This window comes from Chiloscyllium plagiosum, unplaced genomic scaffold, assembly GCF_037043375.1.
Source record: "Chiloscyllium plagiosum isolate Xiang-an unplaced genomic scaffold, Cpla_swu_hap1 HiC_scaffold_30, whole genome shotgun sequence".
Lineage (NCBI taxonomy): Eukaryota > Metazoa > Chordata > Chondrichthyes > Orectolobiformes > Hemiscylliidae > Chiloscyllium > Chiloscyllium plagiosum.
In genome coordinates, this window is record NW_028270168.1 from 28,260,487 (window position 1) to 28,404,665 (window position 144,179).

The window sequence follows — 144,179 nt, forward strand, 5'->3', positions numbered from 1 at the left end:
CAGTCCTTACATGGGATTTTGTACATTACATTGGTTTTGCTAGAGTAAGGGTTGGTCCACTAAAGAATAAGGAAGAAAGCTTGTATGTCAAACCTGAGAGAATGGATGAGATTCTGACTGATTACATCAGTATTCACTGAGGAGAGGGACATGATGAATGTTGAGATTAGAGATAGATGTTTGTTTACTCTGGACCACATTGACATTAGGAGGGAAGATGTGTTGGGTAGGCTAAAGGATATTAAAGTGGACAGATCTCCAGGACCGGATGGGATCTAGCCCAGGTTGCTGAGGGAAGTGAGAGAGGAAATAGCTGGGGCCCTGACAGATATCTTTGTAGCATCCTTAAACACAGTTGAGGTGCCGGAGGACTGGAAGGTTGCTCATGTTGTCCCCCTGTACAAGAAGGGTAGTAGGGATATTCCAGGTAACTACAGACCAGTGAGTCTGATGTCAGTGGTGGGAAAGTTGCTGGAGAAGATACTGAAGGATAAAATCTATTTATATTTGGAAAAGAATGGGCTCATCAGTGACAGACAAAATGGTTTTGTACATGGTAGATTGTGCCTTACCAACTTAATAGAGTTTTTTGAGGAAGTGACCAAGTTGATAGATGAAGGAAGGGCTGGAGATGTCATATACATGGACTTTAGTAAGGCGTTTGATAAGGTTACCTTGGTAAACTAATGGAGAAAGTGAAGTCACATGGTGTGCAGGGTGTTCTAGCTAGGTGGATAAAGAACTGGTTGAGCAGCAGGAGGCAGAGAGTAGTAATTGAAGGGAGTTTCTCGAAATGGAGAAAGGTGACCAGTGGTGTTCCACAGGGATCAGTGCTAGGGACACTGTTGTTTGTAATATTCATAAATGATCTGGAAGAGGGCATTGTTGGTCTGATCAGTAACTTTACAGATGACACAAAGATTGGTGGAGTAGCAGAAAGCATAGGGGACTGTCAAAGAATACAGGTGTATATAGATAAACTGGAGCGTTGGGCAGAGAAGTGGCAGATGGAGTTTAATCCAGGCAAATGTGAGGTGATTCATTTTGGGAAGTCTAATTCTAGAATGAACTATACTATAAATGGAAGCATCTTGGGAAAGGTTGACAAGCAGAGAGATGTGGGAGTTCAGGTCCATTGTATCCTGAAGGTGGCTGCACAGGTGGGTAGAGTGGGCAAGAAGGCATATGTTATGCTTGACTTCATCAGATGGGGTATTGAGTATAAGAGCTGGCAGGTCATGTTAAAATTATACAAGAATTTGGTTTGGCTGCATTTAAACTGCATGTATACAGTTCTGGTCACCCCATTACCAAAAGGATGTGGACACTGGAGAGGGTGCAGAGAAGGTTTACGAGGATGTTGTCTGGTAAGGAAGGTGCTAGCTATGAAGAGAGGTTGGGGAGGTTAGGATTGTTTTCATTAGAAAAATGGAGATTGAGGGGGGGACCTGATTGAGGTCTAAAATCATGACGGGTATAGACAGGGTAGATAGAGATAAGCTTTTTCCCAGGGTGAGAGATTCAATAACGAGAGGTCACATGTTCAAGGTGAGAGGTGAAATGTTTAAGGGTGCTATACATGGCAAGTACTTTACATAGAGGGTAGTAGGTGCCTGGAATGCATTGCCAGTAGAGGTAGTAGAGGCAGGCATGGTAGATTCATTTAAGGTGCATCTGAACAGATGCATGAGTAGGTGGAGAGCAGAGGTATACAGATGTTTAGGATTTGGCCAATACGGTTTAGAAAGTGGATTTGGATCAGCTCAGGCTTAGAGGCTAAAGGAGTTCAACAGTTCAGGCAACATCCGAGGAGCAGTAAAATCAATGTTTCGGGCAAAAGCCCTTCATCAGGAATAAAGGCAGAGAGCCTGAAGCGTGGAGAGATAAGCTTTTCTCTCCACGCTTCAGGCCCTCTGCCTTTATTCCTGGTCAAGGGCTTTTGCCTGAAACATCGATTTTACTGCTCCTCGGATGCTGCCTGAACTGCTGTGCTCGTCCAGCACCACTAATCCAGAATCTAGTTTCCAGCATCTGCAGTCATTGTTTTTACCTTAGAGAGCTGAAGGGCCTGCTCCTGGGCTGTAAATTTTCCTTGTTCTTTGTGCTTTGTTCGTTTGTTCTTGGTGAGGCCACATTTGAGATACTTCATGCAGTTCTGGTCTCCCTGCTACTGAAAGGACATTGTGAAACTTGAGAGGGTGCAGAAAAGATTTAGAAGCATGTTGCCACAGTTAAAGACTTTGAGCTATAAGGAGAGGCTGAATAGGCTGGGGCTTTTTTCCCTGGAACATCAGAGACTGAGGGGTGATTTTATAGAGGTTTATAAAACCATACGGTAAATAACAAAGGTTTTTTTTTCTGAGGGTGGCGGAGTTCAAAACTAGATGACATAGGTTTAACGGAAAGATTTATAAAGGACCTGAGGAGCAACTTTTGCACACAGGTGATGGTGCATGTGAAATGAGCAGGAATGAGCAGCCAAAGGAAGTGGTGGAGACTGGTACAATTACAACATTTAGAAAGCATCTGGATGGGTATATGAATAGGAGGGATGTGTACCAAATGATGGCAAATGGAACTAGGTCAGATCGGGTTATCTAGTCTGTTTTTGTTTTTTAGAAAAGGGGTGGTACAGTGGCTCAGTGGTTAGCCTCACAGCACCAGGAACCTAGGTTCGATCCTCACCTCGGGTAACTGTCTGAGTGGAGTTTGCACATTCTCCCCATATGTGCATGAGTTTCCTCCGGCAATCCAAAGATGTGCTAAATTGTCCATAATGTTAGGTGCATTAGTCAAGGGTAAACATAGGGTAAGGGAATGGGTCTAGGTTGGTTATCCTTCGGAGAGTTGTGTGGACTTGTTGGATCGAAGGGCCTGTTTCCATACTGTAGGGAATCTAACCTAGTCTAGTCGGCATGGTTATGTTGGGCCGAAGGGTCTGTTTCCATACTGTAGGGAATCTAACCTAGTCAATCAGCATGGTTAAATTGGACCGAAGGGTCTGTTTCCATACTGTATGACTCTAAAAACACATCAATTTCAGAGAAAGTTGCTTCAGCTCCACAGAACTCCCTGATATACAGTGCAGTCCTTCACACCTCAACTATCTGGGATGTCTGAGATAGATTTCTTGTCAGTGATCCTTCTTCTTGGTGTTCGTCTCATTTACTGATAATGTATAGGGAAAGATGCCCACACAAAGTCTTTGAAAGAATATAGGCTCAATAGTGATAAACAGAAGAGGTATTTTACATTATATTTAATAGTTCATACATTACATCTGAGGTTCATGAAAGTCATTGGTAAGACCTCAGAGTAGACTTAGGAGGAGGTATAGGTCACAGCTACTGAAATACTCTGGTACACAAAAGCCAAACATTGGTTAGCTCCTTTCAGGAACAGTCCTGATGGGCAGAGCTTATCTGATGATGTCAGCTAACCTTGTCGGGTACAAATTGCTTTCAACAACATTCCCAATGTCTCCCAGCTGCTCTTACTGCTCCATTACATATATCTCATCTCTCCATGACCTTCCTTTCAGTTGCTGTCAGTGTGCTACGTGTCATGATGTTCATCCTCTTGAAGTCTGTGTGATACTCTCAGCTCACCCTAATATCAATGAGTTTCTCAGCTCACCCTAATATCAATGATTGTGTCATGGGACCCAGGGCACAACACTGATCTTAAACCCAAAATCAAACTTAAAGAAATTTCCAACACAGCTTTGGAATGTCTTCCAAGTTAAGAATGAATGGATACAATTAACAAATATCTAAAAGAGAAGGTTACCTGACTCCTCTGAAATATTGCTTAACTGCTGCAAATATTCGCTTAAAATTCTCTTTTCACATTACATTAGCTACTTGTGAAAGTCATTTCAACGAATTGCTTTCAATGTACTGGACAGTTGTAAGTCTCTGGTTTAATTCCTTCATTGGTACATCAGAAACAGAAATAGGCCCTTAAGCCTATTCCGGTGTTTAACGAGATTATGGCTCAGCCTTAGCTTCAACTTTACTTTCCTGACTGCTCTCATTACTTTGATTCTGGTAGAGTTCAAAAACATGTCAACATTCAGTCTTGAAAATAGTCAATGACTGAACATCTACAACCTGCCAAGGTTGAGCACATCAAAGTTTCTTCCTAAATCATATTCTTTAGTTGCACATGCTGTTAGCCATTGGTAAAAGCATCGCAGCAACAAAAGTGAAAACTGAAGCATATGCAATTGTAAATAATTTTATATACACACGTGCTCTTAAAACCCCGTAAGACAGTAATAGACTTCTAGGCAAAAGCTTCTAGCTGGTAACAGACTTCTGTGTTAGTGTCTGTTTATTATTATTCTATGTTAATGCCTGATAACAGTTTATAAAATCATGAGAGGCATAGACACAGTTGATAGTCAGATTTTTTTTTCCCAAAATTGAAATATCTATTACTTGAGGGCATGCATCTAAGGTAAGAGGAGGAAAATTCAAAGGAAATGTGAGGTTCTTTACACAGAGAATGGTTGGTGCCTGGAACCACTGCTAGGGGTAGCGGTGGAGGCAGGTACAACAGGAGAGTTTAAGGGACTTTTAGATAAGCACATGAATAAGCAGGCAATGGAGGGGTATGGACCATGAGCAAGCAGAAGGGATTAGTTTAATTTGGTATCATGTTCGGCACAACATCGTGGACCAAAGGGCCTGTTTCTGCGCTCTACTGTTCTATGTTCTATTTTCTAATATAGTGTGCCATGGATTAAATTATTCTATATTGTCCTTGATCTCTGTGACACTTATTATTAACAGTATTTCACAAACCTGGTCCAGCATACTGCTATTCCCAAATAACATTGCATATTAACTGTGTTGGCCACTTGCATTCCAAAGCCCTCCAACGCCTAATGTTGATTGGTCAGATGAAGGAACAGTTGTGAATATACCCTTCGCCTGCACAGCATCCACCAGTACGTGCATGGTTTCATCCATGTATGGCAACAATGGCATATGCCCATTAGTTGGTATCACTAATGATATGCGTCTGCAAGCATGATGGCATCCCTTGCTCAGCAGGGAGTAAATATAGCACAGCAAACTATAAATTACATGTTTTATTTATTTTTTAAAACTTAAAAAAATTGCTCACATAACAATTGTCTCCCAGTTAATAAAATCTGTTTGTAACTTGTATAATCTGCAATTTTCTAACATTATTCACAATCCAGTAAATTCAACATCACAGTACCTGGTACAAAAGGATTAATGGGATATGTAGTTTACCCACAAATAAAGATTAACTCATAAACATCATGCAGCAAAGGGTAATCATCCATGGACCTTAAATTTCCAATGTTGATGCTTTAACTGCTGATGTCTGTCATTGCCATTATTTGCTTTAGTCAATGAACAGAATGTTTCCTTTTGTGCAGCAGTGGAAGCCTGTGACCCAAGTACTGAAGGAGAAAAGAGATTCACAACACCTTAGGAAATATTTCTCCACCCAAATACAATGACCAGCACCAGCCAAAAGGTTAGGATCTGATGCTATGAGTAGTACAGGGGATATTTTTAGTTTCCTTTATTTTTTCACGGGATGTGGGCATTACTGGCAAAGCCCTGTGATGTATTACTTGTCCCTAATTGCCCTTGAACTGAGAGGCTTGCTAGACCCTTTCAGAGAGCAGTTAAGGGTAAACCACATAACTGGAGTCACACATGGGCCAGACCAGGCAAGGCTGGCAGATTTCCCTCCAGATCAAATTGTGGAGCAGGTGTTAATGGAAGTAACTAATTCATTTTGCTAATATAAGAAACATATAAAATCAAGGCTTTTCAATGTTGTGGCAGATGTTGTCATCATTTTCTTTTGAGACACATCAAACTATTGTTCCTCCTTTTACAAAAAGCAAAAGTGGCCGTTGCACCAATTATGGACCTGGTATGGAGAAGAGCAAGATTTCAGTGGCCAAGTAATTTCTACATTGTTGAAAAAATTTATCTAGTTTGTTACTGTCCTTTAGGGAAGTCAATCTACAATCTTTACCCAGGGTCTGAGTTATTGGTGATTCCAGACCATAGCAACGTGGTTGATTCTTAACTGACCCCTGACCTTGTTAATATTAAAACTGTTGGATCACCCAGCACTGAGCTGACATCAAATTCAATATCACTAAAGCATCCACTGCCTTTCCATATGTTGTATATGAAGCAAGTGAAGGAGTAAGGGAGAGTTGGAAGAAAAACAGAATTCTGCTTATTTATGCATTATACAGGTGTTTGATAGAAATTTATTTTCTTTGAAACAGTTTATGTTGAAAAAAAGCACATTTTTAGCAATTGTGACCTTAATAAACTGCATCTCAATGGATATGTGAGAGATGAATGCCATGACAATGGCATATAGACAAATCCCAGGACAGGAGGTACTTCATAGGGCAATAACCAGGGCTGCAATTCTCAGGGGATTGCTGGGCCCAGGGCAGTTCTGGGACCCAGAATAGAAGCAACACTGGAGCCAGTGATATTTGTCCTAGCTCCTGCATACAGACACAGTAGAAGTCTCAATTCACTAATTCGAAGAGAGGTGTACCAACTCCAGGAATTTCATTTTAAAAGTTACATTTTTCAATTGAAATCTTCACAGGAATTTGGCAGTGAAGTTTAGATATCATATTATTAAGAATACTCCAGGAAGCTAATTCATTTCAGTGGGGTAACAAAACTATATATGGCAATTCAGAGATCATGCCTGTAGTTTGAAAAGTATCATGAAGAATACATGAAACGTCCTTCACCGTATTGTTTGTACTTGAGCCTTATTCTTTATAGGTAAAAGGTAAAGGTCCTGATGAAGGGCTTTTGCCCGAAACGTCGATTTTACTGCTCCTCGTATGCTGCCTGAACTGCTGTGCTCTTCCAGCACCACTAATCCAGAACCTTATTCTTTATATATATATATATAATACACGTGCTTCACAATTCAGAGCACAATACAATAGACATGACAAACGCACTGTATCACAATTCACAAACCCCATAACAATTATAATAAGTCAATAGAAAATGAGGCAAGACAATTCATAACAAGATACTTTCCTGTTGTTGTGCACTGATGGCAACCTAAGTGTCAACCTAATAGACATTTCTGACAAGTAAATATTCTCACATACATTACTTAAGAGGGGAAAATATACTTAGAGAAAGACAAAAATCTTGAATCACTCTGATTTGTCATATCTTCAAGCATAGAAATGTAGCATTACCTTAAGTACTTTGTAAGAAACCTATAATTACATTTGGAAGCTCAGTTAAAATGCGAAAGTTCAAGACAATGAGCCAATAGCAATCAAGGGTTTACCGCAATGTAAATCAACACTTCTTTTGCACTGAGTTTGACAAGTGTCAATACCAGAGAATATTTGCTATAAAAATAAAGAATGTATACATGATTTTTAAAAAAGTAGGCAGTTAACATATCTCCTAATATTTTAAATCTAGCCACCTGATTTGATGTTGATAAATGAGGGATGTCAGGTCATTGTGTATGACAGCTGAATGAATCCAGGATACAATATTTTACATGTATCCATAGTACATAATTTTAATGTTGCAAATCATGACATGATACCAGCACACCATGATTCAAAATCACACATGACCTCTGTATGTGGATGATTTTAAAAATTTTGGCAATTCTTGATCATATCAGAAGGTCCCAGTATCATTCTGTGGCATTAAAATGAGTACATATGAATATTTCCTTGACCGAACCATGAGGGAACTATCTCACAGATTCAAAATGTGTGAAAGGGAAGGATATGATTTTGAAACCATTAACTTAATGAATATTTCAAGGAAAGACAACTTTTTAATTATCTTGGTATTAACATCCCTCAAAAAGAAATTTTTTTTTCTGAACTTTTTCAAATGAGCAATGCAATCTTCCACATATTTCATGAGCACCAGAAAAGACTGATATTCCTCAAGTAAGTATTTCACACTGAAAAATCTGCTAAAAATGTGAAATTAATTGAAATTGCAATAACAACTGGCACATGTAAATTGCATTAAAAGATGAATAATTCAAAAATATCGCACGTTGAAATACACATACATGGACATCAACTGGCAAGTGATTCCACGAATATAGTTCAACAGTCAATAAGATGTTGTGGAGCTGAAAGCATTTAGCACTTTGACACTGGAGATTTAACAAGTCCTTTAACCAGCAGTGTAAACAGGTCAGAAAAAAAATCTTCAAGTGGTTTCATCCAACAGGAATGTAGATTAAAAATGTTCAGTTCTTCATGCTTGGCTTCAATAAGCTCATTTATACACCTGGTCAGTAGAAAATATTGGCACAAAGATCTTGAATTCAAATATCGAAAGCAGCCAAAAGCATATGTACACGGAGAGAAAGGGAAGAGGTAGAGCAGTAACTGGTTTGTTCCTAATGTTGAGGTTTCTTTGAGTTTGTCCATGAATGTTGAGGCTCTTTAAACTTCTTTAAGTGTTATTTGACAGCCTCCATTTACATCCTTTATTTCCACCAAAAATGCAGCATGGTTACAATAATGCTGCACAATGTTATCATCCATGTTTACCAAGATTCTGTAGGAGGAAGATGGAAAATGAATGTCAATTACAGCTCATTAATTGTGGTCAAAGCTCTTATGCTTACAAAAGAAGAACTGCTGTCAGGGGATAGCTTCTCACCACATATGAATCATATGAAGAACATTCAAATGTAATTGTAAATAATCTTTAAGTCTAGGCTTCCTCTGCATGACAGTGGGTAAAACCACAGTTCACCAGCTAACTAGTGCTATGGCAGATCTTTCACGAAGCAATAGAACACATGCTTATGGAAAACACTTTGAACAAGCGATTTGCACCTCTCCTCTAATTGGTCTCTAGCTGTTGCGAATGTAATTGCACCACGACAAGTAGCAACTTGCTTGGAAACTCAGAGCTAAAATAATCAAACTAGCTCACAACATTTATGATTTCTAAATTTAAATACCAAATTCTTTCTAATGAACTCAGAGCACCTGCTTTGTGTTCTTGCAATGAGTCATCGAGCAAGGACCAAAATCGGTGCTCAAATCAGCAAGGCCACATTCCAATCCAGTCACGAACAAACATTCCAAACATATTAACTATTTGTGCACAATTATTTCCTCTTATTTACTTACAATACCTTTTGTCTTACCACATGCATATTAAATCTATCAACCCATAAATTATCTTAATTTAAAATTAAATAAAGCTCCCACATTGACATTTTCATTATAAGGTTGAGGAAAAACACCTCAAGGAAAGCTTCAGAAATAGATTTGCATTCCCATTTTGCCTATTGTTCAAACGTTACAATAATGTTCTCTTAGTTATTTTATAAATGAAGCTCACAAAAATTAACAAAAATGTATCACTTAAGAAAAAAGCAGACATAAACTTTAACATTTTGGGACCTATATCAACATTTTGCTTTGAGAATTACAACAGACAAATGAGTGAAAAGTGGTTTATCGGAACAACACCAGCATTACTTTGGGACTTCACAATTACTCTGTGTCTTTCCAGTGTTTTAACATTTGTGTTGATCTGAAGTGGTGTTAATTTCAGCTACACAAGCTGTGTTGTGTAATTTGGGAGTGAAGTCAACTAGATGGTATTCTGCATGACACCACTTTGAGGAAGCAGATGGAAAATACTGTTGTTGCAATACAACAACAGCTGGCATGAGGTGAACATTAAAAATATTTGTCTTTAAGGATGCCCTGACCAATTCTTAAATGTTAACATGGTTTAGCTTAATTATCAACTTAGTAGAAAAAGTCCACAATCTCATAAACATCTCTGTGAAAGTGTTTCCCATTCTGTTTGTTTTTAATTTTTTACATTTAATCTCATATCTTCTTCCCTTCATTAAAAGAGTTTCAAAACTGGTGATAGACTTTTTCCATCTTCTCTCTCCATCCCTTATTTATTATGTTACCAGCTATTGTTCTCCCATTCCACACCTTATTGGTACAAAAATGAATACTCTATAATTCTGGTTAGATAATGATACAAATTAAAGACAGTAAACAGGATGCAGATTCATGCCTGGTGAATGCCCACAATTAATTCATACATTACTTCACATAGTACAAACCTATCTATATATCCAGAAACATAAACATGACAGTATGTGCATACCAATCAATAAACTAAACAGTTCAGGTCACAAGTGAATGACTCACCAAAATGTTTAACTGAAATGAGAATCCTGCCCATGAGCTAAAATTCTCCAACGACTGAAAGCTCACAATATCAGAGCTTCCCAGTTGAACCAATATGTAGTGGCAGAAAGTCAATTTAAAGATATTATAATGTTGTTTGATTTTCAAACCATTCAATTTATTCATTGCTAGTATGTAATTTTACAATAATGTTAATTCAGCCATACCCTTCCTTTCTTACTCTGACCACATCATCCTAGTTGCATGATGAATTTGTTTCTCATCTATCGTTACTATTTGATTTTTACATGCCTGCATATTTTAAACTAACTACTTTGTCTGAGTTTTCTTATTAAGCTATGCCACAATTCAGCCTCAGGATTGCAAAAATGTTCTTGGACAAAATAACACTCCTAACAAAATACCATTATGAGAGTAGTGTTGGATGATAGCTGAAATCACTCCACTGTTGTCTAACAGGGAAAGTCACTCCACAGAAGCAAGCAATAACTACATTACCCTGATTTCAAAGTATAATTGACTTGAAAACTGCAGTTTGAGAAAATTTCCTGTACTGGTCCTGACTCCAGTATTGTGAATGAGGTACTTATAACACAGAGATAAGATCTTTTTGATTACTCACCCTTTCATACAGTTCTTGTATATTTTATAAATTCTCTCTTCAAGCAGCCCGTACTTTTCTGAAATCTAGGTTAAGAACATTAAAATTCAATTGTCAAAATAGTCAAGCAAAATTGTATCTGAGAAAGTCAACTGTGCTTAGAGCTTTATATTGGTGAGTCCTAATAAGGGTTGAACCATGGATAAGAAAGAAAGACTACATAACATTTAGTGGAGGCTTTTTACCATCAGTTGTGACCCTTAATGTTTCCTTACATTTCCTAAATGATGGATAATAGTCAAAGACAAAACCAACAAGTACTTAAATAGGAACTTTAATGTAATTAAACATCCCAAGACACTTCAGAGATTTATACTAAAACAAAGCATGCCATATTATTGGGATAATAGGGCTGATAACTACGAGCAGGAGCAAATAGACAAGTTTTTAATGAGTATCCTAAAGGAGGAAAATAAGGTAGAAAGCCAGATGGATATGGGAAGACAATTCAAGTGTTTAGGTCTTAGCAAAGTGAAGATCCAGTCACTGATGACTGAGCAATTAAAATCTGGAATTTTCAAGACTCCAGAGTTAGAAGAGGTACCTCAGAGGGTTGTTAGAAGGTCATAAAAAAGGTGGGCAGGTGTATGATCATGAAGGGACTTATAAACAATGGGGAGAATATTAAAATCAAGCTGCTGGTTAACCAATCAATATATGTGAGCATGAAAATATGGAACAATAGGATATCCTCAAGCTTACACAGGCAACAAAACATTCCTGACATATCGTTTCTTCAAGCCCAGTTCATTACTCAATGCAGGATCACTTGTTTTTCTATTTTTCCAAGGAATGTTTCTGTAACAATTTTAAATATTTCTTGTAAAGCTTGATAGGTGCATTTGCCACATGCATAATATTAGTGAAGAAAATTCTAAGTATTGAAAGAAATCAAAATATTTACACCTTTGGACCTGTAGCTCTAGCACAAATTATCAACAGTAATAAACTTTCCTCAATAAAGTGGGGGCTGATGAACTTGAGCTTTTCTGGATGGTCTGAGCATTATTAATGAAAACCTTAATTTGACAGGGTGAGAAGTGAGTAGTGGGGACGTGGAGCAAGTCACCATGTTTAGTAAAGTAAGATTATTTTAAAATGTTAATGCCTTCATTAAAGTAGTACGCCAGAAACCATTTTCACTCACTCATAAACCAATATTGCATTTTCACCTCAAAAACAATTTTTTACTTTTAGCATGGACTGAATTATGCTTATGTGTTTATGCTTTCTGTGAGCAAACAGTTCTAATTACATTTTCCAAATCCCTATTCCTTCTTCCCATTATCCTATTTGAAGTTGGCTGTTGGCACACGTTTGTTTCCCCCAATCATGTCCATGTGTATCCCCACCGCCCCTCCTCATGCTCTGCCCTCTAGTTTCAATCTCTTGTGCTTAATCCTGTCTCCCTTGCCCCCTCATTGATGACTCTGCAACTACTGGAAGAATGTTTGCTTCCATCTGCCACGCTTTCAACTGTTTAAAAACTTATGTTAGATTGCCTCTGAATCTCAATCCCCCACAAATGTAGTAAGAGGTAGAAGCGCTGAAAGATTTCAAAAAGGAAATTGGATGGACATCCTGCAAGTCTCTGGGAATGAAACCATGTAATGAGACTGACACCATTGCTATGTAAAGAGCCAAATGGCCTTTTTCTGTGCCATAAATGACTCCACATTTTGAAACAATATACTCAATAAAAGAAGTAGGAAACCTGATACTAACAGCATTCTTCAATCCGTTAAGGTCAGGCGTCTTCAACAATAGAGCATCAAAAACTTCTTCTGACTCCCTCCGCACGTACAACAGCACTAGAAAGGAAAATAAATGTTTGACTTGCATTAAACTTTACACTTAGTCATTGCTCATCCCATCTTCCAATGAAAATCATGCAAACTGAGAAATCAGTACCAATATCAGATTGTCTTAGTGCATTATATTTAATCAGTCACAGTTATGGAACAATTGAATTGGTTAAATAAAAGAAAGTTTAAACAATTGGAGAGCTGAATTGTTTTCAATAGCTTTCAAAACTGCTCAATACTCCAATAATGATTATGAATTGATTATTTATATGATAACAAATATTATTAAAATGGTTAATGTCTGTGTACAGTGTATTAAGTTTGACACTGTATATTCAATAATAATCTACACTGCACACCACATCATGTCTGTTGTAATCCAAACTGCTTAAGCACAACATCCATTCTATCCTGCAAAGCAAGGATCTTGATAACAAGCTATCTTCTAAATGAATAACACTATTAGGACTTTGTTCTGTTTTTGATATGTTTTCCAGATGAGATTACATTATGTAATATAAATTTGTTGTCCAATAATTAAAACCATCAGTGGTATTAAACAAAATATAGTCTTTTTAACCTCCAATCTTCAAAAAACTTAAAAATGGATTGTACTCTTTATGCTTTCAACTTGGGAGCAAATGTCTAAAATAAGGATGTCTGCAGAGAGATTTATAGTATACAGTAATTAGAATTAAAATTTCATTTTGATCATGTATTTTTAGTATTTTATATAGCATAAATATTTTAATGATTTGTGTTTAGTAGGATACAGTACATATATACACACACAAATCATATACTTTCTGTAATATTTGTTAATTGTTCAGTTTTCATGTGGGTAAATATATTTTTATGACAATATTTAATCATGATGAACAATCACAAAGATGAGTTTTATGAAACAGTGATATATGAAGCAGCTTGATTCACTAACACTTGTGTATCATCCATGAGAAAAAGTCAGAATTTAAACAGAACTTGTTAGCTCAGTTGGCTGGATCAATGATTTACAGAGCAGTGTGATACCAACAGCATAGGTTTGATTCCCATCACTGGTTTGAGGTTACTATGAAGGACTTTCCTTCTCAACCTCTTTCCTCGCCCGAGGCTTGGTGGCTCTCAGGTTAAATCACCACCAGCTGCTTCTCTCTCTAATGAGACAGCAGCTCCTACAGTCTGGTAAGACTATGGCAACACAACAACGTAGGAAAGTAGTAAAATTAAATCCCAGTAGCAGCTGCCTGAGGAAAGTCCTGAATCTGGGAAATCTTCAGCAAGTGACCATTCACTTGCCGTGGCTGAAAAGTACTTAATTTATTCTTGACAACTTGTACTAATGTACACAATTTATATAGATTGTCAGAGTGAAAAGATTCTTTGTTAAAGATTTGACTGTACTTTTTGATGGCATAGGACGGAGTTGGTGGACATCTGGCCATGGAGCCAATCAGTTTGGTCAGCAGCTGCTGGGGACCTTCTGTACATAGAGGGGCAGAATTCCAACCATCAGCCTTTTTATGTAACCCCTAACATGTTAATGTTGTAAGGCAGGCTTTTGAAAAGTTGGTCCATTTGGCTACAATGCACACGTCCATAAAAGCCAGTCTTCAGAGTAATTTCAAGGCAGTAACACATTCAATGAGAAAAAAAAAGCATTTACAAGCTTTTAAATTTTGATCTTTGCCTCATCAAAACAAGTTATCTATCTTGTTACTCGGAACTTCCTTCTGATTTTTATTACCTTTGTTATTAAATGTCAGAAATCAAATACACCCAGCTTTCACAACCTTTACTTGCATGATCAGATGGATTTTACTAGGGGAACACTCAATTAATTATTTTCCCTGATGACTGGGGAAGGTCTGTATTGTAAGTGGATGCATAGCTGTTTCAGTAGACTGGGCAGCAGGAAACCACCTAATACATGGCCAAATGTGCTTCTGACAGCTATTCCAGTTTCTGATGTTGTTACTGTTTAGGTTATTGCTGCCTGCACGGAAAGCAATGAAACCGGTCTCCTTTTTTTTATCATCTACAAGGACTACAGAGAAGCCACAGTGAACTACTGACGTGATGCCATTCTAAAACTTGACACTTACAGCTATCATCCATGTTAATATTATAAACTTGTAATTAGGTTTCAAAATTAGTGTTTGTTCAATTCGATCCACTTCTGTGGATGTCATAGTTTTTAACTGAAAATCTATTATTAACCCAGCATGCTCTATCAGGTCATTGCTATTTCAGGCAGGATTTTCTGATACATTCCTGTTTGTCACCACTCATCAATAAAATAGGCACAGTAGGATTATCAGCCAGAGGCTTCCTTTATATTTAAAAGTTACAGGGGCCCAAACTTCTTGCTGGAATTGGCAAGACTTGTAAGAAAGACATGGAAAAAAACTATGCTAAGTATTTTCATGGGTTGTTTTTTTTCTGCAATGGATCAAGAACACCAAAACTGGAAATGTAGTGAACAGTGAAAAAGGTTACCTCAGAGTACAATGGGATCTTGATCAAGTGGGCAAATGGGTTGAGGAGTGGCAGATGGAGTTTTATTTAGATAAATGTGAAGTTCTGCATTTGGAAAAGAAAATCAGAGTAGGATTTATACACTTAATGGTAAGGTCCTAGGAAGTGTTATTGAACAAAGAGGCCTTAGAGTGCACGTTCATAGCTCCTTGAAAGTAGAGTCACAGGTAGGTAGGATAGTGAAGAAAGGTACACTTTCCTTTATTGGTCGGGTATTGAGTATAGGAGTTGGGAGGTCACGTTGCAGGTGTACAGTACATTGGTTAGGCCACTTTTGGAATAATGTGTGCAGTTCTGGTCTCCCTCCTATTGGAAGGATGTTGTGAAACTTGAAAGGGTTCAGAAAAGATTACAAGGATGTTGCCAGGGTTGGAGGATTTGAGCTATAAGGAGAGGTTGAATAGGCTTGGGCTGTTTTCCCTGGAGCATTAGAGGCTTTATGGAGGTGTATAAAATCATGAGGGTCATGGATAGGATAAATAGACAAAGTCTTTTCCCTGAGGTGGGGGACTCCAGAACTAGAGGCCATAGATTTAAGGTGAAAGAGGAAAAATTTAAAAGGGACCTAAGGGGCAACTTTTTCACGCAGAGGGTTGTGTATGTATAGAATGAGCTGCTAGCGGAAGTGGTGGAGGCTGGTCCAATTGCAACATTTAAAAGAAATCTGGATGAGTGTTTGAATAGGAGGGGGTTTAAGAGGGATGTGGGCCAAATGCTGGCAAATGGGACTAGATTGGGTTGGGACATCTGGTTGGCATGGATGGGTTGGACTGAATTGTCTGTTTCTGTGCTGTACATCTCTATGACTCCAAGAGACATGTGCCTTCTCCACTTACCCAGTACGGATACTTGGATCTTCCTATCCCTCATCTAGCATCTTCTTCCCAGCAATAGCTGACCTTAGTTCTCAAATCTCCACATACTCTGCCACACTAACTTTATGACAGAAATTGTTTTGATATATTTCTGGGGGTGCTGGACTCCCAGCCTAAATTTCCACTCCAGTTTACTGGAGCTAATGTAACTCATACAGGCTTGGAGCCACAAAGTAGGGACAGTGCTCCACTATTTGAGTGAGATCCAGGGATTAAAATGAGACAAACAAAATAATGCACTTTAGGAGATTCCCTGCTTCCTGCCTAGCCTGAACACATGGCTTTAAAGACATTTTTCTTTGTACCTCTTTCTGGTTCACAAAGTCTAGCTTGTTTGATTGGAGGGTCCAATTCATCTTTGTACAGAGTCTTGTTATCCCTCTTTATTGGAAACCTGTACATTTAAAGCACAAGATTATTGATTATAAGTGATGCATAATACTATTAGGTGCCACATAAGAATGGAATCATTGTCAATTGAAGCATTATTATCCATCTACATTCCAGTATGTGTGTAATGGAAGTTGAGATATCAGTCACCTGATGTGATTTTTAGATGAGTTAAATCTGATTCTTAAATGGCTGTATCCAGTGTGACTCTTTGTTTTGTGGCAAAAATTAATATGTAGGTCACTGGCCACATGTCATCCAGGCCTTCTCATATTCAACTAAAGTGCCCGTCCTAAACGGATTCCCTTTGCTGTGTCGGTGCAGAGCAGGGCTACACCAAATGCAGCCCACAATATGAGCCCATGGGATGATTTGATGTTACTAATCTGTATGAATTATTGATAATACCTGTCTCAAAAATGTATCCGTTTAGTCTAACATTGAGAGTACATGTCATAACCTAATACAATATTTTGAGCATATTTACACTGTAGCTACCCATCTGAGACTGATTGCTAGTGTGTAGGCTCAATCAAACTCAACACTGCCTCCATTAATTGACTTCTGCCTGGTTAGATTCTGTTTACAAGAAGGCTCTGCAAACATCTGCATGCACGATTGGCTCTTACATTTGCAAATGTAAATGTTTGCGGAACAGGTGGGAGAGCAATCTCTGATACATTTACATTGAGGATATTGCAGGTTGTTTTGACAGTCACTCCTTCTATCATTACAATTGTATGATGTCCAAGATGCACTGCAGCAAATTATTGAGGTTTCTTCCACAGTAATCCCCAAACCCGCAACCTCCACAGAGGCAGTGAATGCTTGGGAACCTACAATTCCTCTTATAGTGACTCAGTGGTTAGCACTGCTGCCTTACAGTGCCAGGGCGAAAGTGAGGGTTGCAGATGCTGGAGATTAGAGTCAAGATTAGAGTGCTGCTGGAAAAGCACAGCAGGTCAGGCAGCATCCGAGGAGCAGGAAAATTGATGTTTCGGGCAAAAACCCTTCAACCCTGATGAAGGGCTTTTGCCCGAAACGTCGATTTTCCTGTTCGTCGGATGCTGCCTGACCTGCTGTACTTTTCCAGCACCACTCTAATCTTTACAGTATCAGGGACCGAGGCTCGATTCCAGCCTTGTCTGTCTGGAATTTGTGTGTTCTCCTCATCTCTGTGTAGGTTTTCTCTCGGTGCTCTGGTTTCCTCCTAGTCCAAAGACGTGCAGTTTAGGTTGATTTGCCATGTTAAATTACCCACAGTGCTCAGATATCTGTAGATTAGGTGCCATGGAAACTGCCGGGTTACAGGAATAGGATATTGGGATGGGTCTGGGTTGGATGCTCTTCAGATGGTCAGTGTGAACTTGTTGGGCCAAATGACTGTTTCCACACTTTGGGGATCATATTTTAAAATAAAATTGAGAGAAGTGCATTTGTATCTGTTGGTTTGCCATTGGCATGGGACCTCTACCTTTGCTGTAACTTGCTCTCACTTTAGTTTTTGACAGCCATTAAAGGCATTACTTGGAACCTGAAGTGTGAAGCTGATATTGAGTAAACATTTAGAACTATAAGAAAGTCAACTTAAGGAAAACAACATCAAGGAAGAATTAAAACCACGGTTTGCAACATTTTACTGCTGAATGAGTCAGGATTGCTGTGTATTTTCCATTCCTAGCTGCCATGAAAATGAAAGGAGATAAGAGTTGGGAATGGAATTTGTCCCAGTCTTGGTGGAAAAAGTTTCAGAATTAAATTAAAAAGACCAAGCAAGTAAGACTAACAACCCTGTTATCAGTGCTGGGGAAAGCATGCTAACCCTTACCCTCTCTGCAGAGCAGAGAACCCAGACAGGAGAGACATTTGATAGCTTTGAGGACATACTTTGAACCCTCTAGTAACGTTATTTGTTATCAGTATGTTTTCACTGTTGGAGCACAGAGCAAAGGGAGGCAAGTGATCATATTGATACATTTAGCTGAATCTTGAGAGATTAGACAAGTAAAAGATTATCTCATTAGAAGTAGCATTTTCTTAAGTATAAGAGATCATGATATAGCAATATACCTGCTTTGAGAGGAGAAACTCTCAAGAAAGCTATGGATATGTGGAGAAGCTCTGAAGTTATCAATCATCACTCAGGTCCAGTTGATGGGGGAACAAGCAATATGCTGACAGACATTCCAGACTGAATGAGAACAATGTATGAGAAAAAAGGAGGAAATATTTGCGGGAAAGCTACCAAAAACATCAAGGTAAGAGGACAGGATATAAATATTGTGGAGGACTTCAAACAATCAAAAACACGTGTATGTCCAAAATAAAGAGAACAGTGCTCTAACTGCAAGAAGCCAAGTCATTTTGCAGACAAGAGTTTTGCTGTAAAGAAGCCAAGCAAGATTAAAAGAATGGCTACTGGAGAGATGTCAGCCAATGATTCTGATGAATCATTCTACACCATGAAACAAGATTGGCATTATCAGGACTATAGGTGGTTATTAATTTGTAACTGTTAGAATAATATCGGCAATTGTGGGTGGCACGGTGGCACAGTGGTTAGCACTGCTGCCTCGCAGCGCCAGAGACCCGGGTTCAATTCCCGCCTCAGGCGACTGATTGTGTGGAGTTTGCACGTTCTCCCCGTGTCTGCGTGGGTTTCCTCCGGGTGCTCCGGTTTCCTCCCACAGTCTAAAGATGTGCAGGTCAGGTGAATTGGCCATGCTAAATTGCCCGTAGTGTTAGGTAAGGGGTAAATGTAGGGGTATGGGTGGGTTACGCTTCGGCGGGTCGGTGTGGACTTGTTGGGCCGAAGGGCCTGTTTCCACACTGTAAAGTAATCTAATCTAATCTAATCAATGGGAGAAGATCAAATCAATGTGAAGTATCAGGTAGATACTGGAGCTTTTTGCAACACCATGAGCTTTACAGATCTGTATGAGGTGGCTCAAGATGGTGACACAGAAATGAAACCATCAAGGTTAGGGTTGAAATGTTCTGATGGAATAACCCTCATCCAAAAAGGACTATAAATCTGAGTGCCCAATACAATGTGAAGAATGAAGATCTCAAATTCCAGACAGTAGATGTTAAACAAAATCCACTTGCCTCTGCTGAACCATGTCTAAAGTTTGAGCTTGTAACCTCATATTTGCTCGAGAGAATTTAGAAATGCAAAAGTTTGCAGCATTTTGAAGGTTATTGACAGCAAAACAAATCCAAGAAGATTACAATAATGTTCTTATACATCTTGAAAGTCTTCCAACTGAAAATCATTTCTAAGTAGATGAGAGTGTGAGACCAACTCAAGGAGAGATAAAGCTGCCCTCAAATCTAGACTGAAAAATATGACAGAGAACCAGAAAAGAATGGAGGATTCAAAAACTACTACAGACTGGATTAGCAACATGGTAGCAATGAAATGAACCCTTGAAAACTGAGAGTGTATATAGATCACCGTGGGCGGCACGGTGGCACAGTGGTTAGCACTGCTGCCTCGCAGCGCCAGAGACCCGGGTTCAATTCCCGACTCAGGCGACTGACTGTGTGGAGTTTGCACGTTCTCCCCGTGTCTGCGTGGGTTTCCTCCGGGTGCTCCGGTTTCCTCCCACAGTCCAAAGGTTAGGTGAATTGGCCATACTAAATTGCCCGTAGTGTTAGGTAAGGGGTAAATGTAGGGGTATGGGTGGGTTTCGCTTCGGCGGGTCGGTGTGGACTTGTTGGGCCGAAGGGCCTGTTTCCACACTGTAATCTAATCTAATCTAATCTAATCTAAGAAGATCTCTGTAAAGCTTTGAACAGATCTCAGTGTGTCATGCCAATTAATGAAGACGTCTTGTCACACTGGCTAAGGCAAAGGTCTTGACTGCCCTTGTTGCAATGTATGTTTACTGGCAAGTGAAGATGGAGGAAAGCAATGGTTTTCTAAGTGTCTTCTGGACTCCATTCAATTGATATAGCTGGTTGTACATGCTGCTTGTCATTTCCACTGCTCCAGAAGGATATTAATGCAGACAGAAGGATACAGTCACGGTGGCTCAGTGGTTAGCACTGCTGCCTCACAGCACCAGGATCCCAGGTTTGATTCCAGCCTTGGGAGACTGTGTGTGTGGAGTTTGCACATTCTCCCCATGTTTGCATGGGTTTCCTCTGGGTGTTCCGGTTTCCTTTAAAGAAGTGCAGGTCAGGTGGATTGACCATGCCAAGTTGCCCATAATGTTAGGTGCATCATTCAGAGGGAAATAAGTCTGGGTGGGTTACTCTTTGGAAGTTTGGTGTGGGCTTTTTGGGCCAAAGGGCTTGTTTCCACACTGTAGGGAATCTAATCTAATCATCTTCCTAAAACGGATGATCTGTTGGGGCTGATCAGCAAGGCTATGGATGTAAAGACACACTGGAAGAAGCCTTGGCACAACAGTATCAGAATCTAGTGCAACTGCTAGAGATAGAAAGCTAATTGAACCTGAAATTGAACAAGAAAAATGATGCAATTGAAATGCCTGAAGTCAAATGCATAGGTTATGTACTGACAGCAAAAGGACTGTACCTGATCCTGAAAAGGTAACAGAAATGAAGTGACTAACAGATGTGAAAGCAGTATGATTATTTGTTGGATTTGTGCTTTTAACAAGGCGCCTACTTAACATGTCATCACAGTAAAACTCTATACAAAACTCAGTGCTAAGGATGTGCAGTGATTTTGATGCACAGAACACAAAGGAGCTTTCACTAGAATTAATCAGTAAAGACAATGCCAGTACTGAGGTACTACGATCTGAATGATGAAGTTACCTTGCAATGTAATGCCAGTGAGACAGGAGCACGCCTCATGCAACAATGGCAACAAATTGCAACTGCATCCAGGGTGTTATGCAAACTTAATGATATTACATTCAGATTGAGAAAAGGTGGTTGGCAGTTATCTTTCTTTTTTAGCATTTTAAGCTACACCTGTCTGGGAGAGACAAAGTGGCATTGGAGTCCAACATTAAACCACTTCAAAATATCTTCAATCTATCTGAGATGGGAAAAGAGATGGTGAAATTCATCCATGTTAGTCACCAAGGAACTAAGTTGTGCTTGAGGAAGATAAAAGAGGTGTTCTGCTGGCCCAACATGAGCACTGAGATTGAAGACTATATCATCCAGTGCAATGTTTGGTACTGAATACAAAGCCAATCAATGACATCTCTGATAGGGCAGTGATGAAGCTTGAATAGATCTGTTCGTTCTCAGAAGAGCTGATTATTTTGTCACTATTGATTATTATTCCGACTATTGAGAGTTAGAGCAACTGACATCCACCAATGAGACTGGAGAATTCCTGAAAATGCACTTTAGTCATTACAGCATTCCAGACATTCTGATGACTGTTTTAGTGCTGTAGTTGTGGATATGTTTGCCAAGCTGGGATGATGATTTGCAGACGTTTCGTCCCCTATCTAAATAACACCTTCAGCGCTTTGGAGCCTCCTGTGAAGCACTGCTGTACTGTATCTTCTGGAATTTATTTGATGCTATTCCTGCTGCTTCCAGTTGCTGGCTCTGGTTGTTTGTTGTAGTGGCTGGTATATGGGGTTTAGGTCTATGTGCTTATCAATGGAGTTTATGGATGAGTGTCCTATGATCGTTGTGTTGTCCAGTCAAATTTGTGGTCCTTGTCATCTGTGTGTATGGCTAGTCATGGTGTTTAGTGGCTAATTGGTGTTTGTGGATGTGGATTGCTAGTTGTCTGCTTGTTTGTCCTATACAGTGTTTCATGCAATCTTTGCATTGGATCTTATAAATTACGTTAGTCTTGCACATGTTGGGTATAGGGTCTTTTGTTCTGGTGCGTTGTTGGCTGAGCGTGGCTGTCGATTTATGGGCTGTCATGAATCTGAGCAGTATGGTCCTCAGTGTAGAATTCAGCTGCTTCATAAAGGATTAGGAACTTCAAGACCATACATCTTCACACTCTATCCCTCATTAAATGGAAGGACTAAGGTGGCAGTGAAACTTGCTGAAGAGTTCATAAATAAATCAAGTAAATTCAGCAGAGAGTTGTTCAAGGCACAACTTCAATGAGAAACATGTTTAATGAAAGCATGGGAAGTAGTCCATTTCAAAGACTAACATTATACTAAAAAAACAAGAACTAGTAACAAGATTGAATGACAAAATCAAGGTGAAACAACAGAGAGCCAAATTTCACTTGATAAAAGTGCTAAAGCATTGCCAGAGCTGAGTATTGAAGAGTCAGAGTGCAGATGTTCAACAGTTTTCAATAAGAATTAGCATGTGTGGCAACTGGAGACCAATATAGACCTGCACAGAACACCTTAATTGTATGTATTGAATATGAATGACCAGTTATATCCCTGCAGCCTTAAACAGATATGTACAACTAACAAATCTGTTCCTTCACTGCAAACAGCTGATCAGAAAGATGTGATCTCAACATTGGCCCAGAGTACAGAACAACCATCAGTCCCAGAGCTTTATCAATCTCCAAAATAAAATAAATTGATCAGCAACAATAGTTACAATGGAAACAGCACATAAATAACACTCACCAGAGAAAGAAAATCACACTAGGAATAAGCAGATAACTAACAACAAAGCACATATACCATTAGAAGATAAGTTGTTAAGTGTAACTGCTCCAATTACAAAACAATGTAGAATTTCCAATGAGTTGGTTCAAAAAGGCCTCTCACTATTGCCTTCTCAGTGACAGCTAGGAACAGCAACAAATACTAACATTGTAGCTAATGTTCACATCACAATAATACATTGCACAAAAGTAATGTTTGTCACTACATTAGAGTTTCCTTGCAGCAAACCAAAACAATATGAGACCATCCCCTCCAGTCTCACCTTGCTTTGCTCTAATGTTAGGACAGGTTCTGACTTCACGTTTGCACAGCTAGTTTCGCATCAGTCTAAAGCTAAATTGACTTCATACTGACAGCAAATTGACAGTGAAAGTGGATCTAACAAGTAATGACCTAATCTTTTAATTAAGCCACAAGAACTGTAATACATTTTTGTAAACCATGTAATCTACAGTCTTGCCTGTGGCCTAACAAAACTGTGGAACTCATTTATCCTATATTATGCTGCTGAAACTGAAGCTGTTTAAAATTGAAAATGAAATCAAAGCTGTAAAACATATAATTCTCACCCAAACATGGGTCAAAACATTCTAACTTCTAGTTTCAGCTGGTGGAGTTTATACCACATATTATCCAATGTGCTCTAACGTTATTTTGCAATTCAAACCTGTGGTTTATTCTTAAAATTCTTTAAAGCTAAAATACTTTCTAAGTGTAGACAGTCTTGCAATTTTTCACAGTCCTCCCACTATTCAGCTTTAAAGTCACTATAATTTAGATGAATCAAACAATAATTTGCAATTGAGAGTTAATGTCTGATGATGTCAGTTTAACTTACAGAGTCATTTGAAAGTTTGCGGTAAGAATTGGTTAATCTGCTGCATAAACACTCAGAATATTATTCTGACTTCATAAGATGTATAGTATGATTCCACAATTAGTACTGAAAAACAGTTTCTCCATTATTTACACTGACATGAATTGCAGTGTAACTATCCCAATTTTCTTCAATATTTTGTTTTTGAAACTTGATCATGCAGAATAAATTGTTGCTGTTTGAAATTTACATTTCTTGCATATTGTCAGATAAACCCTCACCCATCAGTTAAAAAAGATTTACATTTTTATGATTCCTTTCAGGATGCAATGGTTTTCCAAAATACTTAACAATCATTTAAATTCATTGAAGTGCAATGCAAGAAGTTAAATTTCCTCATCCCCTATAGGAGATGGTGTCAATGCATAAGTCTGTTTAAAATTTCCCAATGCCATGCACAACATCTTCTGATGATCAAATTATAGCAGGGAGGCACATCCCTGGAAAGGTACAGAGGCAAGGCATCATCAACAATGCACATACATAGCACCACTTACATACAAAACTATCCCAAATCACTTTAACTTTAGAACAAAGAGAGAGTATTCCTTACCTGTCAGGATTTGTGACTTCGCAACTCATCGAATGCCCCTACAAGATAGAGCATCATTTTAAGACAATCTTCAATTATTATGAATTTCAAAAACAGCAGTTAGTGGTACAATCGAAACAGCAAAGTAGAAGTAACTTTGTGAGTCACAGATTGAAATTTGGGAGGTCTGAACTTGGCCATTTATTTTTTAAAAGCTGTTTTAAGCTGCTGAAAATATTGCTAGAGTGGTTTATTAATGCTCACTGCTAGTGGTGTTACTCAATATAATGTTCTGGCAAACAAGGATCCTGCTTTGAAGAAGCAATTGTGCAGAGGTACTGCAGTGCCTAGAATTCTGTGTTTTTGGTGCAGAGAATGAAGCTCGGGCAGGCAATTGATTCACTTGATGCAATACACTTTCTAACATGAAGCAGTACCTCTAGTCAAATTAAATTGAATTGAATTGAATTGAATTTATGTCACGTGTACTGAGGCACAGTGAAAAGCTTTGTCTTGCAAGTAATACAGGCAGATCACATAGTTAAGTAGCATAGATTGTAAATAACAGGTAAACAGCGGCAAAAACAAAAACACAGGTACAGGCGAATGTTAAGAGTTTGTGAGTCCATTCATTATTCTAACAACAGTACGGTAGATTTTCAATAAGGAAATTTTACTCTGACCCCTAGGTTCCAAACAACTTGGAGACAGGGTTTTTGTTTAAATTCATCTTCCACCCCTGTTGCCCCTCACTGTTTTATCTCCATATACATTAATTTTCTCAGTATGTGATAATGTATCGATTTTTGACTAGAATATGCTCAACAACTAAGCACCCACAGGTCACTGAGTAGAAAAAAGTAGATCCCCAACTCAATTCAAAATGTCCAACCCATTATTCTGCTGCTGTGCTCTGATTTGGGGAAGGTCAGGCTGGGGATAACATCCTCCCAGCTTCTACCAGTCACCTGAGGAATTGAGTATATCAATTGGTTGAGTTTTCCAAAGAGTAGCAATCTCATGCCAATTTCTACTGCAAACCTTTATTCTTATGGAATGACAGATCAGGGCTCCTTCAGAAATGCAGAGCCATACTTCCATTTGACAACACTCTCATTTTGCAGAAAAAATTGAAGAAAGACATACTATGTTCCCTTTATCAAAGCAGTCAGCAGTTTATGGGTCCAGGCAGACACTTTGACCATTGTTACCAAGTTGTAAATTCACAAGTGTGAGATTGCCCTGCTGGGAGGGTAGAGTACCAGGTGGCTAGGCTGCTGGGTTAATTCAGATGCCAGGTGGATATTTGAGAGGGTGCCAGAGGATAAGTGCCAGATGGCTAGGATTCCTGTTATTGTTATATTGTATTATTGCAGTTATCATCATATATACATACCAATCCAGTTCTTTGTGAATACAGAAAATGGGCTTCTGGGGTGAAGAGAATAGGAGGAGAAATGAGATCTGTCACTGGTTTAAAATAAGTTGTGTCACTTCCTTTGTGGTCTGACAGTGGAATCCTTTTGTTATCAGTGGCTGTTAAATGAGAAGTACAAGACAGAAGATCAAGTATTAAGAATTTATCATTTGTAGACTGATCATTCATCAGATAATTTGATTTATGTTTGTCACATGCAGCAAGATAGTGAAAAGAATTATACCAAAGACCAATCATACCTTACATAAGTGCATCAGCATAATAGAACAAAATGTAAAATATAGTGTTACAGCTACAGAGAAAGATCAACTCTAATATATGAGGGGTCTGTTCAAAAGTCTGATACCAGCAGGGAAGAAGCTGTTCTTAAAGCTCTTGGTATCTGTTCTCAAACTTTTTATCTTCTGTCCCATAGAAGAGGGTGGAAGAGAATATAACCAGGGTGGGAAGGGTCTTTGATTGTGTTGGCAGCTTTCTTGAGGCAGTGGGAAGTGCAGATGGAGTCAATGAAAGGAAAGCTAGTTTTCATGATGGACAGGGCTTCATTCACAACTCTCTAATTTCTTGTGGTCTTGGGCAGAGCAGTTGTCATACCAAGCTGTGATGCATCTGGGTAGATGCTTTCTATGGTGCATCTATAAAAGTTGGTAAGCAACATTGTGGACATGCCTAAATTCCTTGGCCTCCTAAGGAAGTAGAGGTATTGGTGTGCAGTCTTGACTTAGTGTTGATGTGGATGGACCAGGACAGATTGTTGGTGAATGAATGATTTTCATTCTTCAATTCTATGGAATTCTGCCACTCCATCTCAAACATTATTTTACTCACTCTCTGTGGTAGAATCAGGAAACTTGCTTTTTCTTTTCGATTGCTTGCGCTCTTCATCTCTCATTTTTCTCTCAGCACCCTGGAATGATGGATATGAGAAGAATATCTAGTGACTCTCCAGAAATTGAATTGCAGATGGATCAGTTAACAGAAGGTAAACAATATGTATAAAATTCATCAAATAGTTAATTGTAACAGCAGTAAGCACTGAAGTACTAAAAATCAAACTCTCCTTAATTATTGTCAAAAGATGTTATGGTTCTGTTCGCCGAGCTGGGAATTTGTGTTGCAGACGTTTCGTCCCCTGCCTTTGGGTTGTGGCATGTCCTCGTTTTGTTGTCTTTCCCTTAGGCATCTGTTGATGAAATTGCACGGGGGGTATCCGTTTTTGGCGAATACATTGCTGTCGTAACCACCACCCCAACACACACAAAAGAAGTTGCATCAAGACACTATTCAAAAGGGCCACAACACACTGCAGTACACCAGAACTGCAAAAAGAGGAAGCAGAACACCTATACAATGTATTCGCCAAAAACGGATACCCGCGCAATTTCATCAACAGATGCCTAAGGGAAAGACAACGGAATGAGGACATGCCACAACCCAAAGGACTAGCCACACTACCATACATCAAGAGCATTTCCAAACTGACAGCCAGACTACTGCGACCACTAGGACTCATAACAGCACACAAACCAACAGCCACTCTCAGACAACAACTCACCAGAACGAAGGACCCAATACCCAGCATGAGCACAACCAATGTAGTGTACAAAATCCCATGCAAGGACTGCATAAAACACTACATAGGACAAACAGGAAGACAGCTAACGATCCGCATCCATGAACACCAATTAGCCACGAAACGACACGACCAGCTATCCTTAGTAGTCACACACGCAGATGACAAGCAATGTGAATTCGACTGAGACAACACTACTATTATAGGACAAGCCAAACAGAGAACAGCCAGGGAATTCCTAGAGGCATGGCACTCATCCACAGATTCAATCAATCAATAAGCACATCGACCTGGACCCAATATACCGACCACTGCAACGGACAGTTGGAACTGACAACCGGAAGCAGCAGATTCAAACCACTACAAATGCCGGAGGAAAGATCACAGAAGCGCTTCACAGGAGCCTCCCAAGCACTGAGGATGTCACCTAGAGAGGGGACGAAACGTCTGCAACACAAATTCCCAGCTCGGCGAACAGAACCACAACAACGAGCACCCGAGCTACAAATCTTCTCACAGACTTTGTCAAAAGATCCAAGCATTATTTCCTGTTGAACCTTTCAATTATATTATCACAGAATGATATAGCAAAGGAAAATGCCATTCATCCCGTTAAGCATGTGTTGTTTCTTTAGTAAAGGCAGCCAATTTATCCATTCCTCTGATCTTTCCCATTAACTATTCATCTTTTTCTTTAAAGTGTTTATTTAGTTCTACTTTGAAGATTCTTATTGAATTTGATTTCTCCACCCTTTCACACGGTGCATTCCAGATCAAATTAACTAACTGTAAATAAATATTTCCCAATGTCACCTCTGGTTCTACTGCCCACCATCTTGAATGTGTCCCTTGTTTACTGAACTTCTGTCACTGGAATTAATCTCTCTTTATGTACTCTATCAAAACCATTCACTTTAAACAAATTTCCTTCCTCTTAACTTCTTTTGCTCTGAGAAACCATTCCAGTTGCTCATGCATTTCTACATAACTAAAATTCTTTATCTTTGTCACTATTATGTGAATCCATTCTGCACCCTTTCCAAGGTCTAAGCATCCCTCATAAAGTATCGTTTCAGAATTGTGCATATTAGCTCTGCCAAAACCTAGGCCATACTCTATTAGAGGGCAGGGGGAGATAAACATTTTGCATTCTATTAATAAACGCAAAGGCAACTTTTTGAAAAATAGCCTTCACTCCTTGTCTTGTCACAAACTCAGACATGTGTCTACGTCTCAGGCATTGTCTTTAAAACTTGCCTATTAGTGCATACTGCCTCTTCTCTTTCTTCCTATTAAAATTTTTCACTTCACATGTCCCAAAGTTAAAAATTCATCTGCCATCTATCTGCTTTTGATTGTTTGAAGTTAGTTATTTTCCTCATTGCCATTCTACATTTGAAAATTTATATTATTTGCAAATTTTGATATTCTATCTCATACACCCAAAACCAGGTTATGAATGCATATTGTATTAATCTTAATCTTATTAGCATATTCCACATGCATATCTTAACATATATCCACATGAACATTAATCCTAATATTGAGTCTTGTATTTATATTCGAATTATAAAATTCGAACAGTGCAGATAGAGATACATTTCTTGTAGCAGTCCTATTGATCTCTTCACGTCATTTGATTTCCAGCTTTGCTAATCTATTATTTTAATCTGCTTTCAAACACTCAAAAAATAGTCTGGAGCCAAAAAGTGTTTAATCTATCTCAATCTATCTACTATCTACTCGTCTATGTATGATTAGGAGACAAACCATCACCTTATTGCTAGTTTCCAAATCATGCACTTAAATGGCTTTTGAAATATACGGGTGGGGTAAAGGACCACGTACCATATCATTGAATAAACAAAACAGATTATCTCTGTACTTTGGGTGCACCTTAAACTCCAATTAGTTCTTTCTCACCCATTCTCTCTTTCACTGTCACATTCCATTTCAACTTCATCTGTTATTTTGTGATGGTTGATGCCTCAGGTATATATTACATATCTTTCAGTAATCCAGGCTTAGGTTTTAAAAGAGATCCTATCTCTTTTCATTTTTAATGGAAAAGAAAAACAGACTTACACCAAAGCCCTTTGTAATATATGAGAGATGTGATGAATTGTCAACCAGTGTAAGTTTAACACAATACTCTGTAGATACTGCAGTCAACCAGGTGATATTTACCTACCATAACTAAATTGCTAACTAAGTACTGCTAATAGCTGCAAACCTTTCCGTTGCATTCAATCACTGTCTCATGAATATGATAGTACAGTTGAATATCTATTAATGCACTTGTCAGATAATCTCCATTCAACTTAAGTTAATCATTGATACTTCTTTTAGAAACTATCTGCAGCCTCTTTGCATTTTTAACAAATCACCCTTTCATAATATTCCATGAGTAAGACATTCACAATAATACTATGAGAAAGTGAGGACTGTAGATGCTGGAGATCAGAGCTGAAAATGTGTTGCTGGAAAAGCGCAGCAGGCCAGGCAGCACCCAAGGAGCAGGAGAATCGACGTTTCGGGCATGAGCCCTTCTTCAGGAATATTCCTGAAGAAAGGCTCATGCCCGAAACGTCGATTCTCCTGCTCCTTGGGTGCTGCCTGACCTGCTGCGCTTTTCCAGCAACACATTTTCAACAATAATACTATGTACAAGAAAATCAAATGTGTGTAGAAATAGATGATATTCACATCCAGAAAGCAGCAGTGTCACACTATTATAAATGCAAAGTTTTCATAATTAGGTTTGCAGTCTAATGCAGTACCTACAACATTTAGTTCCAGATATCATTTGCAAAGCACAGGTCCTAGAAGCATACTTTGAAAACCAATAATAATTTCACATTTTTATTTATAGCTTGCCCACAGGTAACTTATGATATGACCTGAAGAGAAGCCTGCAGATCTTTTCCAGTATTTTCTGCTTATCATTTCATCATTTTCAATGTACCAATCAAGCTACAAAGAGTTGACATAACTCAATCACACAAACAATATATGCACAAGTCAGGGGGCATTCCTCAACTTCACTCATCCAAACTCTTCAAAAAAATCTGTTTTGCAAGTTTCAGAATTTCAGTTGTGCAACATATGTTCTGATTGCTGATATTATTGTCCTTGCAGCAGAGCTTTATCTTATACATAAGAAGAAAGAATCTTTATTGACAGACACCAATAAGGGTTTCACAAAGGGATGGGTCAGGATAAATACTATCCCATGAAGTTCACTCTTTGCACCACAAGGTATAATTTATGACACTTAAACATAACAAGTAACACAATTAAACAAAGTTTATTGCAAATACATACTACAATCTGTTATTGGGCTAAAATAAACTACCTCAGCCAGTCCACTTTGACTGAGAATTCTCACAACTAGGATATCATGTTAAGAAAATAAATAGACCATTTTCTACGAATTCTATAAATTCTATTACTATCAGCTTCAAAATAATGCTTCTCTTTATTTTCTCAAAAATTTGAATTAATCTCCAAACTCAAAAGAAATTTTGGTTGCAACATTTCCACCTTCGACACTTGTCTAAAACCATAGCTGGGCTGACAACTCTGTCCCAGTCAGGATTGAAGGGAGGAGATAATAATGCAGTAGTTTGGTGCTCTCTGGCAGGTAGATAGAGACAAGCAAAATTTACCATTTTTCTTTTATTAATGTCAGAACTTCTTTTTATAATTTTTCTATACTTTTAATTTTCTATACTTCTGTTTCCATATTTCTTTCAATCACCTGATGAAGGAGCGTTGCTCCGAAAGCTAGTGTGCTTCCAATTAAACCTGTTGGACTATAACCTGGTGTGTGTGATTTTTAACTTTGTACACCCCAGTCCAACACCGGCATCTCCGATCCATATTTCTTGATAGTCATACTATTAAATATCCATATCCCCTCGATACAAAACACAGTAGCTTTCAAAAAAACAGAACTATAGATTGTTCAGAAGAAACTGTACCTTGTCCACAAATATTTTAATCTGACAGACAGCTCGGTGAATAGGCTTTTCTGATTTGGCTTCACAGTCATAGGTGTCTATCTGGAGATTCAAGGGAAGGCCTTTGACTCCCTTCTGTGAGGAGAAATCTGTGCTAAGGCAATTAATTCCAATGTAAACCTATTGGAAAGACAAGAAAATTGAAAGATTATTTCTTGCACACTGATCAATGCCTTTGTAATAAAAATACATGCCATTTGAGGTCGACCAGTTTTTTTTGTGGATTCAGAAATTATTTATTACTTGGGAGTGGATAACATATCAAAGTTTTCAATCTTTAAAGGTAAATCAAATGAACTCCTTATTAGTGAACTCTATAGATATTTAAATGAACACAGTGCTAAACAGGATAAAATGAATTGGGATCATGATGTCAGATGGAGTATGATGTGGGAAAGGGAGGAGGTTAGTCACTTTGATAACAAGATTACAAATAGCATTTTTTTTTATGTTCTATTCAAACATCACAGAAGGTTAGCACAGGTTACAGCAAGCAAACATAAAACACTTTATTGCCAAGGGACTGAAGTATAAGAGATTTTGCCATAAATGTACAGGACTTGGGCAATATCATAGTTGGAGTTCTGTGCACAATTTGGTCTCCATATCCAAAACTTGCACTGATGGCCAGCAAACAAAGGTGCACAAGATCAGTTGGGATGAATACAAACTTTCTCCATTAAAACAGATAGTTAAACTTCAGAATTGTCTGTCTTTGAGGATTGCAGTTGCTCCATCATTGGGTGTTTCAGGTTGAGACAAACAGACTTTTGGTGTCTTGGAATCAATAGATTTGGGAGTTGGTGAGAAAGTGGAGTTAAGTCAGAAGTTCTATCATGATTGTGGAGTGATGGAACAGGTTAGAGGGGTTCATACCTACTTCCATTTCTCTTAAATACAGAATGCGATAACACTATTTATTGGCGATGATGATGTTTCTGAACACCCTGTATTATTTCTAGAAATAACCAGACAACAGTGATACAATTTCAAGGGTTGTCTTGGTGTGGAATCTGCATGGTGTGATTTTGTTTTTAAGCCTGATTTGTCATTTTATTTGACTTATTAAATAACATAAATTGACAGTTGTGACAATATGACAGGATCATAAAACCTAGTTGAAGGTCTTCAGAGTATTTATTGTATAAAATGCACACAACATCTGCTGCTTTGCCTTCAGGATAATAAAGTCTGAGCTATAATAAAACGAATCATGTAAGAATATTGAAATTAAAGTCAACTGCTTGCTATGTTCTTTTCAGGTTCACACACAACAAACAACTAGATTCAGTTAGTCAATCACTTTATTGGAATTGTTTCTGACTGCATCATTCATGACTGTTAAAAAGGTTAGAGACCAATTGGGTTTTAACAACCAAAATCAACCAATTGAATGAACTGTTTCAATTTCAGTTATCTGATAATCAGCATCCATGTTCTCCATGCAATTTAAAAAAAATAAGCTGTAGAGTTCACTGGACTTTCTTCTAAATCAGCGAACCCATATATAATTCATTTTGGCAGGACAACATTAACCTTTAACAGTATGTTTCAAATGTCTTTTGTGGTCTTAATTTTATTGTGGACTTCGAAACCCTGATATTAAGATGAAATTGAGGATCCAGAGCCCAATGCTGCCAATGAACAAAGGTCAGTGATATTAGAGTCATAGAGGTCTATAGCACGGAAAAGAGCTCTTCAGCCCACCAAGTCTACACTGGTCAAAAACAACCAACTACCTATTGTAATCCCACTTTCCTGCACTTGGCCTCTTGACTTGGCAATGCAAGTGTACATTTAAATACTTCTTAAATGTTAAGAGGCTTTCTGCCTCGACCATCCTCACAGGCAGTAAGGTCCAGATTCCCACCACTCTTCAGGTGAAAATAATTTTCTTTACATCCCTCTAAACCTCATGCCCTTAAATATATGCAGCCTGGTCATCGATTCACTCACTCAAGGAGAAGGTTTTCTTCCTGTCCACCTTGTCAATGCCCCTCATAATTTTATACCTCCCAATCATACTCAATCTCAGTGCTGTCTGCTCCAGGAAAATAATCCCAGTCTATCCAATCTCTCTTCATAACAAGAACTCTCCAGCCCTCGCAACAGCCTGTTATATCTTCTCTACAAGCTCATCAGTGCAACACATCCCTTCTATAATGTGGATTCCAGAATTTCATGTTTTTGTGACTTAACCAGGGCAACCCACATTCCTCTCAATGAGCTCATCCCCCCAATACCTGAAATGAAAAAATATCCTTGTTCCTTCACCATTGCTGGATTAAAATCCTAGAGGTCTCTTCCTAAGAACATTGTGGATCAACTTACAGCAAATGAACTGCAGTGGTTTAAGAAGGCAACTCACTGCCACCTTCTCTAGAGTAACTAGGGATGGTTAATAAACACTGGCCCAGGCAACAATGCCCACATTCTACGAGTGAATGAAAAATGTTCTTTTTAGCTGGGATGCTGAGAGGTGGAATCCAAGGCTGGGTATAGTTCAGTCCTTAGTGACAAAAGAATGCAAAATAAGATTCTTAATATAAGTTAAAAAGTGGAAATAAACTATTAGAAGTCCATAATATTATGTCTCTGTGTAAAATCACAATGTGAATCAATATGGGCTAAATAATTTTCCAGGAACCCTGAAATGAACTGTTATCCGAGATGTTTATTAATTACAAAACAAAGCAAACCAACAGTATTATCATAATGAAAGCAATCTCACAGGTCAATTCTAATCTATATCTTAGGCCCCTAAAAATTGTGATGTGACTTCACAAATGAAAAGTGCTCATGTGCTATAATCACAGAGCTTCATTTCAATCCTGTCTCACAACTTGGCATTTTTAAAATCATTCCCAGTGAAATAAAACTGATTGAACTGTAAGCTGCTTTTAGATTTGGACCACAATGTAATCCTGCTCCAGTCATGTGATCTCATTGGCTTTTCTCACCGTCTTACTCAAGTTTCTTTCAACAGATGAAATTAGGCCAGCTGCAGAATGATTACAATCAGACCCTGAAGGAGTTTCGTTTCAAACACATTTATAAACTGTGCTGTCAGAGGAGTTTTAAATCATCTGTCACAGCTGGATTGGAATTTTTTTCTCTGCTTTTATTTCCTTGTTCTGTTTGACAGAAATGAACAGGGACATAACAAGTGAGTGTTGAAAGTTATTTGCACAGCAGGAAGCTATCTCGATACTGCCATGAAGCAGTTCAGGATATAGTTCCAAATTACAAGAAGGGCAAAGGACAGGTGTCAGCGTGAAAGAGGAACATAGGGGATAGAACGTTTGCTTTTTCCTTCATCTGTAATTATCTCTAGCTTGAATGTAGCATGTAATTCCACACACTACACCTTTTAGAGAGAAAAGGTTCCTAACATTTCAGGTACCTCTTCAAGGTGACATTTCTTTTATTTCAAAAATATACTTTACTCATAAAGGTATCTTTATATACATAGGCCCTAAAACAGTTTGGTTCTGTACAGTAGCATATGGAGAAACAAACAAACATTGAGAAATTACTGAAAATGCTCAGCAAATCTGGCAGCATCTGTGGAGAGAAATCGGAGTTTCGGTGATCCTTCCTCAGAACTCGAGAACAGAACAAACGCCGGAGTTTGACTCTATCCATCAAAACAAACAAAAGGCATTTCTTATGTTTGCAAGACTACATTTGCATATATCTGAGGCATCAAGGGGGTGGGATCCAACAGCTGAACAGATCCCCATTTAACTTCAGCAGATAGACCTCTTTCCACACTGCACCCTTGCTGGCAGCTGCCCCAGCCTTAGTGCATCCCTTAGTGCTACATTTCAAAACAATTGCCTTCAGGAATGTTAAATACCTAAAGTGTTTTTGATAGACTGATGCCCACATTCCTACTCCTCAAAGTAACTTTACTATCAGGTTATCAGTCTAGTCTATGATTATATCCAGATATTTATGTAAATGTGGCTTTGTCCTGCAATTGTTGTGTAAGGTCTAGTCAGAAGTCATTTACTTTAAGTAGTGATCTTCAGTTCAACAATGCTATTATAACATGAACAATCAAACGCCGTCAGAGTAATTTAAATATTTGAGAAACTCTCATCAAATAAAACCTCGCTGTTTTTGAAGCTGTGATAGAAATTGTATTTTTTGCAGCAGTGAAAATTTGTATTGAGCAAAACTCATGGCAACTAGTTGCCAGTTTTACAAAAATGGCTCTTGGTAAGTGTCATGGGACAGAAAGTAGGTCACGTCATATTTTAGTTGCAGTCTTTCATCTGACCAAAACAATGTTCCACACTCTCCTTGAGGTTGGAATTGCAGCCAGGTAACAATAAGCAGATACTCAGGAATCTAGACTGAGGGAATGCGCTGCTCGGGTTGTAAGTTTGCTCACTTGTAAGTCGTATATCCTGGTGGCTAGTTGGTGCTTGTGTATCCTGGTGGCTAGTTTCCTGCCTGTCTGTCCAATGTAATGATTGTTGCAGTTCTTGCAGCGTAGTTTGCTTCCGATGTTTATTCTGCTGGTTGTTGGTATGTGATCAACTATTACTAGTATCCTTACACATAGATGATGAGGGACATCAGTTCGACTGGGACAGTACATTCATCTTGGGTCAGGCTAAACAAAGACATGCACAGGAATTCTTAGAGGCCTGGCATTCAAACCAGAACTCCATCAACAAACACATTGATTCGGACCCTATTTAACCAACCTCTCAGAAAAAGAATTAAAAGTGATATCACCCACCACAACAGACCAAGACAGATAAATAGCAAGTGGGACAGAACACCAGCACTTCATCAGAGGTTCATTCATGTCACCTAGCATGGTGACAAAACATCTGAGAACAAATCTACCAGCTCAGCAAGCAAACTTACAACTCGAACCTCAAACTGAGCTACAAATCTTCACAAAAATTGCAATGCTGTGCTGTTAGGAGGTTTCTTAATGTAGTCAATATCAGAGGTCAATCCTGATATTTTGAGTTGTCACATTTCTAACATCTCCTGCAAATTAATTGGGCTATATGAGAGTTTCATAAGGAAAGCTCTGTGAATTCTTTCTGACCTTAATGGTGTTACTGAAGCTCAATGTCAAGTTGATTGACTGCTTTTTGTTCTGTTTATATATACGATAGGATTAATATCGTATATTAATCCTAGCGAATAACATTGTTTTTGAAACTCTGCAGTGTTAACTAATAATAGCTATACATCCTATAGAACTGATGATGCCACAGAGAAGTTGATAAAGATATTTCTTTTACAAATACACAATTTATCCATGAAGCATGCTTATATTGCAGACTCTTTACGTGGCAGCTTCTACCTAGATTAGTGTTGAAAGATCCAGTGAGGTTGAAGGCTTCATGGTCTGGTTTGTTGCAATTGTATGTGAAAATTACTGATCTTGACTGCAGCACAGTCCAAATCTGTGACAGAGCCTCTAGTGAAGTAGATGTAATGGAGAAATAGACATTTTATAATCAACCTGTTCAAATGTGTTCTGACACTCCTCTGGAGCGGGTGGGTCATGAAACCAGGCCTCCTGAGGTATCATACCTCAGAGTGAACCTATATCATGGAAGACTCTTGGGAGTGTAAGATATCTCACAAGCCTAATGTGATGCATCTCATCTGATGATACTGCACTATGAGCAAACACAAGCTCTTTCTCTTTGAATATCAATTAGAATTAGATGCCATTGAATCTTACTACTCTTGGGAAGGCTCCATTCCCATTATATTAACATAAAACAAAACAGGGTAGCTAAAGATAAACTATTTCCACTGGTTGGGGATGCTAGAATTAGGAGCATAGTGCTTGTGAGGTATCACCCACTCCCAAGAATCTTTCTTGATAGAGGTGCATTTTGATGCCCGAGAAGGGCATTTATAAATAGATTCAGTGCAGTGCCAGGTACAGATAAAATACTCCAGGTATCATCCTGTGTTTATATAGTCCCACCTTGAACTCATCTAGAACACGCTGTGCTTTGGATCATAATAGCAGACCATATAGCCACTTAAGCATGTTCTGTTATTCAATTATACCACAGCTGATTTGTAACACAATATCCATCACATTTTTGTTCCACGTCCCTTAATACCTTTGCCTCATGAAAATCCATTATCCCTACATTTTCAACGAAGTCTCTTGGGTGTTGAGATAGAGATTGTCACTCCCCTCTGTAGAAATAGTTCTTTCTAATGTCTCTGAATGACCTTGTTCGAACTATAATCTTATTTGTCACTTTTTCTGTTCCTCTACCATGAACTTGCTGGAGGAAATATTTTTTCTCCATCTTGCATATCAACGTCTTTAATCATCTCAAACAGCTGAATTACTGATTAATCTTCAATATACAAGGAATAACAGGTCACAATAACCTGTCCTCATAATTTAACCTTGTTAGCCTCACTGTTGTTTAATTGGTGGTAGCAAGAAGGATGGATGGATTTGGCAGGAAAATAGTGCAAATAATTGAGCCATAAAATCTTAAGGCTGACTGAAGTCATTCTGCTTCTTGTGCCTGTGCCAATTCTTTGAAAATGCGACAATTAGTGCCACTCCCCTGCTCTTTCCCATAAACCTACAATTATTTCCTTTTATATATCCAACTCTCTTTTTAATATTATTACTGAATCTGCTTACACCTCAAGTTGAGAATTCATAACAAAATCAACTCTGATTCATTGATCTTCCTTTAAATGATTACTTAAGCAGGTTTTGCCCCAGACTTTTGAAATAACTTATGAAGTGAAAAGACCATAGGAATAGGAGTAGGCCATTCAGCCCCTCCAGTGTGTTTCATCATTCAATAGGATCATGGCTGATCTTTGGCCTAACTCCATATCCATAACTCCTTAACGTCTTTGGTCCATATCTCTTAATACCAGTACTTAAAAATGTATCTGTCTCAGTTTAAAAATAATTCCTGATCCATAATCCACTGCCATTTGTGGAAGAGACTTCCAAACATCTAACAACCTTTCTGTGTGGAAGTGCTTCCTAACATCTCTTCTGAAGACTAAACCTAATTCTTAGAATATGCTCCAAATTCTAGAATTCCCATCCAGTAGAAATAATTTATCTTTAGCTCCCCTGTTGTTTTATGTTAATATGATGGGAATGGAGCCTTCCCAAGAGTTGTAAAATTCAATGGCATCTAATTCTAATTGATATTCAAAGTGAAAGAGGTTTGTGTTTGCCCATAATGCAGTATCATCAGATGGGGTGCATCACATTAGGCTTGTGAGATATCATACTTCAAACAGATCTTCAACCATTATTTTAGAGAAACTGCTTAATCCTGTGCATGATAACTGTTGCATTAACCTCCACAATACCTGTTTCTCACAGTTTGATACATATTAGGACATAACTGAGAGACATTTGGTTAGATGATAAAAGTGCTGTCAGCAGTTTCCTACTGGCGAAGTGAGATGAACATTATCCGCTTTGTATCAGAAGCACAAAGTTTATCTTCGGTTTACAAAAATGCTCACATTAATAATTTAGTGAAAAATAAAATAAATACAATTTGCAGGACAGAGTCAAGCTGTTTGCCCCAATAAGTTTGTGCTTATATTTATGCTGTCTGAGCCTCCTACCAGCTTACTTCATCTAACCTTATCAGCTTATCCTTCTATTCCTTTCTCTATCAAATCTGCTTATCATTACCTTAAAGGCATTGATACTCTATGTTTTAAATATCCCATGGGGCAACAAGTTCCACGTTCTAACCACCGTCTTGGCTGAAAAGGTTGGAATTCCTGTTTTAATTTATTTTGAATCTGAAGAGAGAACTGAGCTCCTTTCTAAACTGCAGTAAGCAGTACAGGTGGTTCGGTTGTATCAAACCTGAAAAGAAGATCTCGATTCCAACAACTACAGCAAGAGGTCGGCATGATGGCTCAGTGGTTAGCACTACAGCCTCACAGCACCAGTGACCCAGGTTTGATTCCAACCTTGGGCAACTCTTTCTGGAGTTTGCACATTGTCTGCATGGGTTTCCTTCGGGTGCTCTGGTTTCCATCCACAGTCCAAAGATGTGCAGGTCAGGTGAATTAACAATAGTAAATTGCCCATAGTGTTAGATGCATTAGTCAGAGGGAAATGGGTCTGGGGTGGGTTACTCTTGGGAGGGTCAATGAGGACCTGTTAGGCCGAAGGGCCTGTTTCCACACTGTCAGGAATCTAATAGGTCAATTATTTTGCATATGCATAATATTTTGAGAATATTCTAACTGTTTATTCACAGAAAACTTTTGAAAAATAATTTTATTTATTTTTTGGGATTTCAAAGTCAAGTATATTCATGTAATTTTTAAAAACAAAAAGTGAAAAGACAGTCCTAACATTTTTGTGAACTAAGCATTGCAGTTGTTTCCCCAAGGATTAAAAACATTAAGCAATTTATGACAGTGATGTGATAATCAATAAATATTCCTCCCCTTTCCCAGATTGTAATAGGAATTTCCTCGTCATGAACACTCAAAAAGATAATCAGGTGGATGCTGTCCCATTGATTCTGAACAGAAGGAGATAAGAAGGTCAAAAATACACTTAAAAAAATAAGATTTTAAGCAAATGGCTGCAGGGAGTACCTGCACCAGACATGAAATTAGAATGTAGGAGGATAATTAGATGTAGTTTGAGTTAAATAAGATGACTAACTGATGTGAGGTTATGCATTGTAGTCAGTACTGAGTACAACATTAGTTCATGACATTAATTTGCTCTCTATGAAATTCAGCAGCATGATAATTTACAGCAGCATTAATCTCAGTAATGTAGTTTTGTTGAGGATTTTTAAAAATCATTCCTTCACGGGATGTGGGTGTCATTAGCTAGGTCAGTGCTATTGCCCAACCCAAACTGCCCTGGAGAAGGTGCATATGCGAATGACATGACATCTGCTTCAGATCACTAAAGGATTCTGTTGTTAGACCCTTGGGTTATGCTATCATAAAGGTAATTACTAGGCAATAGTGGTACTTACCTTGATGTTAAATCATGGAAGTAATCCGATTATTGCATATGAACAAAGATCTAAGAAAACTTATACGAGTGGGACGTGTTAATTTTGCATTAAAATTTATTTGAGTTTATTTTAATGCATATCTCTTAAAACCTCTTCATGTTTAAATTAGCTTATAATCAATTTTATTCCTTTTGACAGTAAACATCATCCCTGTCATTTTCCTGATTTTATGTAAAATTTGAAACTCAACTGGAAGGTAAGAGCTCTTCTTCACCGGGAGGAAAATGAGTCGATAAAATATCTGATTATCTCCTCCTCATTCTTATAATAGAATGGGTGTGGTTCTCAGTATTCACTGTGAGGAAAACATTATAGAGTCATGGAGTCAGAGTCGGAAACAGCACGGAAACAGACCCTTCGATTCAACCAGTCCATGCCAAACATAATTCCAAACTAAACTAGTCCCACATGCCTGCTCCTGGCCTATCCCCTTTGAAAACCTCTCCTATTCATGCATCCATCCACACGTCTTTTATATGTTATAATTGTACCCGCATCCACCACTTCCTCAGGAAGTTCATGCCACATGTGAACTACCTTCTGTGTAAACAATTTACCTCTTATGCCTTTTTTAAATCTTTCTCCTCTCACCTTAAAAATGTGGCCCCTGGTCTTGAAATTCTCCAATTTGGGGAAAAGACAGCTACCATCAACTCTATCTACATCTCTCATTATTTTGTAAACTTCTATTAGGTCACTTCTTCACCTCTTATGTTCTAGTGAAAAATATCCCAGTGAAAAGGCTTATCCAGCCTTTCTCTATAACTCAAACTTTCCATATCCATCAACATCCTGGTAAATCTCTTCTGAACCCTGTCCAACTTGATTATATCCTTTCTATAACTGGGTGACAAGAACCGGACACATATTCCAGAAAAGGCCATCAACCTCAAGGTGGTTTTGCAGTCAAAACTGGCAAAAACATTGTATTTCCAATAACAGGCATGACTGTCAGAAAGAAGGTAGCTGTCACAATTCACAATGACTATTAATTCTAATCTTCAATATTGAACTTAGGTCAATTGACTAAAAAAGCAGCTAATTTATTTTTCAAAGTAGCCCTTATGGGTTGTAATCTTTCACAAAACCTAAATTTTAGAGTGAATACAATAACCACTCTACAAAGATGAAGTCAGTAATTCATCATTGATCCCAAATAGAGTTATTATTCACTAATTTTAGATTAGGTTCGATTCCCTTCAGCCCAACAAGTCCACACCGACCCTCTGAAGAGTAACCCACCCAGACCCATTCCCCACATTTACCCCTGACTAATGTACCTAACACTATGGGCAATTTAGCATAGCCAATTCACCTGACCTGCACATCTTTGGATTGTGGGAGGAAGCCGGATCACCCGGCAGAAACCCATACAGACATGGGGAAAACGTAGATGGCAAAGTGTTGGGGTAACAGCAATGTCAATCTGAATATTTCTAGAAGATACGTGCTTTATTAAGTTGAACTAGATGCAGAAGAGAAAAGATTCAACATCATCTGTTCTCTAAGAAAGTGAAAAATATTTTAAGAAGGAGTGAGGGAGTGGTCATCTCTCAGTATACTTTCAGTGGAAATTCAAATGTCCTCACTACCCTATCTATCTCATTGTTTCCACATGACATTGACAAGAATGACACCACATTGTCCGTGTCAACAAAAGATATTGTTTCCACACTAGTAATATTGTCTATCATGACAGATTAAGAACATTTCTCACAATCCAATAATCAATTCGTCAATGAGGTTTGGGCCACAGCAACAGCATCAACTTGAATACCCTCACAATCTGCAATTTCACACATCCATGAATACTATTCCTCTATCAAAGTAGGTATCAAAGAAGATCCTGCTTCATTAACGAGCACATATTGGCTTGCCAAGAATAATGCCATGGATACCTTAAAATAAGCACCAACACAATGAAACAACAACTCAAAACTAATTACACGCAACACCGCCAAGCATTAGCTATTGGATAAAGCTGAATAGTCCCACTACTCGTATTGATTATAATAGTTATAATAAGAAAAAAAAGAATAAAGATCTGAATTGAGTCCTATTACATCTTCAATGATAGTGAAGAATCAAGCTTCTAAATAGAAGAGGAAACTCCATGAACATTGTCACTCACAATCACATTCTAGATAAAAGGTGAGCTCAGGAGGCAAAGCTGAAGTACATACATAATTGCTTCTTCTAAAAGTGGCATACACACAGTCTCTTCCTGAAATGCTGACAGTCATAGAGCCAATCATTCAGTTCGTCGTGGTCAACATGACAATAAGGAAAAACCCAGTGCACTAAGTGCAGGAAACTCTCTGGGTCCTCATGTTTATGCCTTAAAACTTGTCAAAAGTCAAAGGAATGAAATAGTCGATCTTTTGGCCAAGCTACTTCAGTGCAATTACAAGTCTACTGTATCAAAATTGATATGACAAATTACACAGTTATGTCCACAGAATTCTGAACAAATCCAACTCATATTTACTGTTCTATCTGTAACTTCTCAAACAGCCATACAATAATGAAAGAAGTAATCAGCCATACCACCAGGTCTCACCAACTTATTAGTAACATGCACATCCATAATTAGCTAAGAATCTGAGAGATCTATTCAGATTCTTAACTCATTACAGTCAGGTGACAAGAGCTGAAGAGTGGGGAAGAGTTCAGAGTGGCTGTCCTTGCCATTAACATATTTTACTGATTATGATCACAAATTGCCTTTACAAAAATGAAATTAATGGAGGTCAGTAAAAAAAGTCTTCAATATTTGGAATCGCATGAGGTATTTATGGTTGTTCAAAGCCAAATACAATTAGCTCCAGATTATTGCTGTTGGAATTTTGTGGGACAGAACTCTAGATTTTCAGCTGGTTCCTTCATAAGCTAATACTGGGGCTTCTGCTAACAACTTAGAGTGTTCAGCTCTATTCACAACTTTGTAAGCCTACTGTAGGACCTCTGCAGCATTCAGGGCACAGCTAATTAGTGGCAGGCAATAGATATACCTTAACTAGCCTCTGGCCTGGACTTGCAAGCCATTCAATTACATCAGAAGAACTAAGAACAGGCAGTAACTGTTGACCTTGTCAGTGATGCCTACATTACTGCTTTCCAAAACATTTTTTCCCATTGTTACCCCATTTGATGTTGCTGTAATGTTGAGTATTGCTGTGACCCCTGGACTGAGAATATTGAGTTTTTTGGCGGAAGGGAAAGGCAGTGTGTGGATACAGTGGTAAAAGTGGCGGGGGGGGGAGGGGGGGGGGAGAGAGAAGACAAGTGGCAGGGAGATAGATTTGTGAGAGTGGGTGCGTCAGACAACAGTGCAACATGCTGCAAACATTCCCTTAAATACCATAACTCCAAGATCATGTTCTAACATAAAACAAGAGCACTTCAAATTATCAATAGTAAATCATATTGATGCAGACAGAGCAATTTTGAATGTGCACAAAAACTGTGGGAACTTGTATGCAAAGGTGTAGTAAATAACACTTTTCAGTTAGCAGGGTAACAGCTTTGAGGCAGACATTTAGACCAAAAGCAGGCTATGGAGAAAGTTGGAATCTTATGAAAAAACATTATTGAATAAAATTAACATCAAAACATCATTTTGGAAGCATGGATTTTTAAGTAAGTATGTAATACTTCAATTTTTGAGGCTTAAATAGCTACATTTTTGATGCATATATACCATGGGTAAAATATTTTTGGGAAGCCATTTTGAGAAATTTGGTTGATCTAATTTCTGGGATAGATTTCTGAACTGTTGTGACTAAAAAGATTTTTTTAACAACTCTCTAGATTGACTGAGCTTCTACTTTCATTCCTGGTAACCTCATATAATGGTGACATTGATTTATTGCTGTTTTCTGAGTGCACCATTGAGGCAAATGAGTAGAAGCGAAGTGAAATTTACATATCATATCTCAAATGGAGGTTTGGAAATGTGACCGGTTGCATAAATCTAGAGCCAGACAATGTGGTAGATATGGACGGTAGACTGTACGCTTTGGGTAATATCTTGTTCAAAGCAATGACATATTGGTTCTGTTAAATCAAATTACTATTATCATTTTATGAATATCATTGGTGACTCGGGTTAGCTTATCAAATCTCATACATCTGATTTACCTTTGCTTCCTTGTTGGAATCCCAGATGAAAGACAGAGCATTAAATGCCACTTCTTCCACACAGTTGATTGTGTTGTTGCTTTCTTTGTAATCTGCTATAAAAACAAATGGACAGAAAATCAGTCATGTCATGTATGCAATGGTGAACAAAACAATCCTTTGAGAGCAATGTCAGCACTGTCTTCCTAGTGATTTCATTTTGCTGAGATGGCATTTCCCATACACCAGCATCACTCTGGCCCAGTTTCCTGATGGACACCACATTTCTGATGGAATTCCACCTCCAAGACTTATCTCGCTATCCTCTGGCTGCTAGAACCTGGTAGTTGGACTGCCAATGCAACACCAGAAGAGACCACAGACAGGATAAGGGGTAGGAGAGCCTGAAGATCAAATCCCTGGGCCTACTTCCACCAGTTTTGAGGCAGGCATGATAGGTGGCAGAAACATGCATGGATTATTAGATTATCCATTGGAATCCTGGGCCCTCCCCCTGCTATTATTTATAAGGGGCAGGCAGGGGAGGAGCAGTCAGTGGTAGACACTGTGGGGGAGAGAAGGGAAGGGAAATGTAGTCGAGGTACTAGGATCTCACTGCCCAAAGTCTCCATCTTTTTCCATTGCTACTGTGCAGGTGAATCCAGCCCCAACTCTTCATAATAATATATTTCCAAGATATTGTTTTTACTCCACTTGTATAAAACTTAAAATTATGCTGGGTGCTTGAAACCCATGCAGTGAAATTCATTTTAATTTAATCAAGAAAAGGCTTTGACAGATGTGATCTGAATGAACTTCTATGGTGCTGCACCCTTCCTTAGTTTTATATAAAAGCCTTCCTTTACTTGTTGAAGAACATAGGGCCTCTTGCATCTTCTAACCCTTCAGGAAAACTGTCCACTAATATCTGAACTGATCAAGTAAAGAATCTTTTGGTTTTGATAAGCCCAAAAGTGATTGAGGTTAGTTTTAAATTTCTTTGTTTGAGCTATTTGTGTGGGGATTTCAACAGATACCCCGTATTGACTTCTTGGTTGGTGATCTCGGAATTGACTTTGTTCTTCCTAAAGTCAGGGGTACAAGGTTAATTTCTAACAGGTAAGTGGAACAAGCTAACCATCTCACCAAGCACAGCCATTAAGCTCCATACAACACACAGGTTAGGAGAAGGAATAGGTCACTCAGTCCCTCAAGCCTGTTTCAACATTTAATGAGATCACAACTGATTTGATTGTGGGCTCAACTCTACATTCTTGCTTACCCCAATACTCTTTGGTTCCCCTGTTAGTCAACTTCATCGTTGCATTGTATGACTTTGCATTTACAGCCAAGAAACAAACCATTCAGCTCATTACATTGCACTGATAATTAGGCTCCACGTGAGCTTCATATTTCTTGATCTAACCTTTAAGTGGCCCCAACCTATCATGCTGTTGATATGAGGCCCGATTCATGTCAGGAGATTGTTCTGATTATTTAGCTCATTTGACTTTGTAAGGTTGAGTATTGTCACCTTGGAGAACTTTTTTCCTCAACAGCACTGACATCTCTAACACTCTTGGCACATGTTTAGCTGAGGTATCATTCTGTTCTTTATGTGACAAAAGACATAATCACCAATTATAGTATTCCCTTTAAATGTAAGAGCCATGACTGTTTTACATGATTAAGTATTCTAAAAATTTCCCTGTGCATTTGACTTCATCAATTGATCTATTCAAGAACTAATATAATTGAATCCTTGCTGTAAGGATGTTGAATGGATCACGTGTAAAATGGATTTTGAACACATCAATAAAAATTAATGACAACTGATATTAAATGTTATGTACCGTATAGATTGGTATCAATGCTCAGCCCAAATTAAAACTGGAAAACAAAAGGAATTGAAAAATAAAATGCATTGATTGAGTGTGCTTAGGTCACGATGGCACCAATTTCTTACCAAAATCAATGACCCGTTGCTTAACTGTATGTTGTCGGGAATGCCAGTGTTTCCAATACTTCACTTGGTCCTCCGGAGTCTTTGCATTGTCAAAAACAGCCATGATCATACTCTACATGAGAGAATGCAGTTATTGATCAATTATTATCCATTTAGTTATTACACGCTTCCTTGTAACACATCGTCAAGAAATATCAATAGGACAGATTGTGAAGTTGTCATTTGTTAGTGTCGACACTGACTGGAATACCAAAACTATTTAAATAATTAAGTGCTAAAGTGGCATGCTGGGATGAATATTTTCAAAATAATATATGAATCTGTATATATATATGAATTGCTCATTATTTATAAATAGACTGCGAAGTGTTACATCACACTATTATCACATACGAATTGGAAAGAAATGAACGAAAATCATTTGGGCCTTAACATTAATACAATTCAACTGACTGTCTACACAGTCCTTTTAATTCAGGAGGAATGAAAGCTGGAATTCAATTGAGGTGACCAGAGACTCACCCACTGACTGAAGAGTTGGTGAGAATCCCCCCCGCCACCATTATCTCCTTTCTGGAATGCCCACCAATCAACCTCTTAACTGGGCAGCAGCAGGCATTACTCAGAATCAAAGACCGTAGATGCAGAAATCCCACCCCAAGAGCTGCAGGCCAATCAGTGTACATTGCTCAGCAGTGCCACCGGGCAATGCTGGCTGTTGCTAATAATACATCCAACCACACACTTGGGATCACAGAGTAACTCATATTTCCACATGAGGACAGCAAAGTGGGGGTCATGGAGGAGAGTATGGCTTGGTGTTGAGAGGGGGAGGTTTAGCATCAAGGGCAGAGAAGTGACTCTCGGGTCACCTTTACACTTGGTAGGGAAGTGCCTAACAATAAGGAACATTTGTATGCCCACCCTCCCAAATCCAGGAAAATAGCAAGCAATCCTGACACGATTTGCTTTTTGGGATGCCCAACCAGTGAGTCACCACCACTAATTGCCAAATCAGGAGGCTCGATTGGCAGCAGGACAGGAAGTCTGTCCACAAGCTGTCCCAGCTGTCAGAAATAGGAAGGTGGCACAGTCCCCACACCCACCCCGTGCTCTATCAAACTCAGCTCAAGTGGAGACAATTGAATTCCATCAGATAAGTCTTGAAGTGGCCTAGGAATGACTGCTTTCTGACCAGGCTGCACTGCTCAACAATATCACGCTGATCTTACTAAAGGTTCAAAACCACAGCAAACACAGCAGTGCCTCCCATTCCACATTGTTTGAGAGTTGTTTCTGAAATGCTATTGCTAAAGGTACATTTCAATGGGAATATTTAACAATTCACTTCCCAAAACTTTGCATACATTAAACAGTGCTGCATTTTCACTATTACTTGGTTTGTCCATTTAATGAGATACGTTAGCTTCAGGGACAATTTGGAAATAATTTTTGTACTGCTTTAACTTATTTATTTTTTCATGACCAATCGCTGAAGGGAATTTGATTCTCAATGTAAACTCCACTGAAGGCTTGGCCTTCCCTTTGGGAAATCCTGCTTTCCACACAGCCTCAGGATTAGAAGGAATTGTGCAGAAACAATCCAAGGGAGATCTGAACCACATGAGGAACATTGTACTAATGTGCTATTGTTCAATTATACAACTCTGCAAACGTTACAGCAGCTGCTTGAGCATATCAAGTGAGGTCTCTCTACAAGTTGTGATTATGCTTCTGATGTCAAGGAAGCACTTGTAGAACGATGGACAGCTTGTTTTACAGTGATTCGAGGTGTGAGGCTCTTAAGGTATAATTGTGCCTCGGGTTTCAATTGAACACAAATCTTGTTCGACTGCAATGAGAAAGCTGTACAGTCGTGAGGGTTTGACAGCATAGAGCACAAAATGTGGAACACAGTAAATAACCCAAGACTGCATGACACATCGTCCAAGGTTGGACACCACATGCTGGAAGGAAAAGTGCACTGCTCTCCTCTCTCAACTATCAAACAATAGGTATGCGGCCACAGTACCATTCAGTCATTTGCCCACCAAAGCTGTTTCACATCCTCCTTTTGTACTTTTTCATGTTGTTTCTCCTGCTCTTACCCACTGCCTGCCTCCCACCATGCTCCATTCCAACCCTCCCCCTCCCCAACTGCATCATGTTCCCCAAGCTGACAAACAATTAAATTGAACATTGAAGCTTCATAAAAAACAAGATTCGGAGATGCCGATGTTGAACTGGGGTGTACAAAGTTAAAAATCACACAACACCAGGTGATAGTCCAACAGGTTTAATTGGAAGCACACTAGCTTTCACCTGATGAAGGAGTGACGCTCTGAAAGCTAGTGTGCTTCCAATTAAACCTGTTGGACTATAACCTGGTGTGTGTGATTTTTAACTTTATAAAATCAACACATTGTTTCTTTTCTCTCTCCATAAGTAGCTATTTATCACAGAATCACAAATTGCCCATAGACCATTGAATCCCCACAGTGTGAAAACAGGCCATTTGGCCCAACAGGTCCACACTGACCCTTCAGCGAGAAACCCACCCAGACCCATTCCTCTACCATATTATTCTAAATTTACCCCTGACCAACACACCTAACCTACACATCCCAAAACACTATGGGCAATTTAACATGGCCAATTCACCTGACCTACACATCTTTGGACTGTGGGAGGAAACTGGAGCACCCACAGGAAATCCACGCAGACACGGGGAGAATGTGCAAACTCCACACAGACAGTCACCCGAGGCTAGAATCGAACCTGGGTCACTGGCGCTGTGAGACAGCAGTGCTAACCACTGAGCCACCATGCTGTGTTATTGTGCAGAAGCAAGCCATTTAGCCCATTATGTTTACAGCAGCTCTCTGAATAAACATCATAACTTTAGGTTTTATGCGTAATCCTGAGCAACATTTAAGTAATCATCTAAACCCATTCTGATTGCTTTGATTGTACCCAATGCCCACACTTCCAGGCAGCACATCTCACACCTGAACATCTCACACCTGAACCACTCACTGCATGAAAAGGTTTCTTCTCACATCACATTTACTTCTTTGTTAATCACTTTAAATCTGTGCCCTCTCATTCTTGAGCCATCCACAAACAGGAACAGTTTCTACCTATCTATTTTGTCCAGGACTCCCAGGATTTTGAAAACTTCAATCAACTCTCCTTCCCAAGAAGAACAAGCCCTAACTTCTCTAATCTATCCTCGTAACTGAAAATCACACAACACCAGGTTATAGTCCAACAGGTTTATTTGGAAGCACTAGCTTTCTGAGTGCTGCTCCTTCATCAGGTGGTTGTCCAACTCATAACTGAAGTTTTTCATCGAGTTGCCATTCATGCTGCACTTACTCCAATGTGCTCACATTCTTCTCAAAGTGTGGCTCCCAAAACTGTACAGTACACTCCATCTGAGGTCTCACTAATGTGTTATAAATGTTCAGCATAACCTCCCTGCTATTGTATTCTATGCCACTATTAATAAAACCTAGGATTCTGTATATTTTATTATTACTTCCTCTACCTTTCCTGCCACCTTTACACATACAGTACCTAGCCAGGTCTCCTACACATCCTCTACAGTAGCACCCTTGGTTTTATATTATCTCTCCATTGTTATTGTACACATCCCTTTCAATTTAATCTACTTGATAGATTTTCCTGAATCTCTAGGGTTCTTGCAGAAAGAGCCATCAATAGTTCCTGAAATGAGCTGACCAAGGAACATTATTGGCGGTTCGTTCACTGTTCTGCCAGTTTGCTTTATATCAGTTTAGGCAGAAAGGTCAAGAGGCTGAAATTCATCATTGCTTCTCTGTGGTGGGTGACTGCTTGGATCCTCCAAACATTTGTTTTAGATTAGATTACTTACAGTGTGGAAACAGGCCCTTCAGCCCAACAAGTCCACACCGACCTGCCGAAGCACAACCCACCCAGACCCATTCCCCTACATTTACCCCTGCACCTAACACTACAGGCAATTTAGCGTGGCCAATTCACCTAACCTGCACATTTTTGGACTGTGGGAGGAAACCGGAGCACCCGGAGGAAACCCACACAGACACGGGGAGAATGTGCAAACTCAACACAGTCAGTCGCCTGAGGCGGAAGTTGAACCCGGGTCTCTGGCGGTGTGAGGCAGCAGTGCTAACCACTGTGCCACCGTGCCGACAACAATCTAATCTAATCTTAACATGGCTTTGAAAAGGAATCAGTTTGATTACCTCAAATACAAGGAGGAGAGATGGACAAGGTCAGGGTCTGGTGCTGGAGATGCCTGAGTGCAAGGCCAATATCAGTTTGTGTCCACTTATCCCTTGCTAATAAGATTTGGTTTTGCTCACCCCAGTCTTTGGTGAAGTCAGCAGGAAGGACAGAGGTGGGTGCAAATCCTCAGCTCAGGCTCTCAAAGTTTATCTTGGAACACAGAATCAAAATTGCCTTTGAATTCATCAAACAACACAATTGCTCCATAAAAGTGTTATGAAACAGAAAATCAAATGTAAATGTTGGAAATGTAAAATGAAAACATCACTTGCTCGATGAAAGGTTTATACTGAAATATTAATGGCTTTACTTTCGCTCGGCAAGTAATATCCAGTTAACTATTTCTAGCATTCTCTATTTGATCTTATTTAATAAATAGAAATTATTTAGATGGAGATTTCAATGTAATAGAGATGTGAAAACTAATTCATTAAGCAAACAATAACAACCTCCTGTGCCAATAAAAGAACACATTGAAAATTGTCACTTGTTCGTCCACATTCTAAAACTCAACTGAAACATGAGTCACTTAGGGACCCTTTTACAAGTGAATACGTGCTAATATTTATTTGTATGCCCATCAGGAAGGGTGCGGTGATGTAAAGAAAAAAAAACATGCGCAAGGAATGAAGGTGTTATTAGGCAGATTTTGAAAAAAAATGTATTCACAGAATGAGGGCAGTGATAGCCAGGTCAGTATTTATTCCCAATCTCTAACTGCCCAAAGAGCAGTTAAGTGTCAGTCACATTGCTGTGGATCTGGAGTCACATGTAGGCCAGACCAGATATGGCTGTTTCCTTCCCTAAGAAAATTAGTGAACCAGATGGGTTTTTCTTGACAATGGTTTCATGGTTACCATTAGTCTCCTAATTCCAGATATTCATTGAATTGAAATTTCACCATCGACCATGGCAGATTCGAACCTAAGTCCCCAGAACATTAGTTGAGTTTCTGGATTAATTGTCAGGTGAAAACACCACTCAGTATTATCTCTCTTCAAAGAAACCATAGGTACATATATACAAACATTGAATGATGGATTGGGTGAGATTTCATCAACATCCTCAGTGTTTGGGAAGAATAATCAAAGCCTCTTAAGTGGATTTATATCATCAACAGCATGTTGCTAATCCAGAGTTTTGATGGATGACTTGATTTCAGGTTGGATAGTAGTCAGTGTGAGGAGTAATAAAGTATCAGACTTTCTACTGTCTATGGAAGATTTAACTTCAGAAAGCAAAATCCAATTCACAATGCAGGCTGAAATCAGACTCCAAACAGGGCAGTACTGCCAGGGAACACCAGGGCTTCAAGTGAAATGGTCAGAGATTCAATTTGCTCAAAAAAAAATGTCAACAGAGAGGGAATCAACACCATTGATCATGCTGTGTTGTTCAAGATGAGGTTCCAAATAGAATTACAAATACAACGAATGCCCAGCAAGTGGAGCTATATGCTATGAGTGTGGTCATCTGGGTAAGTTTAGAAAATATTGCCAGTTAACAGCCCCTTATCACCTCACGAACAAAGAAGAGTTCCTGCAAAAGGAAAATTTATCGAGAAATATAAATCATATGACCATAAGTAGGAAGCCATTCAGCCAATCGTGTCTGCTCAGCCATTCAGTGCAATCATAACTAATCTATAATTTACAATCTCAATTTCCTGCCTTGTCTTTATAACAATTGTTTCCCTTGCTAATTAAAAATCTGTCTATCTCTCCCTTGAACCTATTGAATGAAACAGCCTCCATAGCTGTCTGTAATAAATAATTCCATACATTCAACACCCTCCAAGAGAAGAAATTCCTCCTCTTCTGTGAGTTAAGTGGCCAACCCCTTAATCTGAGATTCTATCCTCTGCTCCTAGACTCTCCCACAACAGACCACAAGTTTTTGCATCTCGTTTATCAATGTCCCAAAAAATCTTATCTGTTTCAATAAGGTCACCTCTCATACTTCTAAATTCCAATGAGTACAGGCTCAACCAATGCAACTTCTCCTCATAAAAAAATCTCTCCATACCCAGGATCAACCTGCTGAACCATCACTGTACTGCCTCCAATGGCAATATATCTTTATTTAGATGAGGAAGTCAAAACTGTTCACAATTGGTTACATCATGCAACAATGACAAAATTCAAGAGGTTAAACATACAGGGTAAAAGGTCAAGACAACACTGCAGAGGGAGGTCAAAGGAACTCAGAACAGATTCTTGACCATCAACTTGAAGGTACAAGATTAAAAACAGAATTTAATCATGACACAGGAATAGTTGTGTCAATAATGGCAAACAGTTTGTCACGATTGAAGTCTTTGAGAGTCAGACGAGCAAATATAAAACTTCAAGGTCCAGGAGGCATCATTTTTTCAGATGCATGGGCAAATCATAGAGTCATATAGTCAAACAGGTGTACAACACAGAAACAGACCCTTCGGTCCAACTCATTCATGTCGACCAGATATCCCAACCCAATCTAGTCCCACCTGTCAGCACCCAGCCCGTATCCATCCAAACCCTTCCTATTCATATACCCATTCAGATGCCTTTTAAATATTGCAATTCTACTGGCCTCCACCACTTCCTCTGGCAGCTCATTCCATACACGTACCACCTTCTGTGTGAAAAAGTTGCCTCTTTTATATCTTTCCCCTCTCACCCTAAACCTATGCCCTCTAGTTCTGGACAACCACCCCAGAGAAAATACTTTGTCTATTTATCCTATCCTTGCCCCTCATGATTTTATAAACCTCTATAAGGTCACCCCTCAGCCTCCGATGCTCCAGGGAAAACAGCCCTAACCTATTCAACCTCTCCCTATAGCTCAAATCCTCCAACCCTGGCAATATACTTGTAAATCTTTTCTGAACCCTTTCAAGTTTCACAGCATCTTTTCGATAGGAAGGAGAACAGAATTGCATGCAATATTCCAACAGTGGCCTAACCAATGTCCTGTACAGCTACAACATGACCTCCCAACTCCTGTACTCAATACTCTGACCAATAAAGGAAAGCATACCAAAAGCTTCCTTCATTATCCTACCTAACTGTGACTCCGCTTTCAAGGAGCTATGAACCTGCACTCCAAGGTCTCTTTGTTCAGCAGCACTCCCTAGGACCTTACTATTAAGTGTATAAGTCCTGTTAAGATTTGCTTTCCCAAAATGCAGCACCTCACATTTATCTAAATTAAACTCCATCTGCCATTTCTCAGTCCATTGGCCCATCTGATCAAGATCCCATTGTAGTCTGAGGTAATCTTCTTCGCTAGGAGAAAGTGAAGACTGCAGATGCTGGAGATCAGAGCTGAAAAATGTGTTGCTGGAAAAGCGCAGCAGGTCAGGCAGCATCCAAGTAGCAGGAGAATCGACGTTTCAGGCATGAGCATGAAGAAGGGCTCATGCCCGAAACGTCGATTCTCCTGCTCCTTGGATGCTACCTGACCTGCTGCGCGAATCTTCTTCGCTGTCCATTACACCTCCAATTTTGGTGTCATTTGCAAACTTACTAACTGTATCTCTTATGCTCACATCCAAATCATTTATATAAATGATGAAAAATAATGGACCCAGCACCAATCCTCGTAGCACTCCACTGGTCACAGGCCTCCAGTCTGAAAAGCAACCCTCCACCACCACCCTCTGTCTTCTACATTTGAGCCAGTTCTGTATCCAAATGGCGAGTTCTCCCTGTATTCCATGAGATCCAAACTTGCTCACCAGTCTCCCATGGGGAGCCTTATCGAATGCCTTACTGAAGTCCATATAGATCACGTCTACCGCTCAGCCCTCATCAAATCTCTTTTTTTACTTCTTCAAAAAACTCAATCAAGTTTGTGAGACATGGTTTCCCACACATAAAGCCATGTTGCCACCCACGTTGACAGGGTTGTTAAGAAGGTATGCAGTGTTTTAGCTTTTATTAATAGAGGGATCGAGTTCCGGAACCATGAGGTTATGCTACAGCTGTACAAAACCCTGGTGCAGCCGCACTTGGAGTATTGTGTACAGTTCTGACCACAGCATTATAAGAAGGATGTGGAAGCTTTGGAAAGGTTGCAGAGGAGATTTACTAGGATGTTGCCTGGTATGAGGGAAGGTCTTACGAGGAAAGGCTGAGGGACTTGAAGCTGTTTTCGTTGGAGAGAAGAAGGTTGAGAGGTGACTTAATAGAGACATATAAGATAATCAGAGGATTAGATAGGGTGGACAGGGAGAGCCTTTTACCAAGTATGGTGACGGCAAGCACAAGGGGACACAACGTTAAATTGAGCGATTGAGGGGTGACAGATATAGGACAGATGTCAGAGGTAGTTTCTTTACTCAGAGTAGTAAGGGTATGGAATGCTTTACCTGCAACGGTAGTAGATTCGCCAACTTTAAATACATTTAAGTCGTCATTGGACAAGCATATGGACGTACATGGAATAGTGTAGGTTAGATGGGCTTCAGATTGTTGCGCCGACCTGTCATACCATCGAGGGCCAAAGGGCCTGTACTGCACTGTAATGTTCTATGTTCTATGTTGACTATCCCTAATCAGCCCTTGCCTTTCCAAATATATGTACATTCTGTCCCTCAGGATTCCCTCCAACAACTTGCCCATCACAGACATCAGGCTCACTGGTCTATAGTTCCCTGGCTTGTCCTTACCACCTTTCTTAAACAGGGGCACCACGTTAGCCAACCTCCAGTCTTCCAGCACCTCACCTGTGACTATCAATGACACAAATATTTCAGTAAGAGGCCCGGCAATCACTTCCGTAGCTTACCACAGAGTTCAAGGATACACTTGATCAGGCCTGGGGACTTATCCACTTTTATGTGTTTCAAGACATCCAGCACTCCCTCCTCTGTAATATGGACATTTAATCACCCATGAGTACCTAAAAAATGCTGGCCTAAAATTTTAGCTTGTTTTTGTTCTAATCCAATCCTGATAGATCAGTTGTGCAATTTTCAATAGTTTATACTTTTTTTCCTAATAATTTTCAATTCATTAGGAACTATGTATGCATTACACTAAAAATAAAAACAAGATCTGTATGTATATTTGTATCCCTGCTGAACCATTTGCTGGATATAAATGCATATTAATGGCCTAGATCTTCATAGAAACTTGCACTTTTGTAATGACACTTCAAAATCACAAAAGCTCTTGAATGGTACACAAAACTGAATGCCACTATTTAAACCAAACCAAAGTTCTCTGCACCTTTGAGCCACTCTGTCTGGGTGCTCTCAGAGGAAGTGAAAAGCTAGTAGCTGTGTTCACATTGAAATCAATGGCAATTATGAATTTCCTAGTTTAACTCCAGATTTCATGCTGCTGACACTTAGCCTGGTAAATAATGATGTTAGTGCCTTGGTGATGGAATGATAAATGACTGAAAACATGGTTCATGTGAACCAGGTCTTAACTTCTGTAAATATGAAAAGCCAGTTTCATTTGATGTTCATGCCATTTTTCAATTCAGAAAGAGCATGAGCTCAGACCGTTCATGTTCTAAAGGGATAAATTAATCACCTATGAATGTTCACTGTTGACTTTGAGTTGTTATTGTGTCATTACTTTCTCAGGGCAAACTAACATTGGGTGTGTAGCAGATGGCTGAACATCTCACATGCTAACCTACAGTTTATCATTTGGATTATGAAGTGTGGTTCCAAATGTTTAAGCTTTAAAGTTTAAAGTAGCACCCCTTTGACATGCATTACTAGGATGTGAAAGTGCCGGTGAAGGACTGGGGTGGACAAAGTTAAAAATCACACAAAACCAGGTTATAGTGTTGCGTGATTTTTAACTTTATGTGTTACTAAATATAATGCAGCTGTCCAATGCCTATGGGGGAATAATCTGATTATTATTTTGGTGTATTTTTCTGCGAAGAAAACCACCCAATCATCACATGTTCTCTCCACAAATATTGACTAGCCCACTGAGCACATCCAACATTTTCTGCTTTTACTTTTAAGATTTCCCAACATTTGCACATTCTGCTTTCTGAAGGTGAAAGTTAAGTTAGCATCCTGATAAAGGCTCTCAGCCCTCACTTTTAATCCTGTATAATGCAGTTTTCAGTTTAAGAGAACACATAAGTTAGCCCAGTAATACATTCACACAGGGATATCCCAAAACAACAGCGCACATGATGGACTGTTTCAGAAGTTCTTAAATAACAAGAACCAATAAGATTTCTTGACTCCATCCAAAGGTATTTCCAATATTCAAAAACTCTCCAAGATAACATGAGAAATATTGTTTGATTCTTAAATCAGGATGAAGCTTAAATTCTTCACATACTTCTCAGTGCAGATTTAAAAGATGGATTTGCATAATTTTTTTTCCATTAGAAGATGCTTCCTTTTATAATTGTGGTTAAATTCGGTAACCTCCCTTTGTTCACAAAACGAGTGGAAATGCAAATTTGTGGGCAATTATTTCCTCTTCCTAGAAGTGACAGCACAGGTGGCAAAAAGGACAAGTAATCAGGCAGATTGGCACCAGACAGACACCTGCCAACTTTCCCCTCACCTCATCAATCAAGATGTGGCATGAGATCCATGGACAACCTTCCCAACCTCCTGCCAATCGATTCCCTGAAGTGATTAACTAATGACCACTTAAGGGTCTCAAGCTTCAAGTGATAACTGGATCAACTACCTGGTGCAGTCCCAGTGCTGTTTCTGCCCTAACACACCCTCCCTCCCTGTCACCCGAGTCTGTAAACAGCTCACAGAAACTCCACCACACAACCCCAGCACTATATGCCCCAAGGGCCCGAGAACCTAGCTCTTAGTTATTGTCTTCTGATATACCCCACTTTCCCACACTCTGACAATTACGTGGCATCCTGGGAGGTGAGAGAAATGACTGCCTTCCTGGTGGAGACCAGCCTGATAAATTAGAGTGGAGGGATTACATTTGCCCCAGTCTGGGAATAGTTGGGAGCATGAATGGAGCAGAGGCTGATCATAACATTCCACACTCTTGACTCTTAACATTCTCTCCTGCATTTCTCACTCTGTGACTTCCCCCAAAATAAAGCACTTACTTCTCTCTAGTCCTGGTCTTCAGGGCTGAGCAGCCTAGGGCCTCTGACAAGTGCAGTGATTGTAACTGAATGAGACGGTGGACCTCATAGAATCTGAATTCCCTGATTGGACCAGACTAACAGCCCCAATCAGGGACCCCTGACTGACAGACAAGAACAGGAATGTTCCACTGCTTGTCACTGGCCGCTCGGGTGTTTCCTTTCTTCCTGGTGGAGGAAATTGAATAAAAGTTCATACACTTTGTGCTTCTCACTGTGTCTCACACCTGCACACCACAACGTGGGTGCTGGGGAAAAAATAAGCACTACCGCAGTTAGGCGGTAGTGTGGGGGTTAGCAGTAAAAAAAAAGAAAAAAAAAGAACAGGATTGTCAGACATCCTGATCACTCTGACAGCTGGTTCTAAGGGAGCTGGATCAGCATCACAGACACTCCATGTGTAAATAAAGGGTGACTTGGTGATGGGATACCAACCTCTGTGGAGTTATTTCAACAATCCTCTGCAGCTCGCAATATTCACCAGTCTCTGATTGACTGACAGCACCAGATGTGGCACTTGATAGATGGCGAAGCACTTAACCTGCCTGTTTGCAATTAATCCTGAAGACTTACTTGGTGGAGGTGGGGAGGGTTCTTACGTGCAACATAACATTCTGCATTTGCCAGCAAGTACCAAAGTTTGGTACTTTCCTTCCTCATGAGACCATACCTTTGATATGGATATACATCTAAACCACACATTCCTGAAACCCAGGGTGATGGTGTGTCTATTTTAACACTGACTGATGAGAGACCCATTTCTTCTAGTTTATAGTCTGCAGTTAAAGGATGGAAATGGCTGAGGAGAACATATTGGCAAGTTCAGCATGACAGGCTCTATTCCAAACAACACACCTGGTGTCCATGTTAACAAAACATAACACCAATTTAAAATATTGCTAGGAGATCAAGTGGATAAGAAAGCATACCAGCTAAGCAGCAAATTCCACTAACTGTGTAAAAGGAAGTCTAGATTAATGAAGCTGAGGTGAGAAATCCAAAATATCTTACTCGAACTTTGGTTGAGGATGATTGCAGACACTTGTCACTGTGCATAGCTTTCAATGTGATGGGGTAAAACTGTCCCTTGTTGAGGTAACCCATCGATTCCTCTCCTGGTTTCTGGTTGACAGATTTAGGTGCTTCAAGCATGTATTCAAAATCCACCCTTAAAAAATGAGGGAAGAAAGTCTGAATACACTAATGCTGAATATTTTGCTTTTTCTTTGAACAAATAAGAGCTAATTTTCCAAATTTATCCTTCCTCCCTGTGGCATTTTACATCAGAACATTTACATTCATGGGCGGCATGGTGGCTCACAGCACCAGAGACCTGGGTTCAATTCCTGCCTCAGGCAACTGTCTGTGTGGAGTTTGCACATTGTCTGCATGGGTTTGCTCCAGTTTCCTCCCACAGTCCAAAAATGTGCAGGTTAGGTGAATTAGCCAGGCTAAATTGCCCTTAATGTTAGGTGAAGGGGTAAATGTAGGGGAATGGGTCTGGGTGAGTTGCTCTTCGGAGGGTTGGTGTGGACTTGTTGGGCCGAAGGGCCTGTTTCCACACTGTAAGTAATCTAATCTAATCTAAATCTGGCAATGTCTGGGTAACCTTTTGACAATTTAAATATGTGTCAGCAAAAGTCTGAGGGGTTGAATGACCTCATTCTTTCTGTCAGCTTCAAAGCTGAATTTCTGTCTGACAACACAAAATCAGAATAATATCTCCATCGCATTTTCTAAAAAAAAAGCAGACTTATGATTTTACATCTGTGATGTAGAAACTTAGAAAATGAGAAACCTTTACTAATCATTGTTGATATTTTTAAATTGTACTCTACAGTTTCCATTGAGGAAATTATGTCAACTCCAATTAGTCCCAGTTAAACTGTGTCCAGAATTGTAATATATTTTGCTTGTAAATAATAAATGAATCTCAAAGGAAGGATTAAGATTCATTTTTTAGAACTTCTTAAATTGGCATCTTGTCTTGAATTTAACTGAATTTCCACATCAATTCTGATAGATATGTTACATATGTTATTTAGGTTATTTTCCATTTTGTGCGAGAAATTGCTTCCTGGATCTTTTCTGTAATTAGAGGGGATTCTACACTGTATGAAACTGAAGTAGATTCAGCTTTCTGTTTGCTATATCAGTTTTTATTAAAATGAGAGCATCATTTGTTTCATAAAAATGCTTTGTGCTTACGAAAATATGGTCTCAAGTGGATTTAAACATAAATTTTGTGTCTTTTCATCACACCTTAAGTGTTGTGTTTTCATTAAAAAATTGGAAAATGCAATTCTGTAAATTACTTTACCTAATGGCACAAATTCTGGTGGGTATACCTACCTCAGTTTATCATGCGTAACATTTTCCTCGACACAGGATGGTTTTATCAAATCATTAAGGAAGGCCTATATAACAAAATGGAAAAGATTGTTCAGTTAGTTACATTTGTATTATTTCTTCAAGATTCTCACTGTCCTGTTTCAGGATTTTCACTTCATTTTAGTAAAATCAGTCTATATGCAGTGTTAATGAGCCAAAAAACCTAATATTATCTCTTGTCGATGTCCAGCAGGTAGATTTAAACATAGAAGAACTTGTTCCAGTATTTCATAGATTGCTCTTAACGTTTTGGCTAAGACCAGTAAGCTTATCCATTGAGAAAAGCGTGTTCCTAAATTAAGTAAAAATCATGTTTTGGAATATAGCTGATTTTGGTTGAGGATTAAATTCTGTGGCAGTGTAGTTATGGACATAGCTCCATTGTTAAACATCAAACTATGCTATAAATACTGCCACTGAGCAGTGTGTAAGTGAAGCAATCAAATTAGGAATGTCCTAGATTCATTCAAAAGGCTGTGTTGAATTATTTGATCCAGGGGCAACAAACCAAATGTTACCACAGGTCTCATTTAGGGTGAAGTGAAGCAGTTTGCTAGGGTTCTGACTCCTCATTAGTATCTCGTGTTCCTCGTTGGAAGTGTGATGTTGTGGAAGAAAATTTCAGGTTTTATTATTATAGTTCCGCCTCCCAGCACAACTGTGATAACACATGAAGAGAGCTCAAAAAATGTAACCCCATAAATAATTAGTTTTATTATTCGTTCATGGGATTTGGGCTTTGTTGACTGGGAGCAAGTGAGGACTGCAGATGCTGGAGATCAGAGTCAAGAGTGTGGTGCTGGAAAAGCACAGCAGGTCAGGCAGCATCTGAGGAGCAGGAGAATCGATGTTTTGGGCATAAGCCCTTCATGAATCCCTGCTGAAGGGCTTATGTCCAAAATATCAATTTTCCTGCTCCTTGGATGCTGACTGACCTGCTGTGCTTTTCCAGCACCACACTTTTGGCTTTGTTGACTGGTCCAGTGTTTATTGCCCATCCCTAGTTCCCGTTGACAAGGTGACAGTGAGCTGTCTTCTTGAACTGCTACAATCCATGTGCTGCAGGTAAACCCAGAAAGCTGTTAGGCAGGGAGTTCCAGATATTGAAACAGTAGCACTGAAGCAACAGCGATATACTTCCAAGTTAGAATGGTGAGATGCTTGGTGGTGTTCCCATGTATCTGAGGCACTAGTTCTTTTAGATGGTAATGGAATTGAGTTTGGAGATGCTGTCTTAGGAACCTTGGTAAATCTCTGCTTAGTATCTTGTTAATAGTGCGCACTGCTGCTACTATTATATATCTGTGTTGGAAGGAGTGAATGTTTATGGATATGGTACAAAACTGAGTGTTGTTGAAGCTGCATTCATCCAGGCAAGTGGACAGTATTCTATCATACTCTCGACTTGTGCCTTGTAAATGGTGGACGGTCTTTAAGGAGTCAAGAGTTGAGTTGCGTTCTGCAGGATTCCTTGCCTTTGGCCTGCACTTGTAGATAAAGTACTTATTTGGCTAGTTTGGTTTCTGGCCAATGGGAACCCTAGGATGTTGATAGCCTAAGGGTTGTTGACATGAAAATGGTAAAATAATCCCTTCATGCCTCAGCGAAAGTTTTTCCTGATGTAGTGGTTGAAATTACAGACAGTCTTGCTTAGCATCAAAACACAGTGGCTCTGATTTGACCACACATCAACATCAATGTGTTGAAAGCCTGAACAAGTGATTAGTTTGCATGTTGGAGCCTTGAATGCTTTAATTGCGATTTAGATTCTGTTTTATAAAAATGTCTAAAACCAATTAAGAGTGCTTTAATACCAATGAAAGTTAAATATTAAGGGATAGGAGCTATATAGCTGAATAAATTAATTAGCATTGATAGAAAAAATAACTTCAGTTTATAAAGACAGCTTTCAAATTCTTATTCAGCCATGTAGCAGATTCCCTTTTTGCTACATTCAGATTCAAAAATTAAAGTTTTCTTCAAAATCTATTATTGACAACCGAGTAGCTAAAGCTTCAACTTTATACTAAATTTCCGTCTTCAGTTTTAGTTAAACAATTCAAGTTGGTCACTTCCTGCGAGCTTTATAGTCAGGACTGACTCATTACCATTGGCTATAATTTCACAAGGTAGATTTGGATAGACATTATTTCTGTATAAATACCTCATTAGACTGAAGAGATGATCAAGCAAAACTCCAGAATCATTCAAACCTCTTCTGCTACCATCAACTTCCTAGTCTGTCCCTCCTTCACTATAGCAATACAACAATAGTGTTCCACGTCTGCTTCACTACTGCTTTCTTAGTTAATTCCTTAACTGTAATCTTTTATTTTAATATTTTCTTTGAAGCTATTTTGTCAGACAATATGTTTCTTCATACTTCATCATCACTTAGCTGAAAGCTGCCTGATGATTCACTTCAGAGCTCCTGTCAAAGTACATTCTAGACAACCATCAGGAGTAGTATGTGTGAACAGGGAAGATTAATGACCTTGACTGTTATATCCCCTCACAATTACCAAATCAAGATCAAAATCATGTCAAGAGTAGAAACACAGGCCTGAACCTGAATTATACAACTGCTTTATCACACAACCCGTTGACACACAATAATTGATATAATTAGTCACTTGGGTCTTAACACATATTACAACATTGCTCAATTTGAGTCATTTTCATAACCAATTACTTTAGGAAATACTTGGACTGCTATTTCCATTAAACCTACCTCAGGTGACATGTCTTTAAATGCATCTTTGAAATTGTTCTCAGGAGCCCACCTTTGTGGTAACTGAGTCATTAAAATATTATCAAATGAATCAATTAGATTGCAGTCATATAGGTCCGTGGGAATACTGGTATAGTTATCCAACAGTGGCTGAGATTTAGAAGCTGTAAAGATCGAATCTGACTGGAGCCGGTGGGATCTTTTGTCTGGATCGGGGTACTCTGTTGACATCGTGATATCTTCAGGCAAAAGTTTCATACTTTGAATAGAACAATCCAGAGATGTCATGTCATCGAATTCAAATCCATTTCCAGTGTTACTCCTGTAGAAAAGAAATGTACTTGTGAAAAAGGCACAGTCTAGTCTTTCCTCTCATTTTATTAGAGTTTTCATTTTCTGGATGGCTTTCAACTTCAGGTATCCACTTCAGTGTGGAAGACAGTGAATCTTAGTTTGTATCCTTCAGTTGACTTCCAATTAGGGAGTAGATCAGTTAATCACTGAGGAGCTAATTCATCAGACTCCTTTCATTCTAAGAGCAGATTAACCTCACATGCCAGTGTTTACCAGGCATACACACAGTTAATTGACCCATTAATCCTCTGTTGCATTTGCATTGATCCTGATTTTAACCTGATTATTTTCAATAAATGGCCAAAGCATCTAGCTGAAGTCCATCTTTAGATTTGCAAATAAACTGCAACAGTTCGACACTGGCCTGAATGGGGAGGCAGCTTCGACCTTCCTTCTAAGAGGAACAGAGATTGCTGACGGCTTTTGTTCTCACTTTCTTTAATGCAGCATGCATGGAACCCCCAGACTATCATTTTAGAACAGTACATAAATGATAACAAGATAAACCTAAAGAGAAGATTGGCGTTAAATTTGTGGAGACAGAAGGAGCATGCTCTATGAAACTAAACTGGGCCACTAACCCACCTGACACCACCATTCCTAAGACTAGATAACAACCTTGCTCCATCCACTTACCCACAATATTATAGTAGTCACTGGTCTGTCTCTAGGGAATTGTTTCCCATCAGCAGTTTGTCAGTCAAATGCTAACATAGACTAGTACTCCCACTCGGAATATTTGTGATGTGGCTGTGCAATCTGCCATATGCAATTATGTTCTAATTAGGGAAGAGAAAAAGAAATGACACGTTGCCACATTTAGGCAATGTTTGGGAAGAGACATTTTCTCCATTCTGAAACTTAGAGAGGGGAGTCTTTGCCTACGCTGAAAATGTGAGAAGACCCCGGCTCAGTAATCAAAGGCCACTTGAGGTGGCAAGTTGAAATAAATGTTTGTCCAAATGGATATTCAGTTCAGCATTTTCTTCTTTTTTAATAAAATGAGCAAGATGTGACGTGGCCATCAAAATCTAAAAATATCTCGTACCTTTTTACTAAATTCGATTCACATGGGCGAGGCACTTTTCCGGGCAGAATAAGTCTTTCCTGCTTTGGGACCTTTAAAAGAAATAACATCACACACTTAAATAAAAGGACACAGAAAATCCATAAACTGTTGAGATTCAAAAAGAAAATCAGTCAACAAGATTTGGCTTGATTTGCTGATAGCAATTGTAGAATAACAAATATGTCAGATAATTCATTAGCTTGTTCATATGACTTGTTGTAAACTGAGTAACTAGATCTTATCTGACATTTGAGAATGAGATAACAGTGATGTTGTGTGTGTTTCTCGAATTTTGAAACACATTTTATACTGGTCTCATTATTTCTAATTGCAAGTTCAATTACACACCTCAGAGACATAAGAAAAAGCGTCTCTTTGCTTCCTCACATTCACATGTCTCTGTCCTGGAGTACGGGGAGCAAATAGTCATGTAGCAGCCCAAGTTTTCATTTATGTAGGCTGCTGATGTCGCAATGAATTTCTCAGTGGTTTGGTGGACCATTACATGCTGAAACTTATCACTAAAGCACAGAAACAGCCATTCAGCCCAACCAGTCCAGAACAGTGTTTTATACTCCACTTTAGCCTTGCCCATCTTATGAATTGGAGGTTTGTCCTCTTTTTTTGCTTCAGTGCCAACCATTAATGGGACAAATGAATGTATGAACTGTATCTTAAATTAAGCAAAATCTTATTTGGCATAAAACGTTTTTCCTGACCATGGCATCTCAAATCTTCAATATTATTTTAATACATTCATGGAATGTGGGCAATGCTGGCGAGGCCAATATTTATTGTTCATTCCTCATTACCTTTGAGAAGTTGGTGGTGAGCTGCCTTTTTGAATTGCTGCCATTCATTGGTGTATGTAAACCCACAATGCCATTAGAAGGACATGTATAGGATTTTGACACAATGACAGTGAACCAACACCCATATATGTCAAGGAGTGGATAGTGAGTACCTTGCAGGGGAGCTTGTAGGTGATGGGATTCCCTTGTATCTGTTGTTCTGTTCTTCTGGATGGATGGCATCGTAGGTTTGGAAGGTGCTGTCTAAGAAGTCTTGGTGAATTTCGGCAGTGCATCTTATAGAGTATACACTGCTGCTACTGAGCATCGGTGGTGGAAGAAATGAATGTTTGTGGATGTGGTGCAAATTAAGAACTGGTTTGTTCTGGATGGTGTAAAGTATCTTGTGTGTTGTTGGAGCTATACACATCCAATCAAGTGGAGAGTATTCCATCACATTCCTGACTTCTGGCTTCTGGCAATGGGCTGTGGGGAGTCAGGAGGTAACTTACTATTGTCGGATTCCTTGCCTCTGACCTGCTATTGTACACTTTCAATGTTCTAACGAAAACAATCCAATTTGTCCAACCTCTTGTTATTGCTAATATACTCTGAATCCTGGCATCAACCTGGTAAACCTCTTTTCTACCCTCCCAAAGCCTCCACATCTTTGCTACAGTGTGAAAACCAGAACTGCGCACAATATTCCAAATGTGGCCTAACTAAAGCTTTGTACAGGTGCAACTAACTTGCCAATTTTTATATTCAATGCCCCAACCAATGAAGGCAAGCGTACGCCTTCTTTACCACCTTCACCATTTGTATTATCACTTTCAAGGAACTATGGTCTTGCATTCCAAGATGGCTCTGCATATAAATGCTCCTAAGGGTCCTGCCATTTGCTTTCCTTTTGCATTTGACCTCCCAAATTTATCAAGGTTCCCATTTGTTAAGATTAAACTACATCTGCTATTTCTCTGCCCAACTTTCCAACTGATCCATATTCTGCTGTATCATTTGACAACCTTCCTCATTATCCACAACTCTACCAATTCTCATGTTATCTGCAAATGTACTAACAAGATTAGTTATATTTTCATCCAATTTATTTATATAAATTACAAACACAGATGTCCCAGCACTGATCCTTTCGGAACACTATTGGTCACAGACTTCCAATCAGAAAAGCACCCCTCCACAACCACCTTCTGCCTTCTCTGACCAAGCTGATTTTGTATCCAATTTACCTACTCACCGTGGATTCCGTGTGACTTAAACATCTTGACCAGCCTACCATGAGGGACCTTGTCAAATAACTTGGTATGATAGTATTTGTAGAATTGGGGATATGCTGGGCTGTGAGTTTCTAGACTGTTGGAATACAATTTTCTGCTGTATTTGGCCCAAATAGTACCTCATAATGGCCAGTCTTGAACTGTTAGATCATTTCAAAGTCCATTTTATTTAGCACATTGACAGTGCTACACAAAATCATGTAAGATTCTCAGTTTGAATATGGGATTTTATTTCCACTAGGACTGGTCACTCTTAACAGTACTGTCAAGAACAGATGCATCTGTGGCAGACAGATTGGTGAGGATGAAGTCAAGCAAGTTTTTCCCTTTTTGCTAGTGTTCTTGTAGCTAGCTTCAGATTCAGTTTAGCAGTTATATCCATTAGGATCTAACAAACTTGATCAGTAATGCCACTGCTGAGCTACTCCTTGTGATGAACATGGAAGTCTCCTACCCAGAGTACATTCTAAGCCTTTGCCACCATCAGGGTTTCCTCCAAGACCTGTTCAATGTTGAGGAGTATTGATTCATTAGCTAAGGGAAGATAGTATGTGATAATCAGCAGGAAGTTTCCTTGTTCATAGTTGACCTGATGCAATGAGACTTCATGAGGTCCAGGCTCAACCATATTGGATTTTCCAGATAAATTTGTCATGTGTTCTCCTACCATCTAAACATAGCAAAAACAAAAGGAAAATGGGTGGCTGGTTGTGGTGTTAAATTTATTAATGGTGAGTTGTACAGTACCATGAAAAAAGCAGCACAAAAAAAAGATAATTTCTAACAATGTTGACTTTTGCCAACTGAAAGGATTTTCAGACCAAGAACAACAAAGTCAAAAACAGTTAATCTGTCAGTTTAGATATTTTAGGTAAAGTGTTATAATAAAAGACAATGTTTAGTTTTGTAGGGGAGCATGTATCAAAGGAATGTTTAACCTGGAGGGCCTATGATACTACTTAATTCTTGGAAAGCTGGAAAACCTTTTGATCACCATTGTCTCAATTTGACTATTAAATGAGACAATTAAAGTTTTCTTAGCGTTTGTTTTTATTGGTTTTGGAACATTGAAATGCTGACAAGATAAGTTATATTCCCAGTCTAATTTAATATTCACTTCCAGATAAATCTTAAGTGAGCAATTTTGTGGACACCATGTTTCCTGCAAATAAGTCGAGGAATACTTAAGCATGGGAGAACCTCCAAAAACCGAGTAAGAGTAAGAGATATACCTCTTTGAGCCTGCTCTACTGTTCCATTCAGAATATGCTAATTTCTACCTCAAATCTACCTTCAACACTATCCCAAAGTAATTGTCTTGAATAATGGATGGGGATTCATATGCTCTGGATGATTATGGTGCCATAGTATTAGGATTCACTGCTTGGACTGCCCTAGCCTTTTAGTGAGGAGGTTGTGTAGCAATGACTCTTGACTATATATAGAATGACACAAATAGGGAGCTTATTCAAATTTGCATCATGTCAGGTTAGTCATTCTGATATCATTGAAAGTTTGATGCTGTATAAATAGCACTAAGATGCTTTAATTAAGATTTTCTAACTGAGGTAAAAGCTGTTTTATACAAAATAAATTCTTCCTTCAATTACCTACTTTTTAAACAAATCAAATACCTTATAATAGTCATAGAGGAAGCTCAAAGCAGCTACGCTCTCATCATCACCATTGATGCTCATCATGGCCTTTGTTGCTGCAGTTAGTGGATTCTCCAGGTAGTTTTTCCAAGCTTCATCCTCGTTACTGACAGAATGTCGTTGGAAATTAACTGCTTCATTGTGAAGAACCATCACAGGCCTCAAACTGAAAAAATATAGGATTTCAGTGAAAAACGAGCAACCTGATGTCACTGAGATAGAACTAAAATGGCTTTTGAAAATGAGGTGAAAAATACAGGGAACAATTACTTAAGGGAAGAGCCATGGTGGGAGATCAGCTTGAAGAAGGGTATTTTTCCTACTTCTTAACATACATTTCAAGAGTGGGTTTGAGCCTTGGGACACTGCAAGTTACATGACAGATGGTATCAGTAATAATGAGAAAAGAAGCCTCAAATCACAGAAATTTGAATTGGCTACTGGATCCAAAGCATGATCAGCGCACCCAGGCTCCATGGAAAAAGTTATTACAAAGGGACCAGTGGAATGATGAACGTGTCCTTCCAACACTAAAGCATGAGGAATACATAAGACAAGGTGGCAATGTATCATTCAGCCTATTGGTTATGTCAGGAGCAAAGACGTAGTCAATACATTTAACTTTCAAGAAGACTGACTTAAGAACTAAGAACAGATCTAGATGTGCAATAAAAGATCTGAAGAAAAGTGAGGACAGAGAACTTCAACAATTTTAAGAAATGAGGAAATAATTAACAAATGTGAAACATTTTGCTATAAAATGCTATCTGCCATACAAAAAATATTTTTTAATGTAATAAAACCTATTTGTCAACATTGGCTTCCAAGGCACAAATGTTTCCCGTGATAATAACTTTCCCTATTTCAATGTTATCCATTCTGCATACCATTTTATAAAAATGACACCATAATTAAGCCCTGTCACACCCCTCAGTGACATTTTAATTACAGGGCTCCTTGCTGCTCTCCAACATTTTGTTTTCTCAAGCTTCAATCAACTATCTTGTCCACCAATCTAGCTTCTAAAGAAAAATATGAAATACCCTCAGAATTTTGCTACATGCATGCGATCTACAAAGCTTTGATCTTTCTGAGATAATGGTTTCATTCCTGAGCCTGAATCAACACAATATATTCCTTTTAAAGGCACTGCCCTATATTGTACCAAATTCTTCTGTGGTAAGACAACTGCATTCAGTTATAAGTATGAGGTACATAAGCTTGATTCAAAAGGACATGTTCTTACCATAAAACATGCAATTCAGTTGGGGGAGAGGGATTCTTTCTTCTTGCAAACTTAGACGAACAAATAAGTTTCTTTTCTGCTTTAACATGATAGACATTTGGGATTTTACAATAGTTCACTGAGACAAATGACAGTTGGGTCATTTTTACAACTGGTTTATTCTTGTCTAAAGGCACATTTTTTAATGGCCTTAGCTTATTTAATCAGAGTATCTGATTAACAGCATTGAGGATCCAGGTGGACATATAGACTGCACCCAACACCTGGAGGAAGAAAGCCTCATCTTCTACCTTGGGACATTGCAACCCAACCGGATTAATGTGGATTTCATCAGTTTCTTCATTTCCCTTCCACCGACCATACCCCAGTCCCAAGCCTCCAACTCGGCACTGTCCTCTTGACCTGTCCATTGTCTTTCCCATCTATCCACTCCACCCTCCTCTCCAACCTATCACCTTCTCCCCCACCTTCATCTACCTATTGCATTCTCAACTACCTTCCCCACCCCCCAGCCCGCAGCCCCACTCAACCCCCATTTATCTCTCAGCCCCCCAGCCCACAAGCTTCATTCCTGATGAAGGACTTATGCTCAAAACGTTGATTCTCCTGCTCATCAGATGCTGCCTGATTTGCTGTGCTTTCCCAGCACCACACTCTCAAAACTCACTGTCTGCCAGTCCACTTACTAACTCGTAGTAGTCCTGTCTCCTGGAATAAATGAGGGAAATATCAAATACTAAATATAGCTGAGAAAAACCACAAACAGAGAGGGACTAATTTTAAGGAAACTCACCCAACAGAAATCTGGCAGCATTAGATCAAAATCAGCTTTACATCAAACACAATTATACTTTCCACTGAAGTAATTTATTTTAGGCAATATGATATAATTTATCTTAATTATCCATAGTTGCATATAACACAAGGCACAGGATTTAGCCCCTTGTATGTCTGCCAGTTGTTTCCTCTGGCACTCCATTGCTCAACCTCCATACCCTAATACTTACTTTTGTTTGAAATTTGTCCAATTCTTCCTTAAGAATTGCAATAATTTTTTTTCTGGCAACAAAGCATTCCATGTTACCCTATGTAAATATATTTCTCTCAATCTCATTTTCACTATTTTAGTGACCGCTTTAAATTGGCAATCCTTTGTCATCTTACTCATTCTTAATAAAACTGTTCTCTACTATTAATAGTCTCCATCAAACATTCCCTTAGCATGTTATGTTCATGAAAGTAGTCCCAAATCTTAAAATTTCTTCAAAGCTCTGTGTAGTTTCAATTCTTATGTTTTCAGATGCTTTCATCTAGTGGGGAAGCTTGTAAATGAGGAAATGAAAACCTCAATAGAACCGCGAAAGACTCTGAAGATAATGGTGCAAAAGTGGGTAAAGAGGCGATGGATATGCAAGTGAAGAACCAATTGTGGGCAGTATAAACAAGCCTTATCTCTTATAATCTGAAAGCTGAACCCTTCATTATAATACTTACTTGTGCGAACTGAGGAATAGTAATTAAAATCTTTACACTAGATTTAAAGTGTTCCTACTGATCTGGTTGAAGACACCATCATAGTTGAAGACACAGTCTTCAACTTCATAATTTTTTTAAATACATATTTTCAGTTAAGTTCAACAAGATCATGTATAAATTTATGATTTACAGTTCCATATAAAAATGTATCAATAAAAATACACAACTGTGGCAATTGATGGGATTCACATTCGACACAGAAAAAAAATACTCTCCACAGAAAACCAAGTGTTTTTTATAAGTCTTCAACAATCCAATAATGAATCAATTAGCAAAATAAAGCAAAACATTTTTGAGAATTGAATCCAAAAGTACCTCGTGGTATTCTGGAATGATTGCATTGTAGTTACATTACTGGAATCATAATCCCAATGATCTGGGGAATGAGTTCAAATCCCGCTACATCAACCAGAGAATTTAAATTCAATTAATTAAATAAATTTGAAATGAAGCTATGATCAACATTGCTGACCATAAAGTTACCTTATAGGATGGTTATAGTAACCCGTCTCATTCACTGATGGCCATTACAGAAGGCATTCTGCCAAACTTACCCAACAGATTTACATGCATTTCCAGACCCATGGCAATAGTGTTGACTTCCAATAAAACTTCAGTACAGCCTCAACTGAGTGAATTGGAAATGCTGAGACTGTCCTCCACGGAGAAGAAAAATTGGACAGGAGATGTGATTGAGGTGTTTAAAACCATCGGGATAAAAAGAAACAATTTTCATTGGCGGATGTGATGAGAGGACACCAATCTAAAGTGCTCAGCAAAATAATCAACAGAAACATGAGGAAACACTTTTCACATCATGAGTGGTTAGGATGTGGAATGCATTAAGTGTGTGTGTAGGCTAATTCAATCACGATTGTCAAAAAAGGGAGTTGGATAAGCACATGAAAAAATTACAGGTATGCCAGTATTGGGGAGAACAAAGTCAGAAATCACATGACACCAGGTTATAGCCCAACAGGTTTATTTCAAACCACAAGCTTTCAGGGTGTAAACCTGTGGACTATAACTTGGTGTCATGTGATTTCTGACTTTTCCCACTCCAGTCCACCTCCACATCATAGTATTGGGGAGAGAAGTGGGACAGTGGGATTTGGTAGGTTACATTGCAGAGAATTGGTCAGGTTTGTGATCAGCCGAATGACTTTCTTTTGTGCTGTCACCATTCTGTGATTCTCTGACCTTTAACTGTAGTTAAAATGGCCTAGCATGTCACACAGTTGTCAGGTAGATGGTTTGCTGCTTTAAGAGTGATTTACAACCACAATGAATTCTGAAGCCTACATCCTGTGAATTCATTCAATAAAATTCCAGGATTGCACTATCAGTGGGAAGTTTCAACCCAAGGCATATCTCTCAATGACAGACATAAACAGCCCACAACTTTCCACACATTGATTTTAATGGGTAGAACAGTGTGATTTTGAATTGCGTGACCAATGCCCTCTCACAGAAAACAGACCAGAGGATCTGGTGTAAAGTCCCTTCTTTAATAACAACTTCATTAAACACAATTGCGTCTCAGCAATTAACTGTTAGAGAACCAAATGGCCTTAGCAGTTTTGAATGTTAGTACCTCCTTTGGTTTTACTTCTGTCAGACATCTGTGGAATACACCTATGTAAAATTCCTAGTCTTAAATATTTCAAAGTAAAAGCAAACCAGCAAGATCCAAATTGTAGAAATGTTTCCAATTCACAACATGAACTAAGTTTTCAGTAAATATCCCTATTGCTAAACTACAGATTTTGATTCAGAAATATTTGTAGTTTTCAAACAAGTTAGAGTAACAATTATTGTTGCTTAACAATGGCAATATTCTACCAACATCAATCTTATGAGGGTGGAATTAAAATTGAACTTTAAAAGCATCTAAACTATTTCAGTGTTATTGATATTTGACAATTTAACAAACCCAGATTGGCAGGTTAAAAATCATGCAACACCAGGTTATAGTCCAACAGGTTTAATTGGACTATAACCTGGTGTTGTGTGATTTTTAACTTTGTACACCCCAGTCCAACACCGGCATCTCCAAAAGATTGGCAGGTGCATGTGATTTTGCTGAATATCATTCATGCAACGCAAATTTAAAGTTCAAGCAAAGGAATGCTACTGGGGATGTCACAAGATTCAAATCCAAGATCTATTTAAAGATAGTCCTAAGTAACTTCGTCATTCAAGAGGTCATTCAAAGTCCTGAAAGAAGCACATAGTTCAATGTTCAGACAGTTGGAGTTATGAGGAGAGAATCTCCTTCAAACTTAGAACTATAAATCTAGTGAAAATTCTGGATCAATATATTGTTTCGCAAGATCAGAAAGCAATGACACTAAATCAGCACAGATGGCACTAATCCAAAAAACTTGATGTTTGTCATGCATGCATCAGTTGCATTATTATTTACTACTATCCGCTGTTAATTTCCTCAATTAGAGGAACACTCAGAAAGAAACACACATGCACATGAAATTGCAATTTATGAAGCACGCAAGAAATGAAGCAGTGGGTGGTAGATTTTCCAGCATCCTTACCAGGCAGCCAGGAATGTGACACAGCTAGTCCCAAAAGCAAAACGCTGCTTTCTCCTAAGAATGGGTCGCTATTCCAGAGAAAATCCTGGTGGAATGCACATGAACTATCATTCCAAAACCCACAAAACCCATCCACTTGCCCGCTCACTTTGCCAAATCATTTTTTTTCACCTCCAGAAACTCATCAGGAAACTCCAAGTTGGAGCCATCAGACTTGCAACTCCTGCCATACAGCACATTACTTACCAGGCTTTTGGATATTGGTACAAAATATAAAAGATCCCTCTCCAAATGAGAAAACAGCAGAAATCTTTATTACAAATGCCATAGTCTGAACCAGACCATGACATTCTCATTGACCTCAAGATAAGCATCAGACCCTATAGCATCTCTAACATAAATTGCTATCCATTTCTACCTCTGGAATCTCAATGCCAATCTCAGCTCCTCTGCTGTTGAAAACCTAATCTCTTTATCATCTTCAGACTTAGTTATTCCAATCGTTTTCCAGAACAGCCTTTCCTTCAGCTCATCGATGTTCGGCTGTTCCCTATTCTATACTAAATCTGCTTAATCATTAGCACTGTCCTTACTTGTAATGGTTTCTGGTCATCCAACAGCTCCAATTTAAAATTCTTATCCTTGTGTCTAGTGTTGTTATGGCCTTCCACCTCTTTCTGTGTTCTTCCCCAGTCCAACACTGTCCATTTCAAAAGCTATTGTTACACTGGATATGTTCTTTGCGGTGCATCCCTTCTCCCTTCATCCCAACATTAGTACATATTCCTTCATTTATCCTTTGCAGCTCATTCCCTGAGCCCATCTCTCCTACTTCATATCAATTGTTCTTTCCTTGGCCCTCGATTTACATTTTGTCCAATTTGAACCCTGTTAGTTGCCTGGGGATGTTTGCCCTATTAAGTACACTGTATAAAATTTGAGTTATCATTACAGTACTTTTGCTGGAACATCAAAAGATGTGCAGGTCAGGTGAATTGGCCTTGCTAAATTGCCCATAGTGTTAGGTAAGGGGTAAATGTAAGGGTATGGGTGGGTTGCGCTTCGGCGGGGTGGTGTGGACTTGTTGGGCCGAAGGGCCTGTTTCCACACTGTAATGTAATCTAATCTAATCTAATCTAATCTAATCACATGCACCAATAATTGCATAATATTGTGTTTCATTTACCTTCTAATTTTTTGTTCTTTTATTTTGTGATATACAGAAAGTAATTTGCAGCGGGCAGCAGAGTTCCCTCCATGCACCGTGCTGAGAAAAGTAATGAAATAAAAGGTCTACTAACATGCTTTCAATTTAGGTATGTCAATACACTAACAGCTACATTTGAAACAGCCTTGGTGTCTTTGGTAATTGAGATAGAGAAAGGATGGGTTAGTACTAGTGGTCTTTAGTGATTCCTGATGTCTGCCTATTTTTGAATCATTTCATGAAGAGAAAATGTGGTCCTTAATTTGAAACCTTTGAAGTAAACTTTATATATTCAGGGAGATTTTTTTTAAAATTAAAATTCTGTCATTAAAGGCTTAAAATTCTTGAAAATATACTTTTCAGTGTAAAACTTACTTTTAGTGATATTAACTGGTAAATGTTTAACATGCTTGTAAGATCACTAGTTGAGGGATACGATCTGATTCCCAAAATTGGGAAATTCTCTGTATTTATATTGCAAGTATTTTTATGGCAAGGATGTGGTATAAATTATTCTGGTCTCGGTTGATCTATTTGCAAATAGTGATCATATGTTTGATTTATGAACTGGTTGCAAAAGAGAGTTTTCTGGCTTTCACTACACATAGGAGTCCAGTGAAATTTGCATTCACCAACATGAATGCAAATATTACAAATGCTGAAGGAGCAAGAAAGAACAGTTTAAATAAATAAATGGCATTGGTGAAGTGACACTCACAGACCAATCAATCCCAAAAAAACAAATCCACTACAAGAATCTAACCTCAACCTCTCTGAAAGAGTACAAGATAAGGGTTAAATATAACAGGGCACTTGTGATTGATGAATTGTCTATCTGTGACCTATTCACTGGATACTCACTGTTCTTGCAGTGAAATTGTGTATTGAAGCTAAAATCAGAGCTGCCCTTATGCTAGGAAACTCAGCACAGACTGTGAGTTTGCTAGTCGACATGGCACAAATAGCAGCAAGATCACAGGTACTATCCATGACCTATGCTAACTTCGTGAATCTTGAAAGTTATGACGTTTTTAATGTCTGTAGGTTAGGGAAGGGGAAATCCGAATTCACTCACATTTCTTTTTTGCTACTGAGCAACACTGGGACACAAAAGCATAGGAAAAGGGAGCAGCATTAGCCCACTCAGCTCCTCAAGATTCTCTTCCAATTTGTACAATTATGGTTGATCTTCTGCATTAAATCTATTTTCTCATTCATTCACTATATCCCTTGATTCCCTGAGAGTCCAAAAATCTGTTTCATGCATTCTTGAATTTTTTAAACAATGGAGCATCCACAACCATCTAGGGGACAGGATTGCAAAGACTCCCAATCCATTGAGTTAACAAATTTCTCCTCATGTCAGTGCCAAATGATCAACCCTTTATCCTGAGGCTGAGCCCCTCAGTTCTCGATTTCTGAGGGAATGTGTCAGGAAAAACAATCCCTCTGTGTCTACATTGTCAAACCACTTCAGAATCATCTAGGAGAAAGTGAGGACTGCAGATGCTGGGGATCAGAGCTTAAAAATGTGTTGCTGGAAAAGTGCAGCAGGTCAGACAGCATCAAAGGAGAAGGAGAATCGACGTTTCGGGCATAAGCCCGTCGATTCTCCTTCTCCTTTGATGCTGCCTGACCTGCTGCGCTTTTCCAGCAACACATTTTTAAGCGCCTTCAGAATCATGTTTGGTTCAATGGGAATTATCTCTCATTCTTCTAAATTTCAGAGAGTTTAGGACCAATTTACTCAGCCCCTCAACATAGAACAACTCTGTCATTTCCAAAATCTCATCTAGTGAACCTGTGCTGAAACACCTATAAAGTAAATTGACCTTTCTTAGTTAGATAGGGCAATTTAGTACACAGTAGCCCAGCTCTGGTTCCTACGAGAGGCCAATTAAATTGAAACAAGCTTCCCTTATTCTTGTACTTGAAACCCCTTGCAATAAAAATTAACAAGTCATTTGCTCTGTAATTCTTGCTATATCTGCATGCTCACTTTCTGTTTCCCTATAGAAGGATACCCACATCTCTCATGCAAAAATAATTTTCATTTCTATTCTTATTGTCAAAGTAAATACCCCATTTTCTACTCCATCTATACATTTCCTTGCAGCCTCCTCGTGCCTTGCCCACAGCTTGCATTTCACAAAGTTTGCAGTTTTGTATCATTGACAAACCTGGATACAGTGTTTTCAGTTTCTTCATCTAAGTCACTCACATAACTGGTACATAGCTGAAACTCCAGCATTTATGCGTATGACATTCCACTAATTACAGCCTGCTAACTTGGAAATGCCTCATTTATCCCTTCTCTCTGTTTGCTGTCCACTAACAAATACTCTATTCATGCTAGGAGAGTCATAGAGTCATAGAGATGTACAGCATGGAAACAGACCCTTCGGTCTAACCCATCCATGCCGACCAGATATCCCAACCCAATCTAGTCCCACCTGCCAGCACCCAGCCCATATCCCTCCAAACCCTTCCTACTCATATGCCCATCCAAATTCCTCTTAAATGTTGCAATTGTACCAGCCTCCACCACTTCCTCTGGCAGCTCATTCCATACACATACCACTCTCTGTGTGAAAAAGTTGCCCTTTAGGTCTCTTTTATATCTTTCTCCTCTCACCCCAAACCTATGCCCTCTAGTTCTGGACTCCCCAACCCCAGGGAAAAGACTTTGCCTATTTACCCTATCAATGCCCCTCATAATTTTGTAAACCTCTATAAGGTTACTCCTCAGAGTCTGACGCTCCAGGGAAAACAGCCCCAGCCTGTTAAGCCTCTCCCTATAGCTCAAATCCTCCAACCCTGGCATCATCCTTGTAAATTTTTTCTGAACCCTTTCAAGTTTCACAACATCTTTCCGATAGGAAGGAGACCAGAATTGCATGCAATATTCCAACAGTGGCCTAACCAATGTCCTGTACAGTCGCAACATGACCTCCCAACTCTATACTCAATACTCTGACCGATAAAGGAAAGCATACCAAACGCCTTAATCTATTACCTCCAGCTCCATGAGCCCTTGTCTTGCACATTAAGCTTATTATGGCATCTTATCTTATGTCTTATGGTTATCAAAGTACACAGTCCTACATCCATAGTACTTACCCTTTATCCACCTGCAAGTTACATCCTCAATAGTACACTCTTAAATTATAATTACATAAAGTACAATTACAAATTGTCACACATCAAGATGACGGCAGAGTAGGGCTTCTTACCAGAACTCATCCGCTCCAACCGCTTTCTTTCTTTCTTTCATCTTCTTTCTTCTTTTCTTGCTTTTTCTCTTTCTTTCCTTTCCTTCTTTGGTCCTAGAAGCTTGGTTATGGAGACGGCAATGGCGGCAACTGGGGAACTTTGATGGTTGGTCAAGAGGCAGCTAACGCGGCAATGGAGCACGGCAGCGACTAGGGCCCAGTGCGAGCATGGATGGCAACATCAGTGATGTGGTAGCTGGTGGTGAAGGATGGTGGAAGTGGCAGTCAGCAACAAGATGGTGGCAGCAGTCAGTGCTGAAAGATGGTGGCAATGACGGTTGGTCATGATGGATAGTGGCAGTGGTAATCAGTGGTTAAGCAGCAATCGGGCTCAAAGCCTTGTGAGTGGCGGTGAAGCCTGACGTGTTCAATGGAAATCAGTGGTGAAGGTGGCTGTCGAACACAAGTCCAGCCCAGTGCAGGGGACTGTAAGCCGTGTTGGAGAAAGCCCAGCTTGGAGCAACCGCAGGCTTAAGAAAGGAACGTAATGGCAGACTTTTTGACTTTATTTCTTTATTTTTCCACTTTTATACAAATAAGACTGGAGTGCTGAACTTTACAGCCTATTTCTTTATTTTTCTACTTCTGTAACTAAGATTTTGTATGTCGTTATTTTGAACCTAAAATGGCACCATGAGTGGCCACATTATACCCTTTTCAATGTACTCTTGCAATTTGCATTTGAGTAGACATGGCAAAAAAAATCTAAATCTAAATCTAAGTGTGTCAAACACAAAACACCCCTTTTGTAAAACCATGTTGACTTGGTTTGATCATTACATTTTTCTAAGTGCCAACTCTTAAATAAAAGATTCCAGCTTTTCCCCCAATGATTAGATGAACAGAAAGTAAAAAGGAAATGTCTACACATTATTAATTATTTTGCACCACAAAGTTCCTGTCCACGGACTTCACTTCCTATTGTTAGTTGCTGGCTCTGAATTAAAATTCTGACATTACAATAGATAAATATATTACATAGGAAACAGAAAGAAAGATTTACATGGATAAAGTGGCTTTTACAATCTCAGGACATCCTACAGCACTTTACAACACTGTTGCAAGTGTGGACATTATCATACAGCAGAAATAGATCCAAGCATCATTAAGGGGTGACATGATGGCTCAGTGGTTAGCTCTGCTGCCTCACAGCACCAGGGACCTAGGTTCAATTCCTGCCTTGTGCATTAGTCTGTGTGGAGTTTGCATGTTCTCCCCAGGTCTGTGTGGGTTTCCTCTGGGTGGTCTGGTTTCCTCCCACAGTCCAAAGATGTGCAGGTGAATTGGCCATGTTAAATTGCCTATAGTGCTGGGTGGATTGCTCTTCGGAGGGTTGGTGTGGACCTTTTGGGCTGAAGGGCCTGTTTCCACGCTGTAGGAAATATAATCTCTAGGTGGTATTAGAGAGGTATTTCATAAAGAGGGCAATATGGTTAATTAGTTTCCTTCTTATTGGTGTTTGTTAAAGAATCCCAACCATAAACATAAAGGTAAAGAGCTGCTGGCCAAGTTGACCTAAGAGTTATGCTGTATCCGAGGAGCAGGAGAATCGGCATTTCAGGCATAAGCCCTTCAACTCTCCTGCTCCTCGGATGCTGCCTGACCTGCTGTGTTTTTTCAGTGCCATACTTTTTGACTCTGATCTCCAGCATCTGCAGTCCTCACTTTCTCCTAAGAGTTATACTGTTGGTGTTCTGAGCTGGCCCTAATAGACTCTCAAGAATGATCTTAGAGTAAGTCTGGAAAGGAAAGAAGCAATTGTGTTTATTTACTACCTTTCCAATCTCAGGGTGTCCCAGTGTGCTTTAGACTTAATTTTTGTTTAGAATTGTTTTTAATGTTACAAAGTAGGAAACTTTGTCTTAGCTTTACCCTCTTCCTCCACTAGGTTGCCATTTTGATTTATTCAGTGCAACATGGTGAAGATGAGGAGCTCTGAGGTACAGTGAATAATACCTGTATAAACCCTCCAATTACTTCAAACAATAGTTTTGTTTCTGTTGTTCTGGGATCAAAGGTATCAAATAACTGTTGAAAGGAGTCAAAAATATCCCTTTAAATCTCTGTCTAGAGGTTTGACAGTCAGGTAACAGAGCCCTCCCATAGGAACTTAATATTTCAATGAAGTGCCAAGATTGCTTAATTAGTCCCGAAACCATTGCACAATTTTAAACTTCTGGAACGATTTGGAGGGAGGGCTCATCAATTGTCTAAAGCATTAGTCACAAACGAAACCTGACAGATATAGACTTGTTGTTGCTAAGGGTGGTTCGAAACCACAGGCTCTTGAAATCCCTGAACTGTTATATGTTACAGTGGGCAGCACACCCATACTTCAGCTCACTGAACATTCCTTCACAGCGAATTACATAGAATGTACATTAAAGAAAGAGACGCTTTGGCCCATCAGATTTTAGTTTGTGTGTATGTGCCGCACAAAATCTCTTCACAACTTTCTTCACCTTACCTACCTTGCAGAACTTGCTATTGATTTCAGCCTCATATAACCATCTCACTGCCCTTTAACTACATTGATGCTATTGATCCCAATCTATTCTGTGTGGCCATAAATGCCATATTCTAACCTCTCTCTTTGAAATACCTTTCTCCAGAACTCCCCAAATTAACAAGATTGCATTTTGCTACATCAGAATATTTATAATGAGCATTGGCAAAATGTTCAGTCATTTGTGCAACAGGTAAGACAAATTATATATCCTTACGATGCATTTAAAAACATTAATTTCAGAGGGAATTGGAGTTTGTAGTTGTGCACAACAGAAGTGGCGGAAGCATTGGCCAGAATCTTGTTGGGGTGTTAAGGATTTTGTCTGCCAGATGGAGAGCTGGTGAGAGATACCTGCTGTCTCTACCAGGGAAGGCCCAGCAAACCACAAGCTGGGTAGGCAGTGGCAGCATCACTGGTGGGTCCATCCCTTGAACAAACATCCTACCTTGCAAGAACGCTGGCCAATCAGAGGCCTGCATTTCTTATGCTTAGCAACACATGAAAGAAGCTGTGGTTATTGTTGGAAGTGGATTTCTGTTTTCTGAGTGTCACAGAGGACACTGCACAAAGTCAGATGATGCTGGAGGGAGGGTTACCCAGGTTCCTAAAAGGCAACTCCCTCCCCAGTGTCCAGAATCATGATCAGGTCCTGTTTGCCTTTGATTCCTACCTCAGAGGTGGTTCTCATATGGTCAGTTAAGGGCCTCAGTAGGCAGTAGGGGAGGAACTAGGAGAAAGTGAGGACTGCAAATGCTGGAGATCAGACTCAAAAAGTGTGACACTGGAAAAGCACAGCCGGTCAGGCAGCATCCAAGGAGCAAGAGAGTCAACATTTCAGGCATAAGCTCTTCATTGAGGAACCCCAACCATGGCTTTAATGCCCAGATGTGGATTCTAGCAGAGGTAAGAAGTTGCAGGGTTTAGGTACACCAATATCCTGCCAAATGAAGTGCCCTTGCTGTTTCCAAGCTCTCCACCAGCTGGGAGAAGATCCCACTCAGCATTTCAATGTGGGATGTTATTGAATAAACTTGAGGAGCCAACATTCAGGTCAATGGGTCAGTATAATAACAGTAATGATGCAGTGAAATTACAACAATTCAGCAGTTACTAAGATTATTATGCTGAAATAAATCCCATGCTTGCAGAATGCTGAGCTGACCTTGTCGGATGCTACAAGTCAAGTGATGAACTTATTGGAAATGCTGTTTGTGCAGTCTGACCCTTGTGCACTGAGTGTGGTGAAGCAAGAACTGCAGAATGCTGAGACCATGCAACCCTTGAAAATTAAAGGAATAAACATGAAAGAAATAAAAGGCCCAGAAAGTGAATCAAACATTTGACGAATTGAGAAAAATAACAGATCAAAATTCCCCTCCGGCTCTAATTTCATTCATGATAACATTCTGGCACATGGGATCAATGTGAGGAGAGTTTCTCGATCCAGTACTCTAGGGAATACATTGCAGAACATTTTAGCACATGATTCACATAGGAGCTGGTGGGCAGGTGGGAATGTTGCCTGCAGAGCCTATTGAATCAGAGAACAAGAAGGTGTCATAAGATTCCATTGATGGAATCTTGCTTTCTCGTTTGGTGTCTCAATCACTTGCTGAAAAGCTTGCGAGGCACCTGAGCTGGTTCTGCAGAGCGGGGGAAGTCATCTCTTCCTTCTATCAGGCTGCTTAGAAGGTAGAATTGGTCTTTCTTCAGAGGAGGAAGTCCCAGGCCCTCACTAATCAGAGTTCAGCAGAGCTCACACTTGACTACACCATGGAGAAGGCTGAGGATCATAATGCCTGGTATGTGATTTTTTGTTTTGGGAGGAGAGTTTCTAGGATTGGAGGTCGCAGGTAGAAGAGGGGAGCTGGAATCAAGGCCAGAGGGTGCAGCTCTCCGCTAACATTCCTTGCCCAATACCCAGAGACTCAAATGTGACAAATTGTCCCACCTGAGTTACTGCAAGAAGCCAGTAAGGGTCAGTGTGCCAATTGCCTTTCTGTGTTGTATACATTTTTATTCAACCTGTTCAAATATGTTCAAACACACCTTTGAAACAGGTGGGACTTTAATTCAGGCCTTCTGACCCAGAGACAAGGATACTACCACTATGTCACAAGAGTCTTTTTTGGTCCCACATCAAGCTGAGGAAATTGCAGTCAAGGCAGAAACAGGCCATTAAGTGGTTCTTGTCAAAGAGTGTGGTGCTGGAAAAGCACAGCAGGTGTTTCAGGAATATGCTTTTCATCATTCCTGATGAAAGGTTTACACCCGAAACGTCGACTCTCCTGCTCCTCGGACGCTGCCTGACAGGCTGTGCTTTTCCAGCACCACACTCTTCAACTCTAATCTACAGCGTCTGCAGTCCTCACTTTCTCCATTAAGTAGTTTTAGAGTTGTAGAGTCATAGAAATATGCAGCACGGAAACAGACCCTTCAGTCCAACTTGTCCATGCCGACCAGATATTCCAACCCAATCTAGTCCCACCTGCCAGCACCTGGCCCATATCCCCCCAAACCCTTCCTATTCATATACCCATCCAGATGCCTTTTAAATGTTGCAATTCTACTAGCCTCCATCACTTCCTCTGGAAGCTCATTCCGTACACATACTACCCTCTGAGTGAAAACGTTGCTCTTTAGGTCTCTTTTATATCTTTCCCCTCTCACCCTAAACCCATATTCTCTAGTTATGGACTCCCCGACCCCAGAGAAAAGACTTTGTCTATTTATCCTATCCATGCCCATCATGATTTTATAAACCTCCATAATGGGTCACCCCTCAGCCTCTGACGCTCCAGGGAAAACAGCCCCAGCCTGTTCAGCCTCTCCCTATAGTTCAGATCCTCCAACCCTGGCAACATCCTTGTAAATCTTTTCTGAACCCTTTCAAGTTTGACAACATCTTTACAATAGAAAGGAGACTAGAACGGCACCTAATATTCCAATAGTGGCTTAACCAATGTCCTGTACAGCCACAGCATGATCTCCCAACTCCTGTACTCAATACTCTGACCAATAAAGGAAAGATATCCAACGCCTTCTTCACTATCCTATCTACCTGTGACTCCACTTTCAAGGAGCTATGAACCTGCACTCCAAGGTCTCTTTGTTCAGCAACACTCCCTAGGACCTTATCATTAAGTGTATAAGTCCTGCTAAGATTTGCTTTCCCAAAATGCAGCACCTCACATTTATCTAAATTAAACTCCATCTGCCACTTCTCAACCCATTGGCCCATCTGATCAAGATCCCAATGTAATCTGAGTTAACCTTCTTCGCTATCCACTACACCTCCAATTTTGGTGTTATCAGCAAACATATTAACTATACCTCTTATGCTCACATCCAAATCTTAAGTGATCATTAAATTGACCACATTAAGGGCCTCCCTATTCCCCAGATTGGGAAGTTTTGTTTAAGGGCTTCACATATTAAGCCATTGGGGGTTTGGGGAGAGGAGAACAGATTTGGTCACCTCAAGCCACTTAAAATGAAAGCAAAGTACTGTACTGTGGATACTGGAGTTCTGAAATAAATACTGCAAATGCTTAGAAAACTCAGCTCGGTCTGGCAGCATTTTGGAGCTGAGCAGATTTTATTGGTTCCAAGGCTAGCAGCAAGTACCGCTAATATCAACCTGCATAGCTCAGGTAGCATTCACCCTCAATATCATTGCAATTTAAAGTCGAACCTCCACAAATTTTTCACCTCATATCCCATGCTTGGAGAATGCTGAGCTGACCTTGTCGGATGCTACAAGTCAAGTGATGAACTTATTGGAAATGCTGTTTGTGCAGTCTGACCCTTGTGCACTGAGTGTGGTGAAGCAAGAACTGCAGAATGCTGAGACCATGCAACCCTTGAAAATTAAAGGAATAAACATGAAAGAAATAAAAGGCCCAGAAAGTGAATCAAACATTTGACGAATTGACAAAAATAACAGATCAAAATTCCCCTCCGGCTCTAATTTCATTCATGATAACATTCTGGCACATGGGATCAATGTGAGGAGGGTTTCTCGATCCAGTACTCTGGGGAACACATTGCAGAACATTTTAGCACATGATTCACATAGGAGCTGGTGGGCAGGTGGGAATGTTGCCTGCAGAGCCTATTGAATCAGAGAACAAGAAGGTGTCATAAGATTCCATTGATGGAACCTTGCTTTCTCGTTTGGTGTCTCAATCACTTGCTGAAAAGCTTGCGAGGCACCTGAGCTGGTTCTGCAGAGCGGGGGAAGTCATCTCTTCCTTCTATCAGGCTGCTTAGAAGGTAGAATTGGGTCTTTCTCCAGCTGGGTCTGGCAGCATTTTGGAGCTAAGCAGGTTATGTTGGTTCTAGGGCTAGGAGAAAGCACCGCTAACATCAACCTGCATAGCTTAGGTAGCATTCACCCTCAATATCATTGCAATTTAGAGTTGAACCTCCACAAATTTTTCACCTCGTATCATTTACTAGCCCACAGAATGGATTGAGATTGAACACTACACAGTTATCAATGTGTGCTGTGGTGATGTTGGGCAAACATACCATCAAGTGGAAAAGGAAATGGAAATACCGAAAATAAAGTACCTAGTTTATCTAAATAAGTACATAATTTTAACTGATCACAAGACAGAATTTGGACTAAAGATAATACAAATATAAAATGGCGGATATGTTCAAGATCTGTCAGGTGGGGCTGCCCTTTCTCTTTCCCAAAAGCACTCTATTTAAGCCGCTCTAGCATTAAATTTCAGCCTGTTTAATTCTTTTTCGTCCTCCACAAACGATGCCTGCTGAATATTTTCTGTTTGTCTTTTAGATTTTCATTATCTACAGGATCTTGCATTTGCTTTACAGATTACCTCAGACGAGGAAAATTTAGAAAATGGAGTTTCACGAGAATCAATTCTAGGATCGTTATTCATGATTTACATAAATGATTAGAAAATCCACTAAATGGCAGGTCTCCATCTCATTATTTTTGTGTCAAATCTCAAATGCTTCCTTGCACCTTCAAACTCTTGCACATAAAGCTAATGGAATCCAATGAAATCGTATGTGTGTTAAGGTTTAAATATCTAAAACACAGACAAAAATGAAAATTATTTGTATTAATTGATACCCTTGCTTTTATCAACACAGAATGAAAGAATCTGACAATTTGTGTCATATTTTGACATTTCCTCTGCAATACTCAAGGAGTGCTGGCAATGAAAATGCTCCATCTATGATTCTATGATCTATTTATTTGGCTGAAATAAAAAATTGTAACAACAGATGTCTGAAGGTATTGCAAAGGTCTATGCATCATTACTGTCACTTGTAAACATATTAGGAAGAATTTATGTTACTTGTGGGAACAGTAAGCTTCATTTTTCAGGGAAATTATCACTTGTTATGTACTAAAATTGTGTTACTTCACCAGAATAATCACTAATCTTATCTAGTCTGACTGCTCAATTTGTAGATTCTGTTCAGTTTTCTGCTGGAGGTAATGATAAATGTGAAAGTATTTAATCATAGAATTTTTTCTCATAGAATCCGTACAGTGTCGAAACAGGCCATTTGGACCAACACGTCCACACTTTCTCTCTGAAAAGCATCCCACTAAGACTGACCTCCCCTGTCCTTTTGCTGTAACCCTGTATTTCCCATGATTAATCCACCTAATCTACATATTCTTGTATATTATGGACAATTTAGCATGGCCAATTCACCTAACCTGCACAGGTTTGTGCTGTGGGAGGAAACTAGAGCACCCAGAGGAAACAGACACAAGCACGGGGAGAATGTGCAAACTTCACACAGATAGTTGCCTGAGGGTTGGAATTGAACCCAGGCCCCTGATGCCGTGAGGCAGTAGTACTAACCATTGAGCCACCATGCTGCCCTAGTGGTAATCATGTGGCAACATTTGGATAATTATGGCATTTATAACATTGATTTCCCCAATTGCCTCAGTGATTGCAGCAAAGATATTCTCATTGTGTCACCATATATCAAAATGGATGGAACATTGGTATTGATCTCAGATCATGTGATGCTAGATAGAGTCCAACACATGTCTGGTAAAATCTGTGGAGCTTCACTTTGAAAGTGGAAATCTTATTCACCAAAGTGCAGAGCTTCTATCAAAATTGAGATAGCAAAGCAGGAACAGCTCTCAGGAATTTCCTAACTCAGGGTTTTAGTGCTATCTTTAAGACCCACATTTGGTAGCACATTGGATGTTTTTAATTTGATTTATCAATATTGCAGTAAAACACCAAGCACAATATTCAGATCAGGTGTATATCTTGCAAGTGATCAGAATCAAATGAAATGTTATGAGTTAGGTATTTTGCTGACCAGCATCTATGAAGTACCCAAAGGGTTGATCATCATGGTCTAGTGGTAATGATGCTAAATTAGTAACTTCAAGTTTAGGTATTTAACTTAATCACAAACCCTTGCTAATTAAATCCAAAAATTTAGGATAATCAGGAAATTGGTTCACTATGTCAGTCAATGATGGTAATGTCCCTACCCAATCTGCTCTCGATATGGCACTACATAGTTGGCTCTAACGGCTGCTAAAGGACCACTCAGTTATAAAACGTTCATTACAATCACCAGCTTGGGAGTATAACCAACACCCAGAAGTACAAAGATGGCATGTGGTAACAAGGATTGGGAAATGAAAGCTTTCACAGCTTTGTTCCCATCCTGAGAAAATATTTAAGAGAAACAACCCTGAGAAGGAGCAGGAAATTGATGATACAAAGATCCTGTTCACCTCATCAGTGTTATTTTGTCTGTCCAGTCAATACTATTTTGTCTGCCCTGTTAATATTATTTACTTCTAGCTACTGTGTGGTGCCAAACCACATTCCAATGGTGATTGTTTCCTTTAATCATTCCGATGTGTATGGGTGCCTATTAATAAAGATGCAGGTACATTAAAGTGTACAAATGAAATAAAAATTGTTACAAAGTTGTTTCTTAGTGTATCACTTTTTGAAAGTTGTAACTTTAGACAAGAAGAGTTTCACAACACACTGAGTCATCAAATAATGTGAGCTCCTACTGATTCTAATTCAGTTCTATTAATCAGTGTGTCTTCTCAATCACATTAGCAGGCAAAAGGTCATTTGTTTTCCAGTATTCTTATCACCAAATATGCATCGATAGTCTTTTACTAACATCACAGCATGCCAAAGTGTTCAATTGTTTTTGGTTTTGAACACGTGAGCAATTTATAATATTTTTGAGAAATATCAGAAACTATTTCAAAACAATCAATCGAGTAAAATAGAAGGAAGCCTGTGAAAAATCATTTTTTTATTTACACGATCGTACACTCACAACGTTTAGGTGCAAATTTGAAGAAAACTTAATTTATATATAAGTGAATAACTTACAAATAACTTAAAATCTTACAAATTTTAACTTGTTTCGTGGGTGAAGGTTTTGCTAATAGCTGTTGCTAAAATGAGGGAAAATAGCACAGAGGTCTTAGGAATGGAGGAAAGGGTAAAAACATGTTGTGGGTCAACAAACCGGTCCTTCTTGAGTTATATCTAACCACCTACGTGTGTGCGTCCTATCTCTCAATCATTTTTCTCTCATAAAAAAACACATGGTTGAGCCTTGAATCCATTTGTTACCTTCGAATTATTTTTGCGTCAAAAATCTCTCTCTAATAAGTTAATCCCTTTCATAAAATGTTTCTACTATTTACATTTCTAGTTCTGCAATTCTTAACTTGTGACTACTGATACTTCTTCTCACTACACTCATCAAATCCTTCTCATAACCTTGAAAACCTAATTAATGTAATCTCAAAGTCCTTTCCAATGAAAGCAAAACCATCCACTTCCTTATAACTTTAAAACCTGATATTCAAAGTCAGCTTCTTTAGTCTTTTCTGTTAAGGGCAGTTATAAATCCAGTAATTAATAATAGTGATGAATGTACAGGCACTGTTATTAATGGCGGTTTCATAGTAAAATTAATAATGTGATGTTTCCTTACTTGTATTATTTATTTGTTAATAAACTGAATATTGCATTGACTTTTCTCCTTCTAAAGTCTTGCACAAGGATGTGCTCTCTGTATACTTACAGATCGATTTGCAAACTGACCACATAAGTATAATATCCAGGTATAAACACAAAATAGGAAAGGTATTGCATTTACATTCATATAATCTTGTGGCAATTTAGTACAATGGTCAAAACTACTTCTAATCACAGTCAGCAGATTATGGACTTCAAATAAGAACTTCTAAATAAGATAGTGGACAAGAAATCTGGAATCTTGTGATTCATGATCGTACTATTTTATTGCATTGTATATCCTGTATAAATAGCAATGCAAAATTGAACAGCACCATATATTTTCTCTCAAGAATGTTCAACCAGATAAGACTCTTATTAAAGATATGGTCAGGACGATGGATCAGAACACCAGAGTGCTTTTGGATGTATTCAATTTTTAATTCCAACATGTGTATTTTTAAAAGAGGATAGCTACAGCCAAAAGATTACTGAAGATATAAATTCAGTTCGTGTCTGCAGTCTTTTGTGTCCCTATGGAATGTTACACCTGTACAGAGTTAGGGAAATTTCCAGCAAGAAGACTAAAAAAGAAAGAGATTGTAATATACTGACATTCAAACTACTCTCAGTAGGAAGCTATCTCCCATAGATATATTTGTGAAAATAAGGCTTTGAAAACTGACTGCAACCTTCTATTCTGTGTGTGGAAGTAGGATGGAGCTGATTATGTGTGGAAGTAGGCTGGAGCTGATTATGTGTGGACTAGTGTGATGTGAGTATCACAGTTTAGAGCAGACACTGAATATTTCTGCATTGCAGGTAAAGAAAGGAAAAAAATCTTACTTTCTCAAATTGGGTGTAGCCACTGGTGAAAGGAATCAAGGCAAAATAATTTTAATCAATTTGCAAAGCTGAGAATCACACAAGCAATTGCCCTCCTACTAATATACCCGACCAGTACCATCCAATGTAATGGGTACAACTTTCTAATATCTACCCTTCATAAACAATGGACAATCTGAACCAATTTAAAAATGAAGTTGCAAGTTCGGACACACTTCATATTCTTATTCTGCTGCATTTATGTATTGCATTGTATTTCTTTTCATGTATAGTAATTAATAAATTGACTCTTCTGTTGACTCAAGATAGTCTTGTTAAATTGATTTCTTTTGAATTCACTTGATCTGGGGAAAAGGGAAGTGATCTATTTTAAATTAATCTTGTTATGACCCACCAAGGGGGGGTGAATAAAGATAGGGAGCCAGTTTATTCCTCTTTACTTGGAAGCTTAATGACTGGAGGTACCCTGTCTAGAAATGTAACCAACTGGGGAATCCTGCCAGAGGGCTGGCGGGAACAGTATGGATTGGGGTTTTATTTTTGAAGCATGATTCTGTGCTCCAAATTGATCATTCCACCAATGAAAAAGGAATGTATTTGTAACATCACAGACTATCTTCAGTGTCATTTTCAGGTCTGGTTATCTGACACCTTTCTCACAAATCTGAGGACACTGAAAGAAAGTAATAAATAGACCTATTTGGCAGCAGTCCAACAAGCTGACCCTCTGTTAAAAACTCTAGCTCAGACTGTTCACACTGAAGCTGAGGCAGAAGCAGTCCCCGAATGTTACTATGTGAAAAGTAAGGTGCTGATGAGGAAATGGAGAAGCCTCGCAAAGACCTGCAAACAAGGAGTGAACATTGATCCTCCAGGCAGTGGTACTGCTGAAATGCCTTTGAGAAATATTGCAGCAAGCTCACAAGATGCCAGTGTTTGGAAAATGCAAATCCCAAGCAAGCATCAGTCAACACATTTACTGGCTACAGCTCCACAAGGATGTAGTAAGGTTTTTAAAAATGTGTCACAGCTGCCAGGAAAACGCATAGCTGCAATTAGACCAATGCTGGCTTTTAGGGAGCCATTCAGCAAGGTGTTAGTAAATGGTATGGGACCTCTGCCAAAACAAAAGGGTGCTACTAGTAGATCCTTCCCAGAATGAAGATGACTACCCGGGGGCTTGCCCCCATTCAGGATCATATCGACCAAAACTGTAGTGAAGGATTTGACCCACTTCTTCACCCAGTATGATCTTCCCACTGAGATACATTTGAACCAGCGCCCACATTCCACATCCAAAATATTCCAGGATGTCAAAGTTAATCTGAGTGTGCTCCAGCCATATTCTTCAGTCTATCACATACAGTCACAGAGGTGTTAGAACAGTACCAGCAAACCCTGAAAGATTGGGTTATACAGCCATGACTGGGATAAAGGTCTAGATTTTCTTATATTCACTCCATTTGAATTACTTTGCAGGCACCAAGTATGAGGGCCTCGCAGCGAGTGAAGGTAATGTTTTTCGAACAGAAGAAGGAAATCTCCAATTCAGACTACACAACAGAGTTCTGAGAGGAGTCTTCAGAGTCTGTGAAGCATTCTGGGAACACTTGAAATTCTCCCAGCCAGTGATGAAACACAGATAAACTTGTCAGAGACCCAAACCTTTCAGCCAGAAGACCACGGGTTAGGACTTTACCAATATCAGGTGAAGCCATAAATGCGCAGTTGAGTGGCCTGTACAGAGTTGGAAAAAAAGCTTAGGGGAGTAAATATTAGATTGAGACTCCAGATCAGGAAGGAAAGCAAAGGGTATGTCATGTCAACACGATAAAGCAAGATCGCAACCAAGATGGAAAGGAACGGGTAATGATCAGTCCCATTGCCATGAGAATAAGGGGAGATAAATTGGAAAGAGATGTAGTGGAGGCATACATCGAACTCCCCCTGCTATCCAGTTAGCCAACTCCAAAATAATAGCAAACTTAGACCCCTTAAATGTTCACGTCGACAAGGAACAATGAGTAGATGTAACAAAGTTACTCAATGCATCAAAGGACTTGTACAGAGACAAACCAGGCTGCACCACCCCAGCTCTACATGTAGATGTTGTGGGAGGGCCTTTCCCATAAGACAACATCCTTATCAGTAGGAGCAGAAAAGCTGTCCCAGGTTCAGGAGAGATTAATTGTGGAACACCAACAGTAGAGCCTAGCAGCAGCACCAGGATCTCCCAGTTGTCCTTGGGCCCAAGCTGGGTGGCTCCACAAAAGTTAACCACCCAAAAGTTAATGCAGTGACCAGACCAACTCCTACGCAATACTCGGCTGAGAAATTGCATGGATTGGGTAGGTAAAGCAACCTATGTTTCCAAGGTAGATTTACTCAAGGGATACTGGCAGGGTACCTTGATTGCCCGTGCAGAGGAAATCTCTGCTTTCATAACTTCAGAGTCTGCATGGCCTACATGCCATGCAGACTCTGAAATGACCCAACCACCTTTCAAAGACTGATGAACCAGATCATGGTAGGCCTATCTAATACTGTACCTCAACAACCTCATGGTTTGTTTTTGTATATATTTAATTCCTTTCCACTTTTTGTGATGAAATGAGAATGAATCTCATTTGGAACTTCTGATCCAAAATTTGTTTTGAAAAAATGAATTGCTACAGACAAAAAAAATGTAACATAAAAGAAATGAATGTAAAATCAGTGCTTTCTGGCAAAGTCCTGCATGAGACCAATGGGATTTTGAACCTGTAAAGTGTCAGGAAAATAGCAAAAACAGGGAAAGGGACATAATAGGAAGAGAAAATGATTATTAGGCATGCAGGTGTGGATGCAGTGAAGGAGGCAAATGGCATACTGGCCTTCATAGTGAAAGGATTTGAATACAGGAGCTGGGATATCTGGCTGCAATTGGACAAAGCTTTGGTGAAATGACACCTGGAGTATTGTGTTCGGTCTCCTTATCTGAGGAAAGCTGTTCTGACTATGAAGGGAGTGCAACAAAAATTCACCCGACTGATTCCTGGGATGACAGGACTGATGTACAAAGTGAGATTGGATCAGTTAAGACAATCTTCACTAGATTTAGAAGAGTGAGGGAAACCTATAAACTTCTGACAGAATTGCACAATGTTCCTGACGACTGCGGGTACAGAAGCAGGAGTAACAGTTTAAAGAGATATGATAGGTCACTTTGGACTGAATTGAGGAGGAATTTACCCAGCGATTAGTGAGCCTGTGAAATTCTCTGCCACAGAAAAGAGTTGAGGCAAAAGTTGAGGCAAATGTTTCCAAGGAGGAGTGACATACAGTCCTTCGGGCTAAATGGATCGAACAGGATTGAGGGAAAGAAGGAATAGGATATTGAGTTGGATGATCAGCCATGATCATTTTGGATAGTGGAGCAGGCTCAAAATGCTGAATAGCCTCCTCCTGCTCTGATTATCGATTTTACAATTAGAGGTTGATTACTTTCCCATCCCTCTGGAAAAATCTACCTCCTGCAGCCATTCTTGGTGTTTTGCCTTGCAGAAACATATAAAGAGAGTGTTTAGAAACTGACTGTGACCCTGAGTTGGCAAGTGCTAATTGAAGAAGTTATACTAATAGGAGAAGGCGTACAAGTGAACTGAGGCACCCATGTGTACTATCCTGGATCTGAGAAGCTTGGGTTTTGTGAAGGTCACAGTCAGCCCTCAGGTGAAAAAAATATTCTTTGTCTGAGTGTTAGAAGACAGCTAGCCAGCAGCAAGTCAGTAGGTGACACTCTTACTCTGGGTGCTGCCAGCCTAACATCATCCAAAAACAATAGGATTTCAACTAATCTGTAAAAACCCAAAATCACAAAATTGACTGTTCAACTATCAATGTTTCCAAATCTACTCTTCATGAATGACCTAGAGAAACTTCTAATTAATATAATTAGATTAATATAACTTCTGACTTTTATCTTTTTTGCACACACTTCATGCTAAGACCATTCTCTTGCTTAAGAGGGAAAACATGGTTATATTGGCTCCTTTAAAGCTTTTTATAACAACTAACTGAATAGGAGAAGAGTAAACAAGTAGAGGCAGTTCATCCCTCTGCTCTAAGGAGTTCAATTATTTTGTTATCTGTCTAAAACCATATTAACTGAGAGAACTTCACCAGAGGTCTAGTTGTAACATTTGTACCTTTTAAGTCTAAAATGAATGATTTCACATTTGTGTGCACTGAGATCTATTAGACACAGTTTTGTTTATTCACGTAATCTATTAATATCTTTTTATAATATATTGTATTTATTTTCAGATAATGTTTAATTTATTATTTGTAAATTTCATATCTTCAAATGGAAACCAAAAATTGCATTTGATAAAGACAAGGGTACAAATATTAAGATAAAATGTTGGCAAATAAATGCTGACAAACTTTCCTTCACTTGTGTAAATTGACAGCACCTATGCAGGTAGTAAAGTTCAATAGCTCTATGCTGTTGTTTAAACTTCACATCATCCTTCTTTCATCAGAATTAACTTGTCCCGCCCTGCCCCATACCCTTCTCTCTCATAGATACTCTCTTTAAGCGAGTTGATGTTATCTGGAACTGCGTTCTACATTCTCAAAATTCTGCGTGAAAATCATCCTAAATTCTTTTTTTTTAATCTGTTTGTGGAAATCTCATGTTTATATTCTTGTTCTAGACTCACCCACAAAAAGAAAAAACTTGTTCATATTGAACTCTTTCAAATTTTGAAAGACTTAATCAAGTTCCTCATTCTCTTTCTTTCAGAGAGAGTCAAACCTGTTCAATATTTCCTAATAGTTGAATCCTCTTAATACTGGCAACACGCTTGCAATTTTTTTTCTGCACTTTTTCCAGGACTTCAATGTTTTCTTTATAATATGGAGACCAGAACTTGCACATAGCATTCCGAGTGTGCTCTAGCCAAGGTTTCAATAAATTTAACTTATCAATAATACTTCCACAAACAGGTTATCTATTAAAGAGTACTGGACAATATACAAGAATTTATTTCCAGTTAAAATTTACCTGCACAGCAATGTTCTTTACACTTACAAAGTAATTCACTGTGTGATATGATATTGTACTGTATAAGAACAAGCATTATTAATCAGACTTTTATAAAATAGAAGCCATAATTGCATATTGTTTCCATATTGTTCAGTATGCAGTAAATACACTGTGCTGTAATTGTTTGCTCACCTCTAACAAATACATTACTGCGAGATTTCAGACAAGTATACACAGACTTTACTACTGTCCTGATCTAGTGTACATACGTACATACCTTTTCTTGAGTTAGTTCGTGGGATCTTGAGTATCCTCTAGTGTTCAATATCCCTGACTAAATAATACATTCGGCTTTCTGTTTTAACAGAACTATGTTTTGCTTCAAATCTTGCTGCTACTGATAATGCTGCAATAATGTGTGAACGTCATCTTTAATTTATTGAACCACATGCAGAACCACAACTCGCTCAAACATGACATGCCATTGTGGAAAATCTGTTTTCTTTCCCTCCTACTACTTCCGTTTGAAGGAGGTAATTGGCCTGAAATTCTGAATCCCTCTGCTCTCATGTGTCAGGATCCCCCAAGTGTGGATCAGATCCCCCAGTTTGTCTTGAGGACCTCCAAAAACAAAACCTAAGTGCTGGTTAATGAGTTCAATAAAAACCCTGGCAGAGGCTGTGGGGAATGTAATGTAAGTCTGCTACGTACACACCAACAAGGAAATATGAATGATTTTAAACAGTGTCTTGAAGCTAATACAAAGACTAATACAAAGGTTTTAATAATTGATAACAGTCTAAGCATGCAATGTAATGTGGAGATGCCAAAGTTGGACTGAGGTGGATAAAGTCAGAAATCACACAACGCCAGGTTATAGTCCAACTGGTTTATTTGAAATCACAAGCTTTTGGAGTATAGCTCCTTAGTCACCTGATGAAGGAACTACACTCCGAAAGCTTGTGATCTCAAATAAACCTGTTGGACTATAACCTGGTGTTGTGTGATTTCTGACTTTAAGCATACAACAGCAGTGCTTCATTATTAGGTTGAGCACATCTGTGTCCATCTCATGGCCTAACTGCCTCATGCAAAAGAGGCACCAGCCCTAAAAACAGCAGCAAACAGGTGCCCTCTCATTGGTATTGCTCAGGTAAAGCCTCTCACAGTGCTTTGTTAGAAAGGGCCTTTGCCCTGTAGCAGTTGAAAAAAAACCTTATTAAATTTTGAGTGCTTCACACATGTCGAAATCACATACGCAGACAATGCTATTTCATTTTAATGAGTGTCTTCAAGTTCCCAACACCCACTCAATAAGGAAGAAAACTATGTGCGTAAAAAATTTGCCTCTGGCAAAATAGAGTTCTGCTGTCGACATTGGCAAGTGACAGCAGGGTGCCTTAAACTTGTTTAATTCAAATGGGGCTTGGTCTGACAATGTGACAAGTTATCTGTGATCACCTTGACTTACAACATCACAATAGAAACTAAGGAAACTAAACGTTTATTGACAATAGAGAGATTTTCCTAACCTTCTCTCCTCAACTCACGCAATCAAGTTCAAGCACATTACAACATAGAGCAGCTTTTTTTTCCCCAAAACACATTGGCTATTTCTGTTTGTTAAATTTGGAATGAAGCAAAGGAATAGTAATTTCTTTCCTACAGAATTAATTTTGACCAAGGAAGCAAAATACTGTGGATGTTGGAAATCTGAAACAAATACAGAGAACACTAAAGATTCGCAGTTAGCCTGGCAGCATCATTTGGGAGTTCATGGCTCTGTTCCTCTGAGGTGTGGCTATCATTGACAGATTGCCACTCCACCCAAACCTCTTCCCAACTTGATGCTGCTCCACATCTTGTCTTCTGAGCCAAGCTTTACCAGAAGGGTGAAGCCAAAAGTCCCTCAAAGGGCTCCATCATGGTTAGACAACACTGGGGAAAAGATAGGTTTGGAGGATAAAAAAGGATAGGCAACAAGCAGCCATATGGTAAGGTCAGTTAGAGAATGAGAGTGGTGGTGAGGGGATGAATCAATAAATGGATGGAATGATAATGTGGGTTGATAGGTGAGTTAAGAGAGTAAATGGGTAGGTGGGAACAGTGGATGAGCTAATGTGTGGATGGCAAAGGCTGAGATGGTACATGGGGGAGATAAACAGAACGGCAGGTGGATGGGGTAGCAGGTGGGTGAGTTAGTAGATGGTTAGGGTGGCAGGTGATGGAGGAAGGTGGGTGAGGTGCTAGGTTGGTAGGATGGCAGGTGAAGGTGGCACGGAGTTGGGGTAGCATGTGGCAGAGATGGTAATCAGATCACAGGTGTAGTGGCTGGTCAGGAAAGAGGTTGAGGGCTCAGTGGGGCAAGAAAACACCCAGATGTCAGGTGGTAGTCAGAGGGTCAGAGCAGTAGTTGGGGGTACTAGAAAGGACAGGAGATAATGAAGGGGGAGGTAATTGGCATAGAAACTATAGCAGAAGTGTCAGTTCTTGAGTTACCCAGAAGTTAGACTTTTTTATCTGTTAAATATTTCAGGTAACTATTCAGGTAAGTACATCAGAACTGTCTGAAGTCTCCAAGTCTAACTCAGAGTTAACTGAGGACACTCCTACATAGGTCAGAGTGTCAAGAATTTCACAGCATTTGACGCTCATCTTCAGTCACACATTTGATCTTGGATGATCTGGAGACCAGAAGATTTTGGCCATTGTTTCAAGTCTATTTGCATGGAAGGTCATAGGCTTGAAAGATCAGTCTGGATTTAAGTAGCTTGATGGGGGTTTCTCTCCAGTGGTCAGAGCACTGACAGGAAATCACCTTTCAGTTACCGTGGAGGACGCCAAACCATAAACTGTCCCTCAGTACTGAAGTGGCTGCCCCCTGGAATTCAGGAACTTGGTAATGCAAGCTCCACTCTATAACTCTGTGACCTGTCAAAAAGTTCCAAATGAACAGGAGCTCTTCACTGCTCCCCACTGGCACTAGTGAAGAGATGGTGGCTAATGAGAGTGCACCCACTAGAGTTTGGAATGCCAAGGGACCCCCAAGTCAAAGATAGGTGAGGGAAGAACAACAATCACATGGAGGTCAGAGATAAGGATTAGGGAACTGCGGCCCAGAATGCCAGAAAACGAGGGATCCTTCCATTTGTGATAGCCTCAGGAAATCTGTATGGATCTTATTTAATCCCTGAGCCAGCACAGAATTGTAGTGGGTTCATGGATAATGGTGTCAATTGGCACATTGATGAACTTAACTCACAACCCACCCCAGGCAGCTGTGAATCCCACACCAGCCTTTTCTCTCTTCTGGTGTAATGAGGGGAGAGTTTGCCACTGTTGGTAGACTGGCATGAGTTTCGCCCAGGATTAAATGGGTCTGGGTGCCATGGTTCTGCCATGATGGACTGCCATTCACTCAGTCGATTAACTCTGTTTATTTTTCCACACGTCGGAGAACATCAAGTATCTTCTGGTTTTATTTGAATATGGAAGTTTGTCTCAAAAGTAGAATACCATGAGAAGAATATTAATGGTCTCAGCTTCTTTTTATACAAAACATATTTCCCATGCCTCTCCCTCAGCTCCAACGGTAACACAGTTATTACCCTTTTAAAATATGTAATTGGCTAAAAACCACTTTGAGATGGCTTGGTGTTATGAATGGTGCTGTAAGAATGCATATTTTTTCTACCTTCTGTATTTTTCTTCTGACTCCAGGCTTTGCTGCATTTGTGATTTGGAGACGCTGGTGTTGGACTGGGGTGGACAAAGTTAAAATCTATATTGGGGAGACAGGCCGGCTACTTGCAGAGCGTTTCAGAGAACACCTCTGGGACACCCGGACCAACCAACCCAACCACCCTGTAGCTCAACATTTCAATTCCCCCTCCCACTCCACCAAGGATATGCAGGTCTTTGGGCTCCTCCATCGTCAGACCACAGCGAAACGACGATTGGAGGAAGAACGCCTCATCTTCCGGCTAGGAACCCTCCAACCACAAGGGATGAACTCGGATTTCACCAGTTTCCTCATTTCCCCTCCCCCCAGCCTGTCTCAGTCAAATCCATCAAATTCAGCACCGCCTTCCTAACCTGCAATCTTCTTCCCGACCTCTCCGCCCCCACCCCAGTCTGACCTATCACCCTCACCTTGACCTCTTTGCACCTATCACATTTCCGACGCCCCTCCCCCAAGTCCCTCCTCCCGATCTTTTATCTTAGCCTGCTGGACCAACTTTCCTCATTCCTGAAGAAGGGCTGATGCCCGAAACGTCGATTCTCCTGTTCCCTAGATGCTGCCTGACCTGCTGCGCTTTTCCAGCAACACATTTCATCTCTGATCTCCAGCATCTGCAGACCTCACTTTCTCCCCTAAAATCACACAACACCAGGTTATAGTCCAACACGTTTAATTGGCAGCACTAGCTTTCGGAGCGCTGCTCCTTCATCAGGTAGTTGTGGAGGACACAATTGTAAGACATAGAATTTATAGCAAAAGTTTACAATGTGATGTAACTGAAATTATAATTTGAGTACTCCACCTGATGAAGGAGCAGTACTCCGAAAGCTAGTGCTTCCAATTTAACTTGTTGCATTTGGGCATCGTCTACTTCTGTTTTTGAGGAGTTACAAATGGTGCTGGACATTGTGCAATCATCCATGAACAACTCCACTATTGACTCAATGATGGAGGAAAAGTCATTGGTAAAGAAGCTGAAGATACAGTAACAGAAATTGCTGCAAAGGCTCAGCAGATCTGGCAGTATCTGTGGAGAGAAATCAGAGTTACTGTTTCGGGTTTAGTGATCTTTCCTCATTTCTCTCCACAGATGCTGCCATCTTTTCCATCAATTTCTGGTTTTGTTTCTGATTTTCAGCATCGGCAGCTCTTTTTGCTTCTTATTTAAGAAGCTGAAGATGTTTGGGTCTTGGGCATTACCCTGAGGACCTCCTTCAGTGATGGTCCTGGAGCTGAGATGACTGACCCTCAACAACGACAATCAGCTTCCTTTGTGCAGGTATGACTCCAACCAGCAGAGAGATATCCCTCTAGTTCTATTAACTCCAGTTTTGCTATGATTCCTTGATTCTACACCATAGCCTGGATGCCAATGTCAGTTACTCTGCACACTTCTGGAACTTAGCTCTCTGGTCCCTGTTTGAACTAAATCTGCAATGAGGTCAGGAGCTGAGTGGCCCTGGCAGATGCCAGAATGAGTCTTAGTGATTAGGTTAATGCTGAGTCAGTGCTGCTTGACAGCACTGTTGATGATACTTTCTGTAACTGTACTGATGATCAAGAGTGGACGAATGGGGTGGTGACTGACTGGATTGGATTTGTGCTATGTTTTGTGTGCAGAATGCACCTGGGCAATTTTCTACAATGTTGGGGAAATGTCAGTGTTGTAGCTCCACTTAAACAGCTTGGCTCGGGTGTGGAAAGTTCTGAAGCACATGTTTTCATTACTAATGTTGGAATGCTGTCAGGGCCCATAGCCTTTGCAGTATCTGGGACCGCCACCAATTTTTTAAAATCACATGGAGTGAATGGAAATGGCTGAAGAATCAAATCTCTGATTGGAGGTGGCTGAGGTGAGTCATCTATTCTCCACTTCTGGCTGAAGATTGCTATGAATGCTTCAGTTTTATCTTCTGCATTGATGTGCTCATCTCTCCCGTCACTGAGGTTGGGGATATTTGTGGAACATCCTTTTCAAGTGAATTGTTTAATTATCTATCACCACTAACAATTGACTACAGAACATGGAATCACCTGTTGCTTGTGGAATCACTATAATGAACTGAGCTGCCTGACAGAATTCAATCTGAGCATCGATGTCCAAATTATTACTGAGCAGGTGCTGCTTGACAGCACTAATGATGGCATCATCCATCATTTTACTGATGATTGAGAGTAGGCTGATGGAATGGGAATTGGCTGGCTTACATTTGCCCTGCTTTTTGTTCATAGGACATACCTGGGCAATTTTCTACATTGTCAGATAGATGCCAGTGTTATAGCTGTACTGGAAAACTTTAGCCATGTTTTCAGCTTAACATATGAAGAATATTTGAGGACTCTGGGTCTATACCTGATGGAGTTAGAACGATGAGGGCGGAATCTAATTGAAACTTAGAGAATACTGAATGGCCTGGACAGAATGGATGTTGGGAAGATGTTTCCATTAGTAGGAGAGACTAGCACCTGAAGGCAAAGCCTTAGAGCAAAGAGAAGATCCGGTGAATCTATGGAATTCTTTGCCACAGGATGCTGTGGAGGTCGTGTCATTGAGTATATTTAAAGACTGAGATAGATACGTTCTTGAATATCAAAGGAGATCAATGGATGGGGGAAAAGGTGGGAAAATAGGTTTGAGAAAATTAGCAGCCATGATCGAATGGTGGAGCAGATTCCATAGCCTGAATGGCCTAATTTCTGCTGCTAAATCTTATGGTCTATTGGTCTTACTATTGTTTAAATATTGTCAGGGCACATGATATTTGACGTATCCAAAGCCTTTAACTGTTTCTTAATATCATGTGGAGTGAATCGGATTGGCAGAAGACTGGGATCTACGATGCTGGGAACCACTGGTACAGGCCAAGGTGAATCATCCACGCTGCATTTATGACTGAAAATTGTTGGAATAATTCAGCATTTTTTTCACACAGATGTGCTGGGTTCCCCTAATATTGAAGACGGGATACTTATGGAGACTCCAACTCTAGTGAAATATTTGGTGGTTCACCACCATTCACAACTGGATATGACAGGACTGCAGAACATAAATCTGATCCATTGGCTGTGGGATTGCTCAGTCCTGTCTATCACATGCTGCACATGCTGCTCAGTACACAAATAGTCGCGTTTTGTAGTGTCACCAGGTTGATAATTTCATTTTTGGTATGGCTGGGGTGCTGCTGCTGTCATACACTTCTGCATTCTTTGTTGAACCAGGACTGATCCAGACTTTGTTACTGTTGCACTTTGTGGTGGTCTTTCCTATGGATTCTGTCCTGGACAGATGCATCTGTGGCTGGCAGATTGGTGAAGATGAAATAAAATATATTTGGATCCTTTACCACCTGATGCAGACCCATATTAGTAGTTATGTTCTTTAAGACTCAACCAGCTTGGTCAATATCGGTAGTGCTGAACCTCTCCTGCTGACAGACATTCACATTCTCCACCCAAAGTCTGTTCTGTGCCTTTTCTACCTCCAGGTAGTGTTCAACCTGGAGGGATGAGGAGGGATGAATTGAAACCCATTTTCTTTAACCACTTTCCCTTCCCCATCCCCACAATCCGCCCCCCCCCCCTCCCCCCACCCCTACACCCTTGAAGGTTTGCAAAAAGATTAATTGCCAAAGATCCTTTCCCTTATAACTACCTTTCTCCTAGAAGAAATGAATTTATGTTGCAAAATGAGACAATTTAACCAGGCCATCCTCTATTAACAAAAGACTATGTTTAATAATTACTGAATGAAAGATGAAATAATGATGTAACACATACACACAGATTAGCAATGAAAATATATTCCAAAGTATTCTCAGTTATATGAATTAGTCTTTAGTTCACTTGTGAAGTGTAAATCTTGGCTTTGAAGGTTCATTGACTTTCTTTTCTTCTGTTTTCTTTCCACAGGCTTTCTGAGGGAGTCCAGCACTCAGAGCAATAGAATATTTTACCTGCAATGCAGGGGTGACCATGAGATGGCTGTTTGACTGTAACTTTCATTACACATGAGTGGATGAACCCAAACTGGTACACCAACCCACTTCAGACTGCAATTACATCTGCCCACCAGCATACAGACCAATGTTGGCGCTAACTTTTAACCACTGACCTTGTGTATTCTTGAAAGGGGAAAACACAACCTTGCAATATCAAGAGTCATGGAGTCATAGAGATGTACAGCATGGAAACAGACCCTTCAGTCCAAACTGTCCATGCCGACCAGATATCTCAACCCAATCTAGTCCCACCGGCCAGTACCCGGCCCATATCCCTCCAAAACCTTCCTATTCATATACCCAACCAAATGCCTCTTAATGTTGCAATTGTACCAGCCTCCATCACTTCCTCTAGCAGCTCATTCCATACAAGCACCACCATCTGCATAAAAAGGTTGCCCTTTAGGTCTCTTTTATATCTTTCCCCTCTCACCCTAAACCTATGCCCTCTAGTTCTGGAATCCCCGATGCCAGGGAAAAACTTTGCCTATTTACCCTATCCATGCCTCTCATAATTTTGTAAACCTCTATAAGGTCACCCCTCAGCCTCCGACACTCCAGGGAAAACAACCCCAGCCTGTTCAGCCTCTCCCTATAGCTCAAATCCTCCAACCCTGGCAACATTCTTGTAAACCTTTTCTGAACCCTTGCAAGTTTCACAACATCTTTCCGATAGGAAGGAGACCAGAATTGAACGCAATATTCCAACAGTGGTCAAACCAATGTCCTGTACAGCCGCAATATGACCTCCCATCTCCTGTACTCAATACTCTGATCAATAAAGGAAAGCATACCAAATGCCTTCTTCACTATCCTATCTACCTGCGACTCCACTTTCAAGGAGCTATGAACCTACACTCCAAGGTCTCTTTGTTCAGCAACACTCCATAGGACCTTACCATTAAGTGTATAAGTCCTGCTAAGATCTGGTGGGCGGCACGGTGGCACAGTGGTTAGCACTGCTGCCTCGCAGCGCCAGAGACCCGGGTTCAATTCCCGACTCAGGCGACTGACTGTGTGGAGTTTGCACGTTCTCCCCGTGTCTGCGTGGGTTTCCCCCGGGGGCTCCGGTTTCCTCCCACAGTCCAAAGATGTGCAAGTCAGGTGAATTGGCCATGCTAAATTGCCCGTAGTGTTAGGTAAAGGGGTAAATGTAGGGGTATGGGTGGGTTACGCTTCGGCGGGTCGGTGTGGACTTGTTGGGCCGAAGGGCCTGTTTCCACACTGTAAGTAATCTAATCTAATCTAATCTGCTTTCCCAAAATGCAGCACCTCGCATTTATCTGAATTAAACTCCATCGTTTTTCAGACTGGAGGCCTGTGACCAGTGGAGTGCCACAAGGATCGGTGTTGGGCCCTCTACTCTTTGTCATTTACATAAATGATTTGGATGCGAGCATAAGAGGTTCAGTTAGTAAGTTTGCAGATGGCACCAAAATTGGAGGTGTAGTGTAGTGGACAGCGAAGAAGGTTACCTCAGATTACATTGGGATCTTGACCAGATGGGCCAATGGGCTGAGAAGTGGCAGATGGAGCTTAATTCAGATAAATGTGAGGTGCTGCATTTTGGGAAAGCAAATCTTAGCAAGACTTATACACTTAACGGTAAGGTCCTAGGGAGTGTTGCTGAACAAAGAGACCTTGGAGTGCAGGTTCATAGCTCCTTGAAAGTGGAGTCGCAGGTAGATAGGATAGTGAAGAAGGTGTTTGGTATGCTTTCCTTTATTGGTCAGAGTATAGAATACAGGAGTTGGGAGGTCCTGTTGCGGCTGTACAGGACATTGGTTAGGCCACTGTTGGAATATTGCGTGCAATTCTGGTCTCCTTCCTATTGGAAAGATGTTGTGAAACTTGAGAGGGTTCAGAAAAGATTTACAAGGATGTAGCCAGGGTTGGAGGATCTGAGCTACAGGGAGAGGCTGAACAGGCTGGGGTTGTTTTCCCTGGAGCATTGGAGGCTGAGGGGTGATCTTGTAGAGGTTTACAAAATTATGAGGGGCATGGATAGGGTAAATAGGCAAAGTCTTTTCCCTGGGGTTGGGGATTCCAGAACTAGAAGGCATAGGTTTAGGGTGAGAGGGGAAAGATATAAAAGAGACCTAAGGGGCAACTTTTTCACGCAGTGGGTGGTACGTGTATGGAATGAGCTGCCAGAGGATGTGGTGGAGGTTGGTACAATTGCAACATTTAAGAGGCATTTGGATGGGTATATGAATAGGAAGGGTTTGGAGGGATATGGGCCAGGTGCTGGCAGGTGGGACTAGATGGGATTGGGATATCTGGTCGGCATGGATGGGTTGGACCGAAGGGTCTGTTTCCATGCTGTACATCTCTATGTCTCTATGACTCTATGCCACTTCTCAGCCCATTGGCCCATCTGGTCCAGATCCTGTTGTAATCTGAGGTAACCCTCTTCGCTGTCCACTACACCTCCAATTTTGGTGTCATCTGCAAACTTACTAACTGTACTCTTATGCTCGCATCCAAATCATTTATGTAAATGACAAAAAGTAGACGACACAGCACCGATCCTTGTGGCACTCCACTGGTCACAGGCCTCCGGTCTGAAAAACAACCCTCCACCACCACTGTCTTCTACCTTTCAGCCAGTTCTGTATCCAACTGGCTAGTTCTCCCTGTATTCCATATGCAATAAGTTTCTTCAGCCTCTGCAGTAGACATTCTTGCAAATTTCTGTTTCTGAGCAGCATCAGAAGGTGCGCAAGAGCCTATCATCCACCATTTTATTTGCTTCCAAACTTACCTGGATCCAAAAGATATTTCCTATGTGCAAAAGCTTTTACTCCAATCAATACTGAGTGATTTTCAGTTCAGTAATTTGACAAACTATGGAGTTTGGTCTGGATTGAACTGCAACATTTAGAGAACAAGATTTTAAGAACACCTGTTTGTTGATGCATTGCTTGTATTGATGTGGCTCATAAATTGACTTGAAAATTGGACTCAATTCTTATTCTCATAACAAAGCCCTTTTTTTGTGAAAAATACCTTAATTATTTTCTCACCAATCTAGATATGTGTTGGAAGAGTTGTATGATTTCTAATTTGCTAACAATTTATACAGGCTGCACCTGCCTAACATCTCTCCCCCACCACTTTCTAAAAACACAATTTTACGAGATAAGTTGCATTTCTAATGGTGAGTCTGGGAGCAGACCAAAAAACAGGATGGTTGTATTCTACCAGACAGCAAGGCAATTAAGTGATTAGCACATCAAGATTTACAATGGGAAGAGCAGATGGCACAACAAAATACCCAACAGAAAATTCTCCTGATCTTTGTATTCTTGACAGCACAGACAGTGACACAGAAATGTGGGAGAGATAAATGCTGCTCTTTCTGCTCTTTGTCAAAGTTGTATACTTTCCAGGTATACGCACTTGGATATATTTTAATTTACCAGGGCACCCAGATCTGTCCTTACACTAAATTTCTTCAGACTTCCTTCATTTAAATAATATTCTGGCATTTTTGTATTCTTAAAATGTGACAAACCTACATTTTCCCACATTATTATCCATCGGGAATTTGTTTCTCACTCATTTCATCTATCTTTATCTCTGGAAATTCTTTAAGTCTTTCTGACCTGTTATCAGCAAATTATCCCATCATCCTAATCATTAATGTAGATTGTAAATTCACTGATCCATGTGATGCTCTACTGGTTAGGATTTGCTGACCTCAAACAACATGCCCAAGCTCTCTGCTTCCTAGTACTAACTAATCTTCTATCCATGTTAAAATGCTACCCTGAACATCATGAGCTCTTATCTTGTGGAGTAACCTTTTTACCCACATCTTATTGAAAGTCTCTTGGAACTCCAAACACACTCTATCTACATTAGCCATCCACCTGTTACTTCTCCACGGAACTCTAATATATTAGTCTAACATGATTTCCCTTTCACAAAACCATGTTGATTTTGTCTGATTTTGCTAAATGCCCTGGTATTACCTCCTTAATAATAGATTCAAGCATTTTTTTCTCAATGACAGATGTTAGGCTAAAATTGGCATTCTTTCTTGATTGATAGATACTGAAAACTGTCCCAGAATTTAACATGGTTCAGACAAAGGTTGAAGAGACTAAACTTTGAAATGATCAAAATTAACTAGAATTTTAATGTCAAAGGATTTATTTTTCTCTGATATACAGTTGTAGAAATTAATTAATATTCAAATATTTCTAATATACATGATGGCTTAAGAGGTACGTGACTTGGGGAAAGTTACTGTTTTGCTTTCTGCCTCTGCATAGCTGCAGTACTGTATGTACCTCTCAGTATGATTTGATGTAGCTAAACACAACTCCTCTCCAATAAAGCCACATAAATCTCTCTATGGTTTCCTTGGTATCTGACACATATGGTGTCAATCTCATGCACCCCATGATGGAGGAGGTCTCAAATATGCTTTAAAAAAAACACTGTTTTACCAAAAAACACAAAACATTGCTGTTCAAACATTCAGTGTCAGCTAAAGCAAATGCCTTAAAGGGACACTTACCTATTGACAATGACTATCTGCTTTGATCAACAATGTCTCAATGACAACCTTAGTCCATGTCCCTGTTATTTCCTTATCACTGAATACCAATCCCAAGCCAATGGAAAATACACGTTCTGTTCAGATTCACAACTGCTCCAAAGTTAAACATTAGGCATGCTGGCACAGTTAGATATGCACCAGGACACTTTAGACCACACATTGTTTTTAGACGCATTAAAGAATTCAGCAATGTTTTTATTTCAGATTGATTGTTTTCGTCCAATGTCCAAATGCTTTCCATGATGTGAATTTATTTTCTAACCTCTTACTGCTCAGATTTGCCTGCTGCCTTTCTTTATTTTGGTTGGCAGCTAGGTTGCAAAATGAAAGTACAACAGCCTATATCAAACATACAGGTGCTATAGAAGAGACTTCAGACTTAAGAGAGTTTGGCATGACATTTCATATTTGTGGCATTGCATAATACCTATTCTGAAATAAACACATTTAATTACATTTTCATCAATATCTAGTATGCAATGCAAGCCATTTAATGCAGCTGAAACAACAGTAGATACAAATTATATATATGCTATCTATTTAAGGAATTCAATGTAATCCCAGAGAACAAAAAAAAACTCCAGTCTCTGAATGCAAAGTCTATACTCAGCAAGATAATTGTATCTGACAGGAATGGGGTGATAATCTCTTGCATCTAAATAGAGTCTAAATAGTGTTCTCGATTGGACAGTGAGTCAGGCCATCACAATGTCCAGGTAAAAATTCTGGTGCACAGTCCTGCTGTAGTGAAATCAATTAGTTGCCTTGTGCACTACCAGACACAGAAATGAATGAGAAGAAATGTTTTCCAATTTTGAAGCACATTCTGGAACATGATTATCATGTTAGATCATGAATGATCTGTCAGTGGATAGTAACTCAGATCATTCACATGCTTGGATTAAATATAAAATCAAGTATAAACTTGTCCAATTTCCCTGTAAATTCTCCTTTTTGACATTTCAATTCTAATCACTATTGCTAACATAGAACTAAAGATTTGCTGAAGTTGTAGCTGCAAGATGCTCTGATGTTATCACGTGGTCAGATTTAACCTTTCAATTGTATCATTCAGGTTTCTTACAATGGCAAAGAAGGAAGATGACAGCCTGAGGAACGAAACAGTTGTGAGAAAACTCTAGTGACTTTCAATTCTTCTGCTGAGAAGCAAAAAGACACAGCAAAGACCCATCAAACAGCAGTAGAAACTGAGCACCCATCTTTTGTGGAAAGTTAGCAGATAGTTTAAATTGGCACATGTACTCCTTATCCAAGAGCAAAGTAGCATCACAGAAGAAAGTAACATTAACTGATGACACTTATCTCTGCCAAAGCAGTCACTTACCCAAGCTCTTTGGACATAGTCTATCTCTTCACAGTCACCTTCACAAGTGATATATTTTTATAACAGTTGCTGTTACTCTCCCAGGTCAAAAAAACATCCAGGTGGTTTTGTGTGATATTTCTAGTTAAAAGCTAACCGTGTCAGTGATGGATCTCTATTTATTTCCCTTAAGGTTCACTGCAGGAATTTTGCTGACAGGTAGATTCTCCTGCCTTGTTTCTGATTGGTCTCCACAGATAGAGGTACGCCTGCAGGTGAGTCAGACAGGTGTACAATAACAGGTGCAACAGCTTAACCCCTTCACCACTAGATTCTTAGAGAATTTACCTTCCCAGACTTTTGTATACTGCATATTTACAAAAAAGAAGAATGAAAAATTTGCATTTCTATAGTGCATTTCCAGGACTTCAAATCCCTAAAGTGTTTTACAGAAGATTTATTCCTCTTAAAGAAGTTGTTTGGTTGTACAGAACTTGTGCACTACATACCCTTTGGCTGTTCACATACAGCCAGGTACTTGACTGTACTGAACCAACTTGCACTTGCAAAAACTGCAGCAGAGCTGGTTGAGACTTAATTAGACCATATTTGCTATGAAAATTTTCTTTGTCAACATGTGCTCCAACTAGAGAAGAAGCAAAACTTGATCTTCTTTTGGGTAATAAGCAGGCCAGGTGACTGCAGTAAAAGTAGGGATCACTTAGGATCTGACGATCATAATTCTATTAGTTTCAAAATGGCTATGGAAAAGGATAAGCCTTCCATAAAAGTTAATGTTTTTAATTGAAGTAAGACAAATTTTAATGATATTAGACAAGAACATACAAAAGTTGATTGGAGTAGACAGTTCACAGGTAAAAAGACGACTGACTAATGGGAAACTTTCAAGAGAGTTGATGGCAAGGATTAGGAGGCATTATGTTCCTGTTAGAGTGAAGGGTAAACCTCGTCAGATCAGGGAACAATGATGAAGAGGGATATTGAGGTTCTAATCAGGAATAAAAGAGAATCTTATTTTAGATGTAGACAATGGGGTCAAATGAATCTCTTAACCAATATAAATATGCAGGGGCATTCTTAAGAAGGAAATCAGGAAAGCAAAGACGGGATATGAGGTAGCATTGGCAGACAAGGTTAAGGATAATCCAAAGAGGTTGCACAAGTACATTAAGAGTAATGGAGTAACTAGAGATAGGGTAAGAACCTTATAAGATCAAGGACGTCATCTTTGTTTTGAATCCCAGGAGTTAGGAGAGACACTAACTGACTATTTCACATCAATTTTTACTGTGGAAAAAGAAATGGAGGTTAGAGAACTCATGGAAATAAATATTGATATTTTAAAAATAGTTTACATTACAGAAGAGGAAGTTCTGGAGATTTTAGAGAATATAAAGGTAGATAAATCTCTAGGACCTGATTTAATGTATCCTGAAATGCTGAAGGAAGTAAGAGATGAAATTGCAAGACTACTTTCAGTAACACTAACATCACGTATAGCTATGTATGAGGTATCTGATGACTGGAGGGTGGCTAGTGTTGTACCTTTGTTTAAGAAAGTTTGTAAGGAGAAATCGAGGAACTATAGACCTGTGAGTCTGACTTTGGTTGTGAGTAATTGAAGGTGATTCTAAAGGATAGGATTTATAGACATTTAGAGAGGAAAAAATTGATTAGGGATAGTCAGCATAGTTTTGTGCTAGGAATATCATGTCTCACAAACCTGAAAGAGTTTTTTGAGGAAATTACCAAACTAATTGATAAGGGCAAAGCAGTAGATGTCATTTACATGGACTTTAGTAAAGCCTTCATCAAGGTTCTGCATGGTAGACTAGTTAGTAGATTAGATTAGATTAGATTACTTACAGTGTGGAAACAGGCCCTTCGGCCCAACAAGTCCACACCGACCCGCCGAAGCGCAACCCACCCAGACCCATTCCCCTACATTTACCTTTTCACCTAACACTACGGGCAATTTAGCATGGCCAATTCACCTAACCTGCACATTTTTGGATTGTGGGAGGAAACCGGAGCACCCGGAGGAAACCCACGCAGACACGGGGGGAATGTGCAAACTCCACACAGAGAGTCGCCAGAGGCGGGAATTGAACCCAGGTCTCTGGCGCTGTGAGGCAGCAGTGCTAACCACTGTGCCACCGTGCCGCCCACAAGTTAGGAGAAAGTGAGGACTGCAGATGCTAGAGATTAGAGTCGAGAAGTGGTGCTGGAAAAGCACAGCAGGTCAGGCAGCATCTGAGGAGCAAGAGAATCTACATTTTGGGCATAAGCCCTTCATCAGGAACGAGGCTTGTGGTCCAGGCGTGCTGAGAGATAAATGGGAGGGGAGTGGAGTTGGGGGAATGTAGCTGAGAATGCGATAGGTGGATAAAGGTGGGGGAGAAGGTGATAGGTCAGAGAGGAGGGTGGAGCAGATAATTTGGAAAGGTGATGGACAGGTCAAGATGGCAGTGCCGAGTTGGAGGCTTGGGACTGGGATAATGTAAGGCAAGTGGAAATGAGGAAACTGATGAAATCCCCATTGATCCCATGTGGTTGCAGGGTCCCAAGGCAGATTATGAGATGTTCTTTCACCCTGACCTCAAATTCACCTGGACCATCTTGAACCTCTCCATCTCCAACTCCAGCGACCGACTAACCACAGACATCCACTACAAACCCACCAACTCCCACAGCTATTTAGACTACACCTCTTCCCACCCTACCTCCTTTTAAAACATCATCCCTTATTCCCAATTCCTCCGCCACCGTCGCATCTGATCTCAGGATGACCATTTCCACTTTTAAAAATCCCTGATAGCCTCCTTCTTCCAAGATCACAATTTCCCTTCCCATGTGGTCGACAATGCCCTCCAGCACATGTCCTCCACCTCCTGCACCTCTGCCTTTGAAACCCAACCCTTCCAACGCAACAAGGGCAGAACCCCCCTGGTCCTCTCCTTCCACCCCACCAATCTCTGTATACATCATCTTCCGCCACCTACAAATGGACCCCACCCCTATCAGCATTCTGGAGAGACCATTCCCTCTGAGACTCCCTAATCAGATCCATTCCCCCCCCCCCCACCAGCCCACACCCCACTCCCAACACCTTCCCCTGCCACCTCCCACCTCACCTCCATCCAAGGCCCCAAAGGATCCTCTCCACATCTGACAGAAATTTACCTGTACCTCCACAAATGTCATCTCCTGAATCTTTTGCACCTGATGTGGTCTCTTCTACATTGGGGAGACAGGACACCAGCTTGCGGATCGTTTCAGGGAACATTTCTGTGACACCTGCACCAACCAACCCCACCATCCCCTATGGCTGAATACTTCAACTCCCCCTCCCACTCTGCCAAGGACAGGCAGATCCTGGGCCTCCACCATCACCAAACTCGTACCACCTGATGCCTGGAGGAGAATGCCTCATATTCTTTAGACACTGCAACCACATAGGATCAATGTGGATTTCACCAGTCTCCTCATTTCCCCACCACCCACATTATCCCAGCCTCAAGCCTCCAATTTGGCACCGCCATCTTGATCTGTCCACCACCTTCCCCATCTACCACTCCACCTTCCTCTCCTACCTATCACTTTCTCCCCCACCTTCATCTATCTATTGCCTTCTCAACTATCTTCCTCTCAACACTGCCCCCCCCCCATTTATCTCTCAGCCCCTACTAGCCCACAAGCTTCATTCCTGCTGAAGTGCTTATGCCTGAAACATAGATTCTCCTGCTCCTCAGATGCTGCCTGACCTAATTAATAAAGTTAGGTCACTTGGGATTCAAGATGTGCTTGCTAACTGGATACATATTTGGCTTAATGGCAGGAGCCAGAGAATGGTGAAGGGTTGCTTTTTGGACTGGAGGGCTGTCATCAGTGGTGTTCCACAGGAATCAGTTCTGGGTCCTCTCTTGTTTATCATTTATATGCATGATTTGAATGAGAATTTAGAAGGCATGGTTAATAAGTTTGTGGACAACATCAAAATTTGTTGCATAGTAGACAGTGAAGAAAGTTTTCTACGATTACAAAAGGATCTTGATCAAATGGTTCAATGGACTGAAAAATGGCAGATGGAGTTCAATCTAGATAAATGCGAGGTAATACATTTTGGTACAACAAATAGGACTGATAACATCAATGTTAGGGCTTTGGGTAGTGTTTCAGGAGAGAGGGACCTAGAGGTTCAGGTACATCATTCTTTGAAGCTTGCATCATATATAGACAGGGGTTTAAAAAGGCATTGTCCACGCTTGCCTTCATTGCCCAGTCCTTTGAGTATAGGAGTTGGGAAGTTGTGTGAAGGTTGTGCAAGACACTGGTAAGTCTCTCCTAGAGTACTGTGTCCAGTTCTGGTTGTTCCATTATAGGAAGGACATTATTAAGCTAGAGAGGGTTTGGAAGAGATTTCCCAGGATGTTGCTTGGTATGGGAGGCTCGAGTTATAAAGAAAGGCTGGATAGGCTGCGACTTCTTTCACTAGAGCATAGAAAGTTGAGAGCTGATCTTAGAGAGGTTTATAAAATCATGAGGGGTATAGATAGGGTTAATGATATGCACCTTTTCCCTATGATGGGGGATTTAAAGATGAGGAGGCATGTTTTTAACATGAGAGGGGAAAGATTTTAAAAAGACATGAGGGACAAATTTTCTTTGTAGGGGGTGGTTCACATGTGGAATGTTCTTCCTGAGGAAGTGGTGGATATGAGCATAGTTATAACATTCAAAAGATGCTTAGATAAATACATGAAGAAGAAAGTTTCAAAGGGATATGGGCCAGGAGCAGGTAGGTGGGATTAGTTTAGTTTGGGACTATGTTCAACGTGGACTGGTTGGACTGAATGGTCTGTTTCCATGCAGTTTAACTCCATGACTCTGTGTTCTGTTTTTTTTTTCATCTTGTGTTGCAGAAAGATAAATATTTGCAGGTATACCGTTCACAGGACTCCCTGCTTTTTTGGAACAGCACCTTCCTTAAGTACTTCCTGAAAAGTTTGACCTCCCACTGGAGAGATAACACTTCTGATAGAGCTCTGTTCGCTCTGCATTTCACAGAAGTGCCTGCTCAGATTTTGTGTTGACATGTCTGCTGTTCCCATTCTAAAATATGTCCAATTGGTAAATGGAAAGACCTCATCATGCCTTTGACAAACACTAAAATATGCTGGGAAACTGCTTGTGTCATAGCACTGACGTGTCTCTAAATACATTACCTGGTGTCTCTGAATCTCCACAAATGTACTCACCAAAAATAAATGCAACACTTGCAGTAACTGATTGGTCTCAGGTATCAGTACATTCCATTATAAATAAAATACAGAACGCTCTGAATTGTCTGAATATGCAGAGGCTGTGAAATGAACTATTGACCTGCTTCCAAATGTCAATATTGAGATGAAGCCCAGTCCCTTGTGAAATATTTTGCACATCACACAGTGCCATGATAGATTTCCAATAGCACTGAAGCTAAGGAAAAGGACACTATACTTGACTCATACATCTGGATAACTTCAGAATGTAATCATACAACCAAAAACCAAATGTAACAAACAGTGAAGTAAAACTTTCATGTAGTTTTTATTTGTTTCCTGGATTAAGAACATTGGCATTGCTAAATGGAAAATAAATTGTAGTCAATCTAGATCTCCTTCAACCATTCTCCTACTCAGACGATAAAGACAATAGTGAAGTAGTTGACTACCCACAGCAGTCAATCATTATCAATTAATTCAGAACAGACCCAGACATGAACCAAGGAAAACATCCAGTGGGGGAAAGCTTTGAGAACAATAGGTCCAAAGCCATTTCTTCGCCCAAAGGATACTACACTTACCATATAACATGTCTCCAATTATTCACATCCGTAACTCAAAATATTATTTACTGATATGTATTTATCTAATTTATATTTGAATCAATGCTTCCATTACCTATTTCCATAAATTCACCACAAACTAAATGCAATAGCAAGTCTGAAGATTAGCTCCAAGCGTAGGCCATGTCTCTGGCTCTATAGCTCTGGATAAGGCGAAATAGCTTATTATGGTCTATGTCATCTAATTCCTTTACAATGTTAAATATGCCAATTACATCACATGGTTCTTTCTTGCAATTCACCCTCCCCTCTCTGGTGCTAAACAATCTGACATTAGCAAAGTATTCAGCTACACCTCCCGCTGCACAACAGACTGTGGACTGCAATGGTTTAAGAAGGCAGCTCACCACCACCTTCTCAAAGGCAACTAGGGATTGATAATAAAGACTGACCAGCCAGTGAAACCCACATCCCACAAATGAATAGAAAAAATATATCTTTTTACCTATTTCCTGTGTATTCCCCTCCACTTGGAGCTTTGTTCTCTCTTTCCATTGAGAGGTAGAAGCAATTGCATTGGATGACTTAATTTTTATCCACCCCTCATATACTCCATCCTAAAGCTGTCTAAATTTGCAGCTCTCTGTCTTCTCAGGTCCAACCGCAACATTGTTATTAAACCTTTTGACAAGTGTGCTACTGTTATTGTTTATCATACCAATGTCTACCTAGCAGAAGCCAAATGCCAACTCTCTGACTTCCTTCTACGTAAACCTGCTCCCTCTCCCCTGAACTATGTATCCACCACCAAACGTCAATACATTGTTCCCAGGAGAGTTCACACCCTCAGCTACTCTGGAGATCTTCTGTCCAATCTCATATTCCTTCAATATGGAGATGCACTCACATAATACACAAGCAAGACTGCCCTGGCAGACATTTCATTTCAGCATGCTTCTATCTCACTGAACTGTTTGCTTCCTAGTTAAGTCAAGAGTGGGGTGCAGGAAAAGCACAGTAGATCAGGCAGCCCCTTAAGGGCTCTTTCCAGGAACATTGATTCTCCTGCTCCTCAGATGCTGCCTGACCTGTTGTGCTTTTCCAGCAGCACACTCTCGACTCTGATCTCCAGCATCTGCAGTCCTCACTTTCTCCCACTTCCTAGCTAAACCTATCTTTTCTTCTCTTGTTCTGTTTCTTCCAACCTCGAATCATGACTCTTCCGAAGGCCTCTATCACTTTAATACTCTCTAGTATTCTGACCTTAACCACTTCTTTCTCATCATGGATATCCAATCCTTCTGTATCCCTAAAGCTCTCTGTTTCTTCCTTGAATGGAAACCTGCCAAGTCCTCTTCCACCAACCTCACCCACCAGGCTGAACATGTCTTCACATTCATTTAATTTCACTCACTTCTTCCAAATAAAAGAGGTTGTCATGAATACCCACACTTGGCCTGACCAAGCCTTGTCTTTTTGTGAGATGCTTGGAACTCTCTGTATTCCAATCTCAGTAAAGGCCTCTCTCTCAACTTTTCTGAGACATTGATGACTGTAGCAATGTTATTTCCTTTCCCTAAGCTGGAAGATTGCATTGATTTTACATCCAATTTCCATTCTTGAACTCTGTTAAAACCTCGATGCAATCCAAGTTACTATATCCACTGCCTGATCCCTAACAATGTTGGTCATTGGTCACAGCCTTAAAGAAATGTAGTACAATGAGTTAACAAACAACCATATGTACCAATTTTGGCAATCGTTCAAAATTCTATTTCTATCCAGGTATTCCGTGATCTTATCTTCAATAAGTGTTGTGCAAGTTGTTCATGCTGAATATGAAATACATTAGACTGTGGTATCTTGGGTTAGTCATGCCACCCTTTTTGCAAAATAGAATAATATCCGCCCTTATCCTGTTTCTGGCAATGCTCCAGTGATCAGTGATTTTAAGCCAGATTTGATTCGATTCCTCAAGGATTTGTGGGTTGAATTGAGAATTATTTGCCTTAATTATTTTAAACATAGTAATAATGGGGAAACCTGCACAATTCTTTGCTTCTCTTTCCAGTTCAAGTAAATTACCTCTTTGCTTCTTGATAAAAACAGAAGCACATAATGAATTTTTGCATCTATTGTGATGTCCACACTCAATCCAACATTCACTGCACCCCCTTGCTGGACTGGACTTTACAGTTATCAGTCAGACGAAGGGGACAGAATGGGGAATGAGTGCTCTGATCGCTCTTGCCTCACCATCTCAGTGATGGGTGGCAGTTGGTTGGTACTTGGCTGAAAGATGGCCATTTTGTGTTGAGGGAAGCCCATGTCCAATTGGACTACTAAGTTTGGAAATTAAACAGAACAAGGGTTCAGTTGTGATTACCTGCTCGTCTAATCTTTTGTAGACAGACTCAAAAAAGTGAATAATTGAAGTAAAGAAATACCAGAACTGTTGCTACATACATCTGTGGTCCCAATGGCAGGGTCCTGCCTGCCTCATCGTACCTGTCGTAAACTACTCCAAAACCTTTTTCCTTCTGATGCCTGAGAAATGAGGTGAGTAACATAAAAACAGCATAGAACAGCTTAATAATAAGCTCAGTAACTTGTTCATTGGTTATTTGAATATTGCGACCAGTCTTCTGATTTCCACACCTCACTATCCACAATATTTGAGACGAGTGAATCGGTGAGCCGGTGTCATCACATGACTTGCATCCATGAGGTAGACCACCTGATTTGTGACCACAATATCCAGGTATAAATCTTGTTTTCCTTTCTCTTTTAATATTTAATATAAAAATTATTATCCTTCCCTTTATTTGCCGTATTAAATTCAATGATTTTAGTTACTATTTTGATTTGTTTGGATCCTGCTGACATACTTCTGGATAATATGGATCATATGTCATAATTCGGTACTAGTTTCCTTTATGGATTTCTCTTGTTCAGTGAAGTAGGTAATGGCTTTTAAACAAAGTACCTTTGCTTTCCACAATTAAACGTTGGTCCATTTCATTGAAAATCACCTCCATTGGATCTTCAATTACCTAGCCATGTTTAACCTTTCAAGGCCTACTATCAAAAGGTGTCTCAACTGTTTGACGTTCGTCCTCTGAAACTTTGTTTTTATTAAGTTTTTGTTTGTGTTTCTCTGTGACTCTTCATGATTCAATGGTCTCTGCAATTTTTATAATGTTAAAGGTGATTACACTATGATGACTGTTAATTAAAGCCTCACCCACTCTTGTATTGGGGAGCTGATCATTCCAATTACTCATGATGAAATCAAAATATTTTCTTTTATTGCTGGCTCTTTAATAAACTGAGTCATAAAAGAGAATTCCATTAACTCTAAATATTCCTTCATTCTGACATCAGGCCAGATCTTGTGGTAGAAATAGCAATGAGGCTCACCGCTACTTGTATAGAAATTGTACAGCAAATCCAAGCAACCACACATGCAATGTTAAGCACAGAACAGAAGCTGTCTAAAATGGCCTGTTACATCACTCAAATGGACGTGAAATTGTGTAGAAACCTGATTTTCTAATTTTAACACATGGCCTCACAGACAGAAGGGCCACAGAGTTCCCATTGGTTCTCTAACTTTCATTAACAACAGTAATTTCCCTTGATGCTTTAAACTGAAAGTAAAGCTCTCTGTGCTCTTTTAAACAGAAAGCACTTTCATATAGACGGCCACCATCAAATATCTCTGGGACAGAGACAATACAGAGTTAGATACAGAGTAATGCTTGGTCTACATTTTTAAACTGCAAGTATGATGTAAGTAAAACACCCCCAATACTATCCCCATCAAATGCTCCCAGGACAAAGACAGCATGAGGTTACAGATAGAGTACAGATCCCTCTACTGTTGTAAACAGAAAGTCACAAAGTAGTTAAACCGCCCCTGCTGTGGCATTGCATCAAATAACACAAATTAACAGTTGAACAGAAACTTCTATAATGGAACAAAACATACTCAATTAAGATAGCGTCATCCCAGGTGATGATGTACCCTAACTCCTGCAGTGCACACCAGTCTCTAAAGATCACTTTCATTTGTGTGAACACGCAATTCTCCCTCTCCAGGAACACCCAACTGTGGACATAACTGTGAAAGAGGGGCAGATAGTCAGGAACAAAAATTCTTTCCCCACAGTCCACACACTTTTGTATTATATGCCCTCTCAGGCACATATCTGAATAGTAGGCTTTATATTTCCACATTTGTCCCCTTTTCTTCTAATATAAGCTCCTCAAAACAATTTACATCCTTCCGTTTGATTCCATTGATTTGAATCATTCCACCTTGTCTCGAGGATGTTGATGACATCTAATCCATCAACCACTGTAACATCTTTCAAGGAGATACATTTTATTTGTCTGTCAAGTGAAGGGAAGCGGAAGCTTCACAAAAAAACATCGAATGACAATGAAAGGGTATGTGGTCCCAGGTTAATTGTACATTCTCTCGGTGACCATTTCATGAATAACTTTGCTGGAGAGTTGTAAAACATTCACTCATCTCTTGTGTCACATGGGGAAGAATGTTTGGTGTTGGTTGGATCAACACACATTTAGAAGTCAATGCAGTGAAACAATCCATTGCACTGCAAAGGAAAAGGCAATAAAAGATAATTCTGCAAATGATGTAATTGGAACTAATTGGTTACTTTGTTTTATATCATACCATAGAGACGTAAGGTATAGTGGTGTAATTGTGTTCCAGCACTAATGGTTTCGAAGACTAGCTCAATGATCTGGAACTGTGAGTTCCACCACAACAACTGGGCGAGTTATAGCAGCTAATTAAATAAATCTGCCATTTAAAAAAATTCTCAGTAATGATCACGTGAAAGCACCAGAATCTATGTGGCCCACTAGTGATTTTATTTTGGAAAGACATTCTGCTGAGCTGACCAGCAGGCCCAGAGTAATGTGGTTCATTCTTTACCGCCCCCTGAAATGGCCCTACAAGTCCTTCTGGGGAAGAGTGACACCGTCTTAAAACATTAACTCTGTTTCAGTCTCCACAGACGTTTCCAGATCTTCTGAGCTTCTCCAGCACTTTCTATGTTTATTCCAAAACTGCACACAATATTCCAGATGCAGTCTAACCAAGCTCCAATGCAACTGAAGCTAGACTTCACCATTCCTGTACTTAAATCTTCATGCAATAAAGGGTAACATTCCATTAGCCTTCTTAATTGCTTGTTGTCTGTTAGGTTTCAGTGACTTATAGACCAGGACCAAGACTTATCGACTTATTGGACATCTACACTTCACAACCTTGCAATTTTGAAGAAATATGTGACACATCTATTCTTCCTAACAAAGTGGGTAATCACACATTTTGCCACGTTATATTTCATGCCATGTCCTTACCCAATCATTAAAGTTTTCTAAATCATCCTGAAAATGTTTTATTTCTTCTTCACACCACTCATAGTTTTGTATCATCTGCAAATTTGGAAATATCATATTTGGTCCTCATGTTCAAATTATTTATATGTATTGTAAACAGGTCCTGAATACCAATCTTTGTGGTAACTCACTAGTCACAGCCTATCAGTGCAAGAATGACCCAATTATCACTATTCTCCATTTTCAATCCAATCATTAATCTATACCAATGCATTAACTCATATACCATGTGCTTTAATTTATTTAAACAGCCTCCTGCGGGAGGCTTTATCAAATGCCTTGTAAATATTGAAGTATAATACATCCATCAGCTCTCCTTTATCAATTTTGAATGCAACATTTCCCAAGAAATTCCAACAAGTTCATCAAGCATGATTTTGTATTCTATTTCCAATCCATGCTGGTGATACCCAAAAGGATCATTACCAATCAGGTGTTTATTTATCTTGTCCTTTGTGATAAATTCTACCAATTTCCCTTATACTGATATAAGGCTGACAGTTCTGAAGTTCCCTGCTTTCTCTCTCACTCTCTTCTTAAATAATAGGTGTATAAATAACTTAACTGTGTGTGTATGATCTTGTTGTATTGGCACCACCATAACTAACACTAAGTTGTCCTTAAGAGCATTTATGTCAGAGAGCAAACGCCTTAGCTAACTTTGTTAAACATAGCTTAAGCCCCCTGGATGATTACTTAATAATCTCTTTCAATATTACATCCAGGAGTGCAAATACACTGATGTACAAACATGTCAGTGAAAGGAACAGTACTCAAGCCAGACAGAAAACTAACAAAAACATCCCCTTTAACAAATTGTTTACAAAAGGTATTGAACTGCAAATTCTGTGGAATCGTTACTCAATCAGCATAGGTACCTATTCTCAGTATGTACTTTTTATTACCATTTGCGCACATACTTAACATATCAACTAAACCCTTTCAAAAGTGATGCATTGACTTTGCACACAATGCTATTGTAGAACTAATGGGATTTTTCAGGTCAATCACATATCATTCTTTAGCAATGACTATATGAATACACCAATGATTTAGCAGTACACCTGGCAGTTGTACTAAAATTACATCTTCATCACTTTGAAAACATTGTTCAAGATGCAATGCACTTAAAATGACAAAGCTGTCAAAGATGCATGGCTGGATTTCTTGTAATTACACACGATTACAGCTAGAATTGGAATTAGAAGTAGAGTAATGTTTTATTGTCACAATTCCTGCTAAGTCATTGACAACACTGAAATTCACAGACTTAGCAGAGTTAGATCATACGATCTTCCCAAAAACAATGCACACAGACATCTTAGTATTTTGTAAAAATAAGTCAGTTGTCAGTGATATGGGCATTCCATAATTGATCAAATTAAGACAGACGGGGGGGGTAGAAGAGGAGGGAGTTTACAATACTGATTCAGAGATCAATTAAAAGCAGTGAGGAGGAATGACATCTTGGAAACGTCATCAAATAAGGCTGGACAGGTGGAAATAGAAAAACACAAAAGGCTAAAACTTGTTGGGCAGTTACTGGAGACTCCCACACAGCCACGGGCAGGCAGAAGATCAAATGTGTAATCAAATTTCAGGGAGCAGTAATAGGGGATATTAACTTTAAGCTTTAGGTAGGGAGGGGGCAAAATTCCTAAATGCATCTAGGAGAACCTTTTTAGAAACCAGATAGAAAGACTGACAAAGGAAGGGACAGTTCTGAACCTTATATTTAGAAATGAACCCAGGCAGGTAGAAGACGTGTCAGTAGCGGGACATTTTGGAGATAATGGCCATAATTCAGGATGTCAGAGCAGTGGGAGGCAATCAAAGCGGAAATAGAATAAACACAGAGCAAATTTGTTCCTGTAAAGACAAAGGGTGGAATTAAGGCTGGGTAAGATTGAAATGCCAAGGGATTTAAAGATTAGGATTAAGAAAATTAGAGAAGCTCATGCAGATACTGAGGGCTCAACACAGCACAGTCTGCAAAGGAGGATAAAAAGTGCCAGAGGGAACATAAAAAAAATAGGAAAGCAAAAAGAGTGCATGAGAAAGTGTTGAGGTGTTGAGTAAAGGAAAACCCAAAGGGATTTTTTTAAAATCTATAAAGAGCAAGAGAATAGCTAGTGAAAGAAGAGTCATTAGGGACCATAGAAGTCATCTGTGCACAGACATGAAAAACATGGGTCCTTCAGGAATGCTTTGCTTTGGTTTTCAAAACAGAATAGGACAATGTAGGTATAGATATCAGGGTGGAGAATTGTGAAATGTTAAAAGAAATTAACATAGAGAGAGTTTATAGTTTAACAGCCTTAAAAGTGGCTCAATCTGGAGGTCTAACTGAAATGTTGAGGGAGGCAAGAGGGAGGGAAGAGAGGAGATGTCATGCGCCCTGGTCATAATTGTCAAATACTCTCTGACCACGGGTAAGGTGCCAGAGCACTGGAGGACAGGTAACATTATCCTGTTATTTAAAAAAAGTGAGGGAGAGATAGGCTGGGAAATTACAAACCAGTGAGTCTAGTGTTAGTGGTGGGAAGCTATTAGAACTTATTCGGACAGACAGAGTACACCTGCACTCGAAGAGAGCTGGATTAATCAGGGATAGTCAGCATCAATTTGTTAAGGATGGACCAAATTTGACAATTTGATCACTTTTCTTTGAGCTGATAGCCTAGAGTGTTGATAGGGGTATTTGCAATTGATGCCATCTATATGGACTTTAGCTAGACTTTTAATAAGGTCCCTCAAGGAAATAAGAATCGGTGAGATCCAAGGATCCAGTTGGACACATTGGATCCAAAATTTGTGAAGAGACAAGAAGCAGAAGGTGTTTGTGTAATTCAAAGTCTGTTTCCAGTTGGGTTATGCAGGGCTAAATGCTGGGATTCCTGGTGTTTGTCAACAAGTGCGGCACTAGAAAAGCATAGCCGCTCTGGCAGCATCTGAGGAGCAGGTGAGTCAATGTTTAGAGCATAAGCTCTTCATCAGGAATGGGGAGGAAAGGTGGCAAGGAGGCTGAGAGAGGAGGGACTGGGGATAGGTAGTTGAGAAGGCGATAGGTAGATGAAGGTGAGGGGTGATGGTGATAGTTGGAGCGGAAGGTGGAGCGGATAGGTCGGAAGGAAGATGGACAGGTAGGACAGTTCAAGAGAGCAGTGCTGAGTTGGAGAGTTGGATCTGAGATTATCCAAGGCCCCAAAGGATACTTCCACACCCGCCAGAGATTTTCCTGCACATCAAAACACCTCATCTACTGCGTCTCAATGTGGTTTGCCCTACACTGGGGAGACAAGATGCCAACTTGCGGAACATTTCAAAGAACATCTCCGGGACACACGCACTAAACAACCCCACCACCCTGTGGCCAACCACTTCAACTCCCCCTCCCACTCCGCCAAGGACGTGCAATTCCTGGGCCTCCTCCACTGCCAAATCCTAGCCACCCGACGGAAGAAGGGAGGAAGAACACCTCATCTTCCACCTTAGGACTCTCCAACCACATGGAATCAATGTCATTTTCACCAGTTTCTTCATCTCCCCTCCCCCCACCTTATCCCAGATTCAACCCTCCAACTCAGTTTGAGTCAGAAACACTCATAACATTATTCACTTGCATTGCCATAGGTTGCATTGTATTGTCTCCAGTTCAAAAGCTGGAAAATAACACAGTCAGATCCTTGTTAACATGATGGGCTGAATAGCCATTTTTTGTCCTGTAAATACGTGAGCTGGTTGCTCATAACCTACATTATGAAAAGTGAATAAACTTCAAAGTAATTAATTAACAATGGGGCATCTGGTTTTTGTCCTTCAAGTTACTGCATTATTGCAAATCCTTCATCTTCAAACAGTGAAAGAAAGCTAAATGTAAAAAGACTTTTTGAAAATTTATTAACCAAATGAAAGAAGAGACCCAGCAGCAGTGGCTAGCCACTTTGGGTAGAACATTTTCCTTAATTTAAGGTTTAGAGAAAAAAATAATTAAGAGTCAGTAGAGCTTGTGTAAAATAGAAGAGAACAATGAAATTAAGCTTCTAATGACAAAGCAGCACAAAATTACCAGAATAAATGTAAGTTCACCATTTGGACTTATGCAGGAAAGAACCTGAAAGAGGCCGTCTCACTTCATTTGAAAATCTTCCCCACTCTCTGGTTACTGCAGCCAGTGAGCACAAAGTTAACTTGCTAAAGTTTTAAGGTAAAAATTTGTAAGAGTTTCAGCTGGAATACTGTGTGTGAAACCACTTGAAAGTGTCAATCAGGATGTTCTGCATCAATTTCACAGTCAGGCCTAATTTGAGTTACTTTGATGACCAGCCAGGCTGAAATATAGTCCCTCTCAACAACCAAGTGCCATAGAAGACTATAGAATCATAGAAGCATAGAATCCCTACAGTGTGGAAACATACCCTTTTGCCCAACAAGTCCACATCAACTCTCCAAAGAGTAACCCACCCAAACCCATTCCTCTGACTTATTTTTACCCCTGACCAATGCACCTAACCTACATATCCCAGTAAGCAATGGGCAACTTAACATGGCCAATTCACCTGACCAGCATATCTTTGGGTTGTAGGAGGAAACCAGAGCACCTGGAGGAAACCCATGCAGACATGGGAAGAATGTGCAAACTCCATGCAGATAGTTGCCCGAGGCTGGAATTGAACCCGGGTCCCCGAGCTGTGAGGCAGCAAGATGGCAACGATGTGAGCAGTTGGCTTCTTCCTGAGACTCTGCTCAGCAAGGGGAATGGATAACGTAACAGTAGCAAGTTTTTGACAAGGATCACCAGCTTCGTCTTTGGTCTTCCCAAAATTTAGCTGGAGAAACAGGCAGTTCCCAGAGGACTGGATTTTGGGCAAATAGTCAGATGGTCCAGAAGCAATAGCAGTTTTGAGGCAGCAACTAGGAGTCATCGTATTACACAAATGAATGGTTTCAATGATTTCAAGAAACAGTATTTAAGTAATAAATCAAATAGAGCTAAGAATGGATCCATAAAACTTTGAGGCTGCTATTGGAGACAAGGGAAGAAGTGCCACTGTTATAGAGGCTTATTGAGGGAATCTCAATCACTATGAACCTCTAATCTCCTTCAGGCTATTTCTCCTTTTACAAGTTTCAGGCCTTTAAAACCTAGGTTTTGTATCATTTAATATAAGTAATTTATTTTAATTTTCTGCACCTTCCTGCTATCTTACACCATGGGCCTGACACCTTCATTTCTCAATTAATAAAATTGCATTGAGAAATTAGGCACAGCTATACTTGCATGGTGTTGAATTGTTATTTCACATCCATCAACAATGAACTTCAGGTGATTGAACAACTTAACATATGAGGAACTTTTGAGGACTCTGGGTGTATACTCAATGGAGTTTAGAAGGATGGGGGGGTCATTAATTGAAACACATAGAATACTGAATGGCCTGGACAGTGTGGATGGTGGGAAGATGTTTCCATTGGTAGGAGAAATAAGGACCCGATGGCATAGCCTTAGAGTAAAGAGAATACCTTTTCGAACAGAGATAAGGAGAAACATTTTCAACCAGACAGCGGTGAATCTATGGAATTCACTGTCACAAAAGGCTGTGGAGACCAGGTCATGGTGGCACAGTGGTTAGCACTGCTGCCTTACAGCGCCAGAGACCCGGGTTCAATTCCCGCCTCAGGCGACTGACTGTGGAGTTTGCACATTCTCCCTGTGTCTGCATGGGTTTCCTCCGGGTGCTCCGGTTTCCTCCCACAGTCCAAAGATGTGCAGGTCAGGTGAATTGGCCATGCTAAATTGACCGTAGTGTTAGGTAAGGGGTAAATGTAAGGGTATGGGTGGGTTGCGCTTCGGCGGGGTGGTGTGGACTTGTTGGGCCGAAGGGCCTGTTTCCACACTGTAAGTAATCTAATCTAATCTAATCTAATCATTGAGTACATTTAAAATGGAGATAGTAAAGGGGATCAAGGGCTTGTGGGAGAAAGCAAGAGAATGGGGTGGAGAAACTTATCAGCCATGATTGAATGGTGGAGCAGACTTGATGGGCTGAATGGTCTAATTTCTACTCCTATGTCTCATGGTCTCATGGTGATTGGAACTGGGTCAAATGTAGACATTTGGAAGTAGGATTAAGGTCTCAATTAGCAGTGACTCTACAACTATGCATTTTCAAAGTTGTTACCATAACACCATCTCCACACCCTCTTCAATAGAATTTCATACAAGCTTCAAGACGACAAAAGTTATGCATTTGAATGTTTTCTATTGTGAATTCCAAAGGCTGGGTTTATGCCAAACCACATTGGAGACCTGTATGGCGCTCGTATCAATAAAGCTATTGTGTAGAGAATTCCATGAGGTCTAGTATTGTCCTCCCTATATCATCATCTCCACAATTTACGGAAACACCTTCCCTGATTACTTTCTGTTTGTTTCTTTTCCATTTTAATGTGTGTAATGTTGTGGACCTGGTACTATTCCTGAAGTGGTTGTATATGTATGTGGTCAGCTCCTGGTGAAGTGAATGAAGGCAATTTTGTTTGTTCGGTTCTTTTGCCAGATATTCAACAATGATCTGGATAACTGGCTATGCCAGGTATTCAGTTAAAACATTACATCTTAGTACATTCATTCCTGTCAACACAGATGTGCTAAAAATAGCCTTATCTTATTTTTGAGAAGAGCATGCAACAATCGCATCAATAAGAACATCAACAGAAATAATTAATTATCGCTGCAGAAAGGATATGCTAATATCCTTAAAAATAGGACAATTCAAATATTGAGGGAGAAGAGAACAAAAAGAGACTGGTGTTCAGAGATTTATGAAGTGTAGTCACTGTTTTCATCATGCAGTGAAATTGCAATGAGTCAAAAATCAGATAACAAACCTCCAACTGTGTTGAAATTGTCAGCCATTCCCACTGGCAGAATAGAAAATCCAATCAAAGGCTGTCTATGAAGAAATAAATTCTGGACTGGTAACTTCGGACCTACTAATCTCATGCACACTTTTCATATGACCATGCCAACCAATTAAACTAATTACACATTTCAGTGGGAAATTATGGGTAAGTCATTAGCCAATGCCAAGATCTCTCTGCACTAGGACTAAACCCGGGAGAATGTTAACCATCTTGTTAATTGGAGAGAGAGTGGTATGCAACAACAAGCTGAAAACCGTGGCATGAAGCAAACAATGGGCATAGCTCAGGACTGGGAGATTCCACCATCAAGTTTGTCAACTATTTGGAAGTGCAAGGAGAATTTGGATCAGTTTGACAAGCAAGCTTTCTCTCCTTAAGGAAGAGGATGAGAACAGCTGGCTATCCCAGCATTGACAAAGCATTGCTAATGCAATTGAAGGCAGTTTGAGCAAAGAATATTCCCAATTCCAGTCCATCCTACAGGAAAGGGGAGTTGCCCATAAGGATGACTGCGGTGATGGATGACTGGATCGATTCAAGACAAGGCGTGGCACTACCTTCCAATCTTACACCATGGTGGCTGACACTGTGCACTGCACAATGGAACTGACAGATACGACAGCTGTAGATGAGGTACAATCTTCAACAGAATAGCGTGAGGACACCAAGGACAGTGAACCCACCCATTGTTTGCCCCTAGCTGAAGCTTCAAAGATTGTAAAGATGCTCTGGGATTTTCGATACACCACAGATACATAGGGAAAAAAAGTTTTACTGCAATCATGACATGGTGTGACCTATATCATATTCCCCTGTAGACAGCGCGCTCAGCAAGTGCCAGCTCCAATGTTTCTCAATGCCGTTACTGGAAAAGGTCAGACCATTATGAGGTTTGAACAAATAACAAAGAAAATTTCCACATATTTACTATGTGGCTGTGTTCGTTTTATTTTTGATATAAATTATGTTTATTGGCAAAACGGAATTGAACAAGAGCCTCCCAGCTATCTCAAAATGCTATTTAATATGGGTTTTTAGTTGGGACTCCTGCAATTCGAGTTAGCGCGATTTTATGATATTAACAATCACAGCAGGCAGTTTCTGTTCAAACAACGTGAAGTGTGAGAAATGATTGAAATTTCTGAAGGAGAGATCTGTGCAGCACCAAAAAGCAAAATTGGCACATTAGGTTTTAGGCAGGGCTTCAACTGAAATAATGAGGGGTAGATGTCAGTCAAGTGGTTCGATTCAGTGCACCAGTCAAGCTGTGGGAAATTCCACAGGCTCTACCATGAAGCTGAGTAGAACAAGATCATCGGAGAGGTTGGGGGGCTGGGTGGCGAGCAGGATAGAGATATGTTCATCTGGCAACAATTTCCAATATCTTCTGAAGTCAGGATTAAACAATAACATAAAGAGGTCTATAGGATCATGCAGCATGCAGGGAGACTATTCAGTCCACCATGTGTCATAACTGGAGAGTCGATGTTCAACAGGGCTTATGCACAAAACGTTGACTCTCCTGCTCCTCGGATGCTGCCTGACCAGCCAAGCTTTTCCAGCACCACACTCTTTGACTCTGATCACCAGCATCTGCGATCCTCACTTTCTCTACTATATGTAATGACAACCCATCAAAACCATCAAAGTGCAGTTCCTATGGAGTGTTGCTGAACAAAGAAACCTTGGAATGCAGACTATTGGTTCCTTGAAAGTAGAGTTGCAAGTAGATAAGATAGTGAAGAAGGCATTTGGTATGCTTTCCTTTATTGGTCAGAACATTGTGTATAGGAATTGGGAGGTCATGTTGCAGCTGTACATCACATTGATTAGTCCACTTTTGTAATATTGCATGCAATTCTGGTCTCCTTCCTATCAGAAGGATGCTGTGAAAATTGAAAGGGTTCAGAAAAGATTTACAAGCATGTTGCCAAGATTGGAGTATTTGAGCTATAGGAAGAGGTTGAATAGGCTGGGTCTGTTTTCCCTGGAACGTCGGAGACTGAGGGATGACCTTACAAAGGTTTATAAAATCATAAGGGGCATGAATAGGATAAATAGACAAAGTCTTTTCCTTGAGGTGGGGGAGTCCAGAACTAAAGGGCATTGATTTAGGGTGAGAGGGGAAAGATATAAAAGAGACCTAAGGGGCAATGTTTCGATGCAGAGAGTGGTGCGCGTATGGAATGAGTGGCCAAAAGAAGTGGGCAAGGCTGGTACAATTGCAGCATTTAAAAGGTATCTGGATGGGCATATGAATAGCAAGGGTTTAGAGGGATATGGGCCAAGTGCTGGCAAATGGGACTGGATTAGGTTAGGATATCTGGTCGGCATGGACAAGTTGAACTAAAGCAATTACAGATGGGCAATAAATGCTGGTTTAGCAAGCAATGTCCACGTCCTTTGAATGAACTTTTTAAAAACTCATTGCATTACAATGAGTAAAATATAGAAGAATGAATAAATGAAAGGTCCAGAAAGATTACATTCGTTTTCATTATAAAATATCACAGTGTCCATGCTGTACATCTCTATGACTCTATGACTTATAAATGTATCAAAATTTTAATTCCAGTATTTTCCTTTCGAAAGGGTAACTGCTACAGTGGTGAATAATGGCCAGAAGCTGAGACAGCGGATAGCCACTCGATCATAGAATCATTCGACTCATTGAGTCTGCACTGACTCTCTGAAGAGCAGACCCAGTCCCCACCCTAACCCGCTAGCCTCCCTATTTACAACGACTAGACCATTGAACCTGTACCCATCCAGGATGGGGTAGCTCTGCCTCTCGGTCAATCCCCCTAAACCCCTCATCCCCTCCTTCCCAAGCCTTTTTGTCCCCAGCCTTCTCAAGTATTTATCTAATTGTCTACTCAAATTTAGTTGTGAATCTCCTTCCACCAACATTCAGGTCACTTGCTACAGATCTTAACAACTTAGTGTGTAATAAAATTCTCCAAATCTCTACCAGTTGTCTGTAACTTTCAGTTACTGACTAACTCTGTCAAAATCCCTCATAATTTTGAACAATGACCTTAACTGCCCTTGTTCTAAGGAAAGTTTGTCACTCTCAAGTGCAAACTTCATGTAGACATTTGCAAATCTGCATACTCTGATGCCAGATCCTTAAACAAGTGTTAGGACCTATGTTTGAGTATTCAAGGTATCTAATACTCTCGACACTGGGAAGTTGTTGGCATTCAATTTGGCAGCTTCCTGGACAGATTAGGAGTGAAAAAAAATCTAAAATTGTTTTCTCCATCACAAATGTTCAGTCCAGATAATTGACTTTGAACTGGTGACCAAAATGATTGTTCAAAGGAATAGGTCTGAGGAGCAAGTTTAAAGCAAGAGATAAGAAGAGAGACACAGAAATTTAGGGAGGGAATTACAGAGCTTTGGGCCTGGGCACCTGAAGATATGGCCAACAGTAGCAGAGTGAGTGAAATCAGGGCTACACACAAGACCAGAACTGATAGAGAGACAGAAATCCCTTGTGCCTTGTGGAATCTTTATATCCACTGAAAGGCAGATGAAGCCTCATCTTATCTGGTCTCAGCAGCTCCAATGTGCAGTACCTCTGCAGTTTAGAAAAAGAGTTGAAATCCTGGGTGGTTGTTTGAATCAATCTCAGTCGTAAGGTTGCTATCAGCTGAGTCAATCTGGGACATGTGTGTCTGTTTCAGCCTCATACCTGCCCTGCGATTGAACCTAAAAAATGAAGCCTGTGGACTGAAACTGATCTAAAGGAGTTGTTCCATGCACTTTCCTTCTTTCACCTAATTCTGCATATCATTGAGAAACTAGAAAGTGGGGATGGCATACATTATATAGCAGACATACAGGGTTCAATATGGTTGAGCAAGGTTCCAAGAGTGATTTTGAACTGTGTTTATTCAGCCCTTGTGAAATTAACCATCGTGGATCTACATCCTCCAAGCCCTGACATCTGTGGCACTGTAAGCCAATAAAATCTCCAACAGTCTAACAATAAAGTCTACAGGAAGAGATTAAATCAGCAGCGATGCACTTTATGATGGAACAGCACCGGATTATCCATGCTGTTCATTTCTTCTTCTGTAGTTCCTTTCCTCTATCAGTGCAGCCCACTGGGACATTTTATAATGAAAAGGAATGGAATCTTTCTGGACCTTCCATTTCTTCATTCTTCTATATTTTACTCATTGTAATGCAATGAGTTTTTAAAAAGTCCATTCATAGGACATGGACGTTGCTGGCTAAACCACCATTTATTGCCCATCTGTAATTGCTCTGGACAAGGTGGTGGTGAGATAAGGTCCTTGAACTGTTGGGACAACTTCAGTGCTCTTAGGGAGAGAGTCTTGATCCTGCCAACAGTGAGGGAACAATAATATAGTTGCAAATCAGGATTGTACTGCCTTGGAGCAGAACTTGTAGGTGGCACTGTTCCAATGCATCATGTGCCTTTGTCCTTTGAGATGGGAGAGGTAGCAGGTTTAGCAGGTGCTGTAGAAGGATCCTCGGAAAGTAGATGAGACACATTGCTGCCAATGTACAATGGTGAAGGAAGTGAATGGCTAAAATAGTGAATTTTTTTGTTATTTAAGTAGGCTGCTTTGGTTTGGATAGTCATAGAATCATAGCACAGAAACAGACCCAACAGGTCCAACTTGTCCATGCCAACTAGATATCCTAACCTAATCTAGTCCCATTTGCCAACAGTTGGCCTATATCCCATATCTTTCCTATTTATGTACTCATCCAAATACCTTTAAATGTTGCAATTGTACCAGCCTCCAACACTTCTTCCAGCAGCTCATTCAATACACCCTACACACTCTGCAGGAAAAAGCTGCCCTTACATCCCTTTTAAATGTTTCCCCTCTCACCTCAAATCTTGGATGGGTTTATGTATAGGAAGGGTTTTGAGGGATATGGGCCGGGTGCTGGCAGGTGGGACTACATTGGGTTGGGATATCTGGTCAGCATGGACGAGTTGGACCGAAGGGTCAGTTTCCATGCTATACATCTCTATGACTCTATGTCTCTATGCCCTCTAGTTTTGGACACCCCCAGGCCAGGGAAAAGACTTTGTCTATTTACCCTATCCACACCCCTCATGATTTTATAAACCTCTCTAAGGTCACCCCTCAGCCTCCGACATTCCAGGAAAACAGCCCTAGCCTATTCAGCTTCTCTCTATAGCTCAAATCCTCCAACCCTGGCTACATCCTTGTAAATCTTTTCTGAACCCTTATAGTGTAGAGCTTCTTGAATGTTGTTGAAGCTACACCTATCCAACCAAATGAAGAATATGTCTTTACAGTTCTGACTTGTGCCTTTTAAATGATAGAGAGGCATTGTGGAGAGAGGAGTTGAGTTAATCACTGCGGGATTCCTTGACTCTGATCTGCTCTTGCAGTCACTGTATTTATATGGCAGGTCCATTTCAGTGACTAGTCAATGGGAAATGCCAGGATGTGAATGGTTACTGTAACACTGTTAAAGTCAAGGGGCTAGGTGGTTCCTTGTTAGTGATGGCCATTGCTTGGCACTTGTGAACATTACTTGTCACTTATCATCCCAAGCCTTGTTGTTTGGGCGCTGACTGCTTCAATATCTAAGGAACCACATATAATTCTCAATCTTGTGCAATGTTACAACCAGTCTCTGGTGAGATTCCCAATAAGTTATGACTCGAGGCAGAAAATTCCAAATCATTAAGCTCCCAGGTGAACATGGACAAGTTGGCACCCTCTCTTTATCCTCCTGTCCTCCTCAGTTGGTCACACAAGGCTAATATTTTTAAAAAGTCTTCATTCAGACATAAATGAACATATGTTTTACAAGGAGTCAATTTAACCTGGCTTTCTCTAAGTTAACCGAAGAGTGAACTTACTAAACATGAGAAGAAATAATTTCATGACACGTAAATACACAGATTAAATATAAGGAGTGAGTCCAAAGAAATTGAAATGTTCAATAAAGATGTATGAATTAGTTTCTGAATTGTTTGCAAAGAGTAGATTGTAGCCTTTACATGGGATGGTACCAATAGTGCTGGCATTAGTGGTTGAGCAGTCGATTTTGAGATGCTTGACTTTTCAAGTTGCCCTGATTCATTTCAATGATGACTGGCAACATTGAGACTGTCAAAGTTTCTTTTATTCCTTTACCTGTAGTGCAAGGGTACTTAATGGTTGTCATCACAGCACAGTAACAGACTCAGCTACTTCAGGCCATGAACACAATCAAACTAAGTATTGCAGTTGGTTTTTAACTCTTGTTTTGGACTGCAGGAGATGGTTTCCTCTTGAGAAGGTTGTGTGGGGTGGGAATGGGCTGGTAGGGGTGGGAATGGGGGTAGTGGGGATGGGGGTGGGAAGGAGTTGCAGTAATCAGTCTCTCAATCTTTACAACTACAGTCAATTAATGGCTATAACAGCCCTCTTTTTAAAAAAAACCACATACTGGAATTAAAAGTTTAATATGTTCACAAGCACTTGGAGAAGGGAAGCCCTTACATTACTGAAGCAGCTGAAGATGCTTGGGCTTAGGACATTGTCTTGAGCAAGTGGCTCTTGAAGTGCAGTGATCATATCCCTACCTGAGTCTGGAGACCTGGGATCAAGTCTAACCTGCTCCAGAGGTATATAACATCTCTGAACAGGTTAATTTGAATATATATTGTCAACAGAACACACTGAGAAACTCCTACTGCAATGTTCTGGGACTGAGATGATTGATCTCCAACAACCACAAACCGCTTCTTATATTGTATGTATGATTCCAACCAATGGAGAATTTCCCCCCACTTTCCATTGATTATAGCTTTGTTGGAGCCTCACTCAGTCAAATGCTGCCTTAACGTCACAATAACTCTTTCTTATCTCATCTCTCCTGGAGGCAAACTCCCAGGGAGAACAGGTTTTTGAGCCCATATTGCCCTTTGAGAATAACAGAAAGACTACTAATCATTAGCACAATGTACATCATACAGCAAATATCAGAATCTATATGTGCAGAGCTAACTGCAGAAATTTGAAAGTTGCAGTACAAGTTAACCTACTGCAGCAGCAACTGCACTACACCAGTGTCTCACTGATAACCTTCGCATTACAATCCATGTAAACATGAGAAGTTTCAATATTTATCCATTAGCTACTGAGTTTATACAACAGAGAAAGATAGGACTCATGCAGTCTGGTGATTGTGAATTCCTAGTTTCATGATAAATTGTAATTTCTGTCAAACAGTCTCTCTGATATTGAAAATTTAACATGCTAAATCTGAAGTCTCATTCATTCAGAATTATTTTGTTTTTGATGCAAAGAACAAAATTATACATCCTTTATCTCTATTATTTTCATTCGATGTTATCTCTCTCTCTTACTCCCATAAATCTTCATTTCCTTTCATTTAATTTTCTGTAATGATTTGATGATGAATGAAACCTAATTTATATTCTCTGGTTTATATTTCCTGCTTTCAATGCTATGTGTTTATGAGGGTTCAGGGTCTGATTGGTTGAAGATACGTTCTGTTCTTGCACTATGCAAACATGCTGCATGGCCTGTAAAAGGCAAAGCACTGGTTCAGATACCCAATGGCAGCAAGTTATCACTCAAAATCCCGTAAAAAAAGTCTGCGAGTGGCTTTTGACGTGGAGAACAGAGTGCAGTCCTTTACTGCTGACCAGAAACTGTCAGCCACTGTTCCAGACTTCATCCCTGAAACAAATTCTTCACTTCTACATCACCGTATAATTGTGCATTTACTCCACCCTGGAGTTAGTCTGAGAGTGATTGACTGACCCAACTGATGAAAGTGAGTTTGACTGGTGTCTGCTCTGAGACTTGAACGGGTGACCTTTTAGTTCAGTGCAAAGTGCTTTTAATGTCTAGGCTCTGACTAATTGTCCTTTCATTGTTGATTTCCCACCAGTTCCCTCGTCCAATGTAAAGTCTCAAATTGTCTGGTTAAAAGGCACTGATACACACCCTCTAATCAATGGGAATGTGGACCATTTTAATTGCTACTATGGATCAGACAGTTTCAAAACTGCTACCATCTTTTAGCATGAGACAAATGTGCATAGGAACCTTCTGAAAGACTCTGACGGCACAACAAAGGGATATTTCAGGAGTACGTAAAATATATGCACGTTGCAGAATTTGCCCGCAGGACACTACCAGCCGAACTGCAGTATACAGTGACTGAGAAATATAACTTGGATTCTACCTAGACGTGCATCTGTAAGTGTGATGCATTGATCTGGGATGATCTATATCAGGTCCATTATTTTAAGATTGTTTTGTTAAAAATTCAACTTTAAAACTCCAAAAATGCTGTTAAGGTTTGTCAATGTTGTATTACATAAATACCTGGGGGCCAAAAATTCATCTTGAACAATGTTGCAAAACAAGCAATATTGGATTCATTGCCTGTTATAAACTATGCCTAGAATGGACTGCACTAAGATTCAGTACTCAGTGCCACAAATAATGAGGGACCATTGAACAAGTGCACTATTCTCCCAAGGAAAAGAGGAGAAATCAAGGAGTGAGCCACCCGAACCCATTGTTGTGTGTGACTCTGCAATTATTTCCTAAAAAATACGAGGTGCTAAAAGTCAATAATACTTGAAGAAATCTATGACAGATGGCAATGACAATTAACAATTGCTTGTGCTTACAATGCAAAGTTAAAATTCACACAACACCAGGTTAAAGTCCAACAGGTCTATTTGGAAATTCAAGCTATCAGAGCGCTGCTCCTTCACTACCTGTGAGTTTTAATTTGTCCACCCCAGTCCAACAGTGGCACCTCCACATCATCGTTTACAATGCAGGCAGTCTGCAAGCTGTGGTCTACCTACTTTCTTACTGATTGTACTATTCAGTCAGCAAAAAACTCAATTATAGAATTTGTTTGAAATGTGGCCTTAATTTCATTACACCTTTTGTGGGCAGCACGGTGGCACAGTGGGCGGCACGGTGGCACAGTGGGTGGCACGGTGGCACAGTGGTTAGCACTGCTGCCTCACAGCGCCAGAGACCTGGGTTCAATTCCCGACTCAGGCGACTGACTGTGTGGAGTTTGCACGTTCTCCCCGTGTCTGCGTGGGTTTCCTCCGGGTGCTCCGGTTTCCTCCCACAGTCCAAAGATGTGCAGGGTCAGGTGAATTGGCCACGCTAAATTGCCCATAGTGTTAGGTTAAAGGGGTAAATGTAGGGGTAGGGGTATGGGTGGGTTGCGCTTCGGCGGGTCAGTGTGGACTTGTTGGGCCGAAGGGCCTGTTTCCACCCTGTAAGTAATCTAATCTAAACCTTTTGTGCCTCACTGAATGGATGACTCAGCACAGTTTACACACCTCGTAAATCATATGATCCTTTGAATCTATGCTCCTATATTAAAAGATAATGGATGCCTGCAAAAAACAAATAATCAAGTGACACAAGGGAGGAGCTCAAGGCAGCCTGACTGCCGAAAGCTGACGTCTTTTCTGGCTGGGGATTAAACATAGAACATAGAACAGTACAGCACAGAACAGGCCCTTCAGCCCACGATGTTGTGCCAACCACTGATCCTCATGTATGCACCCTCATATTTCTGTGACCATATGTATGTCCAGTAGTCTCTTAAATGTCCCCAATGACCTTGCTTCCACAACTGCTGCTGACAACGCATTCCATGCTCTCACAACTCTCTGTGTAAAGAACCCGCCTCTGACATCCCCTCTATACTTTCCTCCAACCAACTTAAAACTATGACCCCTCGTGTTAGTCATTTCTGCCCTGGGAAATAGTCTCTGGCTATTGACTCTATCTAGGCCTCTCATTATCTTGTATACCTCAATTAGGTCCCCTCTCCTCCTCCTTTTCTCCAATGAAAAAGGTCTGAGCTCAGTCAACCTCTCTTCATAAGATAAGCCCTCCAGTCCAGGCAGCATCCTGGTAAACCTCCTCTGAACCCTCTCCAAAGCATCCACATCTTTCCTATAATAGGGCGACCAGAACTGGATGCAGTATTCCAAGTGCGGTCTAACCAAAGTTTTATAGAGCTGCAACAAGATCTCACGACTCTTAAACTCAATCCCCCTGTTAATGAAAACCAAAACATCATATGCTTTCTTAACAACCCTGTCCACTTGGGTGACCATTTTAAGGGGTCTATGTACCTGCACACCAAGATCCCTCTGTTCCTCCACACTGCCAAGAATCCTATCCTTAATCCTGTACTCAGCTTTCAAATTCGACCTTCCAAAATGCATCACCTCGCATTTATCCAGGTTGAACTCCATCTGCCACCTCTCAGCCAATTTCTGCATCCTGTCAATGTCCCGCTGCAGCCTACAACAGCCCTCTATACTGTCAACGACACCTCCAACCTTTGTGTTTTTTGCAAACTTGCTGACCCATCCTTCAATCCCCTCATCCAAGTCATTAATAAAAATTACAAACAGTAGCGGCCCAAGGACAGAGCCCTGTGGAACACCACTCACCGCAGACTTCCAGGCAGAATATTTTCCTTCTACTACCACTCGCTGTCTTCTGTTGGCCAGCCAATTCTGTATCCAGACAGCTAAGTTCCCCTGTATCCCATTCCTCCTGACCTTCTGAACGAGCCTATCATGGGGAACCTTATAAAATGCCTTGCTGAAGTCCATATACACCACATCCACAGCTCGACTCTCATCAACTTTTCTAGTCACATCCTCCAAGAAGTCGATAAGGTTTGTGAGGCATGACCTGCCCCTCACAAAGCCGTGTTGACTGCATTTAATCAAGCCATGCTCTTCCAAATGGTCATAAAACCTAAACCTCAGAATCCTTTCCAACACCTTGCAGACGACTGACGTGAGACTTACTGGTCTGTAATTGCCGGGAATTTCCCTATTTCCTTTCTTGAAGAGAGGAATTACATTTGCCTCTCTCCAGTCCTCAGGTACGACTCCAGTGGAGAGCGAGGATGCAAAGATTTTTGCAAGTGGTGAAGCAATCGCATTTCTCGTTCCCCAAAGCAGCCGAGAACAAATCTAGTCCGGGTCTGAGACTTGTCAATCTTAATGTTTGACAAAATTTTCAGCTCATCAGCTTCCTCTATCTCTATCCGTTCCAGCATGCACACCTGCTCTTCAAAGGTTTCATTCACTACAAAGTTCGTTTCTTTCATAAAGACAGAAGCAAAAAACTCATTTAGGGCTTCCCCTACCTCCTCAGACTCCACAAACAAATTCCCTATGCTATCCCTGATCGGCCCTACTCTTTCTTTGACCATTCTCTTATTCCTCACATAAGTGTAAAATGCCTTTGTGTTCACCCTAATCTGTTCTGCCAAGCCTTTCTCGTGCCCCCTCCTGGCTCTCCTCAGACCATTTTTGAGCTCCTTCCTTGCCTGCCTGTAATCCTCTAGAGCTGAGCTTACCCTAGCTTCCTCCACCTTATGTAAGCTACCTTTTTCCTTTTGACGAGAAGCTCCACCACTCTCATCATCCAAGGTTCCTTTATCTTACCACTTCTTGCCTGTCTCAGAGGGACATATTTATTCATCACTTGCAACAACTGTTCCTTAAACAGTCTCCACATGTCTATAGTGCCTTTACCATGGAACAATTGCTCCCAGTCCATGCTTCCTAACTCATGTCTAATCGCATCATAATTTCCTCTTCCCCAATTAAATATCCTCCCATTTTGCCTAATCCTCTCCTTCTCCATAGCTATGTAGAATGTGAGGCAGTTGTGGTCACTATCTCCAAAATGCTCTCCCACCACAAGATCTGATACCTGCCCCGGCTCGTTTCTGAGCACCAAGTTTAGAATGGCCTCTCCCCTCGTCGGCCTGTCAACGTACTGAGTTAAGAAACCTTTCTGAACACACCTTACAAAAACAGCTCCATTCAAATCTTCTGCTCGAAGGAGGTTCCAATCAATATTTGGAAAGTTAAAGTCACCCATTACAACAACCCTACCATGTCCACACTTTTCCAAAATCTGCCAATCTATGCTTTCTTCCATCTCCCTGCTGCTATTGGGGGGCCTGTAGTAAACCCCTAACGAGGTGACTGCTCCCTTGCTGTTCCTAATTTTCACCCATACTGACTCGGTAGGCAGATCTTACTTGCAATGGAAGCTTCTATAGCTGTGATACCCTCCCTGATTAGAAGTGCTACACCCCCTCCTCTTTTTCCCCCCTCCCCATTATTTTTAAATGCTCTATACCGTGGAACATCCAGCAACCATTCATGCCCCTGAGAAACTCATATCTCTGTTATGGCCACAACATCATAGCACCAGGTACTGATCCATGCTCTAGGTTCATCACTTTTATTTCTGATACTCCTTGCGTTAAAGCAAACACACTTTAACTGATCCCTTGGTTCCTTCCCAGTAAAATCCTTCCCACTAGCTGGTCTACCTCTTGCTATTGCCTCATCTGCAACAACTCTCACCTCCGGTGTACAGCTCAGGTTCCCACCCCCCTGCCATACTAGTTTAAACCCTCTCGAACTACTCGAGCAAACCTTCCACCCAGGACATTGGTCCCCTTTCAGTTCAGATGCAACCCGTCCTTCTTGTACAGGTCCCACCTTCCCCAGAAAGCATCCCAATTATCTACATATCTGAAGCCCTCCCTCCTACACCAGCTGCGCAGCCACGTGTTAAGCTGCGCCCGCTCCCTGTTCCTCGCCTCGCTATCTCGTGGCACCGGTAGTAAACTAGAGAACACTACTCTGTTCATCCTGCTTTGCAGCTTCCATCCTAACTCCCTGAAATCACTTTTTATATCCTTGATCCTTTTCCTGGCTATATCATTAGTGTCAATATGTAACACGATTTCTGGCTGTTCGCCCTCCCCTTTTAGAACCTTATACACCCGATCGGAGACGTTCCGGACCCTGGCACCAGGGAGGCAACATACCTTCCGGGAATCCTGATCCTGACCACAAAATCTCCTGTCGATTCCCTTAACTATCGAGTCCCCTACCACGAGTACTTTTCTATTCTGTCCCCTTCCCTTCTTTGCCACAGTGTCAGGCTCACTGCCAGAGAACTGACTGCTATGGCTTTCCTCTGGTAGGTCATCCCCCCCAGCAGTATCCAAAACGGTATACTTATTGCTGAGGGGAATGTCCACAGGGGATCTCCGCACTGTCTGACTGTCCCCTTTCCTCCCCCTAACTGTAACCCATCTATCCTTGTCCTGAGCCTTAGGAGTGACCAACTCCCGGTAACTCCTCTCAATTACCCCCTCAGCCTCCCGAATGATCCGTACTTCATCCAGCTCCAGCTCCAATTCCCTAACATGGTTTTCAAGGAGCTGGTGTTGGGTGCACTTCCCGCAGATGTAGCCAGCAGAGACATGTGCCATGTCTTCCACCTGCCACATTCTGCAGGAGGAGCAACTAACTGCCCTAGAATCCATACCCAACTTATCTGAACACCCACTCAGTACTAAAGTAGAAAGCTTAGTTCAAGTTGCTATAAAATTAATAACAAACTTATATTCAATAGAGGAAGTTTAGAATGAACCTTACCTTATTGACTAGGATTGTGCTGGGAATAGTTGCAGAAGCAACTGTGAGCAACAAAAAGGCTGAAATCTGTTTCAATATGACAAGTTCCAAGATTTCCCAACATTCCACTGAAGGTTTTGGTCAAGGTGATGCAAAAGAGGAGAGAACCCTCAACATAAACTCTCACAGGTCGGCTGGTCCCTTGGACCTGACCAAACCATGGTGCAATATCTGCTGGCCAATCTCTCGGGTTCAAATGAGGCACAAATAGACCCACCCAATGCCTGGCAGCTGTATTGAATGCTTAGGCTGAAGTCATGCTTTATCAACATGCTACCATCATTGCTACAGAAACTGGGTCAAAGAGTCCTGTGGGGTGTTTCAGTAATCTAGCAATTGATCCTCCAACACATTGCAGGGATTGTTGAAGTGTCGCACCCAGGGAAGTGACAGTGATTCCATGGTGCACAAACTTGCTATCGTCTTTCAGGATGGTAGCATTCATCCTGAAACCAATACCACTCCGCCAGCAATATTGCCATTGTGCGTAAGCCAGGTAGCCTAGCTACGGCAGCCAATGCTGAGGCAGTGCCAATGGAATCCAGCTTTCCCCGGCCTGAGATTGTCATGCTCATGTTGAAAGCCATCTACTGTGTCCAGTACTGAAGGGCAGCAACCAGCCATACTGTAGGTACTAGTGTTACTTTGTGTAGGAACATTAGGAGAGCTAAAGACATACACAATGTAAACAACATGGGTGATAAGCTGATTTTTGTATAAGATGTATATGATGTTTCTTTTAATGTCTTGTCAAAATATATTTGGCTTGTAGAAACTTATTTTCATACTGTGGTCAAAAGGGTGCTGTGATAGTCAGTGATGAGGCAAGGTAAGTTGTGATATTGTGCTGGTTTGGCCACAACTGGTGTACTGTGTGCAGTTCTGATCACCACATGATTACACCAGAGAGGGTGCAAAGGGTTGCTGTATGCCACATGTGTTCATTCTCCCCCTCACGCTGTAGGGGAAGCCGGATGGAAACAACTGCATCCCTGTCAAGGACACAAAGTCCATCAGCATGAGCTCTACCACTTGCTGCTGCATTCAGCAACTTGAAGCAACTCTGGAATCCACCAAACATTTCTACAAACTCCAGACAGAGCCAATAGAAAGCAATCAGCAACTTACATTGAAAATAGTTGATGATTCCTTTAAATAGCATTATGAGTATATGATCAACTTCGTAAATTTAAGACCCTCCGTTAGCTGGAGTATTGGTTTTCAAAACGGCATGTTTGTGGATTGATGTCACAATCTGCCCACATTGTATATTCCAGTGTGCAGGTATTCTACAGCCAATATTTTCAAGGTGAAATAACACTTGTCATATCAAATACAAATAGATTCGACTCATTTGAATATTGATTCCTTTGCCTCAAAATGACACACTTGCTGATACGTAGGTAAAGGAGAATAAATTATAGAATTTGTTTGAAATGTGGTCTTAATTTCATTAGTATTGGGGTATATATATGTGTGTGTGTATATATATACATATATATATATATATATATATATATACACACACATGTATTTGTGATTTATGACACCCTTTGTGCCTCACTGAATGGATGAATCAGCACAGCATATACACCTAGTAAATTATATGATCCTATGAATTTATGCTCCTTTATTAAAATATGATGGGTTCCTGCCATTCACTATCTAGAATTCTGCTTGCAAAACATTTAAATCATGTAAGTAATAATGTCTGACACCTTCCTGGGTTTTGGTATTCATGTCTGCGTGATGGTGTGAAGATAAATCAACTGACAACCACAGCATACATATTTACCAGGGTTTTACTAGTTATTTTCTATCATGGGGAACTTCTGTTCAAGAGTAATCAGTTTAACATAAAATTATGCTTAATCATCAAGACCTCACACTGATATGTTGATTAGACTTCTCTATTGTTCATTTCTTTCATACACTTATAGACAAGTATAGCCAGAAGGAGGACATTCGGCCCACAGTGTCCACACTGGCCAACAAAGATCTGACAATATTAATCATATTTTCCAGCTCTGGGGCTATAGCCCCGGAGCCATTGCAGAGCAAGTGAATATCTAGCTAGTGCTTGAATGATCCAAGAATTTCTGATTCGACTATCCTTTCAGACAGAGAATTTGAATCTCTCATCATCCTCTGAGTGAAACAATTTCTCCTAAACCTTTCCCTTAACCTTTTTACTTCAATCTTAAATGTATGACCCTGCTTATTGACTCTCCATCAGTTGAAAATGTTCCTTCATATTCAGCACATCTCTTGCTGGCCCTCCTTATTATATAGACCTCTATCAAGATCCCACTCAACCAAGGAAAATAACTCCAGCCTAGCCAATCTTTCCTCATCAATCAGACATTCTTGCTCAGGAAGCATCCTGGTAAATCTCCTCTGCACCCTTTCTAGTGTAATCATGTGATGATCAGAATGGCACACAGTGCCCCAGTTGCTGCTGAACCAGCCTAACATCCCTGCCTCAACTCATAAAATTAATTATCCCAAATGCCTTCTTAACAAACTTATCCATTTGCCCTGTTACCTTCAGGGACCTGTGTTTATGCAGACTAAGGTCCCTCTGATCTTCAATACTTTCCAGGGTCCTACCATTCATTGTCTAATTCCTTACCTTGTTAGCCCTCCCTGAGTTCATTAACTGATATTTTGTCCGCCTGATCATTGATATCTTCTTGAGATATACAGCCATCTCCCTCCCTATTTATCATCCACCAATTTTTGTGTCATCTCTTTAATTACAATGAAATACCTGCTATGCTAACAGTCAAATTTTAATTTCCACATTACCAAGATGAATGTTGAGGCAATAAAGGAAAAACGATATTGATTCATCATAATGGTTAGTGTTATGAAATGCAAGGAGAACAAAACCCTTGCAAAACTGGATTTTTTTTTTCTCTGCAACTGAATTACAGAGCAATTTTAGCTCCCATTGATTCAGAAATCTAGAACTTTTTTCCAAAGTGAGAATGGAATGAATTGGAGTTTGTGATTGAATTCAAGGCATTTTAGACTAGGTTCGATGACTAAAGGACTATGGCTCATGTGGAATTTGAATTAGAATCCCTACATATGGAAACAGGCCCTTCAGCCCAACAAGTCCACACCAACCCTCCAAAGAGTAATCCACCCAGACTCATTCGCCGACTCTATATTTACCCCGAGTAATAACCTACATCATGGGCAATTTTATCAAGGCCAATTCACCTAAGCTGCACATCTTTGGATTATGGGAGGAACCCGGTGCACCCAGAGGAAACCCACGCAGACATGAGGAGAATGTGCAAACTCCACACAGACAGTTGCCCGAGGCTGGAATCGAATTCAGATCCCTAGCACTATGAGACATCGTGCCACCCCCTAATAGGAGGATGCATAACACAGAACGGTTAATCAGAATGGTCTGTTTTCATTTTGTAATTTCTGTGTAATTCTGTGTAGAACAAAACACTGAGGATAGTCAGATTTTGGAAAAGTATAGGGGTAAATGGGGCAGACGTTTACTTCAACCAAAAACTTAAGCCTGGAAATGGACTGAATTTTATCACTAATTGGCTGAGTGTCTGGTTTGGGGAATTTCATGGAGGGTTTCTGTTTGTGAGCTCTAGCCTGTTAACACTGCCCACCTTGCTGTATGTGATACATTCGAATGGCATCACTCTCATGCTATCTTGTGCCCTCTAGCTGCAAACATGCTTGCTACGACTGCTGGGACATTCCAGGGTCCGTGCTGCTGGGACCATATTTAAAGCCAAGCTCTGCACCCGATCAATTGATGCCAGACTCCTTAAACAGCATCTTCTAATCCCATAGCCATAACCATCTAGAAGGATAAGGGCAGAAGATATGTGGGAGCACCATCACCTGCAAGTTCAGCTCCAAGCCGTACACCATCCAGATTTGGGAAAAAAGGTTGTTGCTTGTTGACTGCCATTAGCTGAAATTCCTGTAGTTCCCTCTGAATGGTATTGATGGTCTACCCACAGCACATGGATTTGGCTGGCATGAGATGGATTATGACACCTGGCGTATAAGGTAATGGTTGAGAAGGGGTTGATGTTCATTTTATATTGGTTTCACCTCTTCTACTGATATCATACACACCGAGTGGGTGGAGACAAGGATGTTTGCTCTAGCTTTTGGAGGGGTTAGATATTTCTATCAGCTCCCTCAGACTGACCAAG

The 144,179-nt window shown here is 40.1% G+C and overlaps 1 protein-coding gene across 4 annotated transcripts; it reads right to left on the reverse strand.

The window, feature by feature from the left end:
- Nucleotides 1-5,092: 5,092 nt before the first annotated feature.
- Nucleotides 5,093-108,367, reverse strand: LOC122563660 (grainyhead-like protein 3 homolog). 4 transcript variants are annotated; one of them, XM_087976847.1, is made up of 17 exons: nucleotides 108,224-108,367; nucleotides 68,327-68,513; nucleotides 67,282-67,362; nucleotides 64,586-64,656; nucleotides 63,184-63,505; nucleotides 60,414-60,478; nucleotides 59,073-59,229; nucleotides 46,674-46,785; nucleotides 44,729-44,823; nucleotides 31,497-31,655; nucleotides 26,769-26,847; nucleotides 25,899-26,038; nucleotides 24,524-24,561; nucleotides 16,413-16,501; nucleotides 12,618-12,703; nucleotides 10,854-10,918; nucleotides 5,093-8,597 (listed from the first exon to the last, which is right to left on the reverse strand). In XM_087976847.1, the coding sequence occupies exons 1-17, from the start codon at nucleotides 108,238-108,240 to the stop codon at nucleotides 8,483-8,485; spliced, it is 1,878 nt and encodes a 625-aa protein (XP_087832973.1). In that variant the 5' UTR covers nucleotides 108,241-108,367; the 3' UTR covers nucleotides 5,093-8,482. The 4 variants fall into 4 exon arrangements, with proteins under 4 accessions (XP_087832973.1, XP_043573625.1, XP_043573626.1 ...); XM_043717690.2 differs by lacking the exon at nucleotides 67,282-67,362; XM_043717691.2 differs by lacking the exons at nucleotides 67,282-67,362; nucleotides 108,224-108,367 and adding an exon at nucleotides 94,846-95,334.
- Nucleotides 108,368-144,179: the final 35,812 nt, after the last annotated feature.

Excerpts from the sequence above, each read along its gene's own strand:
- LOC122563660 (XM_087976847.1), bottom strand. Across the intron at positions 63,506-64,585 it reads GAATCGAATTTAGTAAAAAG|GAGTAACACTGGAAATGGAT; the intron begins GTACGAGATATT and ends TCTTTTCTACAG. Across the intron at positions 26,848-31,496 it reads TTAAAATATTTGTGGACAAG|GGTGCTGAGAGAAAAATGAG; the intron begins GTACAGTTTCTT and ends CCATCATTCCAG.